This window comes from Chelonia mydas, chromosome 7, assembly GCF_015237465.2.
Source record: "Chelonia mydas isolate rCheMyd1 chromosome 7, rCheMyd1.pri.v2, whole genome shotgun sequence".
Lineage (NCBI taxonomy): Eukaryota > Metazoa > Chordata > Testudines > Cheloniidae > Chelonia > Chelonia mydas.
In genome coordinates this window covers 42847324-42991502 of record NC_057853.1, presented here as the reverse complement: position 1 = coordinate 42991502, position 144179 = coordinate 42847324, and the positions used below count along the sequence as shown (strand labels likewise).

General features: G+C 45.9%; 2 long non-coding RNA genes across 2 annotated transcripts; both read left to right on the top strand.

Annotated features, from left to right (window-relative positions):
* Window positions 1–51307: 51307 nt before the first annotated feature.
* On the top strand, window positions 51308–103416 carry LOC122466695. The gene is made up of 3 exons (XR_006292419.1): window positions 51308–51383; window positions 91671–91815; window positions 103310–103416. It is a non-coding gene; the product is annotated as an uncharacterized LOC122466695 (long non-coding RNA).
* A 16741-nt stretch (window positions 103417–120157) lies between these two features.
* LOC122466592 lies at window positions 120158–124310 on the top strand. The gene is made up of 3 exons (XR_006292228.1): window positions 120158–120286; window positions 121480–121528; window positions 123170–124310. It is a non-coding gene; the product is annotated as an uncharacterized LOC122466592 (long non-coding RNA).
* Window positions 124311–144179: the final 19869 nt, after the last annotated feature.

The following is a 144179-nucleotide window of genomic DNA, read 5'->3' as shown; positions in this document are numbered from 1 at the left end:
TATTGGTCTTTTCAGAACTGACCCTCAGATACAGCAGTCATCCTGACTCCAGTCTCCTAGAAGTCCTGGGACTCTCCTTCCACTGTGCCAGACAGATCAGATGTGATGGAGTCAGCCGGACATTTTCAACATATCCCATACAGCCCCACCACCCCGTGCACCCTCCCTAGCCCTAGGCTGGTTACCGTTCCCCAAGCCAGCACCAAGGGTCTGGACTCAGCAGGGTCTGAGTAGCTGCTGAACAGTGCTCAGTGCAGCATGGTCTCTCTGCCTAGTGATGCTTTCTTGATCAAAAGGCTCTGCAGGATAATGTGCTGCTTAAATCAAACACAAATTAAACTGGGCTACTGGCTTTCCGTTGGAATTGCTCTGTTTTTGTGAGCACACCTGCCAATGGGACCTATGCTGCCAGCAATCACCGTTTTCACCCTCTCTCCGACAGCTGAACATGAGTAAGCCTGCCAAGGTACAGGCAGCACCGGTAGGACTCTGTCTACCCACTTACATGGCCCCCGGCTACTGTAGTATCGGAGTACTCATGGATTATCCTTGCACCCCTCTGGAAGCTTTGCTACTTGCCATTCTGCAGATGGAGAGGTGTGCGCCAGACCTGCCTCATTGTTTTTTCCTCCCTATTGCTGGGGCTTCTAACAAAAGGGTTTCCATGGAGGGGACTCTGGTGAGTGTCCTTCCATGAGCTAGAAGGCTGTCGCCATGACTCCAGAAGGGATTGCTTCAAGCCCAAAGGTAGTAGCTGTGCTTCAAGGGTGAACGAAGCACTAGTGAAAATGGACCATACTAAGCAACTGCATAGCTCTTCCCTTGCAAACTGGGGGCTGGATTCTTGGGAAATGGAGGCACAGGGGTGTGATGGGTTCCCCCTGGGGTGACACCTGGAACTTCGGTACCACTGAGCCCCCTGACCCACCAACCTGCGCTCCCTCTCACACTGTACTGCTGTGACAAGCTGCAAAGCCCTCCAGCCTGCACTTTCACCAGCATTCATACAGGTAAGGACACACCCAGCTGCAGTTGCATGCAGGCTCTCTGGCCAGCCCCTGCATAGGAAGGCTACAGCCAATGCAATTCCCAGCTCCCCAGGCATGCACTCCCTAAAGTATAAGCCCAAAATTATACCATCTTGCGCTGGACAGGGGACTGTAGAGCGTAAGCTCAATGTTTGTCCCCTTCCTCAATGTGGAGAGGAATAGGCAACAGCCTTTGCCCCTTGAGCTATGATTCCGATACACTTCACTCCAACTCCCTGGTTTAGATAAAGCAAAAACAAGTTTATTAACTAGAACAGATAGATTTTAAGTGATTATAAGTGATAGCAAACAGATCAAAGCAGATTACCTTGCAAATAAAAAACACAAACTAAGCTTAATATACTAGATTGGATAAGAAATAGCGGAGTCTCACCCTGAGAAATTATGCACACAGGCTGCAGATTCTTAAGGGGCAAGCTGCACTTGCTTTACAGCTTGGAATCCCCAGGTCTTTCACACACAGGCTAGAAATCCCTTTAGCCTGGGTCCAGCACTTCCTCCAGTTCAGTCTTTGTTCCTCAGGTGGTTCCAGGAGCCTTCTTGTGTGGGGAGTGAAGAACCACAGATGATGTCACTCCCTGCTTTATATAGCTTTTGCATATGGTGGGAACACGTTGTTCCGAAGCTTGGTTCCCAGACCAGTTTGTGGGAAAATACTGACATCCCAAGATGGAGTCCAGAGACGTGGTTTGATCACGTGTCATTGTAGAGTCATAGCAACCATTACTTACAGACGGTTTGTAGTGTTCTCAGAAAGGCTCACCAGGTGGGAGATAAGCTTCTGCAAAGGCCTGTTGTTTTTTCCTAATGGCCCGTTGCCCTGAATAGGCCCTTCCCCACACACTATGTAGAGTGAAAGCATCTTGTCTAGTGGGCATTACCCAGGTGTAACTACATGTGAGATAGATACATAGTTAATATTCATAACTTCAGATACAAAAATGATAACATGCATACAAATAGGATAATCATTCAGCAAATCATAACTTTTCCAACGACCTCTCACGTGACCCGTCTTTCATAAAATGCATCATAATTATGCTATTATCATATAATAACATCACTATGCAATGTCATAAGGGGTGCAGTGAGTGATGGAAGGTCTCAATGAGCTAGTGGTAATTTGGGGAACCCAGATCTCCTATGTCCAAGCCAGTGGGCCATGGCAGCTTCAAGCTGACCCCCGTTTCCCTTCCTCTGTCTGCACGTGTGTGTTAAATGTGGTCCCTATTCTAGCAAGTTCTGATGTGCAGTGAAGGGTGCTTTGGAACAACACCTCCCTTGGTGCGTGGAGAACTAGTGCCTTCACACTTGTCTGGAGGGCTTTGGCACAGGACCTTGACTTTATTTTTGGCTTGCAGCTTTTCTATATTCTGCTGTGATCACATCAGATCGCAGGAGCTAAGCAAGGATAGGCCAGGTCAGTGCTTAACTAGGAAACCTCCAAGGAATCCTATCTACAACATAAACAGCACTGATGGTTCAGATGAGAACAGTTTTTCCTCTACGGTGTCACTGAAGCAGCGCCCCATGCAAAGAGGACATTGATATGGTGCTGCTATTCTGCGGTGCCTTTCAGTCAGTGACACGGGGGTCTTCACCACAGAAAGCCTCTTAAGGGGCCATGCTGCTTTGTGCAAACAAAGGGAAGTAAATCCCAGGGTCCTGCCAAATTCTAACACAAGAAATTACCAGCTTTGCTTTACTAAAGCTAGTTTTACTCACCTCCTGTCCTGAAGGGTTATGTAGTGTCACCACGTGCTGTTAAACACTGTGTGCTCTTAATCCCACAGGTGGCTGCGGTGGGGACAGATATAGGATTCAGAGGTCCCTCTGCAAGAAATGAATTTGAGGCACTTGCAGAACTCCTGTCTCCCCTTTCTAACCCTGCAAAATGATCTGATGAGCAGTAAATGGGCTCAGCTCTGCCAAGATCTGGATATATTTCCTATTAGATGCATGTGCTGCGTGTAGTCCACCATTCGCCACATCAGATGTTTGCTGTGTGCACCTGCTGAGGGGACGTGTGTTGCTGAGCAGGTTTGTCTCTCCCTGTTTCACCTTTCTGAGCTGTTTTATGGGCTTTCAGGATCGAACCCATAGTCCGTAGCTCTTGTATTGTAAATTGTCTACAATACTCTTGTACGAATGGCAATAAAATAGACTGGGCCAGTTCTTCTGCACTGAAATCTATGGAGGCAGGCTGATTAACACCAGCTGGTCCATTATAACAGAGTAGAAATATCCACTCCGTCAATCAGCACAGGAACGTTGTTAACTATTATTGCTATAGAGATGTTTCACCTAAGTAGGAACAAGGCGAAAGAAGAGTGCCGTGGCTTGCCTGGTGTAGCACCTTAACAGTTCCTTTTCCCAGATCTATCTGGTCATACTGTGACCTTTGGATCAGAATCCTTCCAGCACTGCCAGACCTTAATTAGGGTACAAACTAGGATCCCCATCCCTACTGTGTCATTTGCCAAAATGGCTGCCCAGGGGTGTTTCTAGAACTTGAAAAGGAGAGGTTGTTGGCCTATCACTCGGTCCCCCAACCTGGAGGACCAGTGCACTGCTTTTCATCTACTCCCTACGCTTTGGTCTGTGTGGTAGGCGTTAAAGCTCCTGCCAGCGTAGCTCTCGGGGTCATTGCAACACATGCCCATCCCACCCTATCCAGGTGAAGTCCTCAGGGAAGGGTGCCTAGACCTTATGTCATTCTAAAAGTCCCTGTTTGGTGGTTTTGGGGGTTTTTTTTCATTCTTTTCCACTGTTAACTTAATTTTTGGAAATACTCCTGAGTTTGGTATTTTTACATACAACACCCACATCCCTTTACAAACTGTACAGACACTAAATTAATATGAATTTTTAAAACCAAAGCTCTTTGCTTTCTCTTCCCCACGACAGTCTTTCCCTTTATAAAGCAAAATGATCTTCAAAGAAAAGCCGCCAGCAGCTTTCTGCTAACACCCTTAGAGCCTGGCACGTTCCTCTGATCTTCAGCCTTTATTGCTGGGGTGGCTTGCCACATCTGAAGGCGAGGCTAACTCAGCAATCAGAGCCTGTATCTGAGAGCACTGTTGGTGGCCAATAGAACTTGGCTGTGGAATTCTGTTTGGCAGTAGCATTGTTCCCAGATGGAGGGTTCCCATTGCTGGGTGGTGGCACTCCTGAACCAATAGAAACAAGTGCTGCACTTTAAGGTGAGGTTTTCAATTAGCCGGGTCTCGCAATGTGTTGCTCTGGGTGACCTTTCCTGGGAAAATGAACTAGAGGGAGACAGGTTTCAGAGTAGCAGCCGAATGGCTCTCTTGATAATTGGCTTCATTAGCTCCGTGGTTAATTGTAAGGATGTGCCTGGAAAGCAACGATAGAGACCTGGGGGCGGTAGACCAATTCATTGTTTTACTTCATGAGTAATTAGTTGGTTTGTTTTATCATCTCTTTGATGCAACTACCAAGGGGGATGTTGGTTGTGTATGCCAGGTGACCCTGAGTTGTATGAAAGTTGCACCACTTTTCTGCCATCTTAGCTACCCCAGCTACCCCTTGTGTTGTCATGTCTCAGAGATGGACCTGGACCAAAACTGAAACCCTGGATACAAACCTCCCCGAATATGGAAGGATCTGAATTCCAGATCTGAATTGGAAAAGACCCGTGAGGACACCTAGTCCATGTGCCTGTTGGCCAATACAGGATTGAGCACTATATTTTCTAGGGCTTTTTCCATTCCAGTTTTAAATGATAGGTCGACGTCCTTCTATCACAGGCTGGATGGCCTTTTAAGGGAAACTGGGCCCTGCCTTGCCTGTGCCCCAGTAGCTAATCCTCAGCTTGTCCTGCTCTGGCCATTTAAATAGAATTAGTGATCCCAGCTATGGAAGGCTAAAGGAGCACTCAGAGGAGAAGAGAGAGGGGAGTTTCCTTCCTTATTCTGGGAACAGGCCTGGTGAAGGGAGCCTGGAGAGAACCATAGGGAGCCAGTCACTGTGGAGTGAGTGCAGTGTGGCTCACTCACCAGCCTTCCATCCCCCGGCCTCCCCTCAGTGGTAACTTCTCGAGAGCTCAGGTGTTGCACCAGGCTCCCCTAAAAAATCTTTGTGTAACTGTGGCCAGATCTTGGAAGACCAAGAGAGGGAGAAACCCCTGCAGGGCCAAAAGGAGGGTCAAGAGAGGTGAAGACTACTGCAGTGCCCCAAACTGTCACTATAAGGTGTGTGTAACTGCTTACATCCTGTGATGGGGATTTCCACCCCACACAGGGCTGGAAGGAGTTAAGGTGGCCAAGTCAGCCTATTAACTCCACAGGCTGCATCTGGAGGAAGAGCCAGGGAGCAGGCAACTGATTGCAAGCAAAGTCAGCTGGGTAGGAAGAAGCAGGGCCCATAAAGCCAGGAAGCTGGCAACAGATTGGGATAGCAGTCACTCCCTGGGAAGAAGGTTTGGAGCTAGTACACCAAGTGTGTATGTGTTGGGGGGGAACCCGAGGAGTAGGAAGCAGCCCAGGGAAGGAGCAGTGAGGGCTGAGAGGGTAGAACCCAGAACTGCTGGGTTGCAGGTCCCTGGATTGGAACCCAAAGTAGAAGATGGGCCTGGATTCTTCTACCTGCCGCTGGGGAAGTGGCACTGGCAGGGAAGTGAACTGGAAGACTGCCTGGGTCGCTGTGGGAGTGACAGACGGTTGGAAAGGAGGAATGCTGAGTGACCTGGCCACAGAGCTGAGTCATGAAGAGAATGCCAGGGAGTGACAGCATGGAACCATGAGAAGGAGTATTGACCTCATGAGCTAATCCCCAGAGCAGCCAGGAGGAGGTGCCAAATAATCAGGTGAGTGGTGCGCCCCGCGACACCCCCTCTGAGCGGGAAAGGGAAGCAGGAGAGGAGAGGGGGAAGTGGAGACTGACACAGCAATGGCGACACTAATGGACGTGATTGAGAGGAGAATGGTCACTGAGGGAGGGGCTGGGATCAGCAAAATACATCCTGGAAGCAAGAGTGCCTCCTGCTGTACAAGGTCTGCACAGCAGCTGAAGGCTGGCTCCCTGCCTTCTCTCCACCCACGTGCTCCCAGTCCTGATTTCCATGGTTATAAGGGGGACTACAGATAGCTGTAAATGGTGCTCTCTACACGGCTACCCCAGTGCTGCCATTTTGGGATCTATCTGACTTCTCACAGGAATCCGAATGAACTTGCCAAATACTGTGGATATTTGATCAAGGGCAAAAGTTCAGTGTTTCCACCTGGAAGGGCAACAATTCCTCCCTGTGTTTTCAACAGCTCTTCTTTTTTGGATGATTTTCTTTTTCATTTTGTTTGGTTGTCCCAGCATAACTAGAAGTTTGACCCACAGGGAGCAGTTTTGTTTAAAATGGTGCAGCATCCCAGCTGTGTGCAAAGAAAAGTTTCAGAAACTAATATACCATATAAAAGGGAGTCCAAAACAAGATACATTATTCTGCAGCCATCCCCATGAATTTAAGGGTTGGGACAAAATGGACCCCAGATCCAAGCCAGACTCTCTGCTTTGGGCTTTGAATAAAACAAAAACCTTAATCAATAAGGTTTTACAGAACTAAAACAAACTTTGGTTTGGGATAAAATGGCCCAAAACTTGGGCAGGCCATTTATTAAAATCTGTCCATCAAAGTTTGAGAATTTGGATAAAACTGGGACCTACATCAGAACAACCCTTGGAGAGCTTTTGCTAAACCAAAACCACCCTCCTTGCTTTTGCCCAGCTATTAAATAAATAAACCCGTCTGTGGGGTTCTTTGATACGTGTGTGAGAACTTGAAACATTGGCCTGAAATTGCTTTCTGCAATGCCAGTTTGTAACTGAATCTGCAAAAACTTTAGATTCCATTTACTGGCACTGATTAGTATTCCTGGCACCCAAATCTTGGTTAGATATCTGGCACCCAAAGTGCCAGCAGACAGCTCTTTCTGTGATTTTTATTTTTTTATTTTTTTATTTTTAGGGGGCAGAGTATCAAATCCAGCAGCTGTAAGGGACACAAACTCAATGTTGTTTTTTTTTTTCTGTTTTCTTGTGGTTCCTGTTTTGAAAACTGTTGTCTTGTGGGACAATGGGGGTGAGCGGGAAAATGGGAAAGTGAATCCAAGAACAGCCCCCATGGCTCCTGTGCGGGGGGTCCATTGGGGGAGACTGTGGCTGAAAATAGCTCATGAAATCAAATGCACCAGCTGTATGGCAGCTATGCTGTTTTGGGCTTGAAGGACGTGATCTTTTCACTGTACTTCTTTTTGCAACCTAAATTGAAGAGACCATGGGGACAGATTTTGATCTGTAACACCACCATAAATCCAGAGCCAGCTCATTGACTTCAATTGAGTTAGTCCAGATTTTACACCACGGTAACGGAAAGTGGAATCTGGTCCTGGCAGTTTTCAGGTTTGGCAAGAAAGCACTGGAGCCAAGAAAAAAAATTGAACAAAAATCCTGTTTCAGTATAAAAACAACAGGGAGAGCATCTCTTTGGCTGCTGCTTTGTTTATATCTTTCAGGAAACAAATTATTGTCTCATCTGTCTTGAGCCAGCTTAGAAGCAAAGCTTGCTGCTTCTTTGCTTCCTCTCCCTGGTTTATCATCAAAGAAAAAAGATATGGCTGTATTTCCTATCCTTTCAGGGCTTTCAGTTTTCATGGCATCAGGAAACACTTGGCAACAGGATTTGGTCCTGGGGCCGGTTTTGTTCAACATCTTTATTAATGATCTGGATGATGGGATAGATTGCACCCGCAGCAAATTCACAGATGACACTAAGCTGGGGGGAGAGGTAGATACGCTGGAGGGTAGGGATAGGGTTCAGAGTGACTTAGACAAATTGGAGGCTTGGGCCAAAAGAAATCTGATGAGGTTCAACAAGGACAAGTGCAGAGTCCTACACTTAGGACAGAAGAATCCCACACACCACTACAGGCTGGGGACCGACTGGCTAAGCAGCAGTTCTGCAGAAAAGGACCTGGGAATTACAGTGGATGAGAAGCTGGATATGAGTCAGCAGTGTGCCCTTGTTGCCAAGAAGGCTAATGGCATATTGGGGTGCATTAGTAAGAGCATTGCCAGCAGATCAAGGGAAGTGATTTCCCTCTATTCGGCACTGGTGAGGCCACATCTAGAGCACTGAATCCAGTTTTGGGTGCCCTACAGAAAGGATGTGGACAAATTGGAGAGAGTCCAGCAGAGGGCAATGAAACTTATCAGGGGGCTGGGGCACATGACTTCCGAGGAGAGGCTGAGGGAACTGTGCTTGTTTAGTCTGCAGAAGAGAAGGGTGAGGGGGGATTTGCTAGCAGCTTTCAGCTACCTGAAGGGGGGTTCCAAAGAGGATGGAGCTTTGCTATTCTCAATGGTGGCAGATGACAGAACAAGGAGCAATGATCTCAAGTTGCAGTGGGGGAGGTCTAGGTTGGATATTAGGAAACACTCTTTCACTAGGAGGGTGGTGAAGCACTGGAATGGGTTACCTAGGGAAGTGGTGGAATCTCCGTCCTTAGAGGTTTTTATGGCCTGGCTTGAGAAAGGCCTGGCTGGGATGATTTAGTTGGTGTTGGTCCTGGCTTGAGCAGGGGGTTGGACTAGATGACCGCCTGAGGTCTCTTCCAACCCTAATCTTCTATGATTCTATGAATGTCCCCTAACAGAATGACAGATCTTTTGTTTTCCTTTTGCCTTGCTGTACAGTTCACTTTCAGAAGCTACTTTCAATGTTGTTTGTAGAATAGCAAGGTCTCTGGTTGCTTCAGACTAGGGGAACAATTTGTATAGTGGGGGTGCAGAGAGCCATTGAACCAAACTGAAAACCTTGCATATGAATGGAAACCACTTCTAGCCAGGGAGTGCAGCAGCACCCCCAGTTCCAGCACCTATGCTTGAGACTGCCTGTTTAAGGAGCTGGGGCAAATACGTTGCGTGAGGGAGGAAGTGACAGATCTTTCCAAAGGAAGTAAAGCACCCATGTCCCATTGCATTTCAATGGGAGCTGGGCACTTACCTTAAGAGAGTTATGTCTATGCTGCAGTCATGGCATGTGGGCATGAGCTAGCTTGCACCTTGGAGCTATGAAGTGGCAACAGAATGGGCCTGGAACCTGGGGTAACGATTCAGGCAGCTAGCCTGCACTGAGGCCTGTCCTGCCATGGCTCCAGTACCCCAGCTAGCTAGACTGAACCTAGCTCGGGCATAGCTACGTAAACTGCAATCTCACACCGTGACTGCAGTATAGACATGCCCTTAGGCTCCTTTGATAATCCTAGCCGAACACTCCTTGATTTGGGAGGGCCTGTGTACATTTTGATGGTAGCAATTCATGTCCCTGTGGGTCTGAAGGCCTCCCCTGAAGCAATAAAATTCAAGTCAGTTTCTCTGCACACTTTTTCCCAAATGTGGACCCATTCAAAAGGGCAGTTCTCCACTGCGCAAAGAGAATTCAGAGCTCTTTAGTGGTGCAGACCCAGATACAAAGATACTGGGTCGAAGGATATTGGACGGTTCCAATCTGGAAATCTCCTGTTTCTGACGGGTCCAGTCCTGCAGCCCTTACATGTGTGATTAGTCCCAGGGGCCTTGATGATCAGGCCAGATTCAGAGGGGATTCCCAAGGGGATTCAGAGGGGACTCTAGGCTGATGTAACCTATGCCTTTCTCTCTCCCCCTCAGTGTGCATGTTATCCTTAAAGATGTTAGGTTCCTACTAGACTTGCTTTGATTTAGGTAGACTTCCCGTTGTTTAAAAATACACTTTGCTTTTAACGGGGTTGAAAGCAACAGGGTGTTATAGAAATTACATGAACAGTCTGTGTGCCCGATTCCCAGCTGGTGTCAAGTGGTGCAGCTCTATTGAAGTCAAGAGTTACAGTTAGATGATACTGGGCCAGATCTCCAGCAGGTGTAAATCAGTGTAACTGATATCCCTGCAACAGAATTCTGCAAGGAGGGCTTAAAACACTATAGCAAAGTTGTCATTTTTCTGTTCTGTACTACATAGTTCCTCCATAAGGGTTTTGTGTTTATGTCCATAAAGGGTGAGAGAAGGTGTGGTCATAGTGTGACTAGATTTTAATTTAGCTAGTACTGGTAACAATAGCCATGGTGTAGCAAAAACATGGTGGCACAGTTAGCAACCTGAGAACAAACCAGTTGGGGACCCTAGATATAATACTTGGGTGGCTAGCCCATGCCGCCATGTCTACGCTGCTATTTAAACCTAGCGGAGGTATTCCTACCTGTGCTACAATCACAGCTCCGTTGTCTTTGTAGACATACCTTGAAACACACACTGATTTGTTTGTGAACAGATCTTGATTTCTATAAATGCATTTGTTACTAGTCAGTAGTTTAGACAACTTCCGCCCTATGGGTTGTTTAATTATTGTTGATTGCTACAATTGGTGTGGTGATTGGCTACCGTGGTCACATGATATTGCTTCCACTTAATGAATGAAGCTTTTAAAAGCTAGAAGTGATGAATAACGTGCTTCTAGTTGAGATGTCTGGATGAATAAAGTTTTGTGCAAAACACTTGAGACTTGTAGAATTCGTGAATGCTTTCACAAATATCTGGCATTTTTCTGAGCACCCACTAACGATGATATGAGGCCACAAATAGTAGTAAAGCTATCTCAGCACCTTTATTGATGTTGACACTATGAATCTTCTCTTAAATGTCGAACCAGCTAATGTTCAAACACAGTAAGTATATGTAGTAGTATTAAGCAGAAGCCTTCTTTCTAAATCACCCTTCATTCACTCTGAGTTGCGCCTTCTACTTTACAGTATCTTCTACAAGGATACAACAGTAAGCCAACCCTCACAATGCAGTCTAATAATATTTCTTCTTTCAAATAAGTACCTGGCAGCTCCACAGCAATTCACTTCAGCTATGGACCTGTGTTGAAATGAGGCTGCATTTGATCTTTTCCCCTCTACATTCTCCCCCTTCAGATGCTAGCTAAAAAGCTTATCCTTGTCATTTCTGAATCTGATGGTGCCAAAGGAGGTGCACAGTATCTTGTAAAAGCAAATTGTTCATTAGAAGCACTCAGTAAATATATTAAGCTGGTGGGAAAATTGGCTTCAGAAAGATTTTCACCTAGAATCATGCTGGAAATAAGAGGGAAATGATCACTCTTAGACAGTAGCACTACAGTCACTGACCACAGTGTATTTTTAGGGGAATTGAAACTTGCTAATAGGGGATACCAGTGTATTTAATTCCTTTCTCTCTTTCCCCTTGCCATGTGCACATGGCTGCTCAAGTCCACCACCCCACTCTCCCCAAAGCTTTCCTCCATTCTTCCCCCTTTCCCATCTTCTTCCTGCTAATGACAGAAAAGTCAAAGATTTTCCTTTTCCAAAGGTATGCCCCAGACAAGGGGCCCTGCTTGTGATTGTGCTGTTTGCATGTGCCAATGCCCAGTTCTGGCTCTGTGAGTACTGGGAGGGTGGGTGGAAAGTGAATGTGGTGTCTCTCATCAGCATCCTGCTCACTGTTCAGACTGCCTAAGCTCCTGTGGACCTTGATCCTCAGGGTCTTGCTTTGCAGAGCGGGGTGAGGAGACAGGAAATCTGTCTGACTCATTTCCTCTGCAGTTAAACTCTGGGTTTTTTAAGCAATTTGGTAGGAAATGGACAGGTCTGAGACTCTGGGAGTGCACAGGCTTAGGGGACGGGGGAGAGTGGCTTGTTTCTTCTGCAACAGACGCATATGGAATTGTCAGGTTAAAATCCCCTGGTGCTGTGGAGGTGGCAAAAGGAAAGTTTATAGCTTTTCCCCTGCTCCTTTGTGGTGTTGCCATCTTGGATTTCCTAATGACACCACGAATTAGGCTTTCCCTGCAGGAAAAGCATTACTGTATCCCAGCGCTGCAGTATGGCTAGTATATGTGTCAGTGGGACCAGTGCTGTGTAGCACTGTGGGGCTATGCTATCAGGGTCAGTTCCTCTGGCAGGGAAATCCTCCCGGCTATGTAAGGCTCAGTGATGTCTGCTAGGCACAGCCCCGATGGGGGGAGGGGCAGGACAACGCCCCATCGCCTCCACAAGAGCTCCAGAAAGCATTGTGCCAAGACACCCAGGCATCTGGGGGATGTACGCTCACGGCAATCCCCCTCTTTAAGGGGCTCCATATGAGCTGGTACCCACACAGCTGGCCTGCTGTGATGGCTGGGGCAGAGTCAGGCCCCACTGCCTCCCCAACCCTCTGTTTTTGAGGGAGGCCAATGCAGAAGCAGTTAGGGTGACCGATTCAGGGCAACAATGGGTTTATGTTGCATTGAGTATTGACCATAACATGTACGTATTCAGTGTCTTCAGTCTGTTTGCAGGGTCAAAGGGTGGGACAAGATTACCACTATCAATGTGTGGCATGCTCATAGAGGCTGAGCTGCATTGGTCTTGGCATCTCATACTCACGGCCGACTCAAGAATCCCCAAGGCCACGCTTTATGGTCACCTAAAGCAAGGCACCCCTTCTCATGGGGCTGGTGCAAACAATATAAAGACACCCTGAAATCAAATCTGAAAGCACATCAGGCTGACCCCAGCACATGAGAAGCAACAGCTCAGGACAGAGCAAGGTAGCGGCAGATTTGCCATTTTGCGACTAACTGCTTTGAACAAAGGCACATGAACACCTTATGAAAAATATGAACCATGCAAAGCAAGGATAAAACAGCCTGCAATGGTCATGGACAATTGTCTGTCCCACGTGTAACCATGTTTTCAGTTCTCTCATTGGGCTGATCTCGCGTAACCGTGTTCATATACAGTGTTTGCTGAATCCTCATGTCGACGTCGACAGAAGACTCCATTATCATCCTCATCATGGATTTGGTGCAAGAATGAATGTCTCCTTTATTAATAACCAAAGGTATACAGGTTCATTGTAACAATGGGTTAAGGTTTCACTGATTATTATTAACTAGAGATTTTATAGATTCAGTGCAACAACACCTCAGATACCATAAGAAGACTCTTCTGTATTGTATGGAAGGTTGGTCAGACTCATCAAACATCAGAAAATACCCATGAGAAGACTTTAGCCTGAGTATTCTCAGTTTCTTGACGGATATTTCCTCTGTGCCATGTGTCCAAGGCAGCGCAAAGTGGTGTCAGTGCATTTAAAATTAATTAACAGATTCAGTCAATTCTCAGCTGCCAATAAGCCAGCCTGAAGTGACAAAGGAACAGGTGAAGCTCCCAGTGGTAAAATCCTGCCTCCGCCATTTTGAGTGAAATGCACGGCAGCTGGCTGGGATCGTTATTCTCTCCACCAGGTATCCACAGTGACAGTGGAGCTGTGCCGCATGATTCTGAGCACCCCAAAGTTCAGGAGGGTTTGGATTAGGGCTTTGACTTGAGAGAAGAACCCAGGGCAGTGGGGTGTGGAAAGGAAAAGTAGACCTAAAAACCTATGCCGTTTACATGTCCCATCATAGGCCGATATCCTCCTTATTAACTTGTATTACAATTGCACCTTGTGATGGGGCAGAGCGGCCCTGCACTGGTACCGCAGGAGTTAACCCTTCCATCCTAGCAGAGGAAGCCACGCCCTGGAAGCTCTGCTGGGCATGCTCCAACTGGAGAACAGGTATAAAAGCCTGCAGAGCTACTCACTCTGGGCTGACCACCGGAGGGGAAGGAGGCACGCCGCCAGCTCCCAAGGAGGGACAGCCTGCGCACCAGGATCTGGAGGCCAGCCAGGCCAGGAGGCACCTGGATGCCCAGACGGAGTACGTCACAGGAGGGGAACAGACTGGAGAACCCCCTGAAGCAGAGACCCCGGCATTTATGGTAGGAAGTGACCCAGGGGAACTTTAAAGGCAAACGGTGTTAGAGCCGCACAGATGCTCGGCTTGTTGCGGGCGGATCCCCGCCGAGCTGGTGGCAAGGGGAACTTGCCACTACCAGAGCCCTGGGTCAGGACCCAGTGAAGAGGGCGGGCCCAGGTCCCCCTACCAGCCCACCACACACACCATGGTGATTGTATGGACTCTGGCCGTTAGGGCGCACTGCTCCAACATGGGGAGCAATTTATATGGACCCTGGCCATTGGGCCACTGCGCCCAGATGTTTGGGCTGAGTTACCCAAACTCTAGTCGCTAGGCCCACTACCCCAACCAAGAGGTGAGTGTGTGGAAGGAGGCCATTAGGCTGCAACTGGCCGCCCACAGAGAGACAGGTGCGTGAACTTGAGAGTGGCGAAGTTCCGACACCCCATCCCACCCCACCCCTGCCACAAAGGGGCGGGGCGGTGCCAGGCCCGCCACACACCTAGAGCTCCCTATGTGTTGGGCACTGCACAAAGACCTAGACTGTGTGGACACTGCAATCAGAGGTCTGACTACAGCATATGTACACATACTTCAGCTAGCTTTGATCTACAGTAGCAGTAAAACCATGATGGCCCGGGTTGCTAGGTGCTCAAGTACATACCCAGTGCATCAGGCAAGGTTGCACACCTTGGGCTGCTGCCATGGCTTCGCTGCTATTGCTGTTCAATGATAAACCCTTGGGGAAGGAATTGTTTTGTTCTGTGTTTGTACAGCAACTAACACAATAAGTTCCTGGTCTAGGATTAGGGCTCCCAGGTATTAACATAATACAAACAATAAATAATAGTAATATCAAAATGAAATAAAATGACCATTTCTAACTAGTACAAGTAACCAGTCATCTCTCTTCCTATCCCTGGAGACGATCTGACATTTGTCCCTTAAATCCAGTATTGAACTCTTCTTCCTGAAAAAGCCTAAATAATATTTACAAAATTACTTGCTCAAATGTCAAGAATGACATTATTGGGAGAGAGGCTCTTATTTCAATTACATTTCCTTTTTCCCCCCTCTCTCATAATTTTTGTAGAGCCAGCTGTGCACAGTTTATTTTTTAGAAGCTTTTCTGTGCTTTTATTATTAACTGCTCTTGTAGCTGTTACAATAGGGTTGGTTTGTCAGCGTTAATGTCACTTTCCTTTTCGTAGCTGTTGTGCTGGAGGTTGTATAATCGTGTCAAACTTTCAGAGATCTCTGATTTTGCTCTTCCAAATGAGGAGGATTGACAAGTGGTTAGAACAAGGAACTGGAATTCAGGACTCCTGAAATAGAATTCAGGCTCTTTGCCCAACTTGCTGCGTGAGCTGCCATAGTTCGCTTAAGAAATTTTCAAACACGAGTTCCATAAACAGCTATATTTAGTTCCCTAAATAGCTGACTTGATTTTGCAGAAGAGCTGGACCCATTAATCTCACTGGGAGCTGCTGGTGCTCCGCACCCCAAGTCCACTCTCACTTAGGTGCCTAAGGTTCCAATCCACAACCATTTCTTTCAGAAATGGGGTTTGCTTGCTTTATCCATGCCTTGGTCACCTGGAGGCTAGCACTCTGCATGGGACTCCATGTTGAGGCCATTGGGAAACTGAAGTTAGCACAGCACGGGGATGCCAGTTCATGAAGCAGAGCTTCTGGCCATGATGAACACCCGGCACCAGCTCTCTGTCATCTCCATTTGGCTGGCGGTTAGTTTCCAGATGGAGTGCATAGTACAGGTGTTAGGAGGAGATTTTCAAAGTACTCCATGTTGACCTAAATCTGCTCCCATTAAAGTCAATGGGAGCTATTCAGGGATTGAGTCCAGTGCATTATTAATCAACCCCATTCTCCATTTTCTTGAGTTTAAAGGTGCAAAGTTCCTCACATACAACAGTGTTTGCAGGATCAAAGCCTTACTTGCATCTAAGAGGATGCAGACTGGTCGTGTGGCCTAGTTAATAGAATATTGGGTTGGGACTTGAGAGACCTGGATTCTATTCCCAGCTCTGCCACTGGCTGCTGGGTGACCTTGGGCAAGTTACTTTGCCTATCTGTGCCTCAGTTTCCCTATCTGTATAACAGGCATAATGATACTGACCTCCTTTGAGATCTGCTGCTGAAAAGTGCTACCTAAAAATAAGGTGTTATTTATTCATTATCTGTCTGCAAAGCTTTTCACTCTGAGATCACTGACCAGCATGTACCCCTTACACCATCCAACACCTCACCTCTGAAATTTGGCCCTGCAGTCCCCCTTGTGTGAGGTGCATGATACAGTCTGCGCTTTCTTGTCTGCTGGGAAGCAGAGCTGAAGATTGTTTTCAGGTTTATGAGTGATTTCTTCTCTGCTTTTTTTGGGGGGAAGCAGCTTTGCCCAGTTGGTTTCACATGCTTGCAGAGAGAGAGAGAGACACACACACACACACACACATTTCTTTTTGGGTGGGTTGGTTGGTTGCTCAGTCTGATCCTCAGAAGCGGCACATGAAAAGCATTGGCTGCTGGTGGTTATAGGACGCGATGTCAGACTTCCACATGTATCGTAATGCAATGGATCATGGGGATGGTACAATTCCAGGGTGGCAGATTTAAAGTAGTGACTGTTCTTTCAAGTCAGTAAAAAGTCTCTCTCTGTTAGGAGTGTGAAGCTAGATGACCTCAACTACTGCGCTACTACTTGAAGAACTGGAGATACTGTTCATTCCCATAAACCACCTTACCTTATTTATTATTAATAAGTAATAATTATTACCTCCCACTACCTGACAGGCACTTCCCAAACACACCACTTCAGATTTTGGTAAGGGAGGCAACTTTAACCTGATTTCAGGGGCTACTTACGCACTCTAATTCCTATATAAAAGAAAGGAAATTAAATAAATATTAGACCCACTCAGCTCTAATACTAACGTCTGGTGGCAAGTCACTTAAGGGACACAGGTTAGGTTTAAAATTTTAATGTATATTCCTACTTTGTTACTAACTCTGTGGAGAGAGCGACCCCATCAGGACTCCTGGGCTCTACCTCAGCTCTGGGAGGGGAGTGGGGTCATATGGGTTACAGCAGGGGGCAGCTACATCTGGGTTCTAGATAAGAATATCAGAACAGCCATACTGGGTCAGACCAAAGGTCCATCTAGCCCAGTATCCTGTCTTCTGACAGTGGCCAATGCCAGGTGTCCCAGAGGGAATGAACAGAACAGGCAACCATCAAGTGATCCATCCCCTGTTGCCCACTGCCAGCTTCTAGCAAACAGAGGCTAGGGACACACAGAACATGGTGTTGCATCCCTGCTCATCCTGGCTAATAGCCAATGTTGGACCTATCCTCCACAAACTTATCTAGTTCTTTTTTTGAACCCTGTTATAGTTTTGGCCTTCATAACATCCCCTGGCAAAGAGTTCCACAGGTTGATGATGAAGAAATACTTTCTTTTGTTTGTTTTTAAATCTGCTGCCTATTAATTTCATTGGGAGACCCCTATTCTTATGTTATCTGAAGGAGTAAATAACATTTCCTTATTCAATTTTCACGATTTTATAGACCTCTATCATATCCTCACTTAGTCATATCTTTTCCAAGCTGAAAAGTCCCAGTCTTCCTAATTTCTCCTCATATGGAAGTTGTTCCATACCCTTCACCATTTCTGTTGTCCTTCTCAGTACCTTTTCCAAATCCAACATATCTTTTTAGAGATAGTGTGACCAAATGCACGCAGTATTCAAGATGGCATACAATGGATTTATATAGAGGCAATAGTAAGACAGAAAAGATCATATCTATCTTGTTCTTAGTGATTCCCAATATTCTGTTAGCTTTTCTGATTGCCACTGCGTATTGAGCAGATGTTTTCAGAGAACTATCCACAGTGACTCCATGATCTCTTTCTTGAGTGGTAACAGCTAATTTAGACCCCATCATTTTATATGGAGAGTTGGGATTATATTAAGTGCAGTTATCAACAATGTGTATTACTTTGCATTTATCAACACTGAATTTCAACGGCCATTGTGTTGCCTAGTCACCCAGTTTTGTGAGATCCCTTTGTAACTCTTTGAAGTCAGCTTTGGACTTCACTGTCTTGAGTAGTTCAGTATCCTCTGCAAATTTTCCCATCTCACTGTTTACCTCCATTTCAGGATCATTTATTAATATGTTGAACAGCACTGGTCCCAGTACATTTATTCCTACCCTTTGTTTCCTACCTTTTAACTGGAGTCTCTGGCATTGCTTTCAGGATCATCTAACTATTGTGACAGGGTCGGGCCAGATGGCTATAGGAGAGTAATAGAAGGCAGATATATTAGCCCCAGGTTAAGTAGGTCCCTTTTCCCTGGGTAAGGTAACAGGGAAGGTTTTTTTTTTGAGGTGATACCTTTTATTGGACCAACTTCTGTTAGTCAGAGGGACAAGTTTCCGAGCTACACAGAGTTCTTCTTCAGGTCTGAAAAGGTACTAACAGTGTCACAGCTGTGACAGATGGTTACAGGAGTGTAACAGAAGGCAGATATATTAGCCCCAAGCTAAGCAGGTCCCTTTTCCCTGGGTAAGGTAACAGGGAAGGTTCCAGAACAATGAGGAACCTTCTGGAGACAATTAAGACAGGCTGATTAGAACACCTGCAGCCAATCAAGAAGCTGCTAGAATCAATTAAGGCAGGCTAATCAGGGCACCTGGGCTTTAAAAAGGAGCTCACTTCAGTTTGTGGTGTGCATGTGAGGAGCTGGGAGCAAGAGGCACTAGGAGCTGAGAGTGAGAACGTGGACTGTTGGAGGACTGAGGAGTTACAAGCATTATCAGACACCAGGAGGAAGATCCCATGGTGATGATAAAGAAGGGTGTTGGGGGGAGGCCATGGGGAAGTAGCCCAGGAAGTTGTAGCTGTCGCACAGCTGTTCCAGGAGGCACTCTAGACAGCTGCATTCCACAGGGCCCTGGGCTGGAACCCGGAGTAGAAGGCGGGCCCGGGTTCCCCCCAAATCCTCCCAACTCTGGTCAGACACAGGAGTCGTCGACCTGGACTGTGGGTTCAGGAAAACAGCCAAGCTGAGGGCTGCCGTGAAACTCCAAGGCGAGCAAATCCGCCAATAAGCGCAAAACCCACCAAGGTAGAGCAGGAACTTTGTCACACTATCCTTAATTTAATGACTTTAATAATTGAATTTTGTTATCTTAATCACGCTGCTTCTGTTTATAAACTCCCTGCCCCAAGGGCAGAAGCTGGGAGAAGCACAGAAGTCATCACATATCGCACTCAGGCTGTGTTGCAGGTAAGAGCTCCATCTGGGGCTAGGGCGTGGACTTTGAGAAGACTTCATGTACAAAACTCCTGCCCTCTCCTCGCCCCCACCCCCCCACACACACAAATGGTGCCCCTGTCAGTAACACTGGGAACTGAAGCTCACTGAGAACTGCAGAGGCAGAATTTCCCCCCTGCATTATACTTGTTACCAGTGACCTCCCAAACCTTGGGTTCTAAGGAACAAAACTCTTTAAACCCCTGTTACCTAGTGGACCAGGGAGGATAAGTCGCGCACTGTGTGGAGCAGCTTACAAACCAGCACTCTCCTACCAAAATGGTGTTTTGCTGAAGGCTGAGTCTGTCCTATAATTATACTCAAGTCTCTTGACTAGCGGCTGTAACCTCTCGGGAGTGGGGGAGGTTTAAGGCACCATCCTGGTGCTTAGGGAGTCTAGTTCCATTTTTTTTTTTTTTTTTTTTTTTTGGCCACAGCCTTCCTGCCTGACTCTGGGCAAGTCATTTCATCTCTCTGGAGCTGGTCCAAGGCCCATTGCAATCAGTGGGAGTCTTCCCATTGACTTCAGATGGGCTGTGGATCCACTGCTCTGTGGCACACTTCCTCCACCTGTAAAAAAGATGATTTTTCTTCTCCCACTCCATCCCTCTTGTCTATTCAGAAAGTAAGCTCTTTTAGGCAGGAGCTGTGTGTTACTATGTGTCTATGTACTATCCAAGGCCAGGGGGTCCCAATCTCGGTTGAGGCTTTTGAGAGCTACTTAACACAGATAATAAATAATACTTGGAACTGTCTTTTGCTCTGAGATTCTCCAAGCACCTTACAGAGGATATCACAGCAGGCCTGAGACGTAGGCAAGTGGTGTTAGCCCCATTTTACAGAAGAGTAAAATGAAGCACAGAAAGGTTGATGTAACCGAATATATTTTGTAAATATCATCCCAGGCAAGGGGTCATTAAGCAAGACAGTAGAAACGGAACCCGAGAGTCCTGGCTCCCTGTCTTGTAGCAGTGTTCAAGCACATGAACACTGTTACAATCTACAGTAACTCCTCACTTAACGTAGTTATGTTCCTGAAAAATTCTACTTTAAGCAAAACGATGTTAAGCGAATCCAATTTCCCCATAAGAATTAACGTAAATGGAGGGGGCAGGGGTAGGTTCCAGGGAAATTTTTTTCACCAGACAAAAGACATTATATACATGTACAGTATAAGTTTTAAATAATTTTAAACAAACAATTTAATACGGTACTCACCAATGATGATCGTGAAGCTTGGTTGAGGCAGGGGCATAGCGGGGTCAGGGCGCAGGGGCTTGCCCCACTCCACCTGCCCAGCATTCCAGGCGGGGAGTGGGGTTGGGGCGCGGGGTTTTACTCCGCTCCACCCGCCCAGCATTCCAGCCAGGAAGCGGGCAAGCCCCAGACCCCGCTCCATTGCAGGAGCACCGAGCGGGCGGAATGGGGCGAGCCAAACAACCTTATAATGGAACATTGTGCAACTTTAAACGAGTATGCTCTCTAATAGATCAGCAACCTAATAATGAAACAGTGTTAACCGGGACAACTTTAAGTGAGGAGTTACAGTACCTTATTTTATATGCATTGGCTCTGTGGTTTTTAACATGGCTGATTTCTATCTACCAGTGCGGGGAAGCATGCAGAAGAAGGGGGGATGTGTATCCTTGTGCAGATGTAGGCTCAACTTTAAAGCAAAAAGTCTGGGAAAGGCTTTCAGATTTTTGGAGACACGAAACATTAAGACGTCTTTCTCCAGAGAGCTGCAAAGTAACTGTGCTTCCTGCAGACACTGATTTATCTCTTGAGTCTTAAGTTCAGGCTGTGATTAAGATTGTGACAGTACGACGTGAGCAATTCAATGTACAGGGAGAGGAAATTCCAGCATGTCAGCTGTGGGTTAGAGATGCTATACAGCACAGACTTTAACCAGACACTCTTTCTCACCTCTATACTTTGCCCAGCCAAAATCACCGCTGACCCCATCTGAAGGCACAAAAGGTGACGCACCCCAGAGGCTTGTTCTTGATAGTCCCTGAGCAGCTGCAATTCCCACAGATTACCCCTCTTAGACTGAAGAGGGGGTAAATGGCACTGTGAGTAATTGACTGGCCCTTCACCTCTAGAGAGTGAGAGTTCAAATCCTGCCTCCGCTCCCACGGGAATATCAACTGGCTGGGTCTCATCCTAGCCCCCGTTTGTTCACATTTGTTTAAAAAAAAAAAAAGTTACTCCACAGTTCAGTATGACTGGAAAGCTCTGCTTTATAACAAGGAAATAAAGACACGGGATTGCCAGTGCTGTATGTGCTGTGCCCTTGCAAAGCTGAGTGGAGTAGTCAGCGTGGAGGTTATACCACTGAGCAGTGCAGAGGGCCAGCTGGTGGGGATTACAGTTCACTGGCAGAGCTACCTGAGGGCCTGGGACTAGAACCGCAAATGGTGTTATGAGGCATTGTTAGAGCTGTTTGGGAGGGGCTTGCATAGTGCTGGAGATTTTAAAGTCCCACGTTTCAATGACCACTGAATCAATTCCTGTTGACTAATAATAATAATGGAGATGTGTGTGGCATAGTGTGTAGCTGAGAGATAAGGAGGAGATCATTGTGTTTCTTCTGATGGGAGCCCGGATGTTCTGCCATCAAATGCCAAGCACTGCTTCCTCCACACTATTACTCCCTTCCCTTGGCAGGCCTCCCAGAGTCCCCTACCCTGCCTCCGGGTGCTTGGCATCTTTCCCTTCTGTCCTCCTGGATCATCAGTGTGGGGGGAGCGGTAGAGGCAGTTGGGAATTGCTTTATTGCTCTGGCCTGCAAGCTGTGCAATTCATCTATGCTGTAAGAAAGTACTCTGGGGTAGGGAGAAGTGCTCAGCAGGCTCTCTCACTTTCCTTTGGGCAGGTGGAGTCTCATCTGGGAGTGTGCCAGGATGTGTAGCCTATGCATGATCTGTCTGCCTACGCCTTAATCTGACCCTGTAGCTTCCCTCCCTTTCTCATTCTCCCAGCTTTCCTTGTTTCCCATGTGGCTGCTCTTCTGTCCCTAACCTAGTTCTGTGTCGTCCTCACTCCCACTGTGCCTTTCCTCCCTTCTCTGACTTCTCCTTGTGCCATGTCCCTGCCATCCCCAAAGAGTCTCCATCTTTTCCCTGCTGCAGCGTCTCGCTTTATCTTAATATGCCCAATAGTCTCTTCCCTGGTCCTCGTGGAGCTTCCATCACTCTCCCAACATGTTATGGTGCCGTCTCTCCTCCTTATCCCCAGGCTCCAGGCACCATCTTTCCAAGCGGGTGCTTGGGGCGGCGTTCAGAATGGGGTGGCAGTCCGTGTCCCGCGGCAGCAATTCAGCAGCAGCTCCGCCGCTGTTCCAGGGGCGGCACCAATTTGTCGGCAACTCAGCCGCTGTTGCAGTGGCAGCAATTCGGCGGCAACTGCTTGGGGTGGCAGAATCAGTAGAGCCACCCCTGCTTATCCCACTGGCAAAGGATGTGTTGTGTTGTCCTCAAGTGGCTGGCTCACTAGAGCACAACCGCCTACTACTGCTACCAGCTAACAGAGTCACTCCTTTAACTCAAGCGGTAGAGGCCAGTTCCTAGGTTCATACTTGCTGAAAATCCAGGGACAGGATAATTATACGGATGCTTCTATGCATTCCCTGAGATGTTCCCCTTAGGAAAATGCTTCTAAAGTCACCAGTCTTCACCTTTTCATGAGTAGTTTTACCCCTACTGATCCTGCAGGTGTGCAACCCGCTGGTTGGCATGTGCTGTGAGTCCTCCTCTGTGCCCTGTTCATAGAGGATATGATTCTGGGTCAGCCCCAGCTACAGATCCTGACTCTTCAGTTCAAGCGGTAGCAACTCCTATATTTAGCGGTAGGTGGCTGTGATTCAATCCCCAGGGTTAGCCAAGATGGCGGCCACACCATACAGGCACCATGACAGGAAGAAAAAGCACATTGGAGGGAGGAGGGCAGAGTGAACAAAGAGGGCCTGAAGAGTCAGGGAAGGGTGAGAAAGGGGCCAGAAAAAGACAACATAGAAAGCGGAGAGAGAATTTAGAGAAATAAATGGAGTATGAACAATAGATGGCCAGAGATTTAACTGAGAAACAGGTGGCCCTAAATATTTTTGCCCAGATGCCAGGGCATCCCTATGGGCAATAGAGCTGGTTGGAAAATTTCATCAGAATACATTTCCATTGGAAAAATGACATTTTGACTAAACTGAATTTTTTTGTGAATTTGTATGTTTCAGCAATTTTATTTTTTTGGAGGGGGGGAGGAATTTTTTTTTTTTAAATGTCAGTGTCCCATTTTGATATTCCTGGAATAAAAAGTTGACTACTTGTTTTGAAATTTTTTTTGTTTTGAAATTTACTTTATTTTATTTGAAAAATTTTAAAATGGGTTAAAATCTAAATGAAATACTTTGACTGGAAACAAAAAAAAAATTAAATAGCAACTTTTTTTGAAACTTTGGCTTTTTATCCCAATGTGGAACAAAAACTATTTCAAATCTGAAATTTTTCTCAGGACAAAATCTGTATTCCAATCAGCTCCAATAGTCCCCACAAAGGTTTGGAGACCATTTTGAAGAAGCTGGCTGTGGGGAAAAATCAAATTCCTTCTTTGCCAAAGACACTAATCTAGACCTAGAGCCTAATTGGAAAAGGTGGAGTTGACTCAAATTCATACTGCATCAGATCAGCTCATGCCCTTGAGTCTTCAGGAAAACATTTAGTTAGTTAGTTACTGATTGATCCAAAATGCACTACAGGATCCTTTGTACTGGATAATAATGAGACAAATACATTAATGTATTAATTATTGCAATAATGCCTAGAGACCCACTCAGGTGTGAAGGCCCCAGTGTGTTTGGTTCTCTACTATATGATATTGTTTTTTCTGCCTTTCTAGAAAGGACTGCCATGAAAGACACAGATGTTGAAGTGCACAAAGAGCTGCAGATGACTTCCTGTTTTGGAACCCTTCCAGCTGACAACTGGCTGGGTTGGGAGAGACATTTTGTGTCTTTGAAATCACAGCAGTGCTGAACTCGACCCTCCATTTCATGGGGAATGTCATATTGACCTTTCATGGTCAGGTGTGATTAAGCTCTGCAAGTTTTAAGGGCATTTGCAAAACTGTTTGGCATTAACCCCAAGGTTCACCCTGCCTGGAGGCATTGCACATATGTGCATTTCAGGTGGGACAGTAAAACCCAGAAGGGTGGCTTTCTCTTTTAACATGCATTTTCTCATTCCTGACATCTCACAAACAAAGGTCCTGCACCAGTCCCCTTTCAAGTCAATTGAAAGCCTCCTATAAGCTTTGGTTCAAGCCCCAGGTGGAGATAGCTTGGTAAGGTTTGTGCTCAGACACCACTGTGGTGGACAACCTTATAAAAACCTAGACAGACAGCTTGCATGGGCCTTGGATGGGAGTCCTTCCAGGAAACCCAAGGTGCTATAGGATGAGATATTGGTAATTGATTAGGTGATTGAACGAGTACTAGTCCAATGCTGCAGCATGGCTTTATGGAGGCATTCTGTTACTGGAGATAAAATCCTTCCAGCTGTAAAGGTTCATGTAGCATGATTCACAAGGGTATGGGTGTTAACCATATTCTAGTTTGACTAAGTACATTGATCCTTCCTATATCCAGCCAAAAATACAGGATATTTTGTCACTTCCTGTACCAAACTGTTTTGTGGTGTAACTATGTGCTGTGAAACAGCTGCCAGGCTCAGAAGTGGTTAGGAACGCAGGAATTACTATATTGCATTAGACCAATGGGCTATGTCGTCCTTAACATTGGACAGGCCTAGATACTTGGGAAGAAGCTGTGAAACCTCCATATTACCCAAGTGTGCAATAACATGACTATGGGTTGAGGCTTCTTCCTAACCCCAAATAGATAGGTTTCAGAGTAGCAGCCATGTTAGTCTGTATTAGCAAAAAGAAAAGGAGTACTTGTGGCACCTTAGAGACTAACAAATTTATAGCTCATGAAAGCTTATGCTCAAATAAATTTGTTAGTCTCTAAGGTGCCACAAGTACTCCTTTTCTTTTTCCCAAATAGGTAGTGATATCTTTTGTCTCAAGGCATAAAGACTGGTATCTCTTATTCATTTGTATTGTAACTACAGATATTCATGCAGAGGGACAGATCATCAGCTGGTGTAAGTTGTCCCTATCTTCATTGAAGCTAACTGATTTACACTAGCTGAAGATCTGGTCCAAGATACATAGTAATTTTGTTAGAGCCATCTTCTGGCAATGAGTTCCACAGGTTCATAATGTGTTGTGTAAACAAATATTCTTTTTTTTTAGTTTTGCATTGTTGCTTTTTTGTTGCACTGGGTGCTATCCCCAATTAACTTCCTTTACAAGCTGATTATTTTATGTACATCTATCTTGTTAGTACCTGTGGTGGCATGTTCGCCCCACACAAGCAGAGCAGGTTACATTAGGTTAATTAGCCTGATAGGCTGCACCTGAGGAAGAGCCAGGGACTGAAAAGCTGATTGATGGTGTCCAGATCAGAAGGCATGGGTGGGGCTGGTATACAGCCAGGATGTTGGGAATAGAAAGGAGCTGTATGGGAAGTAGTCTGTAGTCACTCCCTGGAGAAAGGAGTCTGGGCTGGTCAACCCAGTGAGGGTGGAACCAAAAGATGTAGGAAGGAGTCCATGGAAATAGCAACATGGCCTGGGAGCAAGCAGATCAGTTGCTAGACATAGGGTCCCTGGATTGGAGCCTGGAGTAGATGGTGGACCTGTGTTCCCCTACCAGCCACTGGGGAAGTGACACAGACTGGGCAGTGGAGCAGAAGACTACCTGGGACAGTAGTCTGATAGGACTTTGATACCCTAGAAGGGGAGGACAACAGTGACCAGGCCAGAGGGTCAAGCCGTGAAGAGAGCACACCATGACTCACAGAGAGAGAGAGAGACAGCAGGGTGTGTGAACATGGGACAGAAGGGCATTGGACCTGGAAGGAGATAATCCCTGGAGCAGCCAGAAGGAGATGCCCTAGCAGTGAGTGTACCCTGTCAGAGTGCCCTAAATAGTCTTACATTTATAGTGGTGGGGAAAGTGAGCCCTGTTTTTTGAAGTGTGGAAAGCACTTTGGTGTACTTCAGGATGAAAGGTGCCATATAAATATAAAAGATATTCCCTCATTCATCTGGTGTCTCTAGTATTCTGGGACCAACACGGCTACATTAATATTGCAAACATGTAAATATTGGGTCATTACTTGTTGTTTCTAACTGGCTGTGCCCCTGGTTATTGAGAGAGGATTGTGGTTTGTACTGCTGTGTTCTCCTTAGGCAAACCTGCCCACCCACTGACTACACACATCTGAAGGCCGAACCCAAGCCAGGAAGAACCATGACAGGAAGAACATTGATTTAGCCAATGGAGGCAAACACTTCTCATATCCTAGGGCTTACCTCAGGGGTTCTCAAACTTCATTGCACGATGACCCTCTTCTGATAACAAAAATTACAACACGACCCCAGCCTGCCCAAGCCCCACTCTCCTGAGCTGGGGGGAAGCCGAAGCCCAAGGGCTTCAGCCCCAGGTGGGAGGCCTGTAACCCAAGCCCTGCCACCCAGCGCTGAAGCCCTAGGGTTTCAGCTCTGGCTAGTGGGACTTGGGCTTCGGTCCCAGGCCCCAGCAAGTCTAAGCCAGCCCGGTGACCCCATTAAAACGGGGTGATGACCCCCTTTGGGGTCCCGACGCACAGTTTGAGAACCACTGGCTTAGCTTTCTATTAATTAAAGCCTCACACTGCTGCTCTAGCCTCTGTTCTTATGGGCTTGGTCACCGTGCCACAGTGAGTCACAGCTGAGAATACCAGCTTCAGGACAAACTGCTGATAAATGAGGCAGACCCACCTCCAACTGGTGGTTATTCTTCCATAAGATATACCAAGCCAATAACAAAAGTAAACTTCTGTCTCACCACATGGTTAGCAGAAGTCCAAACTGCAGTCTCCTTAGGCATCCCATCCCTTGTTCCCCCACCCAGCCATTAGATTTTGTGAGTGGTTATTTAAAACCAATTTCATCAAACCAGGTATAGCAACTTGATTCTCAGCTGGTCCTGGACCAGTCCCAGCAGAGGTTAGAGCAGCCGAGTGGCTGGGTATTGGTCCCTATATGCCAGTTGAAAATGGACAGGGAGTAAATGCATTCTGCCCTGCGCTCCTTCCTACACTCCATGCAAGGATGGTGGTGGAAGTTGGCATAGGAAGTAGTCCTACTGCTTTACGGGAGCTGATTGCTCCACTACAAAGGGGGAATTCTCAACTGGCCAGTTAGGGTGAGATTCTTCCACTTTGCACCTCTTCAGCAACAGAGTAGCCAGAGCAGGGGAAGATAATCTGGCCCATTTGCTCCACAGTTCTTATCCACTCTGCACCACTTACTGCGGTGTCGTATCTAGGGCACATTCTGCATTTGAAGGAAAAGGGATTCTTCTCTCATGGATGGAAGGCGGTCACATAGCACTAACTCTGAATCCACCAGGTGGTCACCAGTACTCCGGGATTGTCCTCCTTTCCAGGGGCCTTTCTCACTGCCAGGTGTGCAGAACCAGTTATGAGTCCTGAAATCTATTCTGAGCCAGTCCATTATCATTCCAAGACATCACCCCACCATGGCACAATGTGCTGGTGGTTCTTTGGCTTTGTTTTTGCTGCTCTCTTGATGTAAAACCCTAGTGGAGACAAGGCACAGGTTTTTACCTCAGTGTAGCTAGTCAAGATCAACTCGGTGTCTCCCACCTAGCATTGACCTTGACTAGCTACATCAAGGTAAAGAGAACTGCCTCATCTCCACTCAGGTTTTGACATTGTGATCTGTAACTTGAGATAACTATCTCTGTGGAGAAGCGCACTCTTTTTTCCTTTCCTTTCCATTTTTTTTTTTTTTTTTTTTTTTTTGTTCCGTGAAGACACAGCCTATGTGCCAGCCATGACATTGGGTTGGGAGGTGATGAAGCAATCACCTCCATGTGAAAGAGCATTGCATTCATCTTGCAAAAGAAACAACTAAAAGAGCCAATCTTAAACACAGGGCAAGTGGCTTGGCACATTAGGATTTAAGTAGCTGTTTAGACAGATGGACTAAATTGAGGAAACAAAACCAATGCAATTAGTTTGTTGATGTTTAGAGTGAATTAGTTAATTCAGGCTTTGATGCCGTCTTTTGAGGAGACAGCAAATCGGGCAGTAAAGAAGATGGGATTATTTCAATCACTGGGTTATGATTCTGGTTCTTGGGATTCCTTTATCAAGCGTGTTTTAGTGCTACTGAGAGGTACCAAATGGCTCGTCCTAGAGAATAAAGGCATCTTAGGTTTGTCTACCTGGAAAAATTTACCAGCAGAGTTATACTGGTATAACTATAGTGTTATAATTATAACTCGCCACATAGACAAACCCTTAGGCATGCTCTAGAAACATATATAGAAATAGCGTTAGCTGCAGACAAGGTATGTGTGGGCAGCAGCCATGCAACCGTCCGCACATCACCACGTCAGTGCATCTCAAACTTATTTTGAAAAGTTCATCACTTGGGATGAAATAGCTTCACAGTGTCCTTATCAATTCAGTTAGCAGTGACATCTATATTGGTGACCTAGGTGGTTTCCCATGGGGTTCTTCACATCTGTGATCAGCACAATTGTTAATATGTGGTGGAGTTCTCTTCATATTCAAATGAAGGGATAAATCCAGCCATCATTACTTTGGCAAATGTCCCATTGCTTTCAATGGGAATTTTATCTAAATGAATTCTGATGGGAGTTTTGCCTGAGATAGGAAATAGCGGTCATGTTACTGTCCTCAGCACTCACAGTTTAGGGAATGTCCGGATGGAATGGGTGGCAAGGCTTGAGCTCACTCACTTTGTAATCAACTCTAATGGTGGACAACAGCATGAGGATTTTCTTGATTTCCCCTCCATACGTTCCAGGATGCCAGCTCCCAAGATGTGGATGGAATCCCATTCCCACTTTTAATATGAAATGCAGTAGTTGGAAGGGCATAGAAAGGTGTGAGAAGCAGTTATAAAAACCTAAGATTGAAGGCCATTTCATGATTTTTATGAGCTAATTTCCTCATCTTTATACAGATGTTTGGCCAAAAGCCAGGCCCTGCAAACGAGCTTTGTTCACCACTGTTTTTAATTAACATGAACAGTCCTAAGCAATTCTCCCAATAAATTAATGACAAAATATCAGTCTTGGTCTTTGGCAGACTTCTCATCTTTATCCCACCACAGGGTCTTTTTCTGAGCCTCAAACCAGCCTCTTGATTTCAGCTTCCAGGAAAGCTTTGTAAAATTCAGACCAGATTCCTGAGTGAGAACCAAATGTTTCAGCTAGTAGTGGGGTGTTTTTTTTTCCATTTTATTTTTGGAAAGGGTGAAGGGAAGAGAATTAAATCTGAACAGATGATATTTTCAACTGCACATTTAACATTTATCTGACCAGGCTCCTATCTGCACATCATTGCTGTTGTTTTCTTAAATAGATTAATTAGGCCAATGTGTTTAAATGTGTTCTCTTTTTACTAATGTTTCACAAGTACAACCCATGCGTAATTTGTGACTTATTATTTATTTCTATTGAAGCAGTGCCAGTCATGGTTGGAGCCCCATGATATGAGGCACTGCACACGCACACACACTATGGATATGTCTACTCTGGACCTGGAGGTGTAATTTCCAGCTCAGGCAGACAAACCCCTGCTAGCTCTGATCAAGGTAGCACATCAAATATTACAGTATAGTTGCCACGTGCAAGCGATAGGATGGGATAGCCACCCTAAGTATGATCCCATGTGAAACCCTAGGTTTCTAGCTACTTGGGTAGCTGCATTGTCCCACCACTGTGTCTAAACTAATATTTTTAATGCTCTAGCTTGATCAGATCTAGCATGGGTATGTCTACCCACACTGGAAATTACATCTCCAGTTCCAGTGTAGACATATCGTAAGGCTGAGAGGTGTAAAACCCGTCACTGGTAGACATACCTGTTCTAGCTGTGCTTGAGCTAGTTGCCTACACCTAGAAGCATGGCCACAGCAGCATGGGTAGTGGCTCAAGCTAGCCACCAAAGTACAATCCCCAGCATCCCCATGGCTATGTATTTGGGCAGTTAGCCTGAGATGTAGCATGTGCTGCCCCAGCCACAGTACTGCTATTAGGCAGTCACTGTGTCTGGTTACTTGCAGTGGGATTTACATTTCTCAGTAACTGTGTAGAAAGACCCTAAGAGCCAGTCACTGCCCTGATGAGCTTCCCATCTAAATAGGGAAGACAGACCAAAGGTGGGAGAAAAAAGTAGCATTAGCATCGCACATTTTTACAGATTAGGAGCTGAGGCAATGCAAAGGGGTGGCATAAATGTCAGCAGCTCATCTAACCTCGCATGTTTCTGGTGGCAGTGGGAGATTTAAGACAAACACAACAAGCCCGTGAAGCTCGCAGCCCTTTGAATCTTGGATGAGCTCCTGCTTATCATAGAATATCAGGGTTGGAAGGGACCTCCGGAGGTCATCTAGTCCAACCCCCTGCTCAAAGCAGGACCAATCCCCAGTTTTTGCCCCAGATCCCTAAATGGCCCCCTCAAGGATTGAACTCACAACCCTGGGTTTAGCAGGCCAATGCTCAAACCACTGAGCTATCCCTCCCCCACATAGAAGCTCAAACCACTGAGCTATCCCTCCCACGCATGCTTGTGTGATGGCTGCCCTCTTGGCTGACACACTTATGTGTAAACCAAGGGTCTTCTGAGCTACAAGCTGGAGCTGGAGCACCCTGGCTGGGGCGGTAATGCAGAACTTGACTCCTCCTCAGTGTATGGCACCCAGGGGGACCTGTAATACTCAGGAGTGGCTTATATAAACAAGGCCTTAATTTGCTCCAATGTTCTGCGTTCACATTACTGCTCCTTCCTTTCCATGTGGTAGGCCTGGGAAGTTGAAGGCCGCCCCTGGTGTCCATGGTTCTCTGAACTGAATGAGCCATTGAAAATCCCTTAGTGCCAAGTGCTGGAGAGTGACACTTAACTTCCACTGTGTGTTGATCGCTCTGCTTTTTAACATGACGGTGTTTGTTGGGATCAGCGTGTGTCCTCGTGACCCAGGGCCCTGCATGAGTGCCCAAAGATAGAAGCTTTTCTTCACTACAGCAGGGCTCTCTCCATGCTTTAGTTAACTTTCCTGTTAATGCAGCATCATTAATTATTCATCAAACAGCCATTTGGGCCATTAAGTTTCTCTTTCTTTGAAGCTTCCAGTACCTATATTTATAATGTCGGTGGGGTAGAGAGAGAAAAGGGTGGATGCACTCTAATCAGAGAGACTTAAAGTAGGGAAGGCAACTTGTCTGGCGCATTCATATCGCACATAAAAGCTTCATTCTGTTTCAAAGAATGAGCATCTTTTGTGAATTAAACCCACTTTAATGCAGGGAGGTTGTGCGTAGATTAAAATTGGAGTGGCTTTCTCAATAATATCCTATGGGGGAGGACTCCGGCTGTGGCCGAAGGGGATCATGGATGCTCAGCTGGCCTTTTGACTTTATGGCTATTCCCAGTTGTAACATTGTAATGAACTCAAGTTGTTCATCATTAGAAACCAGCGTGGGTTACTGGATATCAGGGACTGATGGCCATACATAGAGCACTCATGCTTTTAATATTTACAGATAAAACGGGGTTGGAGCTGTGAATGATGTCTCCCCCTGGTAACCAAAGGATTACCTACTCGTTCCTTATATCGGCCACATTGTAAACCCCACCTGGAGCTTTCATCTGACACACACACTACTCCCTGAGGTCCAGGTAGTCTGAGTGCTACTCCTTCATTGTCTGTGGGAGGCATTCTCCTTGTGCTTTCTGGCCTGCTCTGATCACTGGCTTTCTGCCATCCGGAGTTGTACATGGAAAAGCCAGAGACTGTTGTCATAAGGAGAGTATTAGTTTGATATCTGTGTGATAGAGTGGTTTTCTGTCAGTCCCCTAACTTTCCTCCTCCTGCCAGAATTTTATCTTTAAGCTTTTCTGGGCTTAGACAAGGATTTGTTGTACGGGTTTTCAGGTTGGTTTGTTTTCACAAAGCCTTTGCCGCCTTCATTAAGGAATGCATTAACGCTGCTCTCAATTAGTCTCACTGATGGGCAAGTCTGACGGGGTTCTGCTGCGAAGGCTGGCATGCCCCAGCTGAGCTATACAAAGGCCTGCCCCCATCTTTCCTAGAGGCTTTGAAGCTGCTTGCTTCCTCATATAAACAAATTTCCTAAGCCATCACAATGGTTTAGCTGTCCTTGCATTCAGCTCACTTTGAAAAGGGAAGCAAGAATGTGAACTAGGAAAGCTCTGAGCAAAAAGAGAAAAAGCAGATTTATGTGAGGCTTTCAAACCTACTCAGAGTAAAGAATAAATACCCTCTGCTGAAAACAGCGGCTTTACGAGAATGGAATTAGGCCAGTGTGCTATGGAGGATTCATCAAACACTTGGTTATTGCTCTGTGTTAATAGGAAAACTAAGGATTTAAACACTGCAGGGATTGAGGCTTCAGGGGGGAAATCCTTAGAGCTGGTGGCTCTAGGCGAATCACGGGCAAATCAACAGAGCCAGTCTGAACAGGCGCATCTCCTAGCATTGCCACAGCTGAGACTAGAATTAGGCAAACAGTTTAGAGCAAAATGGGCTTCAACAAAAAACAAAGGCCCTGAAATATGGATCTGAATCTTGCAGCTAGAACACACATCTCTAAGCATCACCCGCTGCAAAAGAGAAACAGGCAGCAGGAAGGTGGTTCTGAGCTGAAAACCAGCTGGGGTGGAGGAAGCATAGAGGCTGGCTGTGGGAGAAGTAAGACAGCACGAGAGATCAGTGACGTAAGGCTGGCTGACGTGACTTTTTCAGTTCTGGCCCAAGTTAGCAGAGAGGAAAAGAGATGGAGGGATCAAAGTGGATCTTCCAGAATGGTTTAGAGAGAGACACCTGCACTCTGCTCATCATGGTTTTGATAGCTGGCAAGTGCAAATAGTATAAAACGGGCAGTGTCTAGTGAGCGAGGTGTATGACCACCTCAGCAGGGTCTTAAGAGTTCACTCGCTGAAAATCGAGCTGCTCAGGAATCTCAGGTCAAGGCCAAGAAAGCATCATTTAGAGTCCCTCGTCTCTTCCTGTTTCCTGCCTAAGCATTGGGTGGAGGGGAAGCATTGGCCTGGAGCGGCGAACCGTGGCCAGTGGGAGCCGCGATCGGCCGAACCTGCGGACGTGGCAGGTAAACAAACCAGTCCGGTGCACCAGGGGCTTTCTCTGAACAAGTGGCGGACCGGCTTTGAGAACCACTGGACTAGATGACCTCTCATGGTCCCCTCCAGCCCTACGATTCTATGACTGTTTCCCTAATAAATGTAGGAATACCATTCCTACTAGTAAAAAACAACGAGGAGTCCTTGTGGCACCTTAGAGACTAACAAATTTATTTGGGCATAAGCTTTCATGGGCTAAAAGCCACTTCATCAGATGCATGGAGTGGAAAATACAGTGGCAGGTATATATACATAGTACATGAAAAGATGGGAGTTGCCTTACCAAGGTGGGGGGTCAGTCTAATGAGACAATTCAATTAATAGTAAAACAGTAGACAGGCTCTACACAGAAGAATAAATGGACACAAATCTGATATCAGGAATTATAACATTCAAAAACCAGTAGGAGAACACTTCAATCTCCCTGGTCACTCAATAACAGACTTAAAAGTGGCAATTCTTCAACAAAAAAACTTCAAAAACAGACTCCAGTGTAAAACTGCAGAACCGGAATTAATTTGCAAACTGGACACCATCAAATTAGGCCTGAATAAAGACTGGGAGTGGATGGGTCATTACAAAACTTAATTTCCCCATACTCATTTCCCCCTAACATTACTCACACCTTCTTGTCAACTGTTTGAAATGGGCCACCCTCATTACCACTAGAAAAGTGATTGTTCCTCCCTTGGTATTCTCTGTTAATTGAATTGTCTCATTAGACTGACCCCCCACCCCACACACACACACACACACTTGGTAAGGCAACTCCCATCTTTTCATGTACTGTGTATATATTCCTGCTACTGTATTTTCCACTCCATGCATCTGATGAAGCGGATTCTAGCCCACGAAAGCTTATGCCCAAATAAATTTGTTAGTCTCTAAGGTGCCACAAGGACTCCTCGTTGTTTTTGTTGATACAGACTAACATGGCTACCACCCTGATTCCTACTAGTGTGACTAGATCAGAGACAGCAGTAAGTGGAAAATCTGGTACAGGAACAATGTTAAAGATCATTCCAAAATTGCATCAGAATGTTTCCTTATCCAATTACAATCAGAAATGGCTATAGCATTATTTTTCTATCAGGGTAAGATGCTTCCCAAGTCACTTGCAATGCATGCACAAAGGAAGTGGGTAGAAACTGAGATACGGACAGGTCTACACATCATTTCTCTACAGTGGTGCCTCTCCTGTGATCCTACAGGACCATGGGCGTGTTCATTAGAACAGCTGCAGGCCATTGAGTGGATTATCTGAGTGTAGTGAAAGAAATAAGGTCCCTCTGTTGGGGGATCTCAACTCCCAAGGTTCATCACAATTTGCAAAAATCTTACACCTTAGAGCAGCGATTCTCAAACTTTAGCAACCCGAGGACCCCCATTTTTATTTAAAAATTTTTTGCAGACCCCCAAAACCCCCATCAGCCCCAAAGCCCTACCCCACATCTTCTCACCCCCGCTCCACCCCTGCCCCTTCTCTTCCCTGCCTCTTTCCTCCCCCTCGCCCGAGCTTGCCCCATTTCTGCTCCTCCCGCTCTCTCCCAGTGCCTCCTGCATGCCAGGGAACAGCTGTTCCTCCAGAGTGCAGGAGGTACTGGGAGTGAGGGGGAGGAGTTGATCAGCAGGACCAGCGGCCCCAGACATGATTCCGCCCCCTCCCCCAAATGTGCCCCCTCCCCGCTCCTGCTGTTCTCCGGTGTGCAGGAGGCACTGGGAGAGAGGGGGAGGGGTTGATCAGCAGGGCCCATGGACCCCCTGGAGTACCCTCGTGGACCCCCAGGGGTCCCCAGACCCCAGTTTGAGAAATGCTGCCTTAAAGGGTTACATTTAGTATTGACAGTCCCTCTGACTGTGTCTATTCATCTCACCTTCCCTAAACTGTTGGCAAAAATTGCTGACAATTCATGAAATGTTAGTGTAGGACTGTACTTGAGCTCTGCAAAGCTACAGGACACTGATATCCACATTTTTTAAAGGACATTGGAAAAAATGGGAAGGGTGCAGAAAAGTGCCACAAAAATAATTCAAGGGCTAGAGAAAATGCCTTACTGTGGGAGATATAAAGCACTCAATCTCTCTAGCTTATCAAAAAGATTGAAAGGTGACTTGATCAGAGTGTAAGTATCTTCGTGGGGAGAAAATACACGACACTCGAGCTCTTTGGTTTTGCTAGGCTTTCTCTGCTAAATTAATGGCTGGAAGCAGAAGCTACGCAAACTCAAGTTAGAAATAAGGCCCACTTTTTTTTAAACAGCGAGGGTTATTAACTATTCAAACAAACTACCAAGGGAAGCAGTAGATTCTCCATCTCTTGATGTCTTCAAAGCAAGACTGAATGCCTTTCTAAAAGATATGTTTTAGTCCGAACCCACAGGTTATTATTGACCTCAGTAGAGGGGTAACTGAGTGGGATTTAATGTCCTGCAATATACAGTATTGGACTAGATGGTCTAATGGTCCCTTCTGGTCTTAAAGTAGATGGGCTAGCTCAGCATATACCATGCAAGAGAGCAGGAGAACTGCCATATTTTATTGTGGAAAGACAAGGTTGTCATTAACAACACAACAACTGTCTACAGCATTTTTCATGAGAGTTGATGGCGGTTGCTCAGTGAGACACAATAAAGTAGAACTAAAAATAGTCAAAAGCAGCAGAAAAGACATTTTCAGCCTGATTTTCAATCCTGACCCAGTCTGAGTGTTTGGAATGGTAACAGGAGACCAAATCTATAATTAAAGGGCATCCTTGCAAAAGGTTCAGGCTCCTGCTGCCACCAGATGATGAACCCAGCAAAATTAACCAGCTGCTTCCCATCATAGTGATCGGCTAGGGAAGGTGCATATATAGTCATTGTTTTCAGAGTACTGTATGCACATTAAATATATCCCATGTGATGAAAGGTCAGCCAGACCCCTGCCACTTACAGCCATGGGTGTGAGCGAACTGGAGTACAGAGCCATGCATAAATATTTCTCTAGCATAGGTGTCCCCGTGAAAAGTGTGTCAGGCATTGCTAAAGAGCGAAGACATATCTCAAGACTATGAATGTCACTGCCCATTCCCCATCGCTTTCCACCCTGCCCCAAACTACCCAACACTTTTTGATCCAGAGCACTGGTAAAAACCTATAGAAATGAAAATTTTCTGGGAGAACTGAGAATGGATTTTTTTTCTCCCCTGGTGACTATCATAGAGACTAATGGCTGAGTTGTTTCTGATTTTATTGATCAAGCATACACCCCATTAAACTTTTACTGACCCCACTGGTTTCATCTCTATTAAATTCTATAAACTTCTCAATAAGGGAAAGCATCTGATTTATCCACAGCATCAGGGTCTCAATTGTCGATCACTGACAGCAGTTTGACTGGGACCGTCCCAAGTTTTGGCTCTCCATCGTGTAATCTCAGCCAATCCACAGTGAAGGGAACTATAACATTGTGCTAAGAGGATAGCAGTTTATCACTCATCCGATCAGTAATCCTGTCCCTGTTGGCCACCACCTTCAGCCAGAGCTTACTGGAGCATCAGAGGGTTGGGTGCAGAGTCTGGTGAATATTAGGGTCTCATCCTTGTTAGAAGACAATTTACCAGCATGCTCATGTTATTGTCTGTTGTAGATGTACTTGTGACTTGTTCTGCCCAGGGTGCCACCTGGAACTGGGGTACCAATGAGCCCTCTGACCCACCAGTCTGGGCTCCCCCTCACACTGTGTTGCTGTGACAAGTTGCAAAGCCCTCCAAGTTTGCACTTTCACCAGAATTCACACAGGTAGGGACACACTCAGCTGCAGTCACATGCAGGCTCTCTAATCACCAGCCTAGGACCCCAGAGCAGTACTGTCCTGCCCTGGTCAAATCTGGCCTGTATATGGGTTTAACACCTAGTCCGTCTCTCCCTCAATGTGAGGAGGACCATGTACACTTATGGTAACAAAGTTGAGATTTTCCCAGACACCTTAATCCAAACCCGTGTGCATTTGACTAAAACATAAAATAAGTTTATTAACTACAAACGGATAGATTTTAAGTGATTATAAGTGATAGCAAACAGATCAAAGCAGATTACTTAGTAAATAAACAAAACTGCAAACTGAGCTTATCGTACTAGATAGGTAGGATATGAATTAGCAAATTATCACCCTGAATGATAAACAGGCTGGCAGATTCTTAAGGCACGAGCTGCCTTGGCTTTCCAGCTTGGGTTTCCCAGGTTTTCATACACAGGCTAGAAATCCCTTTAGCCTAGGACCATCAATTTCCCCCCTCTTCAGTCTTTATTCCTCAGGCATTTCCCATTGTGTAGTGCTAACTCTGAGAGGTTTCTATTGTACCCAGTTCCTGGGGTAATCCTTGTGCTTATGTGCATGTCCTCAATAAGCCATTAACATTGTTTGGCCTTTTTACTATTGTACCTGAAAGGCTGCTTGTGCGTGTTTTCAACCTCACAACATATTTCAGTAACACACACATAGCCAAACTTCATAACTTCCCATACGATAATAGCACATACAATCAAACAAGATATCCATGTCTAGCTGATCAAGACTTTTAGAATGATACCTCACAAGTCATATTTTGTATAAGGCATATCCTAATTACATGATAGTAGAGAATATTGGGCTGTCAGGGTGTCACAGTACCCTTAGCTACTTCTGTGCTGTTGAGACCCCATCTAGCAACATCTTAGGCAAGGGAAGCTGGGTTAAAGCCTTAATTCTTTTGCCCTCTAATGCTGTACAGGCAAAGACAGCAGCTAAAGTGTCCTGTTATGGACATCAGAGCTTGTTTTAACACAGCAGAGAATGTAGGCCAGGAGCTGGCTATCACTAATATTTCAACTAAAAGGACAGTCACAGTTTAGCTTCTCAGCTGTAGGGTGGTACTGCATTTCTAACAGCAGAGCATCCACCCATTAGTGAGCTGTAATTGATTAAACTCCCCATAGTAGGCCTTGGCTTATCCTCTGTCAGTACTGAATATGAGGCTTGGGGTGGGACTTAATCGATCCCTAACTTTCTGGCCCAAAGATGAGTGTTACCAACTGAACCACATTGACAAAGAAGATTAATAGAAGAGGTATCGTTGGCGCCTCGGGCATAAAATGGGTCTCTCAGATTTGAAAAGCCAGACATCAAGTGAGCAGTGGGGCAGCCCTTGGAAAGGAGAGACCGGAAATACTAAATGACTCCTTCCTTCAAGCCACCCTGACCTTGTTGTGTAGTGGTAGAGTACAATGGCAGCAGGAAGGCCTAAGCTATTGAGCGGGAGATCTTGTATACGGGACATCACCTCTTTGGGTGAAATGTAATCTAGAATTTGTGCAAAATGTACATGGTTGAAATGATAGACTTAGATACTCAGGGTGATGTGAGTGGGAATTAAAGACATTTTGAAAAACAGCTAAAAGCCAGGGGCCAACTCCTAAGCTGATGTAAATCAATGAAGCTCTGCTGACACTGAGTTACACCTGCTGGCCCTTAGGGTTTTGTTATGAATATTTTATATGTGACTCAAAAACGTCCTACTTTTTTATCAATTTGCAGTGGCCATACAATTCTTGTTAGTTTTTTATTTCCCCCAGCTCAAATGCTTCAAACGTAATTAACCTCATTGCACAGCCTAGCACCCGGAGAGCAACACTACAATACAAAACAGCCTATGCTTAGCCTAGCACTCAGGAGCATCCTTCCCATAACAAATCAGTTTAGTCTGCACAAGAGAAGGCAGGAGGAGAATTGCGAAACACATTTATGATTCAGGGTCAAATGTAGAGTAGGTCAAAATGTTTTGAATGGAAAATGGTTTTGTCAAAAGATGGCCCTTGTCAACACTGGAAATAGTCATAGAATTTTTAAAATTTTCCTTATTTTAATGAAACAAGAAAACAAAAAATGACTCATTTGTTTGGGTTTTTTTTTTCCTTTCCCCCCTATTCCCTTCCTCTTCCAGAGGAAAAGATGGGGGAGGGGGAGTTGGGGGGAGGAGGAAAAAATAGGGGAAATGAAAAATGCCAAATCCCAAAAATTTCAAAACCGAATACTTTCTATACAAAAAATTTTAAAAAATAAGACTAAATGAACAATTGTTCCTTCTTGAAACCTGCAGACATGAGAAAAAATAGATTTTCTTTCCATTTTTACCTAGTTCTCTCTCTCTCTCTCTGTCTCTCTCTCTCTCACCCTCTCCCCTTCCTTCCAAACAGTGCAATTAACTATTGGAGATTGCATGAGTGTGATCTATCCTTCATTTCCCTGCATTTTTACTAGATCTTCCTCCATTTAACATGTAACTAGCACATACACTGAGAATGGAGTTGGTTGTCTTTGGTTTCCAGGAATTTTGTTTTATTTTCTATAAATGTTTTGACTTTTTGTAAAACTTTATTTCTTGGAGTTAAAATAAATACATAGGAAAAACAGGCTATGTTCCCTCGCCCCAAGCTATAGATTTAAACAAGAAACAAATGGAGACTGAGTGAAGGGAGCAGTATAAATGAAAATGCATGGGAGAGATTAAAATGCCTTGCCTTAAAGCAATTGATGCAACATGGAGGAAAAAAATGCTCATGCCTAAATACCAGGAGAGTCTGAGGAACAAAATACATCAATCGGAAACATGTGAGACTGGGATAAGGGAAGCCTTGAAACTTAGTTGGAATTAGAGAAAATGGCTCCATCTCTGAAAGGAAGAATAACAACAGGATAAAGTATTGGAGGATATTTTGGAAGAATAGAAGGATGAAGATCTGGAATGTTCTTGTAGTGGGGAAACTTATGAATGATAAGCAAGAAGAACATATGCAATGTGATCTCCCTTTATTAGCAAGGCATAAACTAACTGTGCTGCTACAAAACCTATTAGTTTAGTATCTTCCTAATTAATCCAAAAACCATTAAAGTTAATAGATTACCATTGTCTTCAAGGGCTCTAGATGAAGGTCATGTGTTTGCCTTAGTTTTTGTGACTATCCATTTGACTTTCATTCAGTCTACATCAGGGGTGGGCAAACTACAGCTCAGGGGCCACATCCGACCCTTCAGATGTTTTAATCCAGCCCTCGAGCTTCCGCTGGCAAGTGGGGTCGGGGGCTTGTCCTACTCCGGTGCTCCAGCCGGGGAGTGGGGTCGGGGGCTTCTCCCGCTGTGGTGCTCCAGCCGGGGAATGGGGTCAGGGGCTTGCCCTGCTCCACGTGGCTCCCAGAACAGCAGTATGTCCCTGCTCTGGCTCCTATGCGTAGGGGCAGCCAGGGAGCTCTACACACTGTCCCCGCCCCAAGCGCTTCCCCTGCAGCTCCCATTGGCCAGGAACCATGGCCAATGGGAGCTGCAGGGGCGGCACCTGCATATGGAGCAGTGCACAGAGCCTCCTGGCTGCGCCTCCACGTAGGAGCCAGAGGGAGAACATGCTGCTGCTTCCAGGAGCTGCTTGACGTAAGCTCCGCCCAGAGCCTGCACCCCTGACCCCCTTCCATGCCCCAACCCCCGCCCCAGTCCTGATCCCCCTTCTGCCCTCCGAACCCCTCGGTCCCAGCCCAGAGCACCCTCCTGCACCTCCAAACCCCCAGCCTCACCCCAGAGCCTGCTCCCCCAGCCAGAGCCCTCATCCCCTCCCGCACCCCAACTCCCAATTTTGTGAGCGTTCATGGCCTGCCATACAATTTCCATACCCAGATGTGGCCCTCAGGCCAAAAAGTTTGCCCACCCCAATCTACATGCTCATTGTCCCATTTGCGCTGTGTCCTCAAGTGCTGGTTGTCAAACCATTCATTACAAATAACATGAATTCAGCTCCTTTTGATTAGCAAATCATCCGTGAACCCTTGGTTTGACTGTACTTGTGCACTAGTACCAATATTCAAGTGATAAACCTTATGAAAAGTCTCACCAGCTACATAGGCAAGGATCATATGCAGCGTTATATGTGGAACCTCCTCTGACAGTTTCCTCTGCCTCCTCCATCTCCTCCTTGAAGTTCTTCATTAGAACTGTATAAACAGTAATACTTTTCATCCTCAGTAAATGCTTATAGGTGCCTTGGGAATTTCTTTTGGATGTACTCAGTATAATTGTACAATACACAGTAGGAGGCTGTAATTGCTGGTCTTGCTGGGTATTTACCAGTAAACAATCTTAGTTTAACCATGCAGTTAGATAGCAGGGATTTGATGTTGGTGCTGCTGAAATGTAAAATGTTAGCCTTCCTCCGTACGCCTCTGAGGCAAGATGGCCTTATGCACCTGCTTGGGGATAACAAGTACTTGACTACACACCTGAGTCTACCCTACCATATCTCTGGTAGCAGTATAGGCAGGAGAGCAGACTCCATGGGGGTGCTGCTCCCACTTTGGTTCTCATTTCCAGCACAGCTGAGCTGGCACGGAGAGGGAAGCAATCTGCTTCAGGTATAGGGCACATGAAGATTACTTGGCCAGTGGAGCACAGGACCTTGATACTTGCTCATGTGCATGATGATTAGATTTCCACAAACATTTGACCCAGTATCACTCAAGTGCTGGAATGGGCACAGAAATGGAACTCAAAAGAGGTGTGAACCTGGCAGGAGTGAATTACTTTTACAAATGTGGGCAAATATTTGTGGATTTTTTTCTGCATGTGCTCAGCTTGTGGTATTAACAGTATTGCCAGATTTTATTCCCCTCGGATCCTAGTGCATTAACATGCACTGAAAACCTCTGATTTTTCCCGTTATTGATTTATTTCCACAGCTTCCTCCAACCTTAGCAGTACATTTATCCTGCTTCAGGTGTACCAGACCATGGCCTGAAGCAGCCACAGTCCCAAGCATCCAGACAACTCCTTGTCACAGCCCGCTGTACCAAAGTGGGAGGTTCCACCCCGGGACTCTAGAAAGGTTATACCTCTAAATGCATTGTGTTCTGGAAAGAATGAATAGAGCAGCTGGGGTAAACCTAGGGTCTGGGACAATCTGTTGCCATAGTGAATATGGTCTGTATTTCTCTGTTTAGTTTTATTAGTGATGGTTGCATGAAAATAGGAGTCCAAATTCTGTTCACGGTTAGACTGCCACAACTCCACTGAATTTGCTTGGCACAGTATCCTTGTAGCTAGGAGTTTCACCTGTTCCTGCTGCTCATTCCTCACATGAAGTCCTAGTCCTTTGTTTGTGACATCATGACTATCTTTTGGGAAGGCTATTATGATGTCACAAAGAGAGAACTATGATGACTGCAAGCTAGGAAAAAGCAATGGAACAGATGGGTTTCTATAGAACAAAGAGCTGTTTCCATGTGAATGTCTTTAATAATAATTAGAGACCAAAAAAAGAAAGGAAGGAAGGAAGGAAACAGAAAATCTAGTGTAGCATGTAAGCAGCACTGTCTCTGATATAATGCTGAAAGTTTTCTATCAAGACCCAATGGCTCTTTAATATACAATATCTGTAACCAAGTAATCTAAATAGTATTTGCTGCTCTTTGTGCGTTACTCATAGAACTGAAGTGTGAAGATTTTTTCCCTTTGCTGAGAACTTCAGAACATCTCTCTGTTTCATCAGCTCTGTACTGAGCCGATGTAATGTGAGTGTTTGTTTTCTTCTCCTTAGGGTATCATGATGCAAATAGTCTCTTTGCTCCTTTGATTTTTCTGTGCTATGAGTAAAACCTTCAGCCTAATCGGCAAATCCTTTTGTGCCAGTACTGGAACACCTCTTCCCCCTAAAAGGACACACCTAATATTAATACTTAGGTGCTACTTAAAAGCAAGTAACTCGGAAAAGGTTGTGGAAGGGTAACAGTCAGTCTAGGATGCTGCAAGCTGGAACCTGTGGCCCAGTTGTGCTAGGTGCTGCACAGACATAGAATAAAAGATAGTACCTGCCCCAAAGTAAGCCTTTCGTAGTTGTTTTAATTGTTGTCCTTTTATCCTTGTCCTCTGGCCCACTGGGCATCAGAACAGGAGAGCACACCAGTGAGGTAGCTGCATCCTACCAGCCCTCGAACAGCTTAGCTACAGTATTCAGAGTAAACTAAAACAAGATATTGGATGGGAAAACCAGTCTGGAGAAAATAGAGACCAATCTGAACCATTGTCCAGAATTGGCCTGAACGGATCCTCCTTTTATCAGGGTTTAAAAAATTGGGCAAATTTCCCTCGTGTCCCATTTCCGTTATTCTGTACATGGTGGTGGCCATGAACCAAGGGCAGTCATCAGGGAAGTAAACATACCATTCCTGGACTTGCTTTGATCAGGTGGGTCTGAGAACAGGCTGCATCTTACTTACACCCTACAGAAGAGTAACCCAAACATAGTAACACATCTGGATCTGTGCCGCTGTGGCCCTTCTCTTTAATCTCCCTACCTGTTCTGACTTCTGATCCGCTGGTGAGCAGGGAGCGGAAGTTCTGCTTAACAGCTGATCAGAAGGCAGAGGCAAGAGCGTGCTGCAGCATGAGATTCTGCTCTGTTCCTTTCAAATTACTGTTAGGTAAGTTCAGAAGTTACTGTTAACCCTTTTTTGGCTCAAACGGTTACCCACTATTTGGGGCCTTGTGCGCTGGCATGTACACAGTCCTGTTTTCTTGTGCACAACAGGAATCAAACAGGAGGCTGTTTCCTTGTTCACAATTCGAAGCCAGCACTCTGCCCAAAAAGCTTTCTCTTGACTTTCTATCACGCCACACTGCCAGTGCTTCTCTGGATTTCTGGTTGCTTCCTCTTCTCACTCACACAGACACACACAACTACACCACTCAATACCCAGCTCCTGTGTTTCAGGCCCCAGGGAAACTCCTGGGCCCACATGGCCTAGTTTCTGCACAGATCTTGCATGTGGTCTAGTCTTTGGACAAAGACTTTGTGTTTTATCACCAAACAGAGAGACATTTAATTGTCCGTCCCTCTCCCCCTTTATTTTGAATTGAAGGCAGCCAGTACATCCAACAGCTTTGAGGTTTGTGATTGCCCATTGATCAAAGACACGGTTGCTGGGACCCACCCAAGCTCCAGCATAACATTAATGTAAAGGGTCAGCCTGTCCCAACAGGTATAATAACTCAACAACAGAAGAGAGAAAACAAGTCAAAAATGAAAAAAATGTGATTAGAAAATCACAAAATTATGGCAGGGAAACTCAGGAGCACGGTAGCTTTCAGAGTAGCAGCCGTGTTAGTCTGTATTTGCAAAAAGAAAAGGAGTACTTGTGGCACCTTGGTTAGAGACTAACCAATTTATTTGAGCATAAGCTTTCGTGAGCTACAACTCACTTCATCGAATGCATTCAGTGGAGCAGGTATAGTACCAGGAACTACTTCCCATTCATTTTAAAGCAGACTAGACTTTGCATTGACGTTGGTCTTTTGTGAGCACTACTATCACTCCATGGTTTTCGGAACACCTCTGTAAACTGGCAGAGTGGGCCCTGGGGTTCAGAGAGACACAGGGACTAATTCTCCATGGCCCTACACCTTGTGTAGTTGTTCATACCAGAGGGAAGTGGGCGTAAAACGTGACTGAATCAGAAGCGGTAGCATTTATCCCCGGTGGGTGCTGACTCTGTGCTGGTGAGAAAGGAATGATTTGGGGTAAATTCTGTGTTACACAGGAGGTGTAGATGATCACAATGGTCCCTTCTGCCTTGGAATCTCTGAAATGGCTGTGCAGTGGGCACAGAGAACCAGGCCCCTGGAGCAAGCAGAACACTTTCCAGCAATGTTTTTCAACAGGAAATGGCAATTGTGAGAGAACCAAACATTTTTGCCCAACCATGAGAGATTATTTGGTTGCCAAAAACTGAAGAAAAAATCAGTTTAGAGGGTTTGGGGTTTTTTGATTAAAAGTCAAAAAATTCATAGGAGATTCTGACAAAAATCAATAATAATATTGCTTTTGTCAGAAATCTTTACAGAAACACTTCTTTGCCCCCCTTCCGCCCTCCCTGCTAATTTCCTGACCAGCTGCAGTCTTTCCCCCAAGACTTTATGCTTGAGGTTTATGATGATTAAGTTGGCAGAAATATCAGATTTTTTTCAAAAACCCAAAGATCCCTTCTCTAGCCACAACCAGCCCTTTACCAGCTAGGTATGGAGCTTAGCCTGCACAGATGCTCCTGTCTCCACCAGGAACCAGGCAGCTACTTTGATAGTGCCATGGCTCTCCTCCATATGGCTTCAGTGTGTCTTCGTTCCCCAGCTCTGATTGGCTACTGTGCTCTGTAAACCTGTGGGCCTTAGGGGCAGAATGGTAATTCTAACACATTGCCAGGTGGCATCTGTATCCCCCAGCACTACCCTTCCAATAATGCCAACTTCACCAGCCCTGCTGCATATGAACCTGTCACTAGAGTCAATGTTCTGAAAGAGAATCTGCCTAGCACTGTAGATTACGTATTTACTTCACAAGCCATGGCTATGTCAGGTGCAGAAAGTGTTGAGAGCAGGATTATATTCATGACAAGCTACAACATGTCCCTTAAAGTATCCAAAGGGAGGTTCAGTTCATGGCAGGTCAGAGTGAGAAGAGTTCCTTGACGAAACTCTGCTGGATGGGCACTTTGAATATCTCATTTAATTTCCTGCATAATGAGCACATTTACACAACAGCTTGTTCCAGTTTTCTCATTCTCACTAATGGAGATGATAGCTTCTCACTGACCCATGAAAAATCCTGTAAGCAAAGCCATTCAGGTGAGCTCCAGGAGTGAGTGAAATCCTCCTGTAAGCAAATGAGTCTGCAGTGAAAAATACCTTGCAATTATAAAATGCAAATATGTAGCCCAATGAAATAAGCAGCTTCTGAGGATATGCACTGCACTTTGTTGAGTGAGAGCCATCATCAGTCACCAAGACTTGTGAATCACTGCATCACAGTCTCAAGCCCTAGACTGATTTCATTCACTAGGTCAAAGCTCTGTCAGATGCAACCACTCATTCCTGCTGTGTTCCTGGGCATGAGTTAAAGGAATAGAGAGCATTATGTACATCCTGAAATGGCCCTGATCACCGTAATATTGGAGCATGTCACAAATTTAATGTGTTCAGCCTCACAAGAGCACTGGGAAGTGCTAGTATTCCTCATTGTACAAATGGGGAACTGAGGCACAGAGAGACTTGTCCCAGGTCACACAGGGAGTCTGTAGCAGAGACTTGGACTTAGGTTTACTATGTCATAGGCTAGTGCACTCACAACAGAGTCATCCTTCCTCGCTCACTCTTCTGTTAGAAGCAAAGGAAGAACTTGCCTTTCCTTCCCTCCTGCACCCTGATAGCACTTCAAACAGGGCCCTGTGGGAATCAGCCAAGTGGTTCATGGGAGCTCTTTGGGAATCTGAGGAAGATAGGATAGCAGAACACTCCATTACTTGTAAGACAGAATGCTCAGAGCCCAAGAGTGGAAGCAGGTTCATGCCACCACCGAAAACAGAGACAAAGGCTGGGGGTAGGAGTCCCAGTACCCAGGCTGAAAGCCAAAGATGTGGAGTCATCTTAGCATATATGCAACATGCCTCATGTGGCACGTGACCAGGATTCATCACCAAATTTGGTCAGCTGGTTGAATCTTAAGCTTCCCCAAGCTAGGTACTGACAGGGAGCATGAGGTGAACACTGATCCATGCCCCCCGATGTGGAGTAAGAACCATTTGCTCAGTGATCGTGACAGTGGAAAGACAGATGTGTCATCTGGCATTGCTAAGAGGGCTGAAGCTAATGATGAATGAGGAGATCAGAACCCAATTTACCCTAATGCTAATAAATTATTTGTAAAAGCAAATAGTGCTTCAGGAGGTAAGCATATAAATATGCTTTCATATAAATGACCGCTGATACAACTGAAATGGTTCTGTAAGCCTGGAGAAGTGATTTAGCATCACATTTCATTGGGAAGGGAAGAAACTAGGCAGGGATTTAAGTGTGTGTTGATCCTGGAGATGTGAGACGTGCAGTGGTTGCCATTAAAAGGTGAACATTTGGCAGCAGATTCCATACAGAAAGGAATAAGAGCGGGGGAGGAGGGACCTGTGATCTGATATATGTTTTTTATCACTGGGCTAAATGCTCATCTTTGTGTAAGCAGTGTCAGGATGAGCTCCACCCTGACATCTGGTGGTGAGGTGTGGCAAGTTGTGGAAAAGAACTTCAGGGGCTGATCTCATTTGCATAGGCACACCCACCCGCCTAGAATGAGGCCATAGCTGCCCAAATGGTCACTTTGGCTGCTGTGGGATCCCCAGTGTCTCTGTTATTGGGGCAGGAAGAATAAATTGTTATTACCCTGATTATGGGAACTGTGCTGGGAACTGTACTCGGTCTTTTGTTATGATGGAGGGACTCACCATCAACTAAGTAGCACTCGCTAGGCAAGGGTCATGGGTTCCAAAACTCTGTGAATGGAGAGAGGTTGGGGACAAGTATTAATACGTGGTGGCATGGGCCCCCTTGGTTAGGGCCTTACATGCTAATTGCACTTCCTCCTCTCTCCACTGTGGAATATCAGAGCTAATTTTGATTTCATTAGGAGTCTAGTTAGAGGCTGCTGAGCTCGCTTTGGGCTAATGGTGCACCAGCTCTGAGGCTCCCCTACTACCAGCTGAAATCACTGAGCATTGTGTTAAGTAGTGGGGGAGCCTGAAGATATATTGTGGCGCAGTTTTCCGGATGGCTGGAGTGCCTTGTGAACAGGCTGGTGGAGCAGTTCATAGGACGGTGGGAGCTACTGGTGGACACGGAGCAGTTCATGGGATGGCGGGAGCTGCTGGTGGGCCGCGGAGCTGAGCAAAGCAGTTCGTGGGGCGGCTGGCGGAGCGGAGCAGAGCGAAGGCCTATGGAGCTGTGGGGCGGTCAGCTTCAGATCGTGTAAGGTGCCTCTTACCCCCGCCCCCATCTCCACCCAGGTTGGGAGGTAAAGCTCTGCAGATAAACTCTCGAACTCTGGGGCTGCCCTGACCAGGAACAGAGATTTTTGGGTCATTGGACTTTTGGGACTTTGGGTGATTTGGGGTTGCTGGACTCAAGAACCAAAGGGAAAGGGCATGCCCCAATTTGCTTGGGGTGGGTTTTTTGCTCATGGGTTGTGTTGCGAATCCTGTTGGTGGTGTTTCCCCAACATAATGCCACATTCTTTCTCTCTGTTATTAAAAGGCTTTTTGCTACACTCAGACTATGTGCTTGTGAGAGGGGAAGCGCCCAGAGGGGGGTGGTATATATTTGTCCCAGGTCACTGGGTGGGGGCTTGAGCCAGTTTGCATTGTGTTATTGGAATGGATCCTCTAGATATTGAACCCGGCCCTTGTTGCTGCCAACTCTGATGGGCAGAAGGGTTATATTTGTAATGACAACCACTCTAATTACCAAATATTTTGTAAGGAACAGAGCAAAATTCCATGCTGGAGCACCACCTCTTTGCTTCCCCATTGAGCCTCCACACCAGAAGGTACATTTCCAGTCTTTATTGGTCAGGCAGGTAGCTTTCTCAGTGGGATAGGAGGGGTCAGATCCTAAGGATTTAGCAGCGGAGGTCTGGCACCACCTGATGGCCAAAACTGAAAAGAAAACTCCAGGGAAGCTATGGAACTTTCTCCTTACTTCGTCAACATGATTGGTTCCAAATAAAAGTGGCATGCCTCGTTCACATTATGGGAAGAAGGGGCTGTATTGTGACTGGTTGCAACCGTTCAAAAACTATCATCTTTCCATAAAGCCTGGTCCAAAGCCTGTTGAAATCCATGGGACTTTTTTCCATTGACTTCAATGGTCTTTGGGTCAACAAGCCTATAACCTTTTAAAGAAGGAGGAACCAAAGTAAGACTGGACAAAGGTTTAATAATGGAGTTATAGCATGTGACTTCTGTTTAATGAAGTCTGTTTTTCAAAGGGGCCTACGGGATTTAGACACCCTCCTTCCATAGGTATGCATTAGAAAGTCCCTGACTAAATGCTTGTCAATACCATTACCAGCCATATACTAATAATTGTACAATGCATATCACAAGTGGCCTGTTTTTCAAAGGCTGAGCAGTGGAAAGTGACCAGGCTGGGGGAGATGCCTCCTTTCAAAGGCGTTGAACAAAATGTTTTCCATTGAAAATCAGAACCTGAGGAATGCTAGAGTCCTGAGTAGGTCTAATATTCACAATGCTGGGTTGTGTTTTCACTATTCGGGAGCTATTAAAAGAATGTGACTAAGTATCTAGGCTGCAGACGTGCCTGAAAAGTCTTTTCTAAGGAATTTTCAGCCTATATAAAACAAAGTAATTTTATATTGGTTGCTGACAAGATATAATTGTCCAATAAGCTATTCGTAATCTACATGTAGATATTGATGCTATAATGACTAGTTGAGAAGCCATTTAGAATGAAATATGAAAAGCTTGAAATCAGTGCGTTTGCCATGGGTTTTGACCTGTTCAAGCACCACTTTGCTCTTAGGCACATAATGCAAATTATGTAGAAAGGGTCAGATTATGGCCCCCTAAATCACAATGGTGAGCTGAGCAGTTAGTCATGACAGCTTGTTTTCAGTATTATAAGGTATGAGTCCAACTCTTGGGTCTGAGGCTTCCGGAACTTAGGTGCCCAATTTCACATTGACTTTCAGTGTATGCTAAGTGCCCACCCTCTTAGGATCCCTGGAAAAACTCCAGCCTCCACCCTCTTTCCTAGGTACTGCCTTCTGAGCCTGTTGAGCCATCTGGTGAGTTGCTTGAAGACTTGCTGGAGTGGTTTGGAGGGGCCAGTTGCGTCTGACAGTAAGGATGATGCATTAGCTGGCTACAGACCATGGAAATAGACTATTTGGAAATAGACCATGTAGAGTGGGAGGAAGTGAAGTGGTGTGAGGAACTGCTGGTCAGAGCAGCTACCTGTAGCTGAAATTCCTGAGTGCAATAGCCCTGCAGTCCCACAGCTGCTGAATAGGGGAGATTCTACAGAATGAGAAGTTTCACACAGCTTCAGTCTCATTAGTTTTTGAAGGGAACTCAGAGTTTAGATTGGAAAGCAGTAAGCCATTTGGGGCAGGATTGCTGCTGAATGAGTTTGGATATGCCCTTGAGGACTGGCTCTGACAGCTTTATGAAAGATGGGGATATAATCTGATTCTCTGGTTAATTTGCTGGAAAACCAATAGGGTGGTAGCTAGAGAAGGACTGTCTGTGCAAGGCTACTGTAGTGGTGTTTCTATTCATTTGTGTGACTGGAGGGGGAGGCCGCAACAATGCAGGAGGAGCCTGTAACAATAAAAAGGGATCTTTGACTGTTTCCCAGAGGACATTCTTGAAACATTCCTGGAGTCATTCACACTGTTTCCCAGAACTTGGTGCATGGGGCTGAGCAATGAGACAATTGCAAAGTGTGATGCACTCCATGTCCTAACCCACCCCTCCTTGAAATCCAGTTTGTCGGTGAGCATTCTGCTTGTCAAACTCCTGTGAGTGCCTGATGTAGGCACCTGAAAGTACTGCTATGCTATGCCTAGCAGAAAAAAATGTGATCACTCCTACCTACCGCGTTATTCCTTAATACCCAGCATGGTCTCCATAGCAGCCAACTGGATTTCTCCAGCATCCTCAAGCCTTCTTATTTTCCACAATGGTGGAAACTCTCAGAAATTTGTGGGGATCTGGACTGATGGGACACATCATCTTCCTCTTCGAGCACTCCATTGGTGACTGGTTACACAAATGCCACCTGAGTCAGGAAAGGATTAATGGGTGGCTTGGGGCCCAATCGGACCATGATCTGTGACACCTGATCATTCAGGTGCAGGCTCTGAGGGAGGAGCTGAAGGGGAGAGCCCAGCTCAGTTGGTGGCTGGCCAGGAGGGAGACCTGACCTGACCTTCAATGTGGAAGAGAAGGCTGGCTGGGGGAAGACTGCTGCCTGTGAAAGCCTCCCTGGGAAGGTAGGCCTGGTCTGGACTGATTGCCTTGTTTGGCTGCCAGTGACTGACTTCAGCTTGCGTGAGCCCAGGAAGGTGAAAGCATTTGTTTTCTCAGTATGCTGCAGCTCCGGGGAAGGGAGAACAGTCTGCTAAGGGCTGAGCCCATGCAGGATGACAGAATGTGTTTCTTTGGTTCATCTTGGACTTTGCTTATTGTGAAAGGGATGGAACCCTCATGTGACCTAACTGGAGAGCTAAGTCACCCCAGCCCTGCAGGTGTTAGAGGCTGGGCAGATCACCCAAAGAACGGGGGGAAACGGAGGCAGAGTTCCTGCTGTGCCATAAGGGGCTTGGCCACACCATTACAGCAAGTTTGTGGCATGTAGAGAAAATTCATTATGTGTAGCGTATGGAGAGGTGCTTTTCCCAACTTGCCCTAAGGGGCCCATTCCTTAGGATTTGGCTTCATTAAAAATGACCATGTTCTGCTGAAGCCGCCTTCTCCACCAGCATGTACGAAGCACATATTATTAAGGCTGTGAGTCTGTCATGGAGGTCACAGGTTCAGTGACTTTCTGGGACCTCCGTGACTTCCGCAGCCTGACGGTGTGCCTGACCCCAGGGTCACCTGAGCAGTTTGGGCAGCCCTGGGGCCAGTTGCACCGGCCCCCTCAACAACAGCAGCAGTCCCAGGCTGACCCCCACCAGTGGTGCCCCCAGAACAGCCAAGGTTTAGTCAGGGGTATATATTACAAGTCATGGACAGGTTCACCTGGCTGTGAATTTTTGTTTCCTGCTAATTTTTGTTTCAACAAAAAAACTTCAAAAACAGACTCCAACAAGAGACGGCTGAATTGGAATTAATTTGCAAACTGGATACAATTAACTTAGGCTTAAATAAAGACTGGGAGTGGATGTGTCATTACACAAAGTAAAACTATTTCCCCATGTTTATTCCCCCCCCACACACACACACACACACACACACTGTTCCTCACACGTTCTTGTCAACTGCTGGAAATGGCCCACCTTGATTATCACTACAAAAGGTTCCCCCTCTCCCCGGCTCTCCTGCTGGTAATGGCTCACCTTACCTGATCACTCTGGCTACGGTGTGTATGGTAACACCCATTGTTTCATGTTCTCTGTGTATATAAATCTCCCCACTCTATTTTCCACTGCATGCATCCAATGAATTGAGCTGTCGCTCATGAAAGCTTATGCTCAAATAAATTTGTTAGTCTCTAAGGTGCCACAAGTACTCCTTTTCTTTTTGTTTCCTACCTGTGACCTGTCCACGAGTTCTACTAATAAAATCGTAGCCTTACATATTATTCCATGTCATTGCCCTCCATCATCCTGTCCTCTGGAGCTATTGTGGCCCAGATATGGGCCACAGGTGGTGAATGTATGTCCAGCGACAACTTCATGTTGAGCATATTGTAGCTGAGGAATCAAATCAAGCTGAAGAGGCCTCACTGAGCGGTTGCTACATCAGGCTTGATTGTTATCTGATCTCGTTGTGATTGATTGCTAGAAGGGTGGTTGTGGGGGTTTTTGAGAGGGAGGGGGTTGTGCTGCTGGCTGACTGGGGCAGCCTGACCCTCATATTTGAAAACAGATGGGGCACTGTCAGATGATGCTGATATGTACTGCATGTGCAATGAGAGCAGTTCAGAGACAGGATGCTGGGCTATGGACATCTGATGTGATCCAATCTGGCAGGGCCTATGTTTCACACTTTGTTCTGCTCCATTGCTACTACAGTCTAATTCACCATTGCCCTGCGCCTGGCATCCTCATTTATACCCACGCAAACCTCTGCCAGTTTGATTGGGTAGCATTGTATACCTGCTTTCCATAAGTGTATGTGACTACCCCAGGTGCATGGCAACAACGAACCGGGCCCCTAATCTTTTTCGTATCATAGGAGCCGCCCTTTCTGGTTGGTGGATCTGATTCTCCTTTCCCTTACACTGTTCTAACTCCACTGGTCTTGGGGGTCATTACTCTAGGTTTACACTGGAGTAGCGAGAGGAGAATCAGGCCCAGCCTATGCATGTCCATCATTTATATACCTTTTGACATTTTGTACTTGGAGGATGGCATTTACAGGACAATATGTTGGCTATGTATATTCTGGGTCCCTGTACTGTGTTACTGGATATGAAGAGCCAGTTATTCCCAATACTAACTCTACTAAGGCATTTGTAGTTCTGACGGGATATAATTTAACAGGATGTAATGTAAGGATAATGCCAAGGTGTAAGGTGATTGCCCAGGTTAACACAAGAGGAAGTGGTATTTGTTGGTCTATAACCCATATCTGTTACTGCAGCTTCAGGAGTTATCTTCTGGCAGCATACCCCCTTCCTTGATTAAAAACAAATATTCACACCAGAAATGTAGCACTGTAAATGTGACGTTTCATACTTGTGAAATAAGAATACTGCTTTGTCGTTCCACATTAAAATGCTCTGAATCCTTTAACAATGCTGTGACATGTTTTGGCTCTTGGGGTAGTCTCAGACACATTCCCATTGATTCTGTATCTAGCATCCTTCAGTTCTGACATCCTCCCTGCCCAGGATGCTTTGTAGCCCCTAAACATTCTTAGCAGGTGCTTCTCATTAGGCCCGGAACAATCCCTTCCAATTCTCTTTGATGTGCTCTTGCTGAGTTTCCGCTGTGTTTCTTCCTCTCTCAAGCGATGAAGAAACACTCCCTAATACACACCTACTTAAACTATACAAACGTGTAAGTGGGGAGTACCAAACGCTTTCCAAACCATACTGTTAGGGGGTGACATAAAGACAGCATTAGCATGTGCTTGGCTCAGGAGCGGAGGAACATGTTACATGGTCAGCTAGGAAGCATGTTAAACCTCCCTGATTCTGGCGGGGCATCTGTCAAAGCATCACCCTATGAGCAGAAGTTAGAGCAGTTTAGAGACTCCTGCAGATGGTTACAATCCCAGTTTTGAGTCAGTGTAGCACAGGCATGCTCCACCCTGCCCTCTCATACCCCGTAGGCCTTAGTGTGCAGGGACAGTTGGTGTAGGAACTGGTTATGCTTCTTGATGCCAGCTGAGAGTAGCCCGAGTGGTACAAAATGACTGGAACTGGAGGAGAGGATATGAACCACCGTTTTTATTCCTAAGTGTTACAGTTTCACTGCACTGAAGGATAGCTGCTCCGCACAAGGTGCTCCTCAGAAGCTTCCAGAGCCTCCCCATAAATATTACGTGTGGTATGCAGCTCTCTGGCTGCATTGAGTCATGTGGCATTGCAGGTTCTGACAAGGATTCCATCAGGGCTGCAGCTGATGAATGGAACAATGCAGATGAGTTAGTTTGCTGTGGAATCTGAGGGAAGCCGTTGGCCTTGGGAGCTGCCCTTTTTGCAGTAAATGCTGGGGCCTTAGTCAGCCTGCTAGTGGGGGGAATACATTTATTGTAGCTAGAGTTCAAGGAGTATGGACTGTGCTGTGTAACTTTTGTCAGTTGCTGTGAGAAGGAAAGCCACGTACTAGCACTGGGCCAGTAGGTACCTTGTAGAACCAGTGCCAGTCCAGAGTGCCTCAGAAACGTTCTGCCTTATCTCTCACAGACTAAAGAGGAGAATGAGGAACTGGGAGAGAGTGATGGGGAGGCTCCCTCAGGTCAGGGTGAGGCATTGTCTAGAAGCTTTGGAGTATCTGGAGAGCAAGGCTGGGAGAGAGCATGTAGAGTTACTACAGTGCGTGAGCCTGTGCTTTGGATCACGAGAGCAGCTATATCAGGGTAAGTCTGTATCAGCTCTGAAGCCAATCAGAGCAGGTACCAGCTGACCTATTTAAAACACACATGTGCTGCACAGAAGCATGTGCACAGGATGCATTTCATATGGGGGTGCCAAGAAGAGGGGACTTAGTGCCTCATGTGATTGGCAATAAGATATGGACCATACTGCATCTAGGGTGTTGGTATGAATTCAGCCCAGGTGATAGTGACCGAAAGCTTTGCTGTCTGACAGCTGTTTGGTGATGCTCATAATGATCTGGGTGGGTTCAGGCCTTTCCCGAGTGGGCAAGACTCCACTTAAGGACCGTCACACTTGGCATCCTTATTGGCTAGCTAGGCAGTGAGCCTAGGAACCAATTATAGAGACTAAAGTACCCTGTCACATCAAAAGGTACCCATTCTGGGGCAAGCCTGGATGCCCGCTTCCTGTGCGGACCTGTGCTGTGGATAAAGACAGCTGTCTGTCTGCATTCCAGCTCTCTTCGCCAGCACTACGAGAGAGAAGAAAGCCAGGTGTTGAGTGAAGGCACCCTTGGAGAAAAAAGCTGCCGCCGTTAAGAGATCATGTTCAAACAGTAGTTTTGCTTCTCAGATCAGTTTTGGGTAACACATGCCTTTCTGTGTGCCGGTGCTTTCTGATGGTTCTGTAGCTCCTGCTGCCCAGAGAGTGCCTATTCTGCAAGGAGCTGCCGTGCACTAGTTAGAACAGGCAGCTGATGCTTGAGAATCATTAACACCCATTATAACTCCACAAAGCTCACTTGTCTTTTCATGCCCAGGCTCTCTCATTTCCACTTATGATGTCTACCTTTGGCTGGCTGGCTGGGTTCCGCATGGCCTGCTGCGCACACATGGAATTTCAGTTATGCCAGGGGCTGTGCAGGCTTTGCTTTTATTAAGTGCTTGCTGCACTCCATGCTACCACATCATCATCATCAGCCAGCACTGAAAGGAGGAATTTGGAGTAGCACTGGCTACGTAGTGAGCAAAAGCCAGCAGCATTCAGCCCTTGTAATGGTAGGAGTGGGGCGTTTAACAGAAGAGGTATCGGAACAAATGAGTAATCTTCCTTTCAGTTAGAGTTCAGTCTTTCTCCTTTATTAAAAATCCCCTTGTGCTCCATGCCAGGAAGCATACAATGCCCATGTCATGAGGCCCTCTATGCTGGCGCTCATCGTTATGGTGAAGTTTTATTATTTGCAGTACCCTAGCGTCTAACTGTCCCAGGGCCCTGTTGTGCTAGATACTATACAGGTACACTGTATGAGACAGTCATTACGCTGAAGAGCTTAGAATCTAACTAGACAAAGCTCCCTATCTCCTGCCCTTCACTTATTAGTCCCCCTTTTATAAAGAGACCAAGTGACTTGCCCAAGAACACTCAAATCTGTGGCAGAGGCAAAACTGAGCTCAGATCTCTTGAATCCCAGTCCAGTCCCTTAACCATAAGACTACCCTTCCTCACCTAGGCTCAGATTCAATAAGGTACATAAGAATGTGCCTAACTTGAAGCATATTAGTAGGCCCACTGCTGATTTGCAGACAACACCTATCTGAAAATCGGGCCTTGTAAGGTGTCCCAAGGTGGGTAGCCAAAAATGGAAGAACTAATCACTGTAAAATATCTTGGGTAGCTATATAGAGCTTACAGCTGTAAAGAGCTAAACTGCACAGCTGTTACCAAAAGAAGATGCTGTGACGGTGCAATGTTATGCCTCCTTCACACACGACTAAAACAGTAGGAAAAAAATATCTGCAACATTGCCATGGGTCTATAAGCTACAACTGAATTTCCTTTTCATCCATGTATCTCAGCTAACTAATGTGCTGGGGAGGCTGCTTATGATAAATCCAGAAAAAAGACTTAGACATACTGTAGCCCACTTCTTACATTTCTCCTCATTTGAATTCGGTTGTAGAAAGCCGGTTTGTGTGTCTCCTTGACAGACGCGCTGAGGAACTAATCATCGAATTTCCCGTGAACTGCACATGTGTAAAAACAAAAAAAATCCAAACAAGAACAGGGCTTTGTCACTTGTTATAGTTGTAACCCTTTTTATTATTATTCAAGTGGAGTTGGTATTCATATCACAATGGTGTCACACTCTACTATATCCCATTTCCCCTGACAGTTAATGTGAAAACATGCTATTGCAAGCAGAATATTTTTCCTCCGAAAAACTTTAACTTGAAACTTCCTTGTGTGAGAGAGACTGAGGGAGGAACTTTGAACATGGTAGTAGCATGGTGTTTGAACCAAAAACTGTCAGCTCCAGCCAGGTTTTGCTCCCTAACTTCTTTGAAACCGTTCAGTCTGGCACTGTGGTTCGATGTAGTACAGTGGATGTTGCACAGGTTATGCTTAGATATGTTATATGAAGCAGCTGGGGCTGGCCACTGCTGGAGACAGGATGATGAACAAGATGGACCCCTGGTCTAATTCAGTATGGCAGTTCCTGTGTTCCTACTCCCTATTCATTAATGATCCATGAGCATATCAAAGACACAATCTTGCTCTCTTTACAAAGGCAAAAATCTAACTGAAGGTAATGGAAGTCTTGCCTAAATGTGGAGAGTAGGATTGGGCCCCAGATGGTGGTTGTTATGAATGTAACATTCCTTTATCTTAGGTTATGGCAGCTTATGGCTCAGTCCTGCTAGAGGTTGACCTCCTCACCTCCTTTTGGCTTCAACAGAACTTTTGAGAGCTCAGCATTTTAATTCTGAGCCAGGAAAGCATAGAAACATGTGCCTTATTCCATCCCTATTCAGCAATGCACTTCAGCACATGCTTAACGTTGGGTGCTGAAGTCCCTTTGGCATTTCTGAAATGAGACTTTTGCAAGATTGGGCCCTTAATGTCACTGGCACATATGGTGTGGCCAACCTGGTCTCAGTGGAAGACCAGAATAGGAATAAAGTTGGCTTTAAGCTACCTACGTGCTCCTCCCATTCTGGAATGTAAATTAGAGCAGCTTCAGGACTGCTCAGATGTAAGCCCAGCTGCCTATGACACCAAGGGGCCATTCCAACAGCTGGTGATCATTGGCATGTAGGGATACCTTGACCACAGCCTTTAAACCCAAGAGGGCATCAGGATCAGTCCCATTGTCACTTTATGTCTCGCTAATGTATTTCCATTAATTTCTCCTCTTTTCTCCTTAACCTCACATTTGTAGGTTTCCTTTCCAATTGAATGTTAGCTGGGTTGTGTTTAAAACAAACTAAATTATATCCCAACTGGGGGCGGGGGGTGAAATCCAAGTAATTATCAACAACAGAAAGAAAGATTTTTATTTTTATAGAGCATCAAGAGGTGTTGGAGGGATAGTGATTAAAATGGTCATTAAGTGGTGGAGGGGGAATATACGTTCTGCTATTGAGAAGGGCAGGGCCTTCAAATATTGTTTGGGTTGTTACTTGTCCAAATCCAGAACATTTTTTTCTTTCTTTCTTTCCATTCAAAATTGAATGAGGAGAATGACCTCACCCCTCCCCCCATGCCACAAGATAATTTTTGCTCCCAAATGAAAGTTTAAGGTAACACCTTGGGGAAGTATCTGATACAGTTTGCAAAGTTGGGTTGTTCTTTAAACTTCTATTCTGATGACCTGGTAGTTAAATGTTTGTTGCCATTTCTGCAGGTACAGTAGTAACTCAAAAGCAGAGCCCCTGCTTAAAGCCTTGGGCCCGATGCTCACTTAAAATACAAGTCTCTTACAATTCTCTGGTAAGTGCAAAGTGGCCTTAAAATGAGCATATCCAATAGGACTCCTCACGTGTATAAGTGGACATGCACACGGTCACATGTCTGCAGGGTCAGGACTTCTCTTAGTAACTTCAGTTATGGGGAGAGTCAACAGGTGCACAGTGACACAGTGCCCCACGTTCTCTTTCTAAATGCATAAGAGCTGTATAGTTTTTTGGACTGTTTAGTTTTGTGATGCAGTTTCACTTCAGGGGAGCGATGGTGAGCACCATAAGAACGGCCATACTGGGTCAGACCAAGGGTCCTTCTAGCCCAGTATCCTGTCTTCCGACAGTGGCCGATGCCAGGTGCCCCAGAGGGAGTGAACAGAACAGGGCAACTGAGTGATCCACCCCCTGTCATCCAGTTCCAGCTTCTGGCAGTCAGAGGTTTAGGGACACCCAGAGCAAAGGGTTGGGTCTCTGACCATCCTGGCTAACAACCATTGATGGACCTATCCTCCAGGAACGTATCCAATTCTTTTTTAAATCCAGTTACACTTTTGGCCTTCCCTTGGCAATGAATTCTGCAGGTTGACTGTGCTCTGTGTGAAGAAGTACTTCCTTCTGTGTGTGTTAAACCTGCTGCCTCTTAATTTTATTGGGTGACCCCTGGTTCTTGTGTTTATGTGAAAGGGTAAATCTCCTGGTTCACTCTCTTGACACCACTCCTGATTTTATAGACCTCTATCATTTCCTCCCTTGGTCGTCTCTCTCCTAAACTGAATGCTCCCCGTCTTTTAATCTCTCCTCATACGGAAGCTGTTCCATACCCCTAATCATTTTCATTGCCCTTCTCTGCACCTTTTCCAATTCTAATATATCAAGGGAGTTTGCTCTCTGCCTTAATCTCTCTAACTAGTCAGTTCTTGAGGCGGAGTTGCACTCTGGGAATGGAGCATTGGCTGAGATTCCAAAAAGAAGGGATTGCCTGTTCGCTCTTAGTGTCCCTCTCTATTCGAACATTGGTGGCATATAGTGTAAAATAAACAAGTTCAGCTGGGAAAATACTCAGACTCCATGTCATTGATCACTCCTCCAGTGCAAAAACGGATTTGCAAGCCCCCAGACTTCAGCTACCACTTTGCAACAAGGTGTCACTACAGTGTTTCAATAGTGTTTTAACATATATGTGTTTACACCCCTAACTATAACTTACCATATAAGTTTTTTACCAGCATTTCCTGATTTTATTTTTTCTAGAAAATTTATGAATACTGATGTGTGAAACACAGCAGCTGTAACTATGAAGTCATTACCATGGCTCCATGGCAAGGGTTAAATGTGGCGAGTGTCCCCTCCCACTTCCTTATTAATAGCTTTCAGCTCTTGGCACTGTCAAGAGGCCCTGCGGCCCAAGAACTAACAAAGGTGGAAACATTCCCTGCATGGCAGGCTGCGGTTTCCTGTAAACTGATCTCATGCCAAACAAATATGACTCCAGCTGTAATCCAGTGCTTATTTCAGGGATGTTTACAAGGGAAATGCTGTGGTATGCCCAAGCCTGCAGTAGCGATGGGGAGTATCCGAACAAACTGAAAGCAAAACAAAGATAGAGGCAGACTTTGTTTAATTAGTTGTGTTTTTTAAAAAGCGGTATCCTGGCTGTGGTGAATAAAGGGTATAAAGAATTTCAGTGCTGGCCACAGAGGGCTCAAGTACAATCTGTCGAGACAGATTAAATGCCGGGAAAGGAGAACTGGTTTCGATGAAACACTTTTGCTAAATTTTCAGTAAAAGCTCCTGAGGAACCCAAAATTTCAATATCCTTTTATAAATGAATTTCCATTGGGGTAATGAATTCCTCTGCTGCGTTAATTGAATGGGGTACTCTACTCTTCTTAAGGCCCGATCCAAAGCACATTGACGTCTAAGATGGCATGAGTCTTTCCATAGACCTCAGTGAGAACTGAATCAGGCCCTTACTGAGACTGATTCTTTTATTCCCTTCAAATGCTTTTAGACCACCGTGGTCACATGAAGGGGCCATTAAGGAGGCAGGACCAGTCCCAGGAATACCTCCAGCATAACCATAATCTTGACAGAACAAGGTTTTATGCTGTGGCTCCCTTGCAGCCTCCGGCATAGAGTCATGCCGGCAGCATGAGATGGTGCAACTGGACCTTGCTGCACTCTGACTATTCTTGGCTGCTACAAGGGCTATAGGGGGAGGGGTACTGTCACAGCCAAGCGTACACTAGAGCAGCTTTGAGGCTGCTGTGACTTGATGAGGGAACAGGGCAGGTCACTGACCAAATCAAGAATATTGGAAAGGCTTAAAGGTGTCTAAAGTCACCTTAGCCCTGCCCTGTACCCTCCATTGCTGTTCTAAGCAGAACTCAGGAAAAACAGAATTGGCAGAACTCTCCCTGAGTTTCTGCAGTGGTATGCAGGTTTGCTACTTCCCACCTCAGCGGTGGCTGCATTTTAGAGGCATGTTATCTGAAGTGGTGAACGCTGACAATTCAGCTGAAGAAAATGGGAGCTGCAGATGCCCAGCACCTCTGCGTATACTTATATGGCCTGATTTTCAGAGCTTGTAATTTTATAAAACTCACTGAGGCATGTGATGGACAGTTACATAAGTCAATAATATTCATGTGCCTCAGTGCTCATGATTACAACTAGAAGTGCCAGTAGGTGGAGAGACAGATCAGATCATGTTTCCAGCATGATTGGAAACAGGAAGGAATGCGGATCTCCTTTAAATTGATTCACATTAGATGATTAACCTAGTTTTGGAGGGCTTGTCTACACACACACACAGCTGTACCAGTTTAACTCAAGATGTGATTTTTTTTTTTTAAACCCTGTGAAAAGGCTGTGTGAATACTTATTAAACTTTTGAATCTGGCTTATTTTGGTTTGGTTTAAATCAATTAGGAACAGTGAAGTGCAGTTTAGCTTTAAAATGGGGAGGCAGTATGACCTAATGGATAGAGCACTGGGCTGCCACTCAGGGGACCTAGCTTCTATTCCTGGTTCTGCCACTGGCTTGGTGGGCAAGTTACTTCACCTCTGCACAATGAGGTTAATGATACCTCCTCCAAACAGCCCTTGGAAATCTACCAGTGAAAAGCACTGCACCCAGAACTAGGTATTTGTTATCTGAAATCAAAATCAGGCTGTCCTGGCTTAACTAAATCAATGTTTGTGTGGGAACAGCCCCAAAAAGTTCAGACATGCCTTTGAATGTCTGTGCCCTTATCTGAACCAACCACTGGACTGTGGCACTGATGATTTTCTAGATTGGGGTCAGACATAGTGGTGGGATGGTCAACCATGGTTAAGTGAAAAGTGACTTATTGGCAAAGCCACAGGACTTAACAAAGGGTGTTGTGACAGGTTTGGTCACAGAGACCCCCTTGGGACTGTCACCTTACATGCTGGAATTACCTCTGAGCCCATTTTCCGCTGCCAGCTTGGGACTCCAGAACCCTACCTTGTTGAGCCAGACACGCTAGTCTGCTGCAACACAGACCCAAGTCTGGTCCACGCCCCTAAAGCTGCAGAGTTTAACCAAAAACTGCTGAGCAAGTCACCTATCTCCAGCACCCAGACACCCAGTTGCCAATGGGATCCAAACCCCAAATAAATCTGTTTTACTCTATATAAAGCTTATACAGGGTAAACTCATAAATTGTCTGCCCTCTATAACACTGATAGAGAGATATGCACAGCTGTTTGCTCCCCAAGGTATTAATCACTTACTCTGGGTTTACTTATGAGCAAAAGTGATTTTATTAAGTAGAAAAAGTAGGATTTAAGTGGTCTCAAGTAATAGACAGAACAAAGTAAGTTACCAAGCAAAATAAAACAAAACATGCAAGTCTAAGCCTAATACATTTAAGAAACTGAATACAGGTAAATCTTACCCTCAGAGATGTTTCAATAAGCTTCTTTCACAGACTAGACTCCTTCTTAGTCTGGGCCCAATCCTTTCCCCTTGTACAGTTCTTGTTCGTTCCAGCTCAGGTGGTAACTCGGGATTTTCTCATGACTGCTGCCCCTTTGTTCTGTTCCACCCCCTTTTATAGCTTTGGCACAAGGTGGGAATCTTTTGTCTCTCTGGGTTCCCACCCCTCCTTCTAAATGGAAAAGCACCAGGTTTAAGATGGATTCCAGTACCAGGTGACATGGTCACATGTCCTGTGAGACTTCATTACTCACTGGCTGACACCCACATATACAGGAAGGCTTACAAGTAAACAGAGCCATTTACAACCAATTGTCCTAGTTAATGGGAGCCATCAAGATTCCAAGCCACCATTAATGGCCCACACTTTGAATAGTTACAATAGGACTTCAGAGTAAAACTTCATATTTCTAGCTTCAGATACAAGAATGATACATTCATAAAAATAGGATGAACACACTCAGTAGATTATTAGCTTTGTAATGATACCTTACAAGAGACCTTTTGCATAAAACATATTCCAGTTACATTATCTTTACACTCATAAGCATATTTCCATAAACATATGGAGTGCAACGTTACAGGTGTGTCTACATGTACACTTACTTCATGGCAAGCTGGCGTGGATGGCATACTGTAGATTTACACTAAGGCCATGTCTACACTAGCAAGCTTACAGCAGCACAGCTGTACCAATACAGCTGTGCCTCTATAAGACCGCTCATGCAGCCACTCTATGCCAAAAGTAGAGAGCACTCCCGTTGACCTAATAAAACCAAATGTATGTTGCTCAGGGGTGTCTTTTTAGTTTTTCCCCTGTGGACTCTGCTAATGTGCACCAAAACTTCCCTAGCTCTCTCTGTTCCAGCATCAGTCTACTCTGAACTTCACCCACACCCAATCTTCAATTTCCTGTGTCCCTTTTCCATAACCCCACCTCTATTAAAATGGCTGGAGACTTTCTGTCATTACCGGAGACTGGGGATTTAACACCTATGGCTGAGTGAATAATTTGCAATGAAGAATTTATTCCATAAAGCTAGCCTATTTTTCTTGAATTTATGCAGCTTTTTTGCCAATTTTGTGGCTTTCTCACAAATATTTCTCAGCAAGCACTTGATATTTTTGTTGATTGGTTGTGATTGGTCAGTCAAGTCAATGTTTCGATCCCCTGATTGGACGAGTATGTAACTCTTTCTTGTGTGACTATTCAGGCATTCAGATTTAAAACGTTTTTTTCTGTTGCTCATGAGCATGACTTTGAAATTTGCTTTCTGTGAATAATCAGATGATGCTCAGTCACACAAGTGTGTGAGGAAAGCAGATATAAAGGGGAGGAAATATGGCTGCAAGGAATTGATTTCAAAAGTCAAGCCAACATTTGTACCATTACTCTTTCCTGTTGTCACTCAGCTCTGTTTAAAAATACTGTAGAGCACCAAGATTGTCCCTAATCTGCTCTTTAAGCCCAGTTAAAGGGACAGCAGGAACTTCTCCAATAAAAGCCTTTATCAATATGTTCAGGCCATGTCTATACTACGGACACTATAACGGCACAAATACAGTGCTGCAGTTATTCCACCCTAGCACCAGAGTGGAGATGCTTCCAACAGCAACTGAAGGGGTTTTTCCACTGATGTAGTTAATCCCCCTCCCCAAGCCGCAATAGAATTCTACCATCAACCTAGCTGCATCTACGCCAGGGGTTAGGTCAGCTTAACCACAGTGCTCAGGGGTGTGAAAAACTCACTGTAGCTATGTCCCCTGACTTTTAAGTGTAGAGCAGCCTTCAGACTCTATAGGCCTACACAGTTCCTGAGGCAATGCACAGTTCAGCCTCAGTAATTTATAGATTACTCTTTTCAAGAGCTGCATAGATATATGGACCTTTGAGATTCACTTATAATAAGAGGCCAAAAAAGACCGACAAACCAGTAGCTCATTTTCTCCTTGAAATGTTCTCCTCAATAACATGGCTTCTCCTTTAGTTGCCATACCTCTGTTGGGTGCTCTCTGATACTTGCTCCTTAGTTAGATTCTTGTTCTAGACTATTGCTGTTCAGCAGATTGGTGGACTTGTACTTTTGCGTCTTGAGTCTTGTAATCAAATTCTGGTTTGTGTGGCGCATCTCATCTTGGTTCTCATAGCAAAGCCAGCCCTGGAGTTACTTTCTGCTCAAGATGCCATGAATGGAATGTACTGCAGGTCAGAACTGAAGCACTGTGTGGAAGAAGCAGCCACAGATCTCGGATTAAAAACAAGGAGAAAGCAGTGTAATCTTGTGGCTAGAGCACAGCTCGGAATCAGAAGACTGGGTTCTGTCCAGACTCTGCCACTGCTTTGCTGTGTGACTCTGAGTTCCTTACCTCTCTGTGCTGTCCCCATCTTTATAATGGAAATACTTACCTGAATTTTTACAGTGCTGTGAGATCTTGAGCCAAATAGGTTTTTGTATTATGGCAAGGCATCAGTACTATTCATTTTACCTTACTACTCTTCCTGAGCACAAATTCACACACAAATGTAAAAGCCATTGCAGTTTGTCTCCTTCCCCTTGCTGATTCGGAAGTTTCTCAATTTCCCTCCCAGTTCCCAGTGTTTGGAAGGTGCATACATCATGCTAATAGGATTCATAAAGATTCTTAATCCCGTGTTATGGGCAAATTTCACTTGCTGTTTTCTGAATGCAAATGGGCTGCCATTCATTTGATAAGCTGCAATTCACTCTAACTGCAAATGCTCAGATGGAAACTCTCCGGGTTTTGCTTTAAAAATGCCCTGCTTGGTGGCCAGGATACCCACCGCGAGCTTTTTAGGTTGTATTTACACTGCGTTGTTGCAATTTATACTACTGGGTTGGAACTAGGCAAGCCCTTTCAGATGGCCACAATGTACCATGCATCCATAGCATCCTCTCTACAATAGGCTAGGCTCTGTAGATTGTAGCACCTATCCCACAATGCACAGCTCCCTGAACCACATGTATAAGGACTAGTGTACACTTGCACCTGTTCATTTCTTCAGTTTCTCTTCACACCCATTTCAAATGGTTCTGTCTTGTGCCAAAAAAAAAAAATAGTTTTTGTTTAAGATTCCTAGTGGCGGGGAGGGAGTGTCAAACTGAAAGAAAAAATTTGGTTTTGACAACAAAAAGCTTTTTTGTTTGTTTTTTAAATTAAAAACTTTTTATGGTTTTGATCTTTAAATACAAATACAGAAAACACTGGAGAAAATATTCAACAAAAAACTTCTTCCCGCCTCCCCCAGGGAAAAAAGTCAGTTCCCAACTATAAACCTAGAAATGGAAACCGCCTTTTCCAAAACCCCACAGACGTGTCCTGACTCAGCATTGTGGATCCAAACGTGGGGGAGGACTCAGTTCTGGAACTCTGGGGCACAGTCCCATTGCTAACCCCGTTACAAAACCACTGCTGTCGGTATTGCCGCTGTCCCTCCCAGAGGCCACTCCCTCATTTGATGCATGGTCCTATTGACTGTTAGATCACATTAAAGTTTTAACAGCTCCCTCCAAGACAGGATCAGAATAACTGGGAAATTGGTACCTTTATTGTTTTCTGTGCAAACTATCTGAGTTATGGGGAACATAGCTCCCTGGAGCAACTTTCCTAGACTTTTATTATTCTTTTGTCCCCATGAATTCTTTCTGACATAGTTGAGGATCTTGAACTCCTGACTTACAGTGATATTGCTCCCCCTAATTATATCAAAAATGAAACTGCCTGTACAGAAAAGTAATAGCCGTGACAGGCTGTGACAGCTTAATTGTATATACGTCAGAAACATACTACAATGGCATTTGCTACTTCCACAAAGCTTCCTCAAACAAGATTTTAATGACTGACTCTTTCCCTCCCGCAGCTAGTATCTCCATTTTCTCAAGCAGTAAATGCACATGCTTTTAGATCCACAGGCCTGGGCTTCAGTCTCCACAAGTGACCCATCCTTGAGCACGCATGTGCGTGCGCGCGCGCGCGCACACACACACACACACCCCAAGTCAGTGTAAAGTCAGCAGTATCTATCCTCTTGCAGTTTGGCTGAATTCAGCTCAGCCGAATTAAATTGGATTTAAAATTTAAATTGACTGACAAAATGGTACTACCTTCCACTCTTCCTGGACTCACTCCCTCTAATGTCCGCAAATGCATATTGCAATTAAGATTCAGTGACTGTTACAGACAGAGTAAAACTGTCCGAATAACCAGCTTTTCAATGCGGTGACAAAAATCTGACAAAAAAATTAGTTTCAGGTCAAACAAAACAGATCATGAAACAAAATGTTTCATTTTCCAAGGTTGGGGTGGTTGTTGTTTTAGCCTTTTACTACATTTTATTAAAGAGTGTTTTAAAAATTCTAAATCCAAAGTCATTTCAATTGGAAAAGTTGAAATGTTTGTGTTTTGAAAATGCCAAAATGAAACATTTTAGACTTGGGCGGGGGTGGGGGGGGGGAGGGAGGGAGGGAGGGCGGTGAAGGGATTTGTCTCAACTGAAACAATGTGGCAAATTCGTAAAATGTTTATCAATCTAAATCGGTGTTTTTCAGTGAAGAAAAAATTAATCCAAAACATGTAGCTCAGTGTTTTTCTTTTTCGAACAGAAAGACAGAAGGGCATTTGAGTGGCAAATGCCTGAGTGAGGAGAGACTGAAAGAGGTGCTGTATTGCAGTCCATACAGTATGTATGGGGAATGATCAGATAAATCACACCTAGCTTTGTTTGGAGTGAGGCTAGAATCCTGGGCCTTCCAGCTACACAATCATAGGCTTCTTCTGTTTGAGGCAAAGAGCTCCCCTAGTTGGCAGCAATAATAGGCACAGCCACTAGCGTGTGACATTACAGATGCATGGAGATGCACATGGATCGCTAATACTCCACAGCATCACCAGTTTTCATACTTCTGTTAGAAACTAGCATTGACACCCTTTCTCCTCTTGGGGCCGATCACAGATAAGAACCCTCTTGAGATTCCTCCCTGACCTTCTTATTAAGTAGCCTTCTTAGTGGCTGGGAGCGGTGACTCCCTTTTGCCCTGCCAGGTGGAACGAGCCAGCCTGAAGCAAAGTAACAACCTTGCATGAAAACCTTCTCATTAGCCAGTGTTTGGGGTTTTATTCAGTACGATGCTCCAAACAATCCATTTGATTCTTTATGTTAAATATTTTTCTAGCCCACCTTCAAAGTGACCTCCTGAGGTAATTGCTGGTCTCCTTTCTAGCAGAGAACAGTTTTGGAGTAAGTACAAGAGCCTCCTAATTAGGGTTTGAAACATTAAAGAGATTGCTTCATTTCCCCAGGTACCCACATGACTGGAATACATTTTCCATTGCTCCTTTGTCTGAACTCTGGAAGGGTGACAGAGTTATTAATTAAAACAGAGGGGTGCTTGAGATTTGGAAGGAGAGCAAGAATTGAAAGACCCGAGACGCTTCCCTTTTTTCCCCCTGCAGTTTACTCTGTTCCAGACTTTCTCGTGTGAAGTTTCTTCACAGCAAGAGAACACCCCCCAATATCTAGGGAAGCCTTTCATTTCCAGTCAGAATTGCTGTCTGTTGTTTGTACTGCAATAGTACCTAGGAGCCCCATCATGGGCCAGGCCCCATTGTGCTGGGTGCCGTACAAACACAGAACAAAAAGCATGTAGGTCCCCAAATCAATGTTCTAATATCTGAATATGGGAGGGGTTTTCTAAGGCATCTTAGTGACTTAGGCTCACAAGCCCTATTGAAAGTCACTTTGATTTGTGCTCCTAAGTTGTTCAGGTGCTTTGGAAAATCCCACCATAAATCAGCTTTTAGGTGCCTAAAACCAGGCTGATTATCGACACCCATCTTTGTTGATTTGACCATCAAGGCCTGATTTTTTTTTTTCAGAGGTGATTAGCACCCCTAGTCCCCACTGTCTTCCACTGGCATTATGGGTGCTCAGGACCTCTGAAGATCAGTCCCTGAGTTAGAAGCTCAGAGCCATAGGCGAGGACAGGCATTCGGACTCCCCCAGCCTGTGAAGTGCAGCCCTCTAGCCCAGTATTAAGAACATAAGAATGGCCATACTGGGTTAGACCAAAGGTCCATCCAGCCCAGTATCCTGTCTACCGACAGAGGCCAATGCCAGGTGCCCCAGAGGGAGTGAACCTAACAGGTAATGATGTAGTGATCTCTCTCCTACCATCCATCTTCACCTTCTGACAAACAGAGGTTAGGGACACCATTCCTTACCCATCCTGGCTAATGGCCATTAATGGACTTAACCTCCATGAATTTATCCAGTTCTCTTTTAAACCCTGTTATAGTCCTAGCCTTCACAACCTCCTCAGGCAAGGAGTTCCACAGCTTGACTGTCCGCTGAGTGAAGAAGAACTTCCTTTTATTTGTTTTAAATCTGCTACCCATTAATTTCATTTGGTGGCCCCTAGTTCTTATATTATGGGAACAAGTAAATAACTTTTCCTTATTCACTTTCTCCACACCACTCATGATTTTATATACCTCTACCATGTCCCCCCTTAGTCTCCTCTTTTCCAAGCTGAAAAGTCCTAGCCTCTTTAATCTCTCCTCATATGGGACCCATTCCAAACCCCTAATCATTTTAGTTGCCATTCTCTGAACCTTTTCTAATGGCAGTATCTCTTTTTTGAGATGAGGGGACCACATCTGTACGCAGTATTCAAGATGTGGGCATACCATGGATTTATATAAGGGCAATAAGATATTCGCCGTCTTATTTTCTATCCCTTTTTTAATGATTCCTAACATCCTGTTTGCTTTTTTGTCTGCCACTGCACACTGCGTGGATGTCTTCAGAGAACAATCCACGATGACTCCAAGATCTTTCTCCTGATTAGTTGTGACTAAATTAGCCCCCATCATATTGTATGTATAGTTGGGGTTATTTTTTCCAATGTGCATTACTTTACATTTATCCACATTAAATTTCATTTGCCATTTTGTTGCCCAATCACTTAGTTTTGTGAGATCTTTTTGAAGTTCTTCACAGTCTGCTTTGGTCTTAACTATCTTGAGCAATTTAGTATCATCTGCAAACTTTGCCACCTCGCTGTTTATCCCTTTCTCCAGATCATTTATGAATAAATTGAATAGGATTGGTCCTAGGACCGACCCTTGGGGAACACCACTAGTTACCCTCTCCATTCTGAAAATTTACCATTTATTCCTACCCTTTGTTCCCAGTCTTTTAACCAGTTCTCAATCCATGAAAGAATCTTTCCTCTTATCCCATGACAACTTAATTTACTTAAGAGCCTTTGGTGGGGGACCTTGTCAAAGGCTTTCTGGAAATCTAAGTACACTATGTCCACTGGATTCCCCTTGTCCACATGTTTGTTGACCCTCCCCCCCAAAGAACTCTAATAGATTAGTAAGACATGATCTCCCTTTACAGAAACCACGTTGACTTTTGCGCAACAATTTGTTCTTCTATGTGTCTGACAATTTTATTCTTTACTATTGTTTCAATAGTTTAATTTGGCCGGTACTGAGGTGAGACTTACCAATCTGTAATTGCCAGGATCACCTCTAGAGCCCTTCTTAAATATTGGCGTTACATTAGCTATCTTCCAGTCACTGGGTACAGTAGCTGATTTAAGACGGGTTACAAACCATAGTTAATAGTTCCGCAATTTCACATTTGAGTTCTTTCAGAACTCTTGGGTGAATGCCATCTGGTCCCAGTGACTTGTTACTGTTAAGTTTCTCAATTAATTCCAAAACCACCTCTAGTATCACTTCAATCTGTGACAATTCCTCAGATTTGTCACCTACAAAAACCGGCTCAGTTTGGGAATCTCTCTAACATCTTCAGCCATGAAGACTGAAGCAAATAATTCATTTAGTTTCTCCACGATGACTTTATCGTTTTTAAGTGCTCCTTTTGTATCTCAATCATCCAGGGGCCCCATTGGTGGTTTAGCAGGCTTCCTGCTTCTGATGTACTTAAAAACATTTTATTATCTTTTGAGTTTTTGCCTAACTGTTCTTCAAACTCCTTTTTCGCTTTTCTTATTACATTTTTATTCCTAAATTAGTCGTCTCATGTCTACCATGCCCAGCACATGGAGTGTGCTCATCAGTTAAATAACAACGAATGAATGTGAGCGGATCCCACTGTGTGTGTACGGCATGGGAGGGGGACGCAGAATGAATCCATCCTGATGTATAGATGCATCTAACAGAGCTTCACGCTGACTACTGAGCCGTTCTAGCTCTACATTGCTTTCAGTCGCTCACTGTTTTCCTTAATGATTTTATCTCCCACAGAAACCCTTCTTTGTCTATCCCACTTAGCTGCAGCCTCCCTGCGGCCCTTTCCTATGTCTGAGGAAAATCAGGGGCTTGGCTGGCAAGATGCACTTGCGAGTAAGTGCAGCATTGGGAGTGACAACTCATTTTTTTAAAAATAAGTTATAAAAATAATGATGCATTAAAAAATGTTTCCTTCCTTTAGAATAATGTTAATTGCCTTCATTTTTGAACTTCCTTCCATGGAACATTTCATAATTGAATTCCTAAATCACTGACTGTCTCTAATGAGCACAAAAGGAGACTTCCGATGCATTCTTCAAAAGTATACACTGGAGACTGGTTGGCTGGGAGATAGACCCTTTCTTGTGTGGTAACAGCTAATTTAGACCCCATTTTGTATGTATAGTTGGGATTATGTTTTCCAATGTGAATTACTTTGCACTTCTCAACATGGAATTTCATCTGCCATTTTTTCACCTAGTCATCCACTTTTGAGAGATCCCTTTGTAACTCTTCGCAGTTTGTTTTGGACTTTGTGTGTGACCCTGGGCAAGTCATTTAGACTCTCCATGCCTCAGTTTCCATCTGTACTATGGAGATAATAGCACTGCCCTGCCTCAAAGGATAAAGGCATTGAAGATCATGAGGTGCTCAGATACTATAGTATCCTATACATACCTATGATATCTAGAAGATCAATGATCATAAGGGGTCCTGGTTCATTTACGTCACATCCACAAGAAAACTAGAGAACTACAGGATTCATTTCCCATAGTCTGAGTCCTTTCTCATAGACATAATATGGACCCGTTTTCTTAATCTACCAATAGCGACCCTGTACAGTGGGCTCACAGAAAAGCATTCACTAGCCTAAAGGAAAACCATGCTATGTTAACAGACCAGTCGTTAACAGATACAGGCTGCAAACAACCCACTATAATGTAAAGCTGCATCCACTAACCGAATCTAAACTGTGTGGAATAACCAGGCAAACTCCTTGGGCAAAATACATCTACTAAAGTTAAAAAGTTACAGCAGGGATTGTCTGAGCCCTTTTTCTTTTCAAAGGTAATAGGTAGAAAACATATTACGAGATCTCCAGTATTGGAGATTGTTCCCTATTGCAGTTACATAGCATCATGCTCCAAAATCACAATACATGTGCAATATCTTAAAGAAAAAAAACGCCCACTTAAAGTGCAAGGACGAATGTAGCTAATTAAGACTGTTCATTTAAACTTCGCACATGTGGCACAGAAAACACAATCCAATTAACACAGAGCACTTTGCTAGGGGCATGTATAAAACAGGTGCTCTGGAGAGGAACCCTACTGGCTTTTGAGCTGCAGTCTACATAATAAAACTTTGCCCTTCTAAGGTAATTTTAATACTATTTCTGTGACTCCAATTTGCTGTGGAAAATAAACCGAGATAATACATATACATGACTCTTTAAATATCAGCTGCAGTGTGTGTAATTTTTGCAGCTCAACCTCTTTCCCTGTTGACCTGTATGACTTATTATAGAAATTTACTTTGAGTCACATAGAGGGAACAGGTTTCAGAGGAGCAGCCGTGTTAGCCTGTATCTGCAAAAAGAAAAGTAGTACTTGTGGCACCTTAGAGACTAACAAATTTATTTGAGCATAAGCTTTCGTGAGCTACAGCTCGCTTCAGGGAACAGAGAGCTATAAGGTGTTTTATACATGTTCAGCTGAGACCTCAAATAAATCAGCAAAAAATCCGCCCTGTACAGAGGGCTAGAATGAGGTCTATGCACCACTAAAATTGATCAGCTCCCTGAAACCACCAGCCTCTGGCACCACAAGCCCTGCCTTCCAGGCCCCCGTTGGCCTAACGCTCTCTGTACAGGTTAGCGGTAGGCATATGCCAACCCCAAGCATCCCTCCTGGAGTGCTGAGCCCCTGTTCCATGTTTAAACATGGAAAAACACTTTTTTTAAAGCAAAACTTAAATCATTTCCCCCCGATTAGTAAAACTAAAGGATTGTAGCACCTGTGCTGTGGCAAATGAAGGCAATGGAAAGACTCTTCTTGTCTTCAGTTGTCTTTGGAGCAGGTCCTAAATGTACCAAACAGCTGAGGCAGAAGTATTAATAGAGAAGGTGAGTGGCAGATTCCAGATAATCATGTCAGGCTTCCTCTTGACATTTTCTTTGGTTAAAAATAAATGGCCTTTCCTTGCGTCTTCCCTGGCTCTCCCGCGTCGTTTCCCCCACCTCCACCCCGTCTGTTTCCACCTCCAGAGAAGCCTGAACAGTATAATTTTCTTTTATTTTTAGCTATCTTTCATAATTGAAAGTATCTGTGTGTCAGAGAGAAAACGCTTCCCTGAATTCTTCAGCAGGCACTTACTGAAAGCCATTGATTAAAACGAAATATTTGAAGATTGGGAGGGGGAGAGGTTTGTTGTTTTTTAATCTGTGCACTTACAGCAGCTATGGCTCTAAAACAGGGGTCTCAAACATGCGGCCCGCATCGGGGTTATTTTCTGCGGCCTGCCAGCTCCCCCACCCCTCCAGCATTTACCTAGAGCGGCTCCGCTCCGGCCCGGCCCGGCGCGCACCGGGGGCAGGGCAGGCTTTCTGCCTGCCTGCCCTGCCACCGGGCCTCTCCAGGAAGCGGCCAGGACCTGGGGGGGGCGGAGCACAGGGGTTTGTGCGTTGCCCCGGCCGCGCCTCAAGGTACCTCCCCCAAAGCTCCCATTGGCCGCGGTTACCCATTCCCAGTCAATGGAGCTGCGGGGAGCAGTGCCTGGAGTCCCTGTGCCTGCCCCCCCAAACCCCTCCTGCAGCCGAACCCCCTGCTGCACCCCACACCCCTCCTGCACCCGACCCCCTGCCCTGACCCCCCTGCTGCACCCCACACCCCTCCGGACCACCTGCCCTGAGCCCCCTGCCACACTCCGCACCCTTCCTGCACCCCGACCCCCTGCTCTGAGCCCCCGCCACACCCTGTACCCCCTGGGGGCAGGGAGGGGGCAGAGTTGGGGTGGGAATTTTGGGGAAGGGGTTGGAATGGGGGCGGGGAAGAGGTGGGGTAGGGGCAGGGCCTCATGGAAGGGGTGGAGTGGAGGCGGGGCCGGGGCAGCGGGGGGCGGGATCAATGATGCGGCCCTCGGGCCAATGTACTAGTCCTCCTGTGGCCCTCGTGGTCATTTGAGTTTGAGAACCCTGCTCTAAAAGGAAATTGTTTAATAGCATTATAAGGAATGGGCTTGAGGCCAGTGTTTCCCAGCCTTAGCGGTGGTTCCCCACCTCAAGCCTGGTCAGGAGGTGGAGGCGCTAGACTCAGTGAAGAGGGAAGCGTTGGGGGGTGAGGAAAAGCCACACAATGCCAGATTCACCTTGCCTTTCCTACCTCCCTATCAAAAATGTGGTTCTTCTAATGTGGGCAAAGGAGATGGTCACTCACCTCTGACCCCTGCTCTTGTAGCAGCCTCTACGCTCATCAAACACAGCTGCAGTTAGAGTTGGGCAAATAATAGAACCTTTGGTTCATGGGCAATTTTGAAAAGTAGACAGAAAAACTCATTTTGGGTCAGCCTGAAAACAAAACAAAGAATGAAATTTTCAGCATATCAAAAAGGTTTAAAAAAATCATTTTGGGTCCAACAAAATGTTTCATTCAATTTTGACCAATGTTAAATGTTTTTGATGTTTTTAAAGTAAAACTAAAGGGAAATTTTGAAACAAAAATCCGTTCAAAATCTAAACACTTCAATTTGAAAATGTCAACATGAAACGTTTTGATTTGGGGGGAACGTTGTTTTTTCTGAAATGAACAATTTGGCAAAAACAGCTTGAATTTACAAAATGAGTCAGTGTCACTGAATCTTTTTCATGCAAACAAATGAAAAAATTTGCCCAGCCCTAGGAGCAGCTCCCTGCAAACTGAGCAGCACCATAAGGCAGGCACCCGCCAGCCCACATGTCTCTTCTTGGCTCTCAGAGCCTCTCTGTCACCCAGAGCAGCCTGCTGGCATGTGGAGATAACAGCAGGAGGTGCTAAAACCAAAGGGTCTGAGCGAAGAACAAACACAGGTGGTGTGGGAATAGATGAAAGGGAAATAGTACGTGAGGGAGGGAGAGAACAAACAGAGATAGAGGCCATAGTGCTGGGGTATGGTGTGAGGAGAAAAGGTCACATCCATCCGGACACCTGTATGGGAACTTTTGGCTCCGGCAGTTTGAAAATCCTGTTTGCTTTGATGTACATTGCATATTTTGATTCTCCAGTGCTGAGAAAGCACAGGGGCCCTGTTTGCTGTGATATCTGCCCTCAAAGGACCATCCTTGCAATGGGTGCTTCTGCGAGCCATGGTCGGCTTGATACAATTGGCCCATCAGGTACAATCTTTGAATATCTGGAGCCAGATTCTAGCCACCATTACAGCCCCTTTACACCAGACCAGTAGTACATGAGGGTTTTAAAGGGGGCACTGTGGAAGGGCAAGATGGATTGGCATACTCAGCCCTATGCTGCCCCTCCTTTAGAGGCATGTTGGGAATGGGACCAAGAGTAGGAGAAGCGGTCAGAGCTCTCTGCACTCTAGCAATTCTGGGCCACAGAGTGTTATAGGAGTGCGCTATAAAAGTGATATGTCTGCATGGATGTAATGTATGTAGGTTGATAGTATGAGCACCATCTACTGGCACATAAAATGTCAGTCTATAAACAGGGCTTCTGTTTTTCAGGGTTTGCCAATTTCATTTTGGGGGATTCATTTTTAGCCATTTTTGAGTTTTATGTAGATGTCCAAAAGTCAGGTTTTAAGGGCTCTCTGTAGATACTGTAATCAATAATCTCTTTGTAATGTTCCCTCGTGCGCTTTAACAGAGTTCTGTCTCAAACATCAGTACATTAAAGTGCAGTGGGAACCTTTATTGTGCACTAGCAGGGTCTACACCAACTGATTAATGTGCAATATGTGAGTTCATGTTAAAAATCGCACCCTGTAGTCCATATTGCTGCTCTGTGTAGACAAGCCCTTAGATTCAAATAACCATTCCGGTGTTTTTCCGTTATATATTGGATAAACACTGATTTCTTTTGTTGTTCATTTTATTTTGGGTGTGTTGTCTCTGGGTTTGTCTGTTCAGGCTGAAAATCACAAGCCCTGTCTATAAGTACCTTCAATAATGTTGCTGTGATGCATCACAAATGGCTTCCAGCATGCAGCTCTTACCATGCAGCTCCCAATGTGGAGCAGCTCGTAAGCAGCCAGGGAAGGCTGCCGTCAATTAGAATAGCTCCACGGCTGCTTTTACTTATACCAGGGGCCACACCAGCCCAGGGAGCAGCCTGAAATCTTTTTACTGCAGCAAGATCACTTCAGAGGAAGCAAAGTAATAAAGGAAATACAGACACACAACTATCTACATGTTGAGAGACAAGAGGTGATGCAACTGTATTGAATGAAGTTTCTAAAGCTGATGCTGGGGATCTGCTGTTTTAATAGCACCAAAGTAGCTTATAAAAGTAAACTCTACATAGTATCAGAAATTGGCATGAACCAAAACGTCAATCAAAATGCTCCCTGTTCTGGACTTGGCGTGGAAGGGTCAGCCTCCAAATCCAGATCCACATTTCACACCTCACTCCTGTTTAAACAATGGACCAAACCAAAATTCTGGATTCAAATACCATCAACTTTGGAATAACCGGAATCCAGCCTTTTGGAGGTCAATGGGACAACACACATGCTTAAAGGTAGACTTGTGTTCCAGCGCCTTGCTGACTTAGGGCCTTAGACGCTCACCGATCTGCCCCTTTTGGCTTTGCTGGCTGTGACTTTAAAAATAAAAGTTAAGCTCTGACTCCTCTTTAGCAGAAGCTAATCGACATGGAGGTAGAAAAGATTTGTCCTCTGCCTTATTATCATCATCTTCTTTGAGTCCCATCCATCAGCAACAATGGTGCCGATTGAAGTTTTTCCACCACTTTCTATCTTGTTCCAGATTCACAGCTTCATTAATCTTTAAGCCTTTTTGTTCTTTTTGTGCAGTGTAGTTGTAGCCATGTCAGTCCCGGCGTATCAGAGTGACACACCTCCCACCTTGTCTCTTTTTGCTCTTTGTCATTCTTCACCATGTCTAGCCAATGCATCTTCCTTGATTTTTACTTCCATAAATTTGATTCAATGAAATACAGCAATACAGCGGTGCACAGACAATCCAGGAAGTTTTTGGAAAGGGTAGGGGACAATTTCCTGGTGCAAGTGCTGGAGGAACCAACAAGGGGCAGAGCTCTTCTTGACCTGCTGCTCACAAACCGGGAAGAATTAGTAGGGGAAGCGAAAGTGGATGGAAACCTGGGAGGCAGTGACCATGAAATGGTCGAGTTCAGGATCCTGACACAGGGAAGAAAGGAGAGCAGCAGAATTCGGACCCTGGACTTCAGAAAAGCAGACTTTGACAACCTCAGGGAACTGATGGGCAGGATCCCCTGGGAGAATAACATGAGGGGGAAAGGAGTCCAGGAGAGCTGGCTGTATTTTAAAGAATCCTTATTGAGGTTACAGAGACAAACCATCCCGATGTTTAGAAAGAATAGTAAATATGGCAGACGACCAGCTTGGCTTAACAGTGAAATCCTTGCTAATCTTAAACACAAAAAAGAAGCTTACAAGAAGTGGAAGATTGGACAAATGACCAGGGAAGAGTATAAAAATATTGCTCAGGCATGTAGGAGTGAAATCAGGAAGGCCAAATCACACCTGGAGTTGCAGCTAGCAAGAGATATTAAGAGTAACAAGAAGGGTTTCTTCAGGTATGTTAGCAACAAGAAGAAAGTCAAGGAAAGTGTGGGCCCCTTACTGAATGAGGGAAGCAACCTAGTGACAGAGGATGTGGAAAAAGCTAATGTACTCAATGCTTTTTTCGCCTGTGTCTTCACGAACAAGGTCAACTCCGAGACTGCTGCACTGGGCAGCACAGCATGGGGAGGAGGTGACCAGCCCTCTGTGGAGAAAGAAGTGGTTCGGGACTATTTAGAAAAGCTGGACGAGCACAAGTCCATCGGGCCGGATGCGCTGCATCCGAGAGTGCTAAAGGAGTTGGCGGATGTGATTGCAGAGCCATTGGCCATTATCTTTGAAAACTCATGGTGATCGGGGGAGGTCCCGGACAACTGGAAAAAGGTTAATGTAGTGCCCATCCTTAAAAAAGGGAAGAAGGAGGATCCTGGGAACTACAGGCCAGTCAGCCTCACTTCAGTCCCTGGAAAAATCATGGAGCAGGTTCTCAAGGAATCAATTCTGAAGCACTTAGAGGAGAGGAAAGTGAGCAGGAACAGTCAACATGGATTCACCAAGGGCAAGTCATGCCTGACTAATCTAATTGCCTTCTATGATGAGATAACTGGCTCTGTGGATGAGGGGAAAGCAGTGGACGTGTTGTTCCTTGACTTTAGCAAAGCTTTTGACACAGTCTCCCACAGTATTCTTGCCAGCAAGTTAAAGAAGTATGGGCTGGATGAATGGACTATAAGGTGGATAGAAAGTTGGCTAGATTGTCGGGCTCAACGGGTAGTGATCAATGGCTCCATGTCTCGTTGGCAGCCGGTATCAAGCGGAGTGCCCCACGGGTCGGTCCTGGGGCCTGTTTTATTCAATATCTTCATTAATGATCTGGAGGATGGTGTGGATTGCACCCTCAGCAAGTTTGCAGATGACACTAACCTGGGAGGAGAGGTAGATATGCTGGAGGGTAGGGATAGGATACAGAGGGCCCTAGACAAATTAGAGGATTGGGCCAAAAGAAATCTGATGAGGTTTAACAAGGACAAGTGCAGAGTCTTGCACTTAGGATGGAAGAATCCCATGCACCGCTACAGACTAGGGACTGAATGGCTCGGCAGCAGTTCTGCAGAAAAGGACCCAGGGGTTACAGTGGAGAAGAAGCTGGATATGAGTCAACAGTGTGCCCTTGTTGCCAAGAAGGCTAACGGCATTTTGGGATATATAAGTAGGGGCATTGCCAGCAGATCGAGGGACGTGGTCATTCCCTTCTATTCGACATTGGTGAGGCCTCACCTGGAGTACTATGTCCAGTTTTGGATCCCACACTACAAGAAGGATGTGGAAAAATTGGAAAGAGTCCAGCGGAGGGCAACAAAAATGATTAGGGGACTGGAACACATGACTTATGAGGAGAGGCTGAGGGAACTGGGATTGTTTAGTCTGCGGAAAGAAGAATGAGGTGGGATTTGATAGCTGCTTTCAACTACCTGAAAGGGGGTTCCAAAGAGGATGGATCTAGACTGTTCTCAGTGGTAACAGATGATAGAACAAGGAGTAATGGTCTCACGTTGCAGTGGGGGAGGTTTAGGTTGGATATTAGGAAAAACTTTTTCACTAGGCGGGTGGTGAAGCACTGGAATGGGTTACTTAGGGAGGTGATGGAATCTCCTTCCTTAGAAGTTTTTAAGGTCAAGCTTGACAAAGCCCGGGCTGGGATGATTTAGTTGGGGATTGGTCCTGCTTTGAGCAGGGGGTTGGACTAGGTGACCTCCTGAGGTCCCTTCCAACCCTGATATTCTGATTCCATGCATCCTTGGTCTTCCTCGATTTCTAGTTCCTTGCACTCTGGTTATGTATTGCCATATATGGTGTCCTTTCTTGGCACGTGTCCAAACCATCACAGTTGTTTTCTTGGTTCTTCAGTAACAGCCTTATTTCTTGCCCACTTTCTTTGCATCTGGTGAAGTGGGTTTTTTGCCTATGAAAGCTTATGCCCAAATGAATCTGTTAGTCTTTAAGGTGCCACCGGACTCCTAGTTGTTTTTGTGGATACAGACTAACACGGCTACCCCTCTAATACTTGATTTCTAGCCCTCGCCATTTTCTTATCTCTTCATTTCTTTATTTTCTGCAGTCTTGAAGCTCTCAGTATTCCCCTCAGCCAGTTCATTTCTGCAGTCAAAACTGTTCAGCGGCTTTCCTTACATTCTAGCATTTCCCCCGAACCACGTTGTTGGTGTGACAGTTGTCTCGTATACACTGATTTCTGGTTTTATCAAAATAGCTTTAGCCAGATCTTGCAAAGTTTCCCTCTGTCCCCCATACATACAGCTTAAGCCTCCTCTGCCTTCTCACCTGCTGTCTTACCTGCTGCCAGGAAAACAGCGACTGCTGTGGGCCCACTAGCCCAGCCTCCACACTGTGCAGGCAGCTAGCCTGCTGGATTTCTGCTGAACGCAGAACAGAACCTTTTGAAATCTCCTTCCAGTACAGCTACAATCACAAGCCTTATCTACAGTAGGAAAATTACCTGGTGCTGACAACAGCCGCAGGTGCAGCCTGAACTGGGGTTGAAAATGGTTTAACTGCACATGCAGATGGAAAACAAAATAGTAAGTTACCTACCTAGATGCATTACAGGTGAGCATTTTGGGAACTAGATGGGCAGCAAAGAAGCCATACAACTCCACCTGATTTTCAGGGGTCCGTGGATTTGTACAGATCTTCAGGATTCAGGAGACAGTCATATTAAAGAATCAGGCCGATATTACATCATCCCTCACCAGTTCCCAGTGGCCAATAACTTATATGATCCATTTCAGCTAATGAAAATAAGAAAGACTTGATGCAATCCCATCACCTTTATCTTCAGATGTGACTCCTCACTTGTTTGTCCTAACAGGAATCTCTCCATCTGCCTGATTCAATCTTCATCACTTTTCTATTGCAAAAGCCAGGAAAGATAATTCCCTGTGTAATGTGTTCTTTTATTGATCATAACATGATCGGGTTTTATGAATCATAACAAAAGTGTTGCTAGGTTGAGGACTGAGTAGGTAGTTAAGAGTCACTATATCATGTACCATATAATCATCTGCATGAGATTCGGAACATGTAGCACAAGAGAGAATCTAATTGGCTTTTTAATCAGAAACTACAAAGGTAACTTGTTTCACAGGTATGTTCTCACTGATATATGGCGTCTCACATCACTTACTTGCCGGTTACAGTACTTAGCCAGCCTACCTGCTGTGGTCCAAATCCATTATCCTTATCCTATGATCACTGCCTGATCTCAAAGAGCTTTGCCCATGGGAGCTCCTGGAATGATTGCAAAGGCAAGGAACTGAATAGAGAATATGAAGGAGAGGAATTGGGCCCAGATCCTGCACAGAGCTCTGTAGCCACATGATGCCCCTTGCTAAATCAGTGTGCTAGAATGGAATCCTCCCCACTAGCATCTGAAGGTCGGGTGCAGCTGCTGTGACTATCACTACAGCCTGTGGGAGAGGCAGATGTGGTGGTTTGGGGCCAGTAGACCCCAGTGCTGTATGTGAGCCCATTATCCATGCTTCTGTCATTTCTACCCCTGCCATGTCCTGTGCAGAGCGCGTGGCTCCATAGCATGCTGGGGGTGCAGAGTTCCCCACTCACTGGCCCCAAAGCCACAGAGGAAACACAGAATTGCTGCTGCCTTTTGGGCCAAGACACACCAGCATGTTTGATAAACCAGGGCAATGTCTTTAACAACTTCTTAAGCTAATTTTAGATTAATTACCAATAAAAATACATCTTTAAACTCTGCAGTGGGAATGTAATTGCATTTAATTGCTGAGATAAATTTGAAATAATTGCACAGATGACATTCCCTCTGCCATAGGCGCACATGAACTGATGTGGGTTTCTTGGGTAACCCCCGATATCTCCATGTCAAGGTGCAGGTCTGGGATTTGATGTGGCCTAGAAAATAGCATGGCCAAAAGTCTGACCCATGCTATTTGGACAGTTAATTAGCGCTGTGCAAGATTCCAAGTGTTGCTCCTAATTCAGGTTTGGAATTTGAGCATCAGGGGTGCTTATTTGGAAAATAATCTGTTTGTCCAAGGTGATAGAGCCATGTGGATTAGAATGTAGTGACAGAGAGGCTGATCCTGATGGCCAAGAAAGGGTAGAGGGATGTGGTGACCAAGAACAGACAGAAATGTGGGGAGGGGGTTGGGTGGATTTGGAGAGCAAGTTGGAGGAGTGCGCAGGGTGATCAGGAAAAGGACCTGGGGCACTGGATATTTCCCCCGAGTGACAATAGTGGCTATTTTGTGTAGTGTTTTAAATGTAAGGAACACCATAGGCCCACCCCCACCCTGGGTATGACATTCCTTGAACCCCTCTCTTGCTCCCTGCGGGCAGCACACAGCATCCCAATAGCGTAAGCCCCTGAAGTGATGTGATAGGGAAGGATTTGTCTGCAGCTTGGGGATCTTTTATTTTAAGTCTCTGGATGCAAGAGCTGGGATTTCTGGATGTCGGACTCCAGCAGCACCAGAGAACATGCATTCTCATGTGGCAGTTCCCAACCCACCTTGCACAAAAAGGATGCAGTGGTCCAGCAGAAGGAGCTAAAAAATAGTTTGTATTAAGCCTATTACAATGAGCGTGTCTGACTGTATAATTAATCAAAGTGTTGTAGCTGTGTCGGTCCCAGGATATTAGAGAGACTGGGTGGGGGAGGTAATATCTTTTGTTGGACCAACTTCTGTTGGTGAGAGAGACAAGTATAACCTGGAAAGCTCACAGACGTGGGTGCAATAAAGATATTACCTCTCCCACCTTGTCTCTCTCATAAATTTAAAGGCAGATAGCCCAGGTCAGGAGCCTGTGAGCCTCCAACTGTTCCTTCCTCTTCAGGTTCTGTGGTGGAACTTCATGTAAGTGCTCCCTGGAGTAAAGTTACTCCTGATCAGCTTTCATTGGGTGTCACACTTGTGTTATTTGGAGATGCTGGGGGAGATGCTTGAAGGCACAGACGCCAGGTACATGACTGACTCGCACTGGCACCTGACTGCCATTTGTGCCTTTTGAAAACCTTCCCCATTGCCCTTTCACTCTCAAGGATCCAAAGTAAAACACTAACATGGAACGTTTTACATTTTGCCTTTTCTGCAGCATTCACTCAGACTTGTTGCTAGGGTCAGAGGAGTATAGATGGGAGCATGCAGTAAGGAAGAGCTTGCTCAAGGAGAAAGAGATTTCAGATACCAACCAACTATGCTCGTTAGAGTCATGCAGCGTCCTAGAATATGCTTGAGTTGAGGACTGGTTTCAGTTTTGGTGGCAAAAGAGACTTAAATGAGAGCAGTACAGGCTCCTAGTTTAAAAGAGATTAAGGCTGAGATTTGAGCACCCAATTCCTGTTGAAGTGAACCAGAATTCGGTGCTCAAATACCATAGGGAGCTTTGAAAATCTCAGCCTGAAAGGTCTACACCAGAAAGACATTGAATTGTTTAGACTTTCTGGTTTTGCTTTGATAAGGTCAAAACATTTTGTTTTGATTTTATTGTTTTGATTCATTGTGTTTCTACTTTAATATTAAAATATTACTTTTACTCTTATATTTAATAGTTTATATTGTAATGTTTCAACATTATCCAAATTAAACATTTCAGTGGTTTTGGATCAAAAACCTTTGGAACTTCCATTCCATGGAAAATTTCAAAATTTCTGCTTTTCACATTTGAAATGAAAACAAATTTCAAAATGCCAAAACTTCTCACAGAACAGAAACTTCATTTTTCAGCCGGTGCTAGCTGTCAGCTTCCGAGCTACAGAGCTTTACTTCATGAGACGAGTTAAAGGAAGTTAAAGACACCTCCAAACTTCTATACTAATCTAATGGCACTGAATCATTTTGTCACTCATCAAGACTTCTGTCTGTCTAAAATTGAAATCTTAACACTAACTTACTGTAGGCTTTATTACTGATTATTTTATAGTAGCACCTAGGATTCCTAATCAGGGATCCAGGCCCCCATGTGGTAGGCACTGTACAGAGAAATAAAGACCCAGAAGATTGCTCACAATCCTAGGAGTTGGACAATATGCAACAGGTGAACCAAACAGGGTTGGGGGGTGAAGGCCTACAGTGAGGAGATAACAATAAAACAGAACGTAGCAGAGAAGCACTTGGCTAACCCATGCCAGAGGAGAGTGATTTGTAGGAATCATGGCAGAAGCATGGATTTCAGGAGGGATTTAAAGAAGGATCAGATAGTGGCTCTGCACATTTTGGGCATGTGGAGGTATCTGAGGGTGAAGACAAGAAAGCAGTCAATATTGGCAAAGTGAAGGTGGGAATTGACTTTTTGATCAGTTAGCGGGGTGGGGCTAAATGTGAAAGATCTTAAAGGCAAAGGCAAGGTTTTCTATGTGAATCAGTCATTCAGCTACTCTGGGTCCTGTTTAACAGCACATGGGAACACCAGAGGATAGTTGTGATGGAAAGGAAGAATGAAGAATAGCTTGTCCAGCTGCAATTGCAGTGGATAAAGACAGGCTCAGTGGAATCACCTAGACCAGAGTTGAGTCAGGATACTGGAACGAACACCTCTGTTTTTGCAAGAAAGTGGGATCTTGACTGACCACAGAATCAGCTTTAGATGCTGTTCAAATGGCACACCTGCAGCTGCACAGTGCCCCCTACCACCATGCCAAGGAGTTTGCTAAGTCAGAGGGAAGAATGCCACCTACTAAATCACCCAAACTGCTTCCTGGATGTTTCCTTGGAAGCTGCCTATCCAAATAGTGACTAGACCCCTGTAAAAACACTGGCACTGCAGAACAGGATGGCGAGACCAAAATAGCTGCTGGGCTTTGCTTAATCCTTTCTGCACGCTTCCAGTGAAACGCCAGCTGAAGGAATAGCCGTGTTTGGAGTCTTTCATTCCTAGCAATGTATTTGAGAGCTCCTTGGAGGAGGTGGCAGGGGAAACCTCTTGCATTTCCTTATTACATAGTGGCACCTACTGGAGCGATTTAGAGCACAGCTCCTTATCACAGAACATCAACAGGCATGCTCAGCCGGCAAACATTTAGGCACTGGTAGCTGGTTGCAGGCTTTCACGGGCATGACGTTATTTCCATAAACTCATCTCACTGCATCTTAAAAAGAAAATGACAACCATCTTCACTACCTTGGTTAGTTAGAACTGCTGTCCAGGTTTCTCTGGGGGTGTAGTGATGATCCCAGCTTTCAGATCTTTGACTCACCAGCAGTGGCAGGGACCAATGGATGGGCCTGTCTGTACCTCAGATTCTCTAAAGGAGACCCTCAAACTAATTCCTCCAGAATAAAGGCCTCCATGTTTTGATCAGCATCAACTCTCACACTGTAAATGGGCTTGGGGCCACTCTGGGCCATAGTTAGTCCATCACTGGCAAAAAATCCTCCACGTTTGTTAGAAATTCTTCTTCTTCTTAGTGCTTGTAACTGAGAAATCAGTAGCAGAAACATGTACTGACTGTTAGTCTCTTCTCTCTTTCACCTCTCTAAGCAGCCAACTGCAACTAAACACTCCCCATTCATCTCCTGGGGGATGCACAGCAGTGCTGACCTACCAGTGCCAGCCAGCCAGCCAGGACTTGGTACCAGAAGCAGAACCATCCCAAACTATCCACTATACCGTGTCCTAGGAATTCCAAACTGAACCAAAACACTGAACCAGTGGCAGCATCAGCATTTCAACTCAAAAACCAATGTTAAAATGTTTTCATTTTTGAAAATATGTTAATTTTCATGGGGGCTTATGAAAAGGGCTCCCATAGAGTATTTTAATATCAAAAATAGACAGGGCCATAATCCTGGGCTGCAGCCAAGCTGTGCTTAGAGTAGCTTCAAGGGGAAAGTGGCTTTAATCTACCTTCTCAGCCCTCTGATCCTGGGGCCAACTGGGGACAGGCAGCCTCTGGCATAAATTACAGCAGATTTAGCGTTGCTTATACCTGGCACCCCAAGTGTTCCAGCAAGCTTTGGGCACACCGAGTCACTTCTGTATAAACCCTTCAGCCCAGCCACAGGTGTTCAGGCCTCGTTTGACATGAGTAATTGGACATGGATGAGACCTCCTGGTTTAGGAGACAGGATTAGGGAGGTAAATGGACCAGTGGGCTGGAAACTGACTGTCTGTATTAGCTAAGATAAGGGCAAACCTCCAGGAAACCATTTACAATGGGCAAGGTAACAATGGATAAGATAAACCTGGAACATAAGACGGGGTAAAGAGTAAGTTATTTCTGGGCAGAGCATGCTGTGCAGGGATTGGTTACTACAAAGTGACCAAACCAATCCTGTGATGCAATGTACATGAAGGCAATGGAATGTGTAAATGGGTATAAAGGGAGAGGTTTGCTGTGCAACTTTGGATGTGTGATACGCCCTATACACACCCCCTCCGCTTGAGTCTGATCAACGCAGCATAGCTTTGCTGTGTGCCAGATAAAGGAACCTGAATGATGGGACTGGAATTGGACTGCATTCTTGAGGAACCAAGTGGAAGAGGTCTTAGGGAACCCCAGAAATGTGTTGAGAGAAGCAGCTAGTTCTTTACCGTAATGCTTTGCCTTCATGTGCTAATTCCAGGCTCCTGCTAAACTGGGCCATGACAGCCCCATTCAAACCCACTTTTCTAATCTCATTTTACAAAAGCTCCCATATTGTTCCCCCTCCCCCCACTTCTCCCTCCCTCCCTCCCTCGGCACTGCCTCCACTCTCCAGCTGGCCCTTCCCAGAGAGGATTGCTCCCACCACAGCCAGCATGGCTTGCTCACTCTGCATACAGGGGCACCGGTGGAGGCTCTCTGTGCATTGGAACCAGCCAGGCTCTACTGCAGAAGGAGAGCTGAATGTGCGGGAGACACCAGGGAGAGGGGGAGTAGATTATGGGCAGAACTGGGGGATCCTCCACTACAGAGACCCACCCCGCCCCCATGGAGGGAACACACGACTGTCTCACCCCACCATTGGGCTGAAATAGGCTGAGTGGAGCCCGTCCCGCAATTAATCTGTGCACTGGGATGGAAGATTCCTTTCCCCTTCCTCTACCCACACCTTCCCCAGCACACAGCCCACCTGATCGGGTGTGGACCCAAAAGCGACAGGAGACACTCCTTTAGCTCCTCAGCCTTGAGGCAGGGCGTTTAGTTGGAGGAAGCCCTGTAGACTGCCCTTGGCCCTGGCTGTCCTTTTCCTTGAAGCTTGAGGAAACCGCAGGAAACCAGAGAGAGCCTCCTTCTGTTATCAAAAGCCTGAGTCAAAACAAAAGAATATAAAATTCTCCCCAGCCCAAGCAATGGAATCTATAGGTCTGATGCTAATGAACTCCTTATGTACTAACTGTGGGATTTGGCGCCTGGCCCTTCTTAGACCAGCTGGCCATCGCCTTTTCTTCCTTTGACTTCTTCTCAAGAACCCCCTGTGGGATGAAGGGCAGTTTTAAACAATGCCCTGCACATGTTCTTCCAAGCAAAAGTGGCCTGAGTGAGGATGACATTTCTGATGCACAGAAACTGCTGCGGGCTGGGACCTTCTACCTGTTGTTATCTTCTGTGGTTTTATTTTATGACGGGGGTGTTTTTAAGGAGGTTTGTAGCTAACGTTGCTAGGGGATATTGCTATGTGGCAAGAGATCAGAATGATTCCAACTTTCTTCTCCTCCAGTGAGATAAGCAGAATAGAGAACCACCAGGGGGTTCAAGCTTCTGCTATAGGTGTGAACCAAAAGACACCACAGCACAGTGTTCAAGGAAGGCCCCAACTGACAGCATGATACCTGAACCTTCCATCTGGCCTTGAAAGTGCCTGAATGACCCAGAGCATGTGCTCAAAGCCAAGTGTAATGCAGGGACTAATAATAAACGCAGGTCCCTGCTAATTCAGCCTTTGTAGGCAATTACATTTGTGAGAGCTCTGCTATCCAGGGTTTGTCAGCGGCTTTCAACTACACCTAGGGGAGAGATCTCTGCACTCTTTGGACAGTGACCAAAGCTGTATATATTCTGGTAACACACAGCCCCCTCAGCCTCATTATGTCAACTCCCAGAAATGCTGCCCATGCCTCAGATGCAGCATGGGAAGTAGAGGGGGCTGGGCCAGGGTGGCAGTGAGCTCATGGGGAAATGACTACACTGGAGTCAGTAAGTTTGTTCTGAGTGCATGAGGACTTAAAAACATATTGATCCTTATGCCCTCGTAGGGTCTATTGTTCCAGTCCAAGGGAACCTCATCTGAGCAGTAGGAACGCTAATGAGCATGTTCAGACCTGGTGTTGAAATAGTGTCTTCTACAGTAACATATAAGGGATGGCAACATCAGACAATAGGTCCTAGACTGAGCAGCCCATTCTGACCCTTGTATACTGCTGGAGCAGCAGAGATGGGCTGAAAATGAGTCCAGTGGGAATATTTCTCTGGTGCAGTAGGGCCAATGCTGTAGAGCTGGGGGGTATGCGGGAGCGTGCCAGGGCAGGAAGGGAGTAATCATGACACTGCACACTATGGAGATGCTCGGCTGCACTGCAGCCCATAGGCAACTAGGGAAAGGCCACTCTGATATAGCAGCACCCTGGAATTGGAGCAGCACAGGGTCCTGGACCATGACTGGGGCTCTTAGGTTTTACAGTAAAACAAATAATGAAGACTAATAATATGGTCACCTTTCCCTCTCTAGCCGTGGGCTGCACCTCCTGGCCCTGAGACTTGCATGGCACAGATTGTCCTGCATTCGCACCTCGCAGTGTTGTGTCCATAATTCCTGGTAATTTACCTGACGTTGCACGTGCTTCCCAAGGGGAGAGCAGTATTGCAGCTTAGCCATGCTGAAAACTCTCCTGGCTGTTATACCGCAAACCCTGTGCAAATGAGGTTGTGCTGTAGATACAGCTTCCGCACCTGCACACAGGAGCTAGTAGGTGGACGAAGGCTTCATTCACTGATGTTTGGAAAGTGCTGTAACACGCAGCCCATGGCTGGAAGGAGCTGTAGCAGTGTCATAAATATAAAGGGAAGGGGTTAAGAAGCTCTGATAGAGTACTATAAAATCCTCTTACCTGTAAAGGGTTAAGAAGCTCAAGTAACCTGGCTCGCACCTGACCCAAATGACCAATCAGAGGACAAGATACTTTCAAATCTGGGGTTGGGGGAAAGGCTTTGTCTGTCTGTGTGATGCTTCTGCTGGGGACAGATCAAGAAAGCAAGCAATCCAACTCCTATAGAGTTAGTAAGTAATCTAGCTAGAAAATGCGTTAGATTTTCTTTTGTTTTGGCTTGTGAAATTCACTGTGCTGGAGGGAATGTGTATTCCTGTTTTTGTGTCTTTTTGTAACTTAAGGTTTTGCCTAGAGGGATTCTCTGTTTTAAATCTGACTGCCTGTGAGATTATCTTTCTTACAGAGTTGTTCTTTTATATTTTCTTTGTGCTTCTAATAAAGTTCTGTTTTTTAAGAATCTGACTGGGGTTTTTAGTGTCCCTAAAAACTCAAGGTTGGTCTGTGCTCATCTTGTTTATTCTCAAGCCACCCCAGGAAAGGGGGTGTAGGGCTTGGGAGGATATTAGGGAGGAGATAGGGTTCCAAGTGGCCCTTCCTAAATGTTTGTTTGAATCACTTGGTGGTGGCAGCGTTTGCCTAATCCAAAGTACAAGGGAGAATTTGTGCCTTGGGGAGTTTTTAACGTAAGCTGGTAAAAATAAGCTTAGGGGGTCTTTCATGTGGGTCCCCACATCTGTACCCTAGAGTTCAGAGTGGGGAGGGAACCCTGACAAGCGGTATTAGCTTCTAACAGCCTATCTTCTACAGAAACAAAGGATGCAGCTTAACAGATTGTAAGGGGGAGACAGGGTCTAAAGGGTTCAGTTATCAGTCCATAACTCTGGCTATGTCTACACTACCATGGTAAGTCAACCTACGCTATGCAACTCCAGCTACATGAATAATATAGCTGGAGTCGATGTACCTTAGGTCGAGTTACCACAGGGTCTACACTGCGGGGGGTCAATGGGAGAAACTCTGTAGTGCACTATAGCCGGGATCGACGCGCTGAGATTGATCCACCAGTGGTCACTTTAGCGGGTCTAGTGAACTGTCAACCCTGCGCAGTGTAGACCCTGCAGTAACTCGACTTAAGGGATGCCAACTCCAGCTACATTATTCACGTAGCTGGAGTTGCATAGCATAGGTCGAATTACCATGGTAGTGTAGACATAGCCTCAGTGCCTAGAGAGTAGAGATGTTAGTGTTCCATGTATGGGGTTATGCTTGTCTGCAGTCATTTAAACCAGAGAGGCAGGAAGTCAGGCTGCCCTTCGGAAGAGATCCACTGGGAAAAACATCCAAGCAGCAAGCCAGGTTTCTTGGATGGTGAATTCGGATAGGATACACTACTGTGAACACCTCACACAGGATTGGAAGGGGTTCAAGTGGCCAGGTAGGCCAATTAACTGCCCAATCAACTCCCTGCACCTGGAGCTATAGCCAGGGAGCAGGGAGTTGATTAAAGGATGCTCAGCTGGGCAGGAATAGGCAGGAGCTGTGACCAGAGGGGGCTGCTGGGGAAGGCTACAGTCACTCCCTGGGAAGAGGGAGGTGGTTTGGAGCTGGTACTCCCATAGAAAGAAGGGGAACCTGGTGAGGTAGGAAGCAATCTAGGGAAGGAACAGTGAGAGCTACAAGAGGAAAGCCCAGAACTGCTGAGCTGAGAGTCCCTGGACTGTAACCTGGAGTAGAGGACAGGCCTGGGTTTCCCTCCTGGCCACTGGGGAAGTGGCACTATGAGGGCAGCACAGGAGAAGACTGCCTGGGGCCGTTTCCATAGAAGGACTTTGGGTAACCCCAGAAGGGGGAAACACAAATGGTGACCTGGGTGTAGGACTGAGTCATGAAGAGGATGCTGCCGTTTCTGGAGTGAGGAGGGTCTGCAGGGTGAGAGGATGATGGGAGAGGCACCACCTGAAGAAGGTGCACCAACTAGCAGAGCTAATCTTCAGAATGGCTAGCAGGAGGCCGCCATCTTGGCCAGCATTAGGGACTCTTGGGGATGCTAATGCACTGACCAACAGGTTACGCTGTTGTTTTGGGAATAAAGGGAACTCAACTGCTTCCTGCAGCATGATGCTGGTGTGTGCACAGCCTATGTTAGTTTGCTCAGCAAACTTCCCTTCCGCAGCTGGGAGAACCTGTGCCAGTGTCACCAGAAAGCCCCAGCAAGGCGGTTTGTGGGGCATCACAATGCCTTGTTTGCGGGGAAGCTGGAGTTCATTTTTCCCCATGGTAACTGGATGATGAGGGTCGTCATCACCCAATTTTTAAAATGACAGTTTGGAGAGAGACTAGTGGCAAGTGGTTAGCACAGGTGGGTGAGAAGCTGGACTCCTGGCTTCTGTTCCCAACACTTCCAATGACTTGGCTTGTTGGGTGTGCAACCTGAGATGCCTTGGGGCCTGATTTTCTGAGACGCTGAGCTCATAACTCCATAAGAAAGCTACAGGGAGTCCTCTGGTGCTGCATCCCCAGAGTAGCCCCCATGTTACCTCTGCTTGCAGCTGCAGTGCCATGGGTGTGGCCAGGGAAAAGAAGGCTGTTGTCAACCCCATGTTATACCAGGGACTGGACCGGTGCTTAGATGACCCCGTACAGCCCCAGGGATGGGGTCACAGATATGGCTTAAAGCCACCTTTGCACCTTCCTTTATGAGCAGCACTGATCACAGCCTGTCCACAGCTCAGGCTCTGGGCCAAGGTCTTATTAGTAAAGAATTTGTTTCTTTCTTTCACAGGCATTCAGAGCCATGGCCACTAGAAGCAAACTGCAGTCCGCACTCCTGTTGCAGCTAACAGGTGCTGCTGTGCAGCATGGACACCTTTGACAGTTACGTTGATTCTAACCACTAGTTCCACAATAGATGTCGTATCGAGTTCGCTGTAAGTAAATGGCTGTGCAGAACCTAATTCCCCTTTAAGAACTAGGGAATGATTGCCCCGGGGACCATCTTTGCAGCTAGGAAGAACTGCCATAACTATAGTTTTCTCAGTGAGCGTTGAAATGCCAGGTTACAGGGCTATTTTCCTGAAGTGCTTCCGAGGAGGAGAAAACTGAATTGAATTATATCCAGCATCACACTAGAAAATTCACTGCTGCTGGTGCTTCCGGTAACTGAAATGTGGCCCATACTACTTTGCAGCTATTTATATAGAGATCTGGTGGGTCCAATTCTGCCTTGACTTAGACTGTCCTCAGTTGAGTTGCACAGGATTTAAATTAGCATGAAATCTGGCCCACAGATTTCCTCTTGACCTTCATGGTATTATGAAGGCCCCATAGACTCTTCAGGAAGATTGTAGAGGCTGAATAGGGAATAGTTGTGTGTTTGGGCAACTGGCAAGGCATGGGAGACAGCTAAGACCATAGACATCTTAGCTGGATGTTTTTACTAAAATTATTAGCAGTAAAGTAATTAGCAGTGTTTGACATGTAAATGGCTGTCATTAGGTTTCAGAGTTAACACACCCCACTTAGCTGAATGGGGTGGTTGCTACATCTCAGGAAAGTAACATTGCATTGATTTATACTTGCTTCACTTACAGAATGTTTTATTTACACCATACACCAAATGATTTCTTTTTAATAATGAAAGCTTGGATTCAGAAACATAATTCTGCTGCAAGCTATAGACAGGATAGTAAGTTCCATGTCTGGGAAACTGCAGTATATACAGGGTCCTAGTCAAGAGGAGGTAAAGGAGAACATATAAAGAAAAATTTTGATCTTTGGGGGGGCGGGATGTCAATTCACAACTGGTTTCACAGGAGTTGGCCAGGAGTCAGCCCTTTCAGGGTCATCCTGGGGTTGAAGTTCAATGAACTGTACGCCCAGTCCTATTGCATCATTTCTGCAGTAAACTACAGGGGCTGGGAATGTCCCATAAGGCTCAGTGCAGTAGCTCCCGGGAGTGTGCCCTAGCTGCCACCATAAGGGCTAATGGACCCCTGCAGCTTAATGCAAAGCCAGATGCAGGGATCCCCTCTCCCAACACAGTATGTAGGGAATCAAGCGAGAGGAAACCAGGAACTAGTGGGAGGGGGCCAGTGGTCTTGTGTGGCAGCCTCCACCTCTCCCAAGATGGGGAGGATAACCAGCTGGTACTCCCCACAGATCCAGGGGGCAGTGCTCCCCCTTGCCCAAAGATGGGGAAGCTAAGTGGCAGGAGGAGGAGGGGAGAACAGAGATGTTCCAGGGGGAAGTGAATTTCTCTGCAGTTACAGCAAGCCCCAGATGTACTGACTGTCAAACCCAGGTTCAGACTGAGTAGCTGCCTGGGTCACTAGGCGCCTCTAAGTGCTACTGCAATACAAATAATACCAATAAACCACAAGGGGGTGGGGGAGGAAGAATGATGGGAGGGAGGGAGCAAGGGGGTTGATGGAGGGGGAAAGGAGGGAAGGCTGAGAAAATCCGTGTGGAAAACTGCTAGGCTGTATTTTTAGCTGTGATCTTTCTGAGACAGGCCTCACCATTGTTGCTACAGTAACACTCATCCAGGTGCTGGCCACAGAGATCAAGAGAAAACTAAACTAGCTCAGGCCCTTAGTCAACCTTAAGTCCCTTCCTCCAGCATGAATGGGCCTTTGGAAGCAATTAATTCCCAGAGCAGGTTCTGCAAATCCATCTTTTCAGCTTATCTCTGGCTGATGGGTGAAGAGGAGGGCACTCTGCTGGGCCCTCAGGGGAGCTCTCTGTGCAGGTCCAATCTCCTGCCCAAGGGCCAGGCCAAGCAATGTTTCCCAGGGAGATCAAGGTGGCTTGAGTAATTAATCACAGCTTGTACAGGGGATGCTGAGGAAGTCCGAATTAAAGTGTTAATGCTTCTTAAAAGCTTTCCTGTTTCACAGAGGGTGTTGCCTCCCACAGATTATCTTTTTAGCTGCAGTGGGAAAGGATTTTCCCTTCTCCTAACTCTGCAGCCATCGATTCCCCCTCCCCAATCCCCGAAATCTGCTAGAGATGCACACATTTCTTCTACTTGGGAGGGGGGAGCAGGGTTTGCCGTCAGCAGTTAATTGGTTTATTCCTTTCTCACAGTTATTTTCCACCAAACATCCATCGGGATGCCAATGCCCGCTTTGACCCTGCCGCTGCATTGCAAATGGGAACCCGGGGATTGGTTCATTAGCCAATTAACAGGGAGCCCAGAGCCACTAGGCCTCTTCTGCAAAGGCTGTATAAAGGCTCCTGCTCCCAGATCCACAAAGGTATTTAGGCTCCTAATTACCTTCGTGGATCTGGGCCTGATAGATTTGCCAATTTTGGCTGGGTGTATTCCTGGAAGTGTCATCACATGACATAATCTTTAATTCCGGGAGTCTCCCAGGACAATCCTGGAGAGTTGGCAACCCTAGGGCTTTAGCTACTTGCAATCCTTTGTTTACTTGCCGAGGTTCTTGGCTCTTTCCCCTCGCCGCCACAGCTTTCAGGGGAGTGTGTACTGAGGGTTTCCTGCCTGGGAACATCAGATGAGGGATGAGATCAGGATGTTAGTGAGGGGGAAAGGAATGTCACTGGTGGATGATAAGAGAGGCAAAGTCAGGCTACTATGCCTTTATGGCCTGTGAATCCAGAGCCCACTCTGAAGGAGGCCTCTCTCCTGATCTGTCCAGTGGCCCCTGTGCGCTGATGGGCAGCCTGGCTCACCTACAGATTTGCTTGTACACTCCAGTATCTCTTTGCATATGTGATTTATCAGCACCCCTCCCCTCACTTGGATCTGCCCGTGTTGACATATGTGACCTTGCCCACAACCATCTGTCTTCCACCAGCAGGGTTGGGACTGTGTTTTTGGGAGGTATCCAGGCCGCATTATTCTTATAATCCACTCCTGGGTGCAAACGTATCCAACTGTTCACTCCAGTACTTAAGCTTCAGCAATCAGTCAAGCATCTAATGCGCCTCCAAAATTCTGATGGATCCCTCCATGTATTTGCATGCTTCCAGGTATAAGCCAGCCATTAACTGATGGAAGTTAGGAAGACACTTCCATTGTGGCTAGGCTATGCCACGTTTGCCAAATTTACTGTCCTTGTGCCTTTTTCTGAAGCAGTTGGTTTTGGCCCACAGTCAGAGACAAGACTCTGCATTGAATGGACCCATGGTCTGATCCACTATGGCAATTCCTGTGTTCCTATCAACAATTAGCAAAATGATGTCTTGTTCCACACAATTTCCTCTTAACAACTCGGCCTGTTCCTCCCGCACTAGAAATGTTTGCAAGGAACTTAGAACCAAAACCCAGATCCCTGAACTTGAGGGAAGTCTGAATCCAGGGCTGGGTCCAAATTTTGTGGCTTAGGCCTATCTCTAAACAAATCTTGAAATCCAGTGAAACTCAGCCAACTCAGGGTGTCATTGTAAGTATGAAACTAAGACCAGAACCCTCAAGCGATTGGCTAAGATTAGAAGACCTCTCTCCTCCCGGGGGACTGAGTCATCTATCTGCCGCCCTGACCGGGAAAACCGAGAAGTCTGCTGCTTGCCAGGGGCTAAGATTCGCGATGTGACGGAGAGACTGCCGAGACTCATCAAGCCCTCGGATCGCTACCCCTTCCTGCTTCTCCACGTGGGCACCAATGATACTGCCAAGAATGACCTTGAGCGGATCACTGCGGACTACGTGGCTCTGGGAAGAAGGATAAAGGAGTTGGAGGCGCAAGTGGTGTTCTCGTCCATCCTCCCTGTGGAAGGAAAAGGCCTGGGTAGGGACCGTCGAATCGTGGAAGTCAACGAATGGCTACACAGGTGGTGTCGGAGAGAAGGCTTTGGATTCTTTGACCATGGGATGGTGTTCCATGAAGGAGGAGTGCTGGGCAGAGACGGGCTCCATCTTACGAAGAGAGGGAAGAGCATCTTTGCCAGCAGGCTGGCTAACCTAGTGAGGAGGGCTTTAAACTAGGTTCACCGGGGGAAGGAGACCAAAGCCCCGAGGTAAGTGGGAAAGCGGGATACCAGGAGGAAGCACAGGCAGGAATGTCTGTGAGGGGAGGGCTCCTGCCTCATACTGGGAATGAGGGGCGATCAACAGGTTATCTCAAGTGCTTATATACAAATGCACAAAGCCTTGGAAACAAGCAGGGAGAACTGGAGGTCCTGGTGATGTCAAGGAACTATGACGTGATTGGAATAACAGAGACTTGGTGGGATAACTCACATGACTGGAGTACAGTCATGGATGGTTATAAACTGTTCAGGAAGGACAGGCAGGGCAGAAAAGGTGGGGGAGTAGCACTGTATGTAAGGGAGCAGTATGACTGCTCAGAGCTCCAGTACGAAACTGCAGAAAAACCTGAGTGTCTCTGGATTAAGTTTAGAAGTGTGTGCAACAAGAGTGATGTAGTGGTGGGAGTCTGCTATAGACCACCGGACCAGAGGGATGAGGTGGATGAGGCTTTCTTCCGGCAACTCACGGAAGCTACTAGATCGCATGCCCTGATTCTCATGGGTGACTTTAATTTTCCTGATATCTGCTGGGAGAGCAATACAGCGGTGCATAGACAATCCAGGAAGTTTTTGGAAAGCGTAGGGGACAATTTCCTGGTGCAAGTGCTAGGGGAGCCAACTAGGGGGGGCGCTTTTCTTGACCTGCTGCTCACAAACCGGGTAGAATTAGTGGGGGAAGCAAAAGTGGATGGGAATCTGGGAGGCAGTGACCATGAGTTGGTTGAGTTCAGGATCCTGACGCAGGGAAGAAAGGTAAGCAGCAGGATACGGACCCTGGACTTCAGGAAAGCAGACTTTGACTCCCTCAGGGAACAGATGGCCAGGATCCCCTGGGGGACTAACATGAAGGGGAAGGGAGTCCAGGAGAGCTGGCTGTATTTCAAGGAATCCCTGTTGAGGTTACAGGGACAAACCATCCCGATGAGTCGAAAGAATAGTAAATATGGCAGGCGACCAGCTTGGCTTAATGGTGAAATCCTAGCGGATCTTAAACATAAAAAAGAAGCTTACAAGAAGTGGAAGGTTGGACATATGACCAGGGAAGAGTATAAAAATATTGCTCGGGCATGTAGGAAAGATATCAGGAGGGCCAAATCGCACCTGGAGCTGCAGCTAGCAAGAGATGTCAAGAGTAACAAGAAGGGTTTCTTCAGGTATGTTGGCAACAAGAAGAAAGCCAAGGAAAGTGTGGGCCCCTTACTGACTGAGGGAGGCAACCTAGTGACAGAGGATGTGGAAAAAGCTAATGTACTCAATGCTTTTTTTGCCTCTGTTTTCACTAACAAGGTCAGCTCCCAGACTGCTGTGCTGGGCATCACAAAATGGGGAAGAGATGGCCAGCCCTCTGTAGAGATAGAGGTGGTTAGGGACTATTTAGAAAAGCTGGACGTGCACAAGTCCATGGGGCCGGACGAATTGCATCCGAGAGTGCTGAAGGAATTGGCGGCTGTGATTGCAGAGCCCTTGGCCATTATCTTTGAAAACTCGTGGCGAACGGGGGAAGTCCCGGATGACTGGAAAAAGGCTAATGTAGTGCCCATCTTTAAAAAAGGGAAGAAGGAGGATCCTGGGAACTACAGGCCAGTCAGCCTCACCTCAGTCCCTGGAAAAATCATGGAGCAGGTCCTCAAAGAATCAATCCTGAAGCACTTAGAGGAGAGGAAAGTGATCAGGAACAGTCAGCATGGATTCACCAAGGGAAGGTCATGCCTGACTAATCTAATCGCCTTTTATGATGAGATTACTGGTTCTGTGGATGAAGGGAAAGCAGTGGATGTATTGTTTCTTGACTTTAGCAAAGCTTTTGACACGGTCTCCCACAGCATTCTTGTCAGCAAGTTAAGGAAGTATGGGCTGGATGAATGCACTATAAGGTGGGTAGAAAGCTGGCTAGATTGTCGGGCTCAACGGGTAGTGATCAATGGCTCCATGTCTAGTTGGCAGCCGGTGTCAAGTGGCGTGCCCCAGGGGTCGGTCCTGGGGCCCGTTTTGTTCAATATCTTCATAAATGATCTGGAGGATGGTGTGGATTGCACTCTCAGCAAATTTGCGGATGATACTAAACTGGGAGGAGTGGTAGATACGCTGGAGGGGAGGGATAGGATACAGAAGGACCTAGACAAATTGGAGGATTGGGCCAAAAGAAATCTGATGAGGTTCAATAAGGATAAGTGCAGGGTCCTGCACTTAGGGTGGAAGAATCCAATGCACCGCTACAGACTAGGGACCGAATGGCTAGGCAGCAGTTCTGCGGAAAAGGACCTAGGGGTGACAGTAGACGAGAAGCTGGATATGAGTCAGCAGTGTGCCCTTGTTGCCAAGAAGGCCAATGGCATTTTGGGATGTATAAGTAGGGGCATAGCGAGCAGATCGAGGGACGTGATCGTTCCCCTCTATTCGACACTGGTGAGGCCTCATCTGGAGTACTGTGTCCAGTTTTGGGCCCCACACTACAAGAAGGATGTGGATAAATTGGAAAGAGTCCAGCGAAGGGCAACAAAAATGATTAGGGGTCTAGAGCACATGACTTATGAGGAGAGGCTGAGGGAGCTGGGATTGTTTAGTCTGCAGAAGAGAAGAATGAGGGGGGATTTGATAGCTGCTTTCAACTACCTGAAAGGGGGTTCCAAAGAGGATGGCTCTAGACTGTTCTCAATGGTAGCAGATGACAGAACGAGGAGTAATGGTCTCAAGTTGCAATGGGGGAGGTTTAGATTGGATATTAGGAAAAACTTTTTCACTAAGAGGGTGGTGAAACACTGGAATGCGTTACCTAGGGAGGTGGTAGAATCTCCTTCCTTAGAGGTTTTTAAGGTCAGGCTTGACAAAGCCCTGGCTGGGATGATTTAACTGGGACTTGGTCCTGCTTTGAGCAGGGGGTTGGACTAGATGACCTTCTGGGGTCCCTTCCAACCCTGATATTCTATGATTCTATGATTCTAAGATCTTCTGAGAACCTGGCTTGGATGATCCTAGTGCTGGGTTGACACAATCACATAAAATTCCTGTTTTCCCACATTTTTATTACAGTTTCAGTGGGTCTTGATGAGTTGCACTTGAGGTTGCAGGGCTGATTTGAACTGGAAGCTCAGCATTTGGGAATCTGCCTGGCTTCTGGAGGGACTTCATCAAAAACCTGCCATCTCCCCAGAATGTACCGATTCTCATGAATCAGCAAATCCTGACAAAAATCTGTTTTGTCTGAACTTTTCCAGCCATCTCTACCCAGAAGTTGGGTGTCTGTTTCTGAAGCTTAATTACAGGGCCAGATTCTACAAATCTGTGTCAATTTACACTTGCTGAGGATTCAGCCCATAAAGGCTCCGGATCTCTGTTTTCCTTTGCGAAAGAACATTTCTTAGGGTGCGTGCATCCTATATAGCAGGCAGGAGTCCCTGTGAGCTGAAATCAATGAGTGCTCCCCCGCCCCAGTTCTATGCAGACATCCTACTTCATTGGCCAAAAAGCAAGCCAATACTCTCCTCTGGGCCTCTCCATCACGAAACTGTGAAACCATTATAGAGGTGATTGCGCAGAGAAGCCTAGAGAGAGGAGCACTTTTGATCCATACAATCTACCAGCAAACTCTCCCTCAGCCTCCAGGTCTCACTGTAGAAATACTGACAGGCATGGAAAATCCATTTAAAACAAAACCCCCCTCTGAAAATCACCAGCTGCATAAGCGCTTCCACAACTGCTTGCAATTTGAGAGACCACCGCAACATTCCCTGGACAGAGTTAAAGCAGGTGTTTCTCGCCTCAGTGGCTGGCATGGATTTGAAAAAGCCTGATTGCGGAGAAGAGGGGCTGATATCAATGAGATGCTGAACTTCTTAGCTATTTGGATCCTTCCTCTCCACAATGAGAATCCTCTTTTTTTTTTCCCCCCCACATACTTAACTTGAGGCTACAGCCTCTTTGAATTTTTAACCCCAGACAATCTGACTAGAACTAGGGTGACCATACGTCCTGTTCTGGTCAGGACAGTCCCTTTTTTAAGCCCTGTCCCGGCTGTCCCGACTTTTTTGGCAAAATTGATTATTTGTCCCATTTGCTCTTGCCAACTGATCATCAGGTGCCAAGAGCAAACTGGACAAATGCATAGTTTTGTCAAAAAAGTGGGGTGCGACCCCTAGCGGGGCGTGGAGGAATGTGCGGGGGGAGGGAGGCAATCGGCAACACCAGCCCTGCGCAGGAGGGAGGGCTCAGGAGAGCAGCTCAGACCAGACCAGCCCCACATGGGCAGGCAGCAGGGGGTCGTGTGCAGGGGGTAGAGGTAGGCCTTGGGACGGCCCTTTGGGAAAATATGGTCACCCTAACTAAAACCCACTACTCTTGAGGTTTTAGTGTAAGTGACTCAGTGGTCTGAAGACACTGTAAGTGGACAAGAATGTCTCTGCTCTCCAAGAGAATGACCTGGTCACCAACAAGAAATGTTGTTTTCTATTTAAATAGCTATTCCTTCCTAAGGAGCAGTAGCAGGGCAGTTACCTGGCTCCTGGGTCAAAAGGTAGACTGATTGGGGAAGCAGCCACAGCTGTGGCCACACCCAAGCAGGCCACTGCTGGCCCGATTATAAGGGCTCAGGGAGGAGCAGGGTCAGTCTCTCACTCCAAAGCTGGAGTGAGAAGGACCTGGCTGCCTGAAGGAGCATAAGGGTACCTGACACAGAGCAGTGCTGGGGAAAGATTCCTGACACAGAGCAGTGCTGGGGGCAACTCCCCAGGCTGAGGCCTTGTTTAAAGCCTAAGCAGGTACTGGGGCTGCAGAGGTGTAGCCCAGGAATAGGGAAAGGCAGCAGGTCCAACCCCCTTGCCAGTGATGAGTGGCCAGTACAGACTGCAGTCTGCCCCAGTGAGTGGGGCTAGATGATGACTGGCAGTAGCCACTGAGGCAAGGTGGGTTTAGAGGGTTGGGGGTTCCTCTGGGAGGGGAGACCCAGAGTGTGGCTGTACTGCAGGGGCAGAACCCTGAAGTAAAGGGCACCAGGGTCCAGGAGGGACATGGGGGGCCTGCGGCAGGTGAGACACCAGCCAGCAGAGGGCACTCCGAGAGCTCGATTTGAGCTAATTCCCAAGGCAACCATGAGGAGGAGCTGCACCGGTGAGTGCTCGATTTGCTACAGAGCCTACAGCACTTGACAAACTGCTGTCGCTACACAAAGCAGCAGGAATATGCAGCCACCTCTGGGGAGGTAGATGGTAGTTGGGTGGACAGGAAGTGAGCCTGATTAGCAGAGGTGCTGAGCACTCCCAGCTTTGATCAGAGGAAGAGGAGATGCTGGCCAAGGACTCCAAGAAAACCCCTAATCTTACTGAAAGTGCTATGGGATTTTAACATCCATCTCTTTGTGTTTAAATGAGTGTATGTACATAGGCCTGAGGTCTGTGATCACCTACATGCCGGCTTCACACAATGGTACTGCAATCTCAGTTGCTCACACAAATGCTTACGTGGCTAGACGGTTGCATATTTGCTCTCTCACCTCAGGGATTTGTGCACAAGAGTTTATTTGTCCTGTAGTCGGGCCTGGGAGCCCTAGCCATGGACCAGGACCCCGTTTGCTGGGTGCTGCACAAAAACAGAGCAAAAAGACAGTCTCTGTGCCAGGGAGTTTGTGCAGTCATTTCGTCAGGTCCAGTGGTAGAATCGGCGCTATAAGCCTGGGGCCAGATTCTCTGTTGCTGCTGTGGTTACAGCTCTGGTGCACAAATGGAAACTGCAGGTGAAATTCAGCCTCACAGGGTACAGAGGGATCAATGTACGGGTACTCGGGCAAAGCTTCTGAGATTTCCAGTTTGTTACAGTTGGTGGGAGCTTTGCGTGAGGGAGGACTGCTGGATTTGAGCCACAGCGAAGTCGTCATCTCAGAGAAAAGTTTCACCTCCGCTCTGTCAGCAATGTGTTTGGTTCCTGCCTTACCCACTCCATCACATGTCATCCATCACAACACCCCAGCTGCGAGAGCAAAGGGAGGTGTCTACCTCAGCTTACTGAGCATTTTCCCTCCACTAACACGTCTAACTGTATGCCACGGAAAAGAAGCTAGGGCGAGGGGCAAACAGGAGATTTAGTCCACAAATCCTGCTTCCTTGGTTTCATTTATTTTCTATGTGGCGTAGATCAGTGGCACTCCGCCTTTAATAGCGTGGAAGCCACCTTGGACTGAATAAAACACAGAATGCTCAAACGTGAGTGACAAGTTTTGTTATAAACTTGGCTGAGACGCTTCCCCAGCAGCTTGAACACCGGTTGGAATATGAGCAGAGAAGCTTTCATTTATTGTCGGTACCAGCAGAAGTGCAAATTTAACTCATTTCCCACTGCATGGAGAAACGTGTCCTTTAATTTGTTTTAAATTGCTCTTATTTCCTGGGCAAGTGTGTTATGTGATATTTTACTAGTGATCAGAGCTGGAGACTGGGAGACAAGACATGTGGGAACAATTCCTGACTTAGTTAAGCTCATGTAGTGAGACAGTGGCAAAGTCACTCCACTTCTCTATATAATGGAGCAAGAAATGTGACCCTAGACAGACAAGTGGAAACAGTGGGTTGTCTCAGGTGTCAGAAGGCACAAGGGCATACAATCAATCCCACTCCTCTTCACTTTTTAATCGCTCATTTCACAGATAGGGCAACCAAGCCTTGATATAGCCCTCTGAAATTTTGGGGTAAAAAGTATTATGACTTGAGAGAGAGCGAGGAGGTGGTGCGTAATGCTTGAGAGTTCTGAGTTAAGTATCACCTCTTTAGAGAACTTTTTTTTTTTTTTAAAAGACTTTCATGTTTTTCAGGTCTCTCTCTCTCTCTCTCTCTCTCTCTCTCTCCCCCCCCCTCCCCCCCGCCCCCTCATGGGGAGGGCCAGCTCAGGCTTATGAACCACTTAAGCTCCACTGTTGCCCTGTTTTGCAGGTGGAGGTGGGGTGTAGGAGAGCTGGTCAGGATTCTTTTGACAAAGCACTTTTTTGGTCAAAAAATGTTGAATTGTCCAAACCCAAATTCTTCCTGGGCAGGGTTGGCTTTGATGAATTTTTTGACCTGAAGTAGTTTTGGAAGGCGGAACAAAAGTTAAATGTTTGGTGTTGATGTTTTCAGAATGAAAAATTCCACTCTTCCAGTTCAAAACAACTCTTCATTCTGAAATCGAAGCTAATTACAAAAACAAAAATAGTTTTAAAAAATGATTGAAATCAAAATGAAACATTTAGACTGACCCAAACTGGGGGAGGGAGCTAGGGGATTTTTGTTTTGCAAACACTTTCAAGATTTTTTGCCTTTTTGTCTCAATTTGGCATGGGGAAGTCTTTTGAAAATTTCCTGGCCAGCTCTAGTGTCTCTGCCCATGTTCCCTCTGCAACAGGTGAGTTTCACCCTATGCATTCAAGCAATGGGCACCTAGATAACATGGAACTTTTGACTCTCCTAGGCAGTCAGAGGAAACCGGTATCAGCGCACAGGCAGATAAATAGATGGGCACATTGAGTTCAACGCATTTCCCACCGGACTGGAGGGAGGATAACTTTTGTCAGGCTGCTTCAAAGTGTGCTTTATTCAGGAACTGTGTGTCTGCGTATGGTCTGATCCAACAATTAGCAGGCAAAATAACCAGGCAAAAGAGGCCACTCGCCTGAATCTGCTTCCCAGCCGGAATTTTAATAAGGCATCAGTTACTGCCCCCAGTCTAGACAAAAAATGATTACTAAGAAAAGAAATGGTTTCGCATCATGCTAAAGACGGACCATGTCGCTGACAAATGTAGGGCTGTTGGATATTTAAACTCTCTCTCTTCCACTAATAACCTGAGTACTCATGACCCCATTCTTGACTGGCTAGATCTTTTGTGACATTCTTGAGTTTGCCTGATTTTTCACCCCCACCCCGTTTGGGGCAGGGAGGGCGAGGGGTGTCTCTTTTTCTGTTTCAATTTTTAGTTGTGTCTTTTTGTCTCTGTTCTGTCTCTAAAACTCACTCTAGAATCCAGGTGAGGCACACATTTTGCTTAGTCACTGCTCAGCCTTTCCTATGCAAAGGGTTATGGAGCTAGAACAGGCAATAAGGAGCATGTGATTCTTGGTCACTTCCATTTTAGTAGAACATTCCTGCTTATGTAACCCACACACCTCCTGGGTGTGGTGTTCTGTCCCGTCTAGTGGCACCAAGACCACTTAAAGAGAGAGAGAAAATGAGTCTGCTCTACAGCCTTAGCTAACAGCCAGTTGGCTTTTAGCTCATGCTCTAAGCTCCAGAGGTCCCAGGTTCGATCCCGCCCGACGACGACCCGGGTCTGTCAGTGTTACACTAACACTATATGCAAGTCTCCTCTTTCACCTGAGAAGGAGATCAGTCTAGCGACTAGAGTGGGGTCAGATAGGAATCCTGCGTTCTGTTCTTAGCTCTAGCAATTACTTGCTTTGCAGCCTTCCTTAGGTCTTCCGTGCTTGAAATTAAGCATGCACTTAAGTGCTTTGAGTTCCTAAATGTATAGGCTTTGTGTATGTGAGTTTGATATTGCCCTTTAGTGGCTAATCTGCATGGAGGATAAGAGACCTATTACTTCCATCTAAGAGAGACCTCCTCTAGTTCAGATGCTGTTAGAAGTGAAAAAGCAGGATTCTAGTCCTGGCTACCCAAGTGTGGGTGATATTTACATAGTGATTGCCTCTGTCTGCAGCTCATTGTCTCTCTAAAAAAGAAAAGGAGTACTAGTGGCACCTTAGAGACTAACCAATTTATTTGAGCATAAGCTTTCATGAGCTACAGCTCACTTCATCGGGTCCACTGAATGCATCCGATGAAGTGAGCTGTAGCTCACAAAAGCTTACGCTCAAATAAATTGGTTAGTCTCTAAGGTGCCACTAGTACGCCTTTTCTTTTTGCGAATACAGACTAACACGGCTGCTACTCTGAAAATTGTCTCTCTAAATCATTCAGGCTTATTTTCCCACTTTATATAATAAATATAACACTTATCTGACAAAAAGGGATGTTGTGAAGCTCGATTATTATTTGTCTAGTGTTTTCAGGTTCTCAGGTGAATGATGCTATAAAAGTGGAAAATGTTATGTCATACATTGGCAGTTCTTATTGATATAGCCACATGACAGCTCCTCCTTCCTGATAATGGATAGGATAGGAAATCTCTGTTTTGCAGTGGGAAATCTGACACAATGTAATTTCAGTAAAAATATATAATAAGAGACCCTTGGGGGCTCAGCTCCTCAGCTAGTGCCAATCAGCATCAGTCCATTGAAACTGCACTGATTGACACCAGCCAAGGATCTGGTCTGGATAATTTGGCCAAAGTAACACAGAAGAACCTACCAAACTCTCCTTTACAGTGATGCCTGTATTCAACCTGACAAGGGCCAGGCTGCTAGTGTGCTCACACCACTGCCTGTCATACTGGCCAACAGTGTCTCATTGGTTTCTTGAAAAAAGAAAAGGAGGACTTGTGGCACCTTAGAGGCTAACAAATTTATTTGAGCATAAGCTTTCGTGAGCTACAGCTCACTTCATCGGATGCATTCAGTGGAAAATACAGTGGGAAGATTTATAGACACAGAGAACATGAAACAATGGGTGTTATCATACACACCATAAGGAGAGTGTTCACTTAAGGTGAGCTAATACGCCCCGGGCTATCCTGCTGGTATTAGCTCATCTTAAGTGATCACTCTCCTTACAATGTGTATGAGAACACCCATTGTTTCATGTTCTCTGTGTCCATAAATCTCCCCACTGTATTTTCCACTGAATGCATCCGATGAAGTGAGCTGTAGCTCACGAAAGCTTATGCTCAAATAAATTTGTTAGCCTCTAAGATGCCACAAGTACTCCTTTTCTTTTTGCTGCTTCTCTGAAACCTGCCATTGGTTTCTTGTACTCCCTAATGGGTCTGTATCCATCTGTCATCTCCCGTCCTGCACTTAGATGGTCCTGGCCCCAAGGAGCTTGCCATCTTTTTGTTCTGGGTTTGTACAATGCCTAGCACAATGGGGGTCCTGGGCTATAGCTTGGGCCCCTCGTCACTACAGTAATACAAATAATAAATATATCATCATAATCAAACGTCCTTCTCCAAACAGAACAAGCTCATGCTACGTGATTGTGCCAAGCCAGCAGGCATGTATTTACAGAGAGTAAGTTGGTCCCTGCAGCATCCTTGCAAGCCTTTCTCTGTTACCAGATTTTCCTCCTTGTACAATACAGCCACGTGCTACATTAGCCTTATTGTCCCCTCACTCGTAAAAACACTTCTTTAATTATAATCCTGAAAACACCCGACTCCCCCACCCAGAAACAATGGGATTTGGGCATAAGTAACTAATGTTAATGCACAAGTCTCTTTTCGTGGGAAAGAAAATTCATACAGCTGTGAAACCTCTGCTCTGCCTAAACCCCAGCATAATGCATTAAGAAGTTAAGACTATTATCAAGCTAATAGAGCAAAAGTTCTCTTAACCATATCTAGGATCACAGTGGTCAAGCGCTCTGCGTTGCGCAGACTGCTTTGAATTTTGCACAACATTGTGATTGTACCCCTGTTGAGCTGTTGATTATCTTGGCATTCAGCATTCACCCAGCTTTAGCTACATTCAAATAGGTTGTTAACTTGTGTATTGCTGTTGTCAGCTAGCTGTTCCTTCCTGCTCCTTCTGTTAACACAGGAAGTGTGAGACAGACAGAGAGGAAGGGAGTGTGCATGTGCACTAGAGGCCACTGGGTTTTTTTTTTTTTTTTATGATGTCATCCACATAAAAATCAGCGAAGGAATGAGCTGTCTCTGTTCTCGTAAGTCATCTCCATTTCTATGAATTAGCATTAGCCACCTTTTAAATCACTACCAAGTTTTGGCAACGTGATTGGCCTTTTGATAAATCTCATCGGAAACCCTTGCTGATATCTGTTCTGGCTGGCAAAGTTATGGCAGTTTAAACCTACAGAAACCTCGCTAAAGGGCCACCTGTACCTGTGATCATGATTAGCAATCTAATGATCTGTCATATTATGGGAATTTTAAACTCTCTGGGGCAGGGATTCTCTCTCTCCCTATGAGTTTGTAAAGTGCCTAGCAGAATGAGGCTCTGATATCAACCAGGGACGCCATGTCTTATTGCACTAGAAATAAATTTAATTAATCTAAAATTCTAATCTAATTACCATATTAACTGATGTCTGCCATTTACAGAACAGGTAAATCTCAAGGGCTGACCATGCAAACTTCCCCTACGCTGACTGTTGTATTAATGAGTGTCACCCTTCGACTCTACCCAGGTTGTAAGAAATTAGTTTGGCATCTGTCAACCTCACTGGTAAGACAAGTACTCAGGGTTCCATTTAATTCCAATTTGACTGTAGAAGCTGCAGTGTGGATACTTGTCAGATCACCAGCTCCTTTGACATAGGCCAGATGGTGACTGGATTGGTCACTCATGACCAGTGTCAGCTGACCTCGAGGTGAAAAGCTCTCTAATCCATTATCAGTGCCCTGAGCCATCTAGTCCCCATTTTGAACTGTTTCAGTAGCTCCACACACACAGTCACTACTAGGTGTGAGAGTAGTAATGATGACCTGAGCGGGTCCAGGAGAGCTGCCACAAAAATGCTCTTTGTGGTAGATACCTTAACAAGTCCGTGATTAAAACAGCCAGTGTCAAACTCAGGTAGCCTCCAAAACTAGAGCGGTGGAGGTGATCCTAGAATTACAGTTGCATAGCGGCATCCTCCAATTGCACACTATGACAGGGTATACAAACCCCGCACCACACAGGAAGAGGTTAAAGAGCAGCTATGGACTCAAGCAGCCCTGACTGGCCACACCTGCAAGTCATGTCAGGCCTGGAGGCTGGGCCTGTAAAAGGGGGAGGCACAGCTCAGTAGACAGCAGCACTGGGAGGAGAATAGATCTTTCCTTTCTCCTGGAGAGGACAAAGGCTGCTCATGTGACCCTGGCCAGCCTGAGCCTCCTGGGCAGAAGGTGGCCCGCCCCAAGCATCTGCTCTAGCACCTCTGCGAGGGGCTTGCCTGAGGGTGCTGAGCTGTAAGACTGATTGCTGGGGGCTCTTTGCCAGGCAGGAGGCCAGTCTGCTTCTGGCTTCCATTGGTTAGTTTTTCTTTCCTTTGCTGCTTTGGGGACCCAGGACTATGGACAGTCTGAGCCCTCCTGAGAGGAAGGATGATCGGACCCCTAACGATTAACTCAAACCATTTGCTTGCCAGGGGCTCCCCGGAGGAAGGGGGCCTGTTTTGTTTCTTTTCTCCTGCCTCTCTGAAGGGGTCCGCTCCAGTGGACCCAAGCTGGAGGGCTGTTTCTATCCACACCTCTACACTGGAGGACACGGGGCCAAGTGAGAAGGGGACCCTGTCACACCTGAGGGGGGCTGCCCTGGAGAGACATGTGACATATGCCCTCTGAAGTGCTGTCCTGCCGCAAGGCTCCTTAAGGCTGGCTGCTAGCTGTCCTTGGGTGTTCCACACAGGTACCTTTGAGCAAGGATGGATCAGACACTTAAGAAAGAAAAGAGGTTAAGAGGAGGCAGTTCAGTCTATGGTCATTTCAATTACCATCAATTCGTGCCCAAGCACATAGCATAGGAATATATTTTGTAATGGGTGTATTCAGTCATTGGGAGGAAAAATGATGAGCCCAGCTCATTCCTCCTCCCTCTTTTGCAGCCTACTCCTCTCTACATCCTACAGATGCTGTGAGCCAGCTAATGTTTCTCTGCCTACTTTCCTCATCTTCCACCCCTACAGCATCCCCCAGCACTTTGGCTTTTTTTTCCTCCCCCATGAGATGATTGCTAGTGTCATTATGCAATTATGCTGAGTACATCACAACACAGCACCCTAAGTGAGGGCTTCAGATAACATGTGCTTCTCAAATTATGTCCAGAGAATTTCCACAAAACATATCAGCTTGACGTATGAACCTTGTGCTGGCTGAGAGGCAGACCCTTGCTTGTATCCCTGCAGAGAGACGGTTTTGTTCTCTCCTTGTAGCATTCAATTGCTGTGCTGGCTCCCAGCTTCTTAGTCTGTATTTTTTTAAAATTTAGAAGTGAGACATTTAATGTTTTGAGCCCAACATCAGCTGACCAAGGGGGTGGGAAACATTTCCTAAAATAGCTCTGCCAATGCCCCTCCATCCTGACCTGAAACTCCCTCTGCTATTCCAGTCTTGATCATCCCCTTCACAGCTCTGCCAGCGCCCCTCAAACACTCCTCTATTCCAGTCTTGAACCCCAACACAAAGCGCTCTGCCAACGTGCTTCGCTCCTAACCTAAAACACTGTCTCCTTGTGCAGCTTCTCTGGAGCAGGGGCTGCCTATCAGTAAAGGAACTGGGCCGGACGATGTGGCGGTGACTTTGGCCCAGAACCTCAGAGCTATTGAGGCACCTAATTCCTATTGACGTTAATGGGAGTCAGGCCCCTACCTTTGAGGATCTGGGCCTGTGTGATGGCACCAGGATGAGACCTACTGAGCCCATTTTTTCCTTTGAGTCACGATATGGACTCAGGTCTGCAGAATAAGGGAAAGGTAGAGAATGAGCCCTATGCGTCCAAGCCTCCTCTCCCACTCTTGTTTAGCCTGGGGATGGCTGCAAGAAATCCCAGAAGCTTGCCGGGAACTAGAGTGCTCAGCACTATAGAACCCATCTGGAGTTCTGGGCAGCGAGTCAGTGGAAAATAACAGCTCCAATGCTTTCCTGTCGGTTCCCTGAGAGAGGACTGCATCCAGTGCTATTGGACCCACTGAAACGTGGACCAGCAGAGTGCCAATCAGACCATGGTGGGCTTTCTGCCCTCTACAGCTGCTCTAAACCCACACCCAAAGGGAATGGCAACCTGAGGGCTGGCTCACAAGGTAAGGCTGGCTCTGTTTTGACATGGGTGTGTGTGTGTGTGTGTTCCGTTTGGGGAAGGGGGATCCAGATTTTGCCTCCAGATACCCCACGAACTTCCACAGGGATGCCCATATGTAGTATCTGGACTGCCACTTTTCACCTTAAAAACTCTGGTGGAACCTAAAGTAGGGCTGGGCCTGGGGCTTGTAGGAAGAACTCAGCTCCAGATGGCAGCGCAAGGCACAGAGGGATTAAGCTGGAATAAAATAGACCCATTAAAGAAATTAAAAGCTTGAAACAAATCAGTGCAAAGCCACCAACCAAACTCAGAAGCATAACACTCATTTGCCTTCTGTCGCCAGTGTCCGTGAGCCGGAGGAGAGAGGCAGCCAGGAACTGTCCATCACTTAAGGCTTGGCATCCCAAGCCAGCACACGTGCTGGCATCTCCAAGGGCTCTTTCAGCAGGGCTGTATTTTGATTGGCTGCTGATCCCACTCCAGGCCTGTTTAACCCTTGTGGGAGGGAGTGGGCTGGCCAGCCAGAGGGAGACAGCGCCATGCTCTCACAAAGTTCCAAATGCTGGAGCACGCTGCTATGATTACTTCATGCACAGTGTCAGGGTGAAGACTGTAAATACAATAGGAAGCAGGGCAAAAGCCCCCTTTCACTGGCAGTCTTGGGCACAGACCTGTGAAATCAATGGGCTTGCATAGGCATATCTGAGAGCAGAATTTATCGTCCTATCCACTTGCAATGCATGGCAGTGTTTAGAATGAACCCAGTAGGCAATTCAGTGTGCTTGGGATTCACCCTATCAGATCCCTGCTCCCCTACAAGGCAGCCCTCTGTCTAGCTGAGACGGGCTCTCCGGGCACTTTCAGTACTCTCCTGAGTAATAGCCAGAGTGGGGGAAGGTATCTCACTAGTGAGGGGAGGGGAATGTCTGTGCTGAGACTCAACGTGCTGCCTCCATACTCCCATTCTCCAGCAGTCTCAGTAGTGGAAAGGATGGTCCACTGGTCAGGATGCTAGCCTAGCAGACATAGGTTCAATTCCTGTTCTGCCATAGATAAACTGTGTTACCTCAGACAAGTCACTTGGTCTCTCCGGGGTCTGGTGAGGATAAAAACATTAAAGCTCAGCAGGAGCTCAGATACTGCAGTTGAGGGAGCCATGTAAGCACCTTAGCTAGCTAGGGAAAGCCTTGTCCTTTCCACATGAGGTGCTGTCTCAAGGATCTATTAATAAGACCCCATTTACTTCCTCTGCATGTTTATACTATGTTTGCTCCCTGGAAGCTTTTAAAACAGCAGCTCAAACTTGACACAGCGAACGCCTTCATTTCAGCGGGTGAGCTAAGTCGTACACTTGGCTGAGGATTGTCTCAATAAAACATATAAACAGGATTTCCCGTTTTTTTTTTTATGTATCCAAATGGCTGAACCATTTGCCCCATCCTGTGTCACGTCTCTCTGCTCCTGGGAGAGTCTCTCCCTTCCCCACGCTCCAGTTCTAGGTGGAGGAAAGAGAGCTACTCCTTCAGCACGTTCAGAGGGCCAGCACAAAGCTTACACTCCACTGAAGTCTGGGTATTGTTAAGAGGAACCACAGGACCTTAAAGGGGCCTCAATGGCCCATAAGCCCAGTCCTGGCCATCTAGCCCCACCTTGGACTTCTCCTTAGCAAGGTATTTCAACATTGGAACCATCAAGGGAGAGTACCTGAAGGGCTTTGAAGGTCTAATTTAGTCTGGATAAGCGCTGAAAAGATAAAGTAGATATCTTCTCCGACACCAGCCCTGTCCTGACCCCTACACACTACTAGTCTAACAACTAATTCCTGTCATTAGTCTAACAACACAGAGGGGCTAAGGGAGAATTCCTCTGCTGCAGGGACAGCACAGGGCTGATCAACCCTGTGGCGGTCCTTTCAGGCTCTTCCTCACAAGTTCAGGCACAGGGGGACACCTTGGGTAAGGGGTACACTGCCAAGGAGATCATGGGCTGAGACACCCCCACCCAAGACAGCTCTAATTTATGCCAGGGGCTGCACTGGCTCCCAGCCAACCCAGATTCTGGGTGCTGCAAAGGTAGTTTTAAGTCCCCACCAAGGAGCACATTTTACGCTGCACTGATGCTGAGAACTATCTAAATCATTAATATCTGCAGAACTGTGCCAGCATTTGGAAGAGAAGAGTCTATCTGGTGAGATGTCCTGCTTCAGGCTGGCCTGCAAGAACAAGCACATCTGCTTCCTGGCTTGGCAGCCCCCAGAAGTGCTTGAAAAACAGAATGGATTGAAAAAAAGTGACCCACCCCGTTTTTTCCCCAAGTTTGTCTGAGCCATTCTGCCCATCCCCTGAGGAAGCCCAGGAACTTGTCTGGGTGCTGCACGGGACTGCACAGCAATCTTTATCTTAGTAGATAGCCCAAGAAAAGTCATTGCTGTGAGTTGCTAACTGGGCTGAGAGGCAGCAGCCCAAAGGGACTGAACATTCTGAGGCACTAAAGGGTGAAGGGGGCATGGGCTAGCCTCATGTGTTTATAGAGGAAGAGCTCAATTCACATTGCTGACACAACAATGATGTAGGAAACCAAGGACTCCTTCATGCTACTCAGATCATTGGCGTATGTGAGGTTTTTAATACTCCCTGCAATTAAAACTCCCTCATGGTTGTCTCGTTGGCAGAGCCCATCTGGATTGGGAAGGTGTGGATGGACTGACAATCTGAATCACCACTGATCTTCAGTGTCCTTAATTAGCTCTGCTCAATGAAGAGAACATGGTTAGCCGGCAGCAAAGTTACATCACCTGGTAATCGCAAGGGTTAGATAATGCACTGTAGCTTAGTCACACTTCAGAAGTAAGTCTCCCAACTGTCTGTCTGTCTGAGTAGCCAACCTGCTGAGACAAACTCCTAACCACTGAAATTAGATCTATGAGCTCATTGAATACCTAAAAGTCTGCTGTTCTCCTGCTGCATATGCTTGTGTTTGTATTAAAGCTCCTTAAGGAGTGTAACTCTCCAGTTCTTTCTGCAACTCAAAATTCAGGTCTCCAGCTCTTTTTAATTAATTAAAGCACATGGACTCAAATGCCACTTCCATGGTTTTGATTGTTTTCATTCACCATTCATCCTGATCTGTCTTCCAGCTAGAAGTTTGGAAAATAAAACAAGAGTTTACCTATTAAGTTCATTGCAGTAGGGGGTGAACACTGATGGTTTTTTTCACGCCGTTCCTTTCTCCCTAGAGAGTTGCAGGTACTGATGTTCTAGGACCCTGAACAGAGATGCAGAATTCTTCTGTTGACTTAGCCTGTCATGTAGATACCAGGTGGGTCCCATTAGAACCAATCCAGGAATATAAAAGAGGTTTGGGTGCCCTTCTAGTGAGGGGGATTGTAGGAATGAGAGGTAAGTGAGTAACTCTTCTCCTTCTCCCACTCAGAGCAAGAAGTTTGGATTTTTGATAGTAACTTTTGTGACTAGAGTGTGGACTTTGTCTGTATCTTACTGCCTCAGATATGTGTTGTGTATAGTATCTTGTAAAATTAGCTATTGGCCATGCATGCCCAAGTACAGCAGTTGTTTGGTTTTTTTCTTTAAATAAGAGATTTACAGAGGGACTCTTGGCTGCTATGACCTCAGTACACCACTAGCTGGCTTGGTTTTTGACTTGCCTGTCTAGACCTTCAGTCTATGGTACCATGAGGTTCCTGGTTCCAAGACTTGGCTGTGATGATACACAAGGAGTAGACTCTGTGTAGGGTCAAAGAAAGCATTCTCTCTGTAACTCATCTTAAGTCAATGGAGTTCCATCAGATTACATGGCCCAACAAGTGCCTTTGTGGGGTGAGGGACTCCCACTGATGAGTAAGAATACTCTAGTGTTACAGTTGGTGTGCTGGGGGGTAGGTTCATAGTATATTTGATAGCTGTGCTCTCTACCCATTTTAACCATTTGACAAAAGTTTTAAGACACTTTATAGCTTGAATTTTGATTAAATTAAGACCTTCCACTACAACTGATCTTTAAAGATGGCCTAATGGTATTGGATTCTTCCTCCTATATGATCCAAAAAAAAGTACATGTTGGAAGAGCTGTTTCTGACCTTGAAATCTGTTATGCCTGCTACCAAAGTAGTCAGTACTGTACCTATATGTTAAGAACAAGAGTGCTAAGGAAGAAACTAGACTGTAAGCTTTGAGACATAGATAGATATTTGTACAGTGCCTAGTAGAATGGAGCTCCTATCTCTGAATGGAGTTCCTAGCTGCTACTGTAATATCAATTAATAATAATAATTTAACTTAATAGGCAATGTTCCTATGTTAACCTGCTCACCTTGCGTACAATTTAGAGATTGGAGAATTCATTTGGGGGAAACAATGGCCTTGACCCAAACTTGAACTATATGTTTGAGCTTTTGGGGGAGATCTGATTTAACTCATAACTGTTTCAGTACCTCTACAACTGGCATCAAGCAGTAGAAGTGCTAGAGTATCACAATTTTTCACAAAATCCAAAGCAGATAGTACTGGAGATCTCATGAAAGAGGCTGTTTCTTGTAGTGTGTCAGCCAGATGACATATCCCCAACTGGTTTGGCTAGGGTTAGATAAGCTTCTGGGTGCTTAAACAAACCCAACTGCCAAACACATGGAAATTTAATCATTATTACTATTACAAATATGACCCTAACTTCTTAGGAACAATCTCCCTTTTACTTCTCCCATACTGCATAGTTGTTGGCTGTCCTAATCTGGTTCCTTGCATGACATTGTTCTTTCTAATGCAGTTGTTAATTTGGCTCTGTACTTCTTTGGATAAGTACCCTCAAAAGTGAGGACAAAGGTTGGTCAGCCCCCCCTTACATCTGAAATTTGCCTGTCATTAGATTCCTCCACTCCTACTTAACTGCAGATGGAATGAAAAGCTTCTGAACAATCTACCAAATAATGTTAATTGTTCTAACAGCTTTCAGAATGCAATTTTGTATTTGCCTGGCTGCAAAGAATTACTGCCAGTTGTTAGAGTAAGTTAGGCATAATTATTTAAGAGGGAGCACAACTGGGTCACACAAACCTTGTTGAAGATAACACTCTTGCATTTTATAAAGGCATCTAGGAACCTGTTAAAGACCCCAGGCCTGATGATTTACACAAGGTGCAACCCAGGGGAATTATTTTCACCTGTGTAAAAATACTACCCAATCAGAATTCTCCCCTTATGCTGGTCTTTCAGCTACTCTGCAGCATGATTAAGGCCTTCACTGTACAGTGCTGAGCACTGAAGCAGACACTTAATTTAAGAGTCTAAACAGTCCCTTTGACTTCCAAATGTGAATATTCCAAACTTGCCACCAGTAAGATTAACAATGTGCTCCAGCGCTTTGCAGTATCTGGGTCAGAGTGCGCCGCCACACCTTGCGGGCCAAAGCCCTCTGACTACGTGAGATTTAAAGCAGTGGGGAACCTGTCATTGTAGGTCTTGAATACCTTCAGTAGCGTCCAAAGTGGAGCTCAGGTGCCCCAAAAGCTTTGGTTTCGGGGCTGCCCACAGAAAGCAGCACTGTCTCATTTGTATGTATCCTCGTGCTTAGATGAAGAGGCAGTAAGTTCTCGCATTAGAACAGAGGATGGGATGAACCAGTCTGGATCAAAGAAGTAACAACCTATATTTTCCCCCCCAACACAAATTAAGCCTGAACTGATTTCTCACTCCCTCTTCTTTCCACCCCCTCAAAAAAAAAAAAAAAAGTTCACAACGTGGATACACTCTCTCATTCTGTTCACTTTGCCATGGCTCTGCTTCCTGGTTCTAAATCCCACTGGGACCCACGCAGTGTGAAGGACCCACACAGTGAGCCCAATTCTCAGTAATACTAGGGCCCCTTTGTTGTAAGGGGCAAGCCTGGGACCCAAGAGGGAGGGGACAAAAGGGAGCAGGTTGGAACACAATGTACTCCAGTTATTCTCTGCTCCTTAGGGCCCACAGGGAAGCAGCAAGTACATTAGAACAGTCTCAAGACTACTCTAATGGGGGGGAGGGAAGGGCTTAACAGGCCTCTGTCTGATCCAAAGTACATGGCACGTGAAAGTGATTTAAAGTCATGTTTTTCAGATTCAAGAGACTCTGATAAGTTTTGTGTGTGGTTTGTGGGGTGTTTTTGCCAATGCAATATGTGTAAGGGTCTGTCTATGCAGCAATAAAATACCTACCATTGGCCTGTGTCAGCTGACTCCAGCTAAGGGGCTCTAAAATTGCAATGTAGACATCCAGGCTTGGGCTAGAGCCTGAGCTCTGGGACCCAGGCTGAGCCCAGACATCTACACTGCAATTTTAGAGCCCCACAACCTGAGCCCAAGTCAGCAGACACGTGCCAGCCATAGGTGTTTTGTTGCAATGGAGATGGACTCTAAGGGTCTATAACTGTTGGCTCTGTTGCAGAATGTGATCTACTATACAGATGCTACAGTCTTTTCGAGGGAAATGTTCTGAATTTTCAGAACTGGATTTGTGTACATCGTCTTAACATCTCAAATTAATTCAGTAGATAGAAAACCACTTTCTCCAGTAGGAACTGGCATTTCATCCTCTACCCTTCTGAGCAATAAAATTGATAACTTCACAAAGGGGCTGGAGATTTGCATTTCTTTTCATACTCCTGGTGTGAGTTAAGGGAAACAACATTAATCCAGGTACATTTCAACACTTATTTCACATATTTGCAAAGCTCACTACAAATGTCTTTGCATATTTTATAGCGCTTAGAAAAGCCAATAGGTCTAATCCTAAACTTGGCTCGTTGTGAGAAGTGCAAAAATATGTGCAGCCATAAAAATATCCAGTCAGATGTAAACTCATCCCATTTTCTGGTGTCTTAAATGCAACTCTGAAATCAGAATGGCACTGTAGTGTTCTATGCAGCTGGCTTTTAGCCTGTCCGCAATTACTCATGCTAAGAATTCAGCTCGTGCTCCTCTCAGCTTAGTGGGCATAGTGACAAACAATAGAGCATGATCTGGAAAGGTGTCATCCTATTTTTGTGCCATGCGACACAGGATGTTTCAATCATAAAGCCATTGAGCAGTACCTTCTGGAATGTACCACTTTCAGGTCAAAGCAAGCACAGTTCTTTTACCCAGTCTGTAAAAAGTAGTTATGTCAAACAAGAGTGAGATGAACAAGGAATGAAAAATGCTTATGCGAGAGGTGTGACGGGTTCCCTGGGGTGCAAGCTGGAACTGGGTATTGGAACTTAGCCCTCTGTCTTACCAACATGGGCTCCCTCTCACACTGTGATAATGTGACAAGCTGCAAACCTTTCGAGGTCCTGCCCTCACACAAACATTCACAGGCAGGGACACACCCAGCTGCGTTACATGAAGGCTCTTGCCAGCCACTCATGAACCAACAATAGAGAAGCTCCAGCCAATTCCCCACTGCTCCCCAGCCTAGGACCCCAGAGTTGTATGGTCGTGCCCTGGTCAGAAGCCTGCCCAGTGTAAGTTTATTACCCAATCCACCCCTCCCTTAATGGCGAAAGGACATGTATAAGTCTTTTGTTAACTGAGCTAAGATTTTCCATGCACTTCACTCAAAACACACTGTTTTAGGTAAAATATAAAACAAATTTATTAACCACAGAAAGATTTTGTTAGAAGTAATAGTGTACAGACCAAGGCTGGTTACCTAAGAAATAAAACAAACTTGCAGTCTGAATTCTATAAACTAGAGGATTTGAATCAAATGGTGTCTCAACCTGATAGATAGTACATAGTTTCTTAATACACAGGTTGGAACTCCTTTCGAGCCTGGGACCACCTCCTCAGTTCAGTCTTTGTTCTCTAGACTTGTTTTCAGGAGTTCCATTGTGTGGGGATTGAGGCCAAGCAATGATGTCACTTCCCCTCTTTTATAGCTTCTTCCAGCTTGCTGGAAAAATCCTTTGCTGTGATGTGAGTCAAACAGCCTCCCTTGTGTACGTGCTGTCTCTGAGAGGTTTACATTCGATAGTTCCTGCGGTAATCCTTGAGTGTGTATATTCCCCTTAATGGGCCATCAGCATTGTCTGGCTTCTTCATTGTTGTACCTGAAAGGTTGCTTGAGAGTGTTCCCAACCTCACAACATATTTCAGTAACAGTAACATAGAAAAACTTCACATACAATGATAGCACATACAATTTAACAGGATATTAATGTTTAAGAGATCAAGACTTTCAAAATATGTCACAAGGCATACTTCAGAGTGGTAGCCGTGTTAGTCTGTATCAGCAAAAGCAACGAGGAGTACAAAACACACCATAATTATATCACTATGGTGAATATGCAAGTGCTGGGGTGTTGCTTTGGCATATAGAGTGTCACAAGAGGTGAGAACTAGACTGATTAGCATCTCTCGAGAGCCCCAAACCTCCTTTACCCACTGTGGGAAAACTTGCAGTCTCCAACTATCTTACTTTTGTGGGGAGGAGGGGAGGCCTGCTCACAACTCCCACTTCCTGTCTGTGTCCAATCCTGGAAGTAAGTGGTATGGTGTAGGGGCTTGGGAACACTGGGGAGGGGATGTTAAGTTTATCCAAACCTGTTGACCTATCCCTAGTCGTATCCCCTATAATATAGCAGTGTAGGACTGAAAAAGGACATTGATAGATTATCTAGTCCAGTCCCCTGCACTGAGTCAGGAGTAAGTATTATCTAGACCATCCCTGACAGGTGTTTCTTAACTGTTCTTTAAAACATCCAATGATGGAGATTCCACAACTTCCCTAGGTAACTTGTCAGGGTAGTTAAGCCTGAAACACTTAAGTCTCTACCAAATTACCATTCGCTGCAAGTTAAGCCCATTATTTATTGTCCTGCCCTCAATGGATGAGGGTCTCCCCTTTTTATATTTTTTTTTTTTTTTGTACTTGAAGACTATTATCATGTCCCTCCTCAGTCTCTCCTTCTCCAGACTAAGCAAGGTATTTTAAAATCTTTCCTTCTAGGTTATGCTTTCTAGACCTTTCATCATTTTTGTTGCTGTCCTCTAGACTTTCTCCAGTTTGTCCCCATCTCTCCTGAAGTGCAGTGCCCAGAACTAGACACAGTACTACAGTGGAGGCCTTAGTGCTGAGTAGAGTGGAAGAATTACTTCCCATGTCTTGCTTGTAACACTTCTGCTAATACACCCCAAACCTCATTCTGGGAGGTATTTCTTTTTTTATTGTTGACTCATTGGTTTGTGATCCATTATAATCCCAGATCCCTGTCCACAGTACTCCTTTCTGGGCAGACACTTCCCATTTTGAATGTGTGCAATTGATTGTTCCTTTGTAAGTGGAGTACTTTGCATATATCCTTATTGAACTTCATCCTATTTATTTCAGACAGTTTCTCCAGTTTGTCCGGATCATTTTGAATTCTAACCCTATCCTCCAAACCACTTTCAACACCCCCCCGCCCCAGCTTAGTATCATCCACAAACTTTGTGTATGCCATTATCCAAATCACTTCCAAAGATATTGAATGGAACTGGACCCAGAGTGGATCTCTGTGGTACACTACTCAACCATGTCCTTCCACCTTGACTGTGAACCAATCATTGTGTTGTGATGAATGGCTTAGACAACACTGAGCATAACATGGCTATAGAAGAGACTTTTGTAGGCCTTCTGTGGGAGGAGGCACTACTTACACAGCAAGCTCCTTCCATATTCCAGTGCAACAAGGGTCAGCTCTGAGCTACTCTACAGGGAAGCCCTAGTGTGTGTTGTGTAGCTGGTGCAGAGAAGCAAACTAACAGTGACTATCTGTCAGCAGTGTAGCAATTCATATACTTCCTGAAGGTATCCTAGTTGAGGGAGAGGCTGAAGTCCTGTTACGAGAGTGAGTAGACCGGAACAATAGGAGATTTGTGGATGATGTAGCATGACTCAGCCACCTAAAGGCATTTCTCTGAAGTAGAATTACCTTCCCCATAAAGCAGCAGGCATTGCTCTTAAGTATTACTGAGCTTAAATAGGTTCCCTAGGTGACATCCTAGTAAGTGGATTTCCCAATTAAGCACATCCCAATTAAGTGGGCTGTACTGTAACTACAGAGCAATCAAGTACAGATCAGTTGCAGCAGCAAACCTGGATCAAAGCTCTTCATTATTCTGAAATTGACTCCTACTGCTTGTCTTGCTTTTCCTCTGCAGAGGAAGAGGCAAACTGCCATATGACTATCCCATGTGAGCCCTCTACTATTCCTAAGTATAACATAATCTGGCAGATGTTGCTCTCCTCCATAAGGCACCATCCTTGCAGGATACTTCCCCCTTCAGGGTTAATTTCCTGTGTCAAATCATGAATTACTTTTTGAGCCCCTGTTGCTGGAACCTATTAGGGATCTGTTCAGCCCAGCTGAATAATGCTCACTCTTGCATGTTTTGCAGTCGGCTCCCCTCTGCTGAGGGTGGTAAGTGGGGCTGCTCAGGGCCTGTTCCTTTGGGTTCTTTGCCATTCTAGCAGTGGGGGAGCTTGCTCTGAGTGGTCTGATATTGTAACTAGGACCTCTTCCAGGTAAGGAGAAACTCTGAGATGCTGCTGTAGCTGATGAAATGCTTGCCATTGAGAAGGGATGGGTGCCCCACTTAACTGAGAGGAACAATGAACTCTGCTTGGGGGACCATTTGACCTGAAATTAACCTCTTGGAAAGAAACTCTCTCTCTCTCTCCCGGTAAGGTGGCTTCTTTTTAAAGGAAAAAGAGAACAATTCAATGAGACTGAGCACCTCCCAAGCTCCATCATCCATGGCTCTGGGGACAAGGGTATTTTAGAAGGAAATGATCAAGTGCCTTAGGTCCTTTAACCTTCTTCCTTGAAACGTTTTGTGCATAATATTGTCAGATGCTCGTAAAGAGTCACAGATACTTGCCTTGCTCTCCAAAAGAGTCAGGTCACTAGAGACAGTACATCAGTCCCAGGAGCTTCTGAGTTCTAGCTTTTTTGGGTGGGGGGGGGGGAGTGTGTTTTTTGTTTTGTTTCTTTTCTTTCTCTGCACCTGACCTCAAATGAGCCTTGATGCGCTCCAAAGAATTCAAGGGAATTGAAATTCTCTTGTCTCACCCCAGTGGGGAAAGCACAAGACAGACCAATAGATTAGGATTGTTAGGCTGAGTTGACACCGGCAGCAGTTAAGATCACACAAACCTTGTGTGATCTTATCTCTCTCACCTCAGTCAGAATGATGCAGCTCTTGGAACAAAATGAGTGACTCAGTCTGCAAACAAATCAAAATGAGAATAAACAGGGAAGTGGAGACACTAGTTCCTATTGCTCAACAATACATTCAATTGGGCCTGTCATCTCAAAATATTTGATGCTAAAAAACTTTGTTGGGAATTCAAAGGAGAAACCAGTTCAGATGACATGCCTGCTGAAAGGTTCAGTACTCATACCTGTGGGGCACATGTGTGAACGTCTTAGTCGAGCCCCGTCATACCATCTTTCACTTCTCCCATATATGGGACTTTGAATAAAGAGAACAAGCTGCTTCACCATCCTAAAGCTACCAGTAAGATCTGCCTGTAACACATCATTAGTAGATACAGTACAGAGGCTGAAATACTGCCACAAGACCCATAGGACATTCTCATCTGTTGCTTTTGAGACCTGATCAGAAGTCAGTAGGTGCCCTTCTGTGCATTTAAATAGGCTTTTGATCAGGCCCCTGATGTATATGCAACTCATCTGATAGATGTCCTCCTTTCAGGTTGGTGCAGTTCTAACATGCTGCTGCAGTGATGGAACCATGAAAGTAGGTAGGACTCCTCCCTGCCTACTTACTGAGCATCAAGACAACAGTGAGAGCACTGACTGCATCGTCCAGCAGGAAACCACGCTTGGGTCTGACCACTGAGAATTAGCCCAGGGATGGAGGGTTGGAATGGGTGTGAATTCAGCATTGCATGATGCTTCTCCTGGTCAAGAGATCTCTAAAAGGCCCTTACGCAGTGGGGAAGGAAGGGGTTACACTTAGAACTAGTGCAAAAAGAGCTGCAAACTGTGTTCTCAGCAATGGAATTTCCATAGCCTTGGACACTAGACTGTAATGGGACCAAGCCCAAACACCAGATCAGAGCATAGCTGGCCAGTCTCTGATTAGAGCCTGCTTGATCGTTGGCTGGACTGTCCTGACTGCCTTCTGAAAGGGCCCATGCGACATCTAACTTCTACTCACACAGACCGAAGAGACCTTAATGTCTCCCCTGGAGGGTATTGCTTTTAACAGCACTGCACCCGTCTCCTCCTCCTGTACCTTGGGCATTGTGCTGGAGATACAGACTTACTTGGGTTTGTGTGGGCTATGAGCCTTGCATTAGAGGCAAGAGGGCTGCCACATGAGCCTCCTATCACCACACCCACTTTGGAGTACTTCTCCATGGTGAGGCACTGGGAGTCCACTGTCCGATATGGGCTGTTTAGCATAGCCAGGTGAGGCCTGACTAGTCATGGCTGTCTGAGGTTAGCCATAGCCATTGGCATTGTAGGGTGGAAGGAGGAAGCTGGGGGCTTATGACAATCTCATGAGCCTTCTTATTGGCTGCCCCTGCCTGTAAGAGGTATGTCTTTAATGACTTTTTGGTCAGCCATCACTTCTGTACCCATGTGGACACTGAATAATACAATCACCTAGGCACTTGGCTCATGTACCTTGGCTGCTGTGTTTGCCCCTCTAAGCCTTCAGGGGGGCACTCCCAAATCCCTGTTCTCTCCATCTGGGGCAAGATCTGCTGCTGGTTCCCATCTCTTCCTTAAACTAACCCAGCCAGAGACTTTTAAATAATGCCTGTTAATAGGCAGCAAGTGCTTATTTAAACTAATGCTTGACAAATGGCATGATGGGGGCGTTGGCTCCCAAGCACTGTCTCATGAACAGTACAAAGAGGCAAGAACTGAAGGGTAGCCTGTCACAGCATCCAAAATGACAGTAATGAACGGTTTTTTGGTGTTTGGTCTCTGGGAGCAGTTCCCCTCACAATCCCCCCTGAGTCTCTGGAGGAAGGGGATGATTAGAGACAAAGCAGAGTGTTAGGAGGAGCTAGAGTTCTAAGTCGTTACGTTTTGTCTCCCAAATAGTATCTGCGTAGGCTGAGGGAAGCCATGATCCAGCTCCAAAAAAGCTAAACCACAAACCCAGACACTTACACAACGTCAGTGCTGATGAGTAATCACAGATTTATTTAAGGCCAGAAGGGATCATTATGATCACGTAGTCCTGGCTTCCTGCATAGCACAGGCCATAGAACTTCACCCCATAATTCCTGCCTCAAGCCCATAACTTCCACTAGATTAAGCGGTTGTCTGTCAAAAGTCTCTTCATATATGTACTTGTAGACTATGATCAAGTCACCTGTTAACCAATTGAACATAAGCTCCCAGTATGATTCTGTAGTTAACAGCGGGAATGTAATCCTGAGAGGTATAGCAGAGAGGAAAATCCACTTCCCTACTCAGATTTGGTATATTACCCTTGTCTACTACCTTAGGGAGACTATTACTGGAAACACGTGTCCAGTTCTGGTGTCAACACTTGAAGAATGCCAAAACCTGGGAAGGGGTTCAGAAGAGCACTAAAAGAATGTTTTGAGATCTGAAGACTAAAGAAGTTCAATCGAAGAGAAGATTACCATGACCCCTATGTCCTTTTCAAAGTCACTGCATTCTAGGATACAGTCCCGGTCTTACAGGTGCAACCTATGTTCTTTGTTCCTAGATATGCATTTTAATACAAAGGCAATATATTGTACAACTGAGCCCACCTTCCCAAGCAATCAAGGTGAGTCAGTATAATTGATCTGTCCATCACTGTTTACCATGCCACCAATTTTTGAGTCATCTCCAAACTTTGTCAGCAGTGATATAATTGATTTATATCTTCTACATCACTGATAAAGATGCTGAATGACATTGGGTCAAGCACTGATACTTGAGAGACTCCATTAGAAATACCCCTATTGGACAACTGTATTCCCCATTTACAATTACTCTATTGTGATCAGTCTGTTAACCAATTTTAATCCATTTACTATGGTCTGCACTTTTTTTCCTCAGAATGCCTTGCAGGACAGAAGTCTGTCTAATCAGCCTACTTACCTCTTAAGTTCTCTGGAAGTTCCCCAGTATTCAAAAGTCTGTTTAAAAATCACTTTATGCTTCAAAACTCCTTAGTCAATTCTTGTAATACTCTTGGGCACTAGTTACCCAGTATTGCAGACTTTAAAAATCTTTAACCTTTAATAGCTGCTGTTTCTAATTCATCAGTAACTAGGCAGGATGCAAACGTGTTTCATTGTCAAAGATATTATGAATACATCCTTCTGCTCCTTTCTGAATATAGAACAGAAATATTTCCTTATGCCCCATGTGCATTGTGATGTCCAGCTATTAATGAATCCGCCTCACACCCCAGTGTGGTATGTATAAAAGTTCCCCCACTGCAAAATGAGAATATGAGACACAAAGCCTTGCCTGGGGCTACACAATGAGTCGGTGGCCAAGCCAAAAGTAAACTCTGGCCCTCCTGATTCCCAGCATTGTGCATATTCCTCCAGACTATGCTGCATGATGGAATAACAAGCTCTGATTTATTCCTTATAAACCAGATATTTTTAAAAAGGAAGTGTGAGAATGACTTCTTTTATCCTCTCACAATACGGTATCCAAATAACTGAAAAAATAAGTCTTCCCCCAATTTATCAAAAGAGTAATAACAGCAAAATAACTGACCAGGTTCCATTCAAAGGAACCACTGGCTCAGAACTCTGAAAATGGATACCTTTCATGGAAGCCTCACCCTGCTAGCACTGAAGCCAACAGCAAAACATTCCCTTGACATAAATGGAAGCTTATTAACATTTGGATTAGATGAACGGTGTCTATCCTCTATTGCAACAATTGTATTTCACATAAGCCAGTAGCGCTGCAGGGCTACTGTGAAATTCAAGGCTGATTATGTAAAATGCATGTGGGCAGAGGCAGGGCTGTAAGCGTCTGGCAATAAAGCCCCATTACACAGTGAACAACTGCAGACAAAATCCATGCTCCAATCACTAGGAGGATAAGATTTAACAATGGTCAAATGAAGGCAATTTAGTAACATTCATCAGGGCTTTTTGGATGAGACACAAGACCAACCGCTCCTAGTCATTTATACTACCCACTAACTCTTACAATCAGTGCTGTAGGATCAGCCCTGCTCTCCTGGCCAAATTACAACTCAGGCAATTGTATCCTGCTTCCTTCCATTTCCCCTGCCCGTCCAGACATAAGACTACTTTCTGTGGTGAATGAGGGTCAGATAAAAGCAATTTGTTTACCGCTCATGCTGGTAGTGCGGGCAATTGCTATGTGAGCATGAATTCTAGCATCATTTCATTTTGTGTACAATAAGCAGAAATGCCCACGTGCATCATGCTTTAAGCTCTAGGTACTTGAGCCGAAGCCTACTGAGGTTGGGGAAGAATCTCATTGACTCCAATGAGTTTTGGATTAGACCCCTAGTATCCTGCTGAAGATAGTCACAAAGTTCCTGTTACTTTCTCTCTCAACTTGTTAGCAGCAATGAACAATGGGCTGACAAAGGGGGAAATAGTTGCTTTTTGCCAGTGTAAGTTACTGGTTTCCATCCTCTGATCAGAGTGCCAGGAGAGAATGGTGGAGAGCCAGATGCCCAGAGCTAAACCATATCCAGCTTTGATAGTCATCCCTAGACAGAGCTGCAGGTGAAGATGTTCCAGACTGGATGGTCTGTGAGAGTGACTAAGTGAAGGCCCAACTTTCCTTTGGAGCCTGTGGATGCAGCAGGGATAGGTGTTCCCAAACCTGATTTCTCCTTTCACCACTTGGTACTCCTGGGGGAATTCTGCAGCACTGCGCAAGTGCAGAATTCATGTCCCCTGCAGACTTCTTTGCTTCTCCATAGAAAAATGACTTTTTGATGGGGAAGCAAAGGGAGCCTCAAGAGCAGTCATGCAACACTCCCTAATAGAGGTAAATCACTGTGCGGCAGGGAATGGGACTGGGGAAGACCCAGCTGGTGGCTCCTGCCCTGCACCAGGCTCAGCTGCTAGTCCTGGCTGGGCTGGGGAGAACGGGACTTCCTCTTACCCTGCATGGCATCTGGGGCCAAGTCAAACCCACCCCCAAATTTCTCCCCAGGCTGCAGGAAGCTCTGCAAACTCCCCGCCCACTGCTCCTCAGCTGCAGGGGGAGGGATCACTGTACAGGAAGCTGCTCCCCCATCTGCCCAACCCCCATGCATCCAGACCTCCTCATACTCAGACCCTCCTGCTGAGCCCCACTGCACCTGGACTACCCCAATGAGCCACCCACACCCGGATCCCCACTCCACCAATCCCCAACCAGCTGCACCTGCATCCCCACCCCATTAAGCCTCACTCCCCCAGCATCTGGACCCTGTCCTGCTGAGCCCCAACCACCTTCACCTGGAGCCCCCTGCAGAGTCCCATTACTGTTGCACCCAGAACCCCCCAACAAGCCCCTGTGCATCCAGACCACCTCCTGCACCCAGACTGCCACACACAGAACCCTCTCAACCCACATCTGGATTCCCCACCACGCTAAGCCACTCCACATTTGGATCCTGCCTTGCTGAGCTTGCCTGCCTGTCCGCACATGGCACGGAGGGCAGGGCCTTGGGGTATTTCTGGGGTCAGCTCAGTCCTTGCTCTATGTCAGGGCTGGGTGTAGCCTCACTACAGAGCCATGTCCCAGGGGGAGCTGCAGAGTGATCTCTGTGCATCCAGGGGCCTGTACCCCCCACCCCTACACCCACCCCCCAGTGCCATGCTGGAGCCTCTACATTTGTTTGACAAATAAAGTTTTCAGAATTTTAAAATGTGCACAGAATTATTATTTTGTGGCACAGAATTCCAACAAGAGTAAGCTGGGAAAGAAACCACCTCCAAAGTGTCCACTCTCCTATTGTTTGTTCGGACTAAAGTCCTGCTTTACTCTGAACAATATTTCATTGCGCTGATAACCAGAAACTAAAGACTTGTTCATATAATGCACTTAGTGCTTGTGCTAATGTCTCCCTATAGTGGCCAGCCAGAGATATTACAACAGCCCTTTATTTGATCATGGTTATGAGCCCAGACTCAAGCAGTTGAAGGCCTGTGCATTTGGTTTCAGTTGGGAGGGTCTGAGGTTTAATCCCAGCTGATGACATGGTGGGGGTATATGCCTTGTTAACACATACAGGCTGTTTATTTACATAGTTTTTCTTCCTAGTGCACAACATCCACTGTGGGGAATTGTGAAACTCAAATACAAAAATAACAATCCAAGTCTAAGACCCTTCCCCTGTCATATCCGTGCCCCCCCCCTCCCCCGCCAAAATACCCTTTGCAAAGCCTGATGCATTCAGGTTATACTCTTTTATCCACTTCCACTGGAGCCTATGCCATGGTTTAGTAGATGTCACTACTTAAGTTCTGATATACAGCGTAACCTTTTTTCCTCTGCTCAATTTCTTCCCCTTGCTGAGTTGCACCCATCTAAACCATCCTAAATTCCTCCTCCTCCTTGTTTACCTCTCAGCTTCTTGGTTTTCTACAAAGGTCACTGACAGAGCTATTCCTATCTGTAATGAGAAATGGGTTTGTGGGCAGCGCAGTCTGGAGTCTCTGAAAATCTCTGCAGCTGCATGAAGCTCCCTGTGGACTCTGCCACAGTGTGTCAGTGTAATGAGCCTCTCTGCCTGTAGGTATCCTGTAACCCTCCTGCTATCAAAAGATACCAAAGGTTCCTGGCGTTAGTGCTTTATAAACTGAGCTGGTGGGATATGATAGGAAATGACACCAGTTAAGAAAAGACCTGGAACAAATGAGAGGTAGTTGCCATGGAAATTACTTAGTGTCTGGAACTGTAACAACAAAAGAAGAAAAATTTGTCCTTGATCAATCCAGGGTTTGACTTTATCTTGTTTTAGGAAAAGCTTTCGGTTTAAAATCTTTATAACACCATCTTCTCCCCTTTTCCCTCCTTCAAAACAGCTCTGAGAACATATATATGTTCTAGTATATAGTCTTTCATTTGCTCTGGCCATGTATTTCTCTCTAGAGGCATCATTTCAGTTGCAGCACATTAGCTGAGCTGCATAGCTCTGAGGTCCCAGGATGAAAAGCATCAACTAATGCAATATTCATTCACTTATTCTTCATTCATTTATTCATCCATTCATCTGATTCATTCACATTTGCTCTGCAGTTTAATGAGCAGTGCTTTGCATCTGGAGTTCTGCCAAGCCTTCCATCGGCATGCTACCTCTGAAATGCAAATGGCTATCTTAAAGTCCTATGCTCACTAACTTGCAGGGTGAACCCTTGCATGCTCTAAATACCTGTGATGTTCTGCACAACTGGGCCACCCTAATAGATTTAGCTAAAATCCCATTACACTTTCCTGTACCTTCCTTGAATCCCTTTCCCATCGTTGCTGACCACCCACCGCTTTCTTTTTGCGGTGACCTGCCCATGTTGTTCTAATGAGGGCACAGTGCAGGGGAGGGCGGACTTCTATAACTCCTGCCTGAGGTTGCGGGTGTGATTTCACTGCGTTGTGGCATCCCTGGAGAAGTAGGGCAAGGTGACTGACTACAAAAGGGAAGAGCCTCCATCAGCAAACACATAAGTGCACAAGTTGACTGGGGCTCTGGTACAAAATGTCTTCAGGCGATTGATTGAAAGTGGCAGGCACAACTAACAGGGTAAATGCAATTTGATGGGCCTAGAGAGGCAGCATGGTCTAGTGGGTAGGGCACTGTAGTGGGGCTTTTGGGAGACTTAGGCCAGCAGTAGAGCTGACAGAAGAACCCACTGTCTGACCTTGAGTCAGTCACGTCACCTTTGCCTAGACCACAATACTTGCGCTGAAGCATTTATATCTTACTGCAAGTTTGTACAGCACCTAGTACAATGGGGGCTGATCTCTGGAGGCTCTGGGTCAGTGGTTCTCAACCTATTTACAATTGTGGGTCGCATATGCAGCTCTATATGTTATGTGAGCCGCATCCCCACAGTATAGATGTAAGCAGTGTCTGAATGAATGCTCCCCTGACAGCTAACTGGGAGGAGGAGAGACTTCAGGAGCAAACTGTATTTACATGAACATGCCTAGTCTGCATAGATATCCAGCAGATAGAGCAGTGTTGCTTAAAGTGATCAACTTTGGCGGTATTGGTTTACAAATCACTTCAGTACTGAATGCAGGGGTAGTGAAATGCTGTTATCAATGTTGTCTTTATTATGTAAATAAACTGTGCTTAACCTGTCCCAAATGAGGGGGTCACCCTCAGCTGAAAGGACCTCATTAAGCCAGGGGTTTGAATGCCAGACCCCTGTGAAAGTAAAAAGGGTGGGGACAGGTGTCCTAGCCAGGAGGTGTGGGCTCTTCCCTAAGGGTCCCTGGTCTGGTTTAGCCTGTTCCTCCCCAATGTTCAAAGATAGAGCTAAACAGGCTTCGTTAGGAGCCTTTTTGTTATGTTAAGTACTAAATGAGAGCTGAAATCACTTGTGGTGGGGCAGTGTTTCTGCCCAGCCTGCTAAGAGCTAAAGATCACTGAGACTGACCTACAGAGGTCGAGGCAGATGGCAGCAGGAGGTGACTGACGGGTGGCCAGCAGGCAAAAGTGGGGACCAGCGTCTGTTGGGAGGCGGCGAGGAGCAGTCAGCTGGCAGGGCAACCAAGCAGGAAGAAGCAGTCGGCTGGCAGGGCAAGCCAGCTGTCTTCTTCTCTTGGGTAGGAGGTGAACTCACACAGATGCCCTTCTGAAACCTGGGTTCTCACTGACCAAGGACAACCACTGTGAGTGGGGTATGGTGAGGAAGCAGAGGGGGGCACAGAAAGTAGAACTCAAGAACATGATGCAGAAGACTCTGCTCCACGCACTCTGGGGTGGGTGTCCTGCTCACAGTTTTAGGTTTATGAATCCTGTTTGCGGCATTTTCCCTAATTAATGTCAGGTGACATTTCCCTAATTAATGTCAGGTGACATCCTCTCCTTTCATTAAAAGTTTCTTTTCTACACTCAGAGTCTGTGCTTGCCAGGGGGGAAGTATTGCCTCTCAGTGAAGCACCATGGGGTGGTGTGTAATTTTCCCAGGTTTCCCAGGGTGGGGGCTCGAGCCAGTTCTGTGTTTTATTGTTGAAAAGGAACCCCTAGGTATTGAACCTGGCCCTGGTTGCTGCCGGCTCCACCTGGCAGAAGGGTTACATAAAACTACCTGAATGGCCCTGAGGGTGTCACATGGGCCACAGGTTGAGAACCACTGCTCTAGGTGCTACCATAATACAAATAATAACTCTTTCCTTTTCCTAATAAATGTTTGTATGATGCACACACCTTCTTCGCCTTCTATTTGGCAGTAAACTTGCAAAGCAAAATAACAATGAAATGAAAGAACGATTGACTGGATTCACTTGGTAAAGAGAGAAATGTGTGCAAGAGGGACTAGAATGTGTCTGCCACCCCCGCACTTGTTTCCTTATGCCACTGCTTGGCGACGTTTGTGCACACAAACCCATATTGTTGCTACTGATCTTCACTAAATAAAGCTCCTGAGTCTCTGAGGAGCTGAGAATCTCTTCCCTCTCCAGCCCACTTCTGACATCCCCAGCCAGCTATATTTGCACTTGAGACCTAACAAATAGGCCAAACTTAACTCTGTCTCAGAATAGAACTTTAGGGCCAGATCCTCAGCTGGTGCAAAACATAGATCCGCTGACCTCAATTGAGCTATGATAACTTACAACAGTTGAGGATCTGACCCCCGAACACTGAAACCAAAGATGACAGCTGGAGTGTCAACTTCAAAAAACCCTCCACGTTGGCCTAATTCTATTTCCATTGAAGTCAACAGGAGACTCATTTATTTTAAGTGGGGCTAATGCCGAGCGCTCTTGACAGATTACAGCTGCTATCCTTATGTTGATCATCACCCGCCTCAACTAAAGTGAATGTTCTTCCTGTCTGTCCAAAATGCCCCCAGCTAAAATCAGGTGTATGCCATTTTTTTGTCCTTCCCCTTCCTTAAATCCTTTTAACTTGGCTTCATTTCCCTTCCTGTATCTACCTTCAGCTCCTCACTCCCCTTACAGAGATGTGCAGGCACGGTGAAGATGATCATAAAGAGAAATAGCTGGGCAGCGAGCAATGATGAAAAAGGAACTTGAGGAAGTGACAGTGAAGCAGGGCAAAACCCAACTCTTCCCTTCCCTGTGGTGCATTCCTATTCTGTCCCATCTGAAGTACCACCATTATAACGAAGCTCCAGCATTTGAAAAATGGCTGCCAAATATCTGCTAAGACATTGCGTGTGCATCATGTACAGCAGCAAAGGGGGAATCCATTAGTGGAAGGTAGCTCTTACGGTGAGGAAGCCATACCCAATGGGAGTCTCAGCTGCTCCTTGTGACTTTCTCTCACACACACTTCATTTGCTGGTGCTTTTAGACCCCTTATATGGCATTGGAGGTGTCACACAGGCTGAGATGCTGAGGAGAGCCCCGGGAAGGCTTGGTGCTGTGAGCTTAGTTCAGTGCCCAATGAAGTTAAAGGGGATCTTTCCATTAGCTTCAATAGGCATTGAATCGGGCTCTGTGCAAGCCAAATGCTGTGGGGCTGAGGGACTGAATCTCCAGTACCAGTCTGATTGTCTGTGTCATTAGGTGGCTGCAGTGGGAGTAACAGCCATATTCCACTGGACACGCACACGGATTGACCAAGTGGATCTGAGGTGTTTGTCCAAGCAGCTGGGCCTTGCCTCTATTCTCCTTGTATGTAGTCTCTGCCCTCATCCAGTGTCTGCCTCTCTGTGAGGGTATATGGGAGCAGGTAGGGCGATTATGGGCTTACAAATTCCAGTGCACATTTTAAAATGACCAGCTGGTGTCCTTTGCCTGAGGGCCATTACTGTCTGTCATTACACAGGCATTTCTCCTGAAGGAATTAAAATGTCTGGGTTGTGGCCAAGAATAGGCTGGCTGAAAATCCAGGCCAGATTCAAGGAGGAAAATAGTTCTCCTGCCTATGACCTTAAAAGAGGAAAATAATTCCCCTCTCTCCCCAAAACCTGCCTTACAGTGCACCCCAGTGATCTGTATTCTGTCTCTCCAAATGGCTTCATGCGTCTCTGGACCCAAGGAAGCAAACCGAAACCAGCCATTCTTCATATAATGGACAGAGACTTTACTTTGGTCCAGCTTTTGTATTGAATATTCGCTTCCATTATTGTTACTTGCTCAGTTATTACCTCTGCTACTTCCACTGGCCTGAGCTAACTTATTGTCTCGAGCAATTCTGGATTCTGATCATTCCTGCAGCGCTGCTGCCTTGTGCCAGTATTCTGTAGGCTCTGTGGCCAAGGTAACTTGAGGTGAGTCGTGCTGCTGAATTGCCCATCAGATTAATTAGGAGTGGGTGGGTGATGCCCCAATGCATGCTGGGACAGAGAGCAGCAGCAAAGACTTAATCGTGTTGTCTCTTGAATGTGAAAGCAGGTAGCAACGAAAGGGAGATTTGTTTCATGCAGCTGACAGCAGGACCTGTCTTTCATTTTAATTCTAGGACGATGAACAGTCTTTATTACACTGCTAGCACAATGTCTGCCCTTGCTTCATTCCTCCATCACTATTTAATGCTAGAGCCCTCGTTGCCATAGATGCAGAATAAAGGACTTCCCCTGCCCTGAAGAGCTTACAGTCAGAATAGATCAGGCAGATGGAGGGTATGGGAAAGGTGGTAGGATTCATCCCCACTTCACTGATTTGTTGTGGGGGGACTGAGGCAGAGAGGGTTTAAGACTTGTCCAAGGTCCTACAGGGATCCTGTGGCAAAGGTGAAAACTGAAACTAGCTCTGCCTAGTCCTAGAACTTACCAACTAACACCCCTCTTCCTCTCCATTGCTTCACTGAATTTTAGTTTACTATGCACTCTAATTCATTCAACACAGCTCAGTGCAAACTTCCTATTCCTTCAGAACAGAAGACCCTTAGCTCCCACTTTCCATGGCGCACACTGTACAGAGAGATCAGCCACAACCCTGAAAGATGCTGAGCACCCATCAGTACTGTCCCGAAATCAATGGGACCTTCCCCCTTTTGGAATCCCCTGTGGTTCTGGGCTGGAGAATGGAAGTGAAAGGAAAAGTCTTCTCTGATCTTCACATTCAGGACAAGTGAACGGGTCAGTTTCACACCAAGCAGGTACTAGTCCCAAGGAATGAAGTTACAGGACCAAACCGGGAGTAGCTATGTAAAGATGCTGGTATTTCATTGATCTGATCCTAAATTGAATATCAAACTTGCCAAAATATAGAGGTGAACTAGTGCCACCATACACCAATTTTCCATAAACAACAACAAAAAACCCTGCTTGAAGACAGTACCTGGGAACCCAGGCCTGCTTGGTGCAATAATTCTGATCCTTTTTTTTTTAAAAGTGGTTTGGCTTTCCTATACAAGAGCTTTATAGGCTTCTATTCTTTACAGTCCTGGTATTCAGATGGGAAAGATGAAACAAAACACGTTATAGGGTCATTTACTGGCAAATACAAACGTGTGACAGTTTTAATCTGCTGCTAAGTCAGTGAGAAATACATTTCCCCACAACTCAGTACACAGTGGATTAGGAAATGAAGATTTTTATTTAGTTCTAATGGCACATACCGTGATGAGCCCATAAGATGTGGATTAGCATAAACTATAATGCCATCACATGTTTTAAATATACTGTATGCCAAGACCTTGTCCAAGTTCAGCTGGAGTAGCAATAAGAATTTCTAAGGAGCTTTGACAATAGAAGTTCCTTTACTAGTTGCCCAGAAATTCTAAATACAAGGCCAGACTTAGTGGTGTAAGCAAATACCACTCATTTGAAATCAATGGAGTTTTGCCTGCTTAAACCAGCCCTCAATTGTTAATGGAACCTTTAGTGTCTGTACAGCGACTCCCACAAGAGAGTCCTGCCTGGCTCCTAGCTGCAGCTTATTTCCAAATAATAATGACTTGTTTTATAGTATAATAAGCAAATGCCTGATGTGATATCAAGTAGATATTTTGTCCATGCCACAGAACCTCCCGCATGAAACTGGATGGCTTGAGGATATATCTCTGTCCTTTCTCACCAAGGATACTAGTTCAAATCGGGCCTGTGTCAACATCAATGGCAGGCAAATACCATCTCTGACCAGGTTTGACGCCCTTTCCAAATGAAGTCATTGGTGGTCCCAGTTTCTGGTTCTTATGAGACAGGGATCCATGTCCTGACAATCTCAGCAGAAATGCCATGGATTGAACAGACATAAACACCCCTTTCATCTCAGAGGTGGTACCCCAAGCGGGAAACTGATGTATGATGCCTGGGGATCGAGAGAGCCAAAAAAGGTGGATTAAAGCCACCTCTCATTTACTCTGTTCAGCTGTGCCAAGCAGACCCCTGGAGCAGCTGAGGAACTGAAAGAGAATCTTGCACAAACAAAGGTATTAATCCAAACAAATCGCACCTTGCCGTGGTATTTGCAGCAATCTTCCCCTCCACCAGCTCCTCTCTATAAACAAACTCATCCAAATATTACATTGGGAACTTCAACCTGCCCCCACAATAACTAATCCAAACTTTGCCAATGACCCGTGGAGGCCGTACTAGGCCCTGAAACCTGATTACTTCTAAACACTCTACTTCCTCACTCTGGAAATGAAGCAGTACACAACTAGCGCTAGGTGGCATTTTTTCCTCCTTGGAAAATTTTAGATGACAGACAAACTTGACTTGGAAATATCGCCATGCAGCCTCATAGGAGTTATAGTGCGGGTGCCTCATATCCTCGTTCTCCTCGATGGGCTGAGCTCCCTGCCTGGACTACGTCTCTTTGAGTAAGTTACTACCATTGATCACTGTGGTGAGCTACTGACTGGCTAGAGTGGAATCTGACAATCCTGTCCGAAGGCACAGTACCGGTGCTTAATTTGTAATGCAAGAGGTGCTGGGGCTCGAGCAATTATATTTTATTTTATAACTAATACGGCAAGCCCAGAGGTGCCAGGGCTATGACCTGCCAAGTCCAGAGGTGCTGGGGATCAGCTCTGGCATAAACTAAGCACTGAGAAGTATGGAGTTGGGATGCCCCAGGAGCAGGCTGGAGAATGAACTGTGAGTTGCAATTCTGTCCCTGCTTGCTCCATGTGGGAATCAAGCTGTGCCTGACCATTTTGCCTTAGGCGGTTTACTTCCCCTCTGGGTTGGCTCAGCTATTACGTGCCATGGGGTACAGCCGAGGATCTGTCGTTTCCTTGTGCCTGCGTGGTGTGACAGGGTCAGGCCAGGTGGCTACAAGACAGTGGTCGAAGTTAGATACATTAGTCCCAGATTAAGCAGATCCCTTTTCCCTGGGTAAGATAACAGGGACTATTTTTGAAACACTCAGGAACTTGCTAGAATCACTTAAGGCAGGCAGGCAGGCTAATTAGGACACCTGGAGCCAATTGGGAAGCTGCTAGAATCAATTAAGGCTAATCAGGGCACCTGGTTTAAAAAGGACCTCACTTCAGTCAGTGAGGTGTGTGTGTGAGGAGCTGGGAGCAGGAGGCACTAGGAGCTGAGAGTGAGAAGGCGTACTGCTGGAGGCCTGAGGAGTACAAGCATTATCAGACACCAGGAGGAAGGTCCTGTGGTGAGGATAAAGAAGGTGTTGGGAGAAGGCCATGGGGAAGTAGCCCAGGGAGTTGCAGCTGTTACAGGACACTCTAGACAGCTGCAATCCACAGGGCCCTGGGCTGGAACCTGGAGTAGAGGGTGGGCCTGGGTTTCCCCCCCACAAACCTCACAACTCCTGATCAGACACAGGAGGTGTTGACCTAGACTGTGGGTTCCACTAGGGGGGAAGGTCTCTGGTCTGTTCCCCAACCCACTTGGTGGATCAGCAGAGACTGCAGGGATTGTTGTTCTTCCTTTTCCCCATGCTGGCCAGTGATGAGGTTAGCTAAGTGACCGGCAGATTTGAGCCATGAAAGTGGCCAAACCGAGGGCTGCCATGACTCTCTGAGGCGAGCAAATCCGCCAATAAGCACAGGACCCACCAAGGCAGAGGAGGAACTTTGTCACAGTGGCCATACCCCGCTCCCTCTTTAGAAGTTGGTCCCTATTGGTGCCTGCTCTTTCTCCAGCATTGCTCGCATGTGCAGGGGATTCGAGCGGGGGGGGGGTCAGTAACTGAGCTAGAGTAAGGCACTTTTGTTCAGGGTGAGGCTCTAAGATCACTGAAGTCCTAGACTAGTTTAGTTTTGGTGAGTCACCTCTGTAACTGGGGACAGACCACACCTGTACAATATAATGTAACACAATAATCCAGGGCAGATCACAGAGGCTTATCACCAGCACCAGGATGGAGTATTTGAGCTGTGAATGAATTGTGAGGCATAGGAAAGCAAATCTCCCTTGGCTGTTGGAGAGAACAAAGCATTCCCTTACCCCCTCGAGGCCTGCTCTGAACAGACATTTGTCTCTTTCTCCAGCTTTCTGCGCGAGATGATTCTGTGCTAGTTGCACTGGGTGCACGTGTTGCCCTTTCCCAAGCTTCACTACACAATTACTTCTGCACAGATTGACCCTCTTCACCTTCCCTCTACCTGGCCCTTCCACTTCATCTGCAGCAAATAACAGAGCAAGAATGACAGCTTGGGATGTAGTCACACATCTTAGCTTAATCCAAGACAGCCACTTGGTGCTGTAAGGTGAAGTTAAACGATAAAACTCTGGGCACAGTATATGCCCTATGCTGGGGATGCAAAATGTCTGTTAGATGATTACAATAGATAAAACAGGCATCCCCCTGCTCGGTATAAATCACAGTTGTGTCTCCATTGGTTCTGTAGGTGTAACTTCTAGCTGGAGTGCACATACCTGAGCTAGCATGCCAAAAATAGCAGTGTCGTCATGGCAGCAGGAGGGGCTAGCTGCTCTGACTATGATCCCATCCAAGACCCAAGGTACCTCTTGGTTCAGGTAGCCATGGCAATGCGAGGGGCTAACTGCTCTCTTTACTGCGCTAGCTTGGTCAGAGTTAGCGTAGGTATGGCTGCTTGAACTGGAAAGTACACCTCTCAGTGCCAGTATACACCTACCACTACAGGGGCCAGATAGCCACTATCTTAGTGGCTTTCAGACTTTAGCAGCTTACTCCAGGGCCACTCCATCGTCGAACAGCAAACGAATTAAACCTAGTTACAATGCAAAAGATCTGTGACCAGTTTGATATGAAGGGAACTGGACAAAAGTTCCTATGTCCTGGAATTCTTGCCAAACTTCAGTCCCCTGCTAAAACTTTCTTCAAGCTTAAACATCGAGACCAAAAATAGAGGCTTAAAATAAGTCTCCTAAATAAATAGCCTCATTTTCAGAAGTGCAGAACACTTAGCAACATCTACTGAGTTCCATTCAGTTTACTGCAAGTCTGTTTTTTTAGCCCAGCCTCAAACCATAGCCTTGCCTGTTCGGCCAGGGCACTGAACGTCTGAGAGCAATTTGCATAAGAGCAGCGTTTAGTCCAGTTGCACTGTCCAATATTCCCCTTCTCACTACTTCTGTGCTGGTTGCCTTCCTACCGATCTTCCACCTCAGAGGCAGCACCATGATTTCCATCTCCCAATGGCTTCTGAACCTGGAATGCCTGCAAAACCAGCAGTAGTCCCATTGAGGTCAATGAATCACCTGTGGAAGAAAGGACTCTGTGTATGGATCATCGGGCTCAGAGTCTGTAAGCCCATTCGATATGCTTTGAGCTGAAAGGCATCATTTAAACGTAAGATATTATCAAAGGCCCAAAACTACTCTTCCTCCCATTCACTCAGTCTGTGCCACATTACAGAGCCCAACTCAAAATCCATTGGCCCATAAGACCACTTCAATCTCAAACCTAGCATGCCAGCTTCCAGCATGCAAGGAATATTTAAGGTTCTGAAAACTAAGTTTATTATAGCAAATTGGCAAAAGCCAAACCACTGCCACTCTAAAATATTCACTGCCTCCTACATTTGGCATGTGGGTGTCTTTTTTATGTGTTTTTTTCACTGCTGCTGAACCGTACATTTGTCTTAGCAGAAAATAGCTATAGAAGGTGGTCTATTTTCAGCGTGATGCAAGGGGTTGTTAGGCCCACAGATGTATCTCCATTTATGAGAGCCTTGCAATTAACTGCACTACAACTCAGCATTTAAGGTAAAGAACTAGCAACTGTACTGAATGCATCTATCTGGGCTAGAGGTTATGTCAACAACGGCTAATGTGCTTCCAGAGGCTTATTTTTTCAGAATGGACGAGTGACTTTTGAGTGCCCAAACTGAGAGTTCTTAAAGGGAGCCGTTTTTTGTTTTTCTTTTTTCTGGAGAGTGGGTGGTCAGCACTTTCTGGAAATCTGGCCCCTTTAAAGCCGATCAAGGTGGGAACTCAAACACTGAGGCAACCAAAATCACTAGTTACTTGAGAACATGTAGCGAATGCTGCTCCAGGGCACTTGTCTACAGCACGTGTGTTCAAGGGAGTATCTCTAAGTCGGTTGCTCTGACATATGATGCAAAGACAATGGAAAGGTTCCTGTTGACTTTAGGGGGCTTTGGATCAGGACACTGGTTGGGAATATAATCTTTTACAACCGCTCCCATTAGCATTAATAACTACTCAATAGCTACATTCCTACACAGTGCTGAGATGTCTCCCAGCACCCGTATTGACACAACAGCAGTAATGAATACTTCTGCAGACGGTGCAGGGCCATTGAACTGGGTTTCCTGGAAGGCACCTGGCATTTGGTGGAAAAAGATTTTAAGAAAGAAAAAATGTTTGGGGTGGAGGAGGGGTTTGCTTTAGATGTGAGCTCGTGAAATAGAATCCCCAGCTTCTAATACCACCTCGTAATTGCAGGGTTAAAGCAAAACCCTCAAGGCTGGACCAGTTTGATCCAGTTTCTGTTAAGCCATTTTATCTGCAAAAGCACAGACTTGCTGTCACTACTCCAGTAGCCTGCCTGCTACTGTATATAATGAGGTTAGGAATAGTTCCAAGAGATTCCTTGCTGCAGGGAGTCATGTGACATCCCTTAACTCCCCATTCATTGCAGAGGAATCAATGAAATAATGAATGTAATTCAGGCCAGGCCAGGCCACTTTCTCCTTGCAGAATCTCTCTCCCGCTCCCCTTGTAAAAACAACTGAATGGCGAAGCACAACTGACTCCACGGCACAGAAATGGCGATATTAAGATGGAAATAGCTTCTTGCTGCATTGCAAAATGTGGCTTAATAGCGTTAGCCATTTTATAAGTCAGAAAAGCTCTCCCAAAACCAAGCAAAATCCCCTCTTTGTTCTTCACTGAAATATGTTCTTCATTTACCCTTTTAAGACTGTTATTCCCCCCCCTTAGTGTGCCCTAACTCCTGCGCTAGGAATATGCAGTGTGGGCAGTGCCTCTGCAATACACAAACATGCAGCCCCTATTAATAAAAGATTAACATCCTTTCTAGCACTTCCCCTCCTCCCCCAAAGTTTCTGCACCAGATCCTCAGCTGGTATAAATCTACATAGCTCTCTTTGACTCTCTATTGATGATTATTTTTACCAGGTAGAATCTGGCCTATTTATTTTATAACCATTTTTAAAATATCACTTGTTGTTTTTTAATAAATCATGCACAACCCCCAGATGGGGAGCAACCTCAGTATGAAAGGAGGGAATCTGTCTCTCACCACTTTAAAAGATCCTTTATTGCAGTATAGGGCCTATGTCACATTGAGCAATTCTGATTCTGTCCATAGTGTTTTCATGACATTTCACATGTATCTAGATCTTGAGTGAAGAGGCAGCATGTGGCTCCACATATAAAGCTGTGTCAAAATTTGAGCTCTCAGGATTAAAATCCCTCTGGTTTTGCCCCCTTTGTGCATCCACCATGTGTGCTGAATGAGGCAGGGTTCCAGGCCGGGGGAGGAGGGGGCATAGTCTGTGATCAAGTAAATCCAAGGCTATCACAATGTGTGTATTAGAGGATAGAATGAAGGTTGCATGGGCAAGTGTAAATCTGGCATTTCCTAATTTTGATAGTTTACATATAGATTTTTTTTAAAATGTAATGTCCTAGATTTTATTTATCTCTTTCAAGAAAAGGTAAATTCTGTTGTGTGCCACTGTCTCTCTCTCTCGCATGCACAGCCCCCAGTCATGAAACATTAGCAGGTCTGAACACTAAATGCTCAGCACTGACTTCTACCACTTCTGCTGCCAGCTAATGTAGCTGCTCGGGAAGCTGGTTTGGCCAAGTGGGGAGGATGGCTTGAGGGGGTGAGTAAGCCCAGCCTTGAGTGGGGGGCGCTCCTGTCCCATGAGTTGCCTCAGTGGGGGATTGACCACTGATGCCATGTGCTGGGTCTAGGTGGTGGCTGAGACATGTTTCGCCTTTCTCTGTGCCCCTGCCCAGCTATTGGGGAAGCAGCTGCCCCCTGGGATGCCCCTGTGGGGTGAAAGGTAAAGAAAGGGCCACTGGGGCCAGATCTAGGAGTTACAGGTGTGGAGTTAGCCAGGCCTGCTCTTGCTGCTCCAGCTGTCTGCCACTCTCAGGCATTCACAGCAGTGTCTGCCAGTGCTGTGGCAGCAGCGAGAGCCCAGCATTGGCAGGCTGGCACACTTGGCCTTATGAAGGAAATGGGGAGGGGGGTTGTTTCCAGAATAAGGAAAGAGTGCTGTTCTAGCCCCTGGCTCAATAACACAGGCATGTTGCAAATAATGGAGGGGTGAGAGCTTCTCAAAGGAAAGGAACTAAAATTCCTTTTAATTACAAGTGTTCAGCAGCGTAGACATAGGAGTCTGCCCTTTCCTAGCTCAGTCCCTGAGGGCTCTTACTAAGAGTTCTCCATCTACAGTATCTGTGATACATCTAAGGTGTCCATTGCCCCATCACCAGTGATCCTGATACAGCACCAGTCTTTCCATTGACTTTGGGCTTGGGATCCGACCCCAGCAAAGAGACATTCCCTTACATGTTCACCACTTTGGGGTTCTCTTTTCTTCCATGACACGCATCAGACCTGGCCTCAAGTCCTCAGCCCATGGGAGTCTCTCCACTGACTTCGATTAAGCTTTGGATGAGGCTCATAGTTTAATAAGAATGTGCTGTCATTTCCTGGTTGGGTTGTTCTTCAACTCAATTTTTTCTTAAATGTAACTTCTTGTAGCAAGTCTCATTCTTCAGCTAAGAGGGGTTTGGGTATTCCGCGGAGCCTATAACATAACCTCCCTTCTCCTTTCTCTGTCTGTAAGAAGAACCAAAAAAAAAAGTTTGTTTTTTTTTCTCCCAAACCAAGCTGGTGGTGATGCACCACCAGCCAAATTCTGCCCTGAGTCAAACGTGCAGGCAGAGAGCCATTTGTGTTCAGCCACATGGATACAGGGGAAAGGGGAGAGAGCCAAAGGAACATTTCACAGTGGCCTCGCTTGTGGGCTTCTCCTTTCTAAATGGAGCCACTCTCTCTCCTGCTGTTATGCAGGCTCTATATAACTCTCCATGGAAGAATACTAACCGCTAAACCTAAAGCACTGCAGGAAGTGGTGTTGGGGTTTCAGTAGGTGGCCCTGTTCCCACTGAGTCAGGACTGAATCAACACCCAGTGCGGCTGGAGGTGGTAGCTTTCCAATGCTACAACAACCCTCGCTGGGCAGTGGGGACACTGACCCCTGCCACATGACAGTGGCATTAGCCTTTTATAATGTTGGCCCCCTGTCACGTGAATGGGGCCAGAGAATAAAGATTAGTGTGTTCTCAGCGCTCCAGAATGCTGCCTCATTTTTAGGTGGTGTCAGAAGAAAGCCACATTTTTGGCAAAAGAAAACAAATTGAGGCCACCTGAATCCCTTGGTTTGGAAGAGAATTGGCAGAGGAGACAGTTGCGGAGCTTGCGTGTTTGTCCAGGAAGTCAGTGCTAGTGAAGGGGAATCGGAGAGGGGGAACGTGGCAGGGCCAGAGGCATTTCGTGAACTACTCTATATTCCAGTGGGAGCAGGAGGCCTGCAAGCTACTAGGAAAAGTAATTCAAAGACACTAACGAGTCTCAAAAAGAAAAGGAGGACTTGTGGCACCTTAGAGATGAACCAATTTATTTGAGCATAAGCTTTCGTTTAGTTCACGAAAGCTCATGCTCAAATAAATTGGTTCGTCTCTAAGGTGCCACAAGTCCTCCTTTTCTTTTTGCGAATACAGACTAACACGGCTGCTACTCTGAAACCTGTCACTAAGGATTCTGTGATGCGTGCACAAATGACAGCTGGGAGAGACACGTTTTTCTTGCACTACCCCACCCTCAAGGGCCAGTCCTAAAAGAGGCCTGTTTTAAAGGGTCCATCCAGCCTCCTTTCTTCCTTCCCAAAGCCAGCCTTTCTGCTGGCTAGTTTTGAGCAAAGGGCCCCATGAAGAGGAGAAACAGTGGTATAATGCATCTGCTGTAGGAGACAAGTGTAGTGATAACACTGATGGCTTTACAGATGCAATGGAAAGATAATGAACGAGAGCAAAGAGCAAGGTGTTATCCATCAGCAGCATGGCCTAATGGTTAGAGGTGGGGACAGGGAGCCAGGAGACTTGGCTCCCATTTTTGCCTCTGCTACTGACTTAATTATCTTTGCGCACGTTGCTTTGGCTACATTTGAAAGCTGAAGCCTCTAAAGTCAATGGCCGACTTGAGATCGGGCACAATTTTCAGAGATGCTGAGAACTGGTCGGCAGGGTGGCTACTCACCACCTCTGAAAATCAGGCCCATCGTATCTCAAGTGGTGAGCACTCAAAACCAGAGGTACTTTTAACTAGTGGATAAAAACAGGCCTCAATGTCTTTGCCCCAAATCCTGCAGCAATACCCAGTTTCCACAGTGGTCTGGTGGATGTGGGTTCAGAGTTAGGGTTTTTTGTAATGTTCATGCTTCAACCCCAAAAGCCTTTGCCTGTTCTTGGAAAAGAATCAAGACCAGATATTGTAGTGCTGATGCCAAAATATCCCTGCGTCTGCAGTCCTGCTAGTGCTGCTGCCAAAGAATACAACACATGCTTTAAGACAAGGAGAGATCACTGACTTGTGCCCCCCCATCCTCTAGCACAATGTGATTTCACACACTCCGGGAGCCCAGGAGTTTTAAACACCTCTGCAGCGCAAGGGTGATAAAGTGAGTTTGGAGGAGCACAGGCAATTTTTGCACTACGATGCACGTACATGCTAGCTTTAAACAAGCTCTGCTGGAACTTCATAGCATCCCCACCGAAAAGGTCACCTGGAGATCATAGAATATCAGGCTTGGAAGGGACCTCAGGAGGTCATCTAGTTCAACTCCCTGCTCAAAGCAGGACCGATCCCCAACTAAATCATCCCAGCCAGGGCTTTGTCAAGTTTGACCTTAAAAACCTCTAAGGAAGGAGATTCCACCACCTCCCTAGGTAACACATTCCAGTGCTTCACCACCCTCCTAGTGAAAAAGTTTTTCCTAATATCCAACCTAGACCTCCCCCACTGCAGCTTGAGACCATTACTCCTTGTTCTATCATCTGGTACCACTGAGAACAGTCTAGATCCATCCTCTTTGGAACCCCCTTTCAGGTAGTTGAAAGCAGCTATCAAATCCCCCCTCATTCTTCCCTTCTGCAGACTAAATAATCCCAGTTCCCTCAGCCTCTCCTCATAAGTCATGTGTTCCAGACCCCTAATCATTTTTGTTGCCCTCCCCGGGACGTTTTCCAATTTTTCCACATCCTTCTTGTAGTATGTGGCCCAAAACTGGACACAGTACTCCAGATGAGGCCTCACCAATGCCGAATAGAGGGGAACGATCACGTCCCTCGATCTGCTGGCAATGCCCCTACATATACATCTCAAAATGCCATTGGCCTTCTTGGCAATATGGGCACACTGTTGACTCATATCCAGCTTCTCGTCTCGTCCACTGTAACCTCTAGGTCCTTTTCTGCAGAACTGCTGCCTAGCCACTCGGTCCCTAGTCTGTAGCGGTGCATTGGATTCTTCCGTCCTAAGTGCAGGACTCTGCACTTGTCCTTGTTGAACTTCGTCAGCTTTCTTTTGGCCCAATCCTCTAATTTGTCTAGGTCCCTCTGATGCACAGAACCAACCCATTCCCTGGGCACTTTGGGCACACACCCTGCCCGTAGCCAGTTCTGCCCTATTTGGGGCCCATGCTGGCTGGCTCTGGGTGCTCCAGAGGGAAAGAGGAATTTGTGAGTGCTTTGTGCTGCTGCAGCCCCCTACAAGCAGACTTCCCTCTACCCCCACATCCTAGGGGCTGGGTTGTGGGCAGTGGGATTTGCTTTTGCACACAGTGAGAGGACCTGGTTCTCCAGCCCCATGGAT